The 138,397-nt window shown below is 56.0% G+C and overlaps 5 protein-coding genes and 3 long non-coding RNA genes across 18 annotated transcripts in view; 1 reads left to right on the top strand and 7 right to left on the bottom strand.

The window, feature by feature from the left end:
• Positions 1 to 217, bottom strand: part of PRR35 (proline rich 35) — a 6,183-nt gene extending 5,966 nt beyond the window's left edge. Inside the window, exon 1 of the mRNA XM_082713690.1 lies at positions 1 to 217. This exon is cut by the window's left edge and continues 736 nt beyond it. The gene's annotated coding sequence lies outside the window, so the exon portion shown is untranslated.
• A 4,936-nt stretch (positions 218 to 5,153) lies between these two features.
• CAPN15 (calpain 15) lies at positions 5,154 to 28,643 on the bottom strand. Of its 4 annotated transcripts, none has more exons than XM_082713601.1 (13): positions 28,350 to 28,618; positions 19,725 to 20,020; positions 11,025 to 12,483; positions 9,948 to 10,156; positions 9,692 to 9,875; positions 9,386 to 9,609; positions 8,506 to 8,631; positions 8,282 to 8,434; positions 7,700 to 7,861; positions 7,319 to 7,551; positions 7,051 to 7,217; positions 6,790 to 6,968; positions 5,154 to 6,708 (listed from the first exon to the last, which is right to left on the bottom strand). In XM_082713601.1, the coding sequence occupies exons 2-13, from the start codon at positions 19,904 to 19,906 to the stop codon at positions 6,699 to 6,701; spliced, it is 3,288 nt and encodes a 1,095-aa protein (XP_082569727.1). In that variant the 5' UTR covers positions 19,907 to 20,020; positions 28,350 to 28,618; the 3' UTR covers positions 5,154 to 6,698. The 4 variants fall into 4 exon arrangements, with proteins under 4 accessions (XP_082569727.1, XP_082569726.1, XP_082569729.1 ...); XM_082713600.1 differs by having other exon boundaries at positions 5,154 to 6,712; XM_082713603.1 differs by lacking the exon at positions 19,725 to 20,020 and having other exon boundaries at positions 28,350 to 28,643.
• Positions 28,644 to 32,551: 3,908 nt separating this feature from the next.
• RAB11FIP3 (RAB11 family interacting protein 3) lies at positions 32,552 to 109,669 on the bottom strand. 5 transcript variants are annotated; one of them, XM_082713620.1, is made up of 15 exons: positions 109,038 to 109,669; positions 71,848 to 71,941; positions 64,020 to 64,111; positions 56,100 to 56,311; positions 52,366 to 52,515; positions 50,732 to 50,866; positions 46,555 to 46,590; positions 42,453 to 42,546; positions 41,640 to 41,743; positions 37,894 to 38,034; positions 35,793 to 35,874; positions 34,918 to 35,055; positions 34,556 to 34,711; positions 34,265 to 34,405; positions 32,552 to 34,193 (listed from the first exon to the last, which is right to left on the bottom strand). In XM_082713620.1, the coding sequence occupies exons 1-15, from the start codon at positions 109,662 to 109,664 to the stop codon at positions 34,080 to 34,082; spliced, it is 2,316 nt and encodes a 771-aa protein (XP_082569746.1). In that variant the 5' UTR covers positions 109,665 to 109,669; the 3' UTR covers positions 32,552 to 34,079. The 5 variants fall into 5 exon arrangements, with proteins under 5 accessions (XP_082569746.1, XP_082569747.1, XP_082569749.1 ...); XM_082713621.1 differs by lacking the exon at positions 50,732 to 50,866; XM_082713623.1 differs by lacking the exons at positions 50,732 to 50,866; positions 52,366 to 52,515.
• Positions 51,332 to 52,357, bottom strand: LOC309854514. The gene is made up of 2 exons (XR_014306273.1): positions 51,701 to 52,357; positions 51,332 to 51,551 (listed from the first exon to the last, which is right to left on the bottom strand). It is a non-coding gene; the product is annotated as an uncharacterized lncRNA (long non-coding RNA).
• On the bottom strand, positions 80,823 to 89,905 carry LOC309854515. The gene is made up of 2 exons (XR_014306274.1): positions 89,152 to 89,905; positions 80,823 to 81,106 (listed from the first exon to the last, which is right to left on the bottom strand). It is a non-coding gene; the product is annotated as an uncharacterized lncRNA (long non-coding RNA).
• Positions 109,670 to 120,701: 11,032 nt separating the features above from the next.
• Positions 120,702 to 137,040, bottom strand: DECR2 (2,4-dienoyl-CoA reductase 2). 3 transcript variants are annotated; one of them, XM_082713738.1, is made up of 9 exons: positions 136,593 to 137,040; positions 127,610 to 127,678; positions 126,416 to 126,467; positions 125,741 to 125,876; positions 124,167 to 124,291; positions 124,002 to 124,095; positions 123,691 to 123,795; positions 123,006 to 123,223; positions 120,702 to 121,904 (listed from the first exon to the last, which is right to left on the bottom strand). In XM_082713738.1, the coding sequence occupies exons 2-8, from the start codon at positions 127,612 to 127,614 to the stop codon at positions 123,006 to 123,008; spliced, it is 735 nt and encodes a 244-aa protein (XP_082569864.1). In that variant the 5' UTR covers positions 127,615 to 127,678; positions 136,593 to 137,040; the 3' UTR covers positions 120,702 to 121,904. The 3 variants fall into 3 exon arrangements, with proteins under 3 accessions (XP_082569864.1, XP_082569862.1, XP_082569863.1); XM_082713736.1 differs by lacking the exon at positions 136,593 to 137,040 and adding an exon at positions 135,459 to 135,738; XM_082713737.1 differs by lacking the exons at positions 127,610 to 127,678; positions 136,593 to 137,040 and adding an exon at positions 135,459 to 135,738.
• On the top strand, positions 127,686 to 134,387 carry LOC309854509. The gene is made up of 2 exons (XR_014306267.1): positions 127,686 to 129,933; positions 130,143 to 134,387. It is a non-coding gene; the product is annotated as an uncharacterized lncRNA (long non-coding RNA).
• Positions 137,041 to 137,775: 735 nt separating the features above from the next.
• The window catches only part of NME4 (NME/NM23 nucleoside diphosphate kinase 4), a 3,381-nt gene continuing 2,759 nt past the window's right edge, over positions 137,776 to 138,397 (bottom strand). For both annotated transcript variants that reach the window (XM_082713754.1, XM_082713755.1), the window contains one exon: positions 137,776 to 138,207. In XM_082713754.1, the coding sequence (XP_082569880.1) occupies positions 138,084 to 138,207 (124 nt within the window). In that variant the 3' untranslated portion in view covers positions 137,776 to 138,083. The remainder of the gene's footprint in view (positions 138,208 to 138,397) is intronic.

Raw genomic sequence — 138,397 nt, forward strand, 5'->3', positions numbered from 1 at the left:
TGTGGTGGAGGAGGGGCAGGGGCAGGGACAGCCTCGGGTGTCCGGGACCCCCCCTAGAAACCCCTGCTGCTCCTGTCCTCACGGCCAGACCTGTTTCCAGCCCACCTCCCCAAGGATGCCCATTCCATGTTGCTCCTCAAGTTGCCAAAATCTAATGGTCCCGGATCCCACTTCTCAGCTAGATGCTGGTAGAAATTCATCTGCCCCGCAAGTTCTGTTCCAGACGTGAACACAGACATGCCGGGGGCAGGACCAGACTCGATCTCTCTGGCAGAGTCTTGCCTTTGTTTGGGGGGAGGGTACCTTCACCCAGACCTGGCTAAGGAAGGCCCATGAGGGTCTTCTTCACCCTCCCTGAGGGTCGAGGTTCAGGCTCCAGGGTACTCTCCACTCAGTTTGGGGGGAAGGGAGAAGTATCCTCTAGGGCTCTGAGGGGCGCCCTATCTCAAGTGGGGCGCCCAGAGGAGGGCCCTGGATGCAGAGTCCAACACCCCCAGGCTCCATGAACCTGGCCTCCATTTCCCCATCTGTGCAGGAGGGTGACAGGCTGCGGCTCAGATGCCAGCACCGGTCACCGTGCCGACATGGGTTCTGGTCACCTGTGACAGGCATCACAAGCAGGACCCTGCGGTTCTGGGGGTGCCCAGGGCAAAGAGGCTGGTTGGAGGGGGAGTGTCTCTGTCCTGGCCCAGGTCCACCCTCCCTGACACCACCTGAGGGGACTCGCTTCTTCTCCTTGTCAAGTCCGAAGGGTAGGGCTGGGGGCTGGGTGGCACAGCGTGTCAGCCTTCTCCTCTCCGCCCGCCTGGCCTGGCCCAGCTGACCAGCTGACCGTGCAGGCAGCCCTAGGCTGGGAGACAGCTTGAGTGGCTGTCACGCCAGCAGCCCCGTGGAGAGTTAGAGGCCAGGAGGCCCGTTCCTTCTGCACACGGGCCCCTGGATGGGCTCAGTCAGGCCTGGGTCCCTTGTCACAGGCCAGGACCAGAGGGGGTCAAGGGCACAGGCCATCCAGAGATGGCGTGGGATGCAGGCTCCCAGGCCTTGGCCACTGGGCCCCAGGGACACTTCCTTGCTCCCCTACCCACTCCGGCCTAGCCCTCCGAGTCTGAGAGGTCATGCAGCCGCCAGCCCAGGGGATGGGCTCACTGGAGGCTGTGGCCATCACTTAGGGAAGGAAGGTGATGGGCCAGAGAGTCCCGGGTGCTGGGACCCTGCCTTTCCACGTGCAGAGAGGACAGCCAGGGACGCCTGCCCGCGTGAGCCCAGAGAGGAGGGAGGAAGCTGGGACTCCAGGTGATGGGACACGGAGGAGGCCACCCCTGTGTATGGCCTTTTGAGTCTGAGTTTGAGGAAGAGGAGAGGTGGTGGCACCTCCAGGGGCTCAGCAACCAGGGGCGTGACCTTATGCATCTCTGGCCTTCCAAGAGGGTCTGCGTGGGGGTGGGCCCCAGAGCCCAACTGAATGGTGGCAGCCCAATGGCCTTTGCAAGGGAGTGAGGGTCTGGCCAGCCCCCAGGAGCACTGGTGACTGTCCCCACCCCCTGCAGCTGGGCAAGGCTGGGACGTCAATGCCAACCCCTTGTCCCCTGTGCCCTCCGTCAAGGCCCATCTGCTCCATCATCACTAGGACATCTTTCCACTCAAGAGCAGGGGTGGGGTGAGTCAAGACCCCGAGTGGGGACCCACTCCACACATTGGGAAGAGCGTGGGTCTGGACCCCTGAAGCAGGACAGGGCCACCCATGGCTCTGGGGCTTGGTTACGTGTGGCTCCGAGCTCTGAGACCCCTCCCTCATTCCCCTCACTGGGATGGGAGGGCACTTGATTTCCAGGTGCTTCAGGCACCGGCGGGGTTTAGGGCAGCAGTGTCTCTTCAGTGGGTCCTGGTGCAGGGTGAGGTGGGGATCCCCGACCCCACCCTCTGACCCCTGCCAGAGCCTCACTTTGGCCATTTACCTCCTCTGCCTGGCTTACCCGGCAGTTCGCCTGTCACCTCCATTCAGGCTGCTGTGTCCGTGCAGGGGGGGCGGCAGGGAAGGTGGGGGCCGGGGAGCAGGCCCACAGAGGCCCTGTCTCACCTCTTCAGTGTCCACGCGCAGCTCTCTCCAGGACAGGCACAATGGCTGGGGACCCCCCCCCCCCGCGCTGGGAAGTGCGGGCCAAATGCCTAGAGGGGTCGAAGAGCCCCTGGGAGAGATGAGCGCCACACGGGGACCCTGTGCCCAGGACACGAGGCATCCTGTGTACTTCTTCCTTCTTGGCTCTTTGACAGGGCATCAGGGAGTCCTGGCTCAAAGGGCTGGGCCCAGGGCTTGGGCCAAAGGAGGCAGGGTCCCACCCAAGGAACCCGGAGGCCAGCCCAAGGGTGCCGACCCGCCAGCCCCATGCGGATCACGGGAGATTCCCGGCCGGCTTGTGCGGGAAGCCGTGGCAGCAGCAATGGGCAAGGACGGGCACAGGCCTGTGGGTCCCCACTGTGGGCTAGGGAGGGCCAGGCAAATGCAGAGCTTGGGGAATTCTCAGGAAATCTGTGCGGTGGCCCAAACAGGCCCAGGGACGTGGGGTGGAGCAGGCCCACCCCAAGGGAGGAGACCCCGCTGGGAAGCTGCTGGCACCCAGCAGGGGACCTCAGGAGAAGCCCTGCGGCAGCAGCTCCCTGGACCTGCGATGGTGACTCTCGGTCTGCCCATGTGTGCTTTGCCACGCTCTCCCCAACCGGCTGCAGGCTCCGTCCTCTGGAGGCCCCCATGGCCCTTCCCACGTCTCTGTCCCGGACAAGCCAGCCCTTGGCCGCTCTGGGGTGAGGTCTGTGGGGAGACTCTCCATGTGCCTCAGGCTGCTCCCTGGAGGGACCGGGGAGAGCTGGGTGCAGCGGGAGTGAGCTTCCTGCCACGGGAGGCATGCGAGCTCTGGCAGCGGAGTGGCCAGACGGGTGGGATGTGGGGCCGAGGCCACCCGAACCCCCACCCGCTTGTGAGCCAGTGTGGGCCGAGCAGCGCCTGGGGCCGACAGCAGCCATATGTTGGGAGAGGAGCTGTGTGCCCGGCTGCTTGGCCCCGGGGGCCCGGCCTTGCTGGGCCTGTCACAGACGATTTTCCCTGCCTGAGTGGCAGGCCAGCCAGCGGGCGGGGCAGGGGGGTCGCCCAGCCGTCGTGCCAGCTCCAGGTCCCCCCACGGCTCTCTTGACATCGGGCCCGAGACTCTGGGGTAGACCCAAGCGCCGGGCCTTGAGCTCTGGCCCCCCGCTATCTGGCTGAGCGCTTGGCCCTGGCGTGTGGTCAGCCCCTGGCCAGGTCGGGGTCGGGGGCCCCAAGAGGAGCCCTGGTTGGCGGGCAGGCAAGGAACAGCCCTGCCGCTCGGTGGTGGGCGGATGGCCAGGGGTGCACGCGGGCTGTGTGGGTGCCCGGGGCAGGCGGGAGAGCGCCGGGAGCCTTGGCCCTGTCAGCCTGGCGCCCACAGCCGGGAGGAGGCCGCGGCTAATTTGTACACTAAGTGCTTCTGACAGGGACGCCTCACAAGTGAGAACACAGCACCGCCCGCCTGGAGAAGGCCGCCGAGGCTGAGTGGGCAGTGAGGCAGCCCGAACGAGAGGCCAGGCCAGTGGGCCAAGACGGGGAGGAGGGCCCAGGAACCAGAAGGTGGGAGACCGAGCAGGCTGAGAGGGGGAGCTGGGGCCCCCAGCACAGCGGGGGACGGCCCCTGGCCTTGGGCCTGTGCCCCATTTTGGTAGCACTGGGATCTGGGTCCCTCTGGTCATGGCCAAGGGCTTGGTGGGTGAGTCCTCGCCCTGGCCAGCCTGGCTGGTCCCCCATCTTCTCTCCATCCCACCAGCCGCCTCTCCAGGGGCCCAGCTCCCAACCCAGGCCAAGCCCCACCTCACCCCTTGCCAGGACCCTCCATAAGCTCCCAAGTCACAACGAAGGCTCTGGACTATGGGGATCCCCCAACTCCTTCTCGGGTACTGTGTGCCCTTTGGGGCTGGGGACACCTTCCCCCGTTCCATTCCCGTCTCTCTGCTAGAGCCTCCTCTCCTGCAGGCTAGGGTTCAAGGGGAGGGGGTGGGCACACAGCCCCCACCCCCAGTGGAGACCCCTGCCTGGCCTGGCACCACAAGGATCCTGGGAATCCACAATTCTCACATCTTGCTTCCGGAGGCTTCCAGGTAAGGACATGGGTCCAGGCTGCTGGGACGCCCGGGGGGTGACAGGGCCGGCTCTTTGCCCACTCCAGGTGGACGCACCCCTGCCCCACGGGACAAGCCCAGTGCGGCCGGCGCAGCCGCGATGGAGCTAGGCGCCCGTGAGATGTGTTGTGGCAGCTGCCCCGCTGCCCGAGGCCCGCCCGGAGCGAACACTGCTGGTGGCTTTAATTGCTTTCACATTCGATAGGCTGGCCTGTGACAGGCCTCTTACACCTGCTGAAGCGCCAGCCTCCGCAACCCCTCTACTCTGCAGCCTCCATGGGGCGGGGGGTGGGGAAAGCTGTGCAAACTGCAGCCAGGGAGCACTCAGCAGGCCTGCCACCCGTGGGACAGGACGGTGCCCCCCAGAGCGGGCAGGAGAGGACCGAGTAGGAGCAGGACAGCCACCATGCCACCTGCCACCCGTGGGACCGGGTCGGCGCCCCCCAGGAGTGGGCAGGAGGGGACCGAGTGGGAGGACAGCCACCACGCCACCTGTCACCCGTGGGACGGGGTCGGGGCCCCCAGAGCGGGCAGGAGGGGACTGAGTGGGAGGACAGCTACCATGCCACTTCTCTCCTGTGCACCCCCTTGCTCCATCTGCTCCTGCCTATAGAGCTGAGAGATTCAGACAGCCCCCACCATGCCCGTGAAAGCAGATGTCACACAGGGAGCAGCCGGGCACGGGTGCTGTCCTGTATGCGTGGGGACTGGCCTGCTGACCACGGCATGGTCTGGCCCAAGCCTCTGCCCTGCCCAGACACCCAGGCCTTCAGGGGTGCACATGAGGCGCAAGCCGGGAGTCCCCAAGGCTGCCTGTGAGCACCTCCGGTGCTGGTGAGCCTCGCCCGCCAAGGTACTCCTGCTCCCCCCAGGGCAGGCTTGGGTGGCCCTCGGGACAGCCCCTGCCTGTGCAGGGGAGGCAGGAATCCAGGGACCCCGGGAGGGGCAGCAGACAGATCCGGAGGCATCAGTACAAAACAAAACATTTTTATTTGGTCCGTTGGAGCCTGAGTCTGGAAACACCCAAGGAGAACCGTCCTGCAGGGATGGGGACTGACAAGTGATAAAATAGCCTCTGGGTCAGAAGAGCTGGCCATATGTACAGGGTTAAAAATATTCACAGCTCCGAGTAACAGGGAGGGTACAAAGAGGTCCAAAAGGGAGTGGCAAGCGTCCCGATGCTTCTCCAGGTGTAAAAGGCCCCTAAGCGCTCCAGGGCTGCCCACGGCCTGGGCATCAACAGGACACTGAGGCCAGGTGGGCCCCTAGGAAGCTGGCCTCCGATGTCCGAGGGCAGAAGCAGGACTCCGGCCTGACAACAGCCTCCAGGGAGGACGCCCGAGCAGTCACGGAGCTGCTCGACTCCCTGGGCTTCTGAGGTGGGGGAGGAGCTGGGAGGGGCTGCTGGGGCCTACCTCTGCCTGGACAGCGAGGCCCAGGATTGCTGTGGGACCCTGGTCCTCCCGGCCGAGGTCAGGTGGTGTGAGGACAAAACACCTCACCTCACAGCAGGCCGGGCCGGGGCCTGGCTAGACCCTGCCCCACAGCCCCTGGCCTCCAGCCCCTGGGGCATGGCTTCTTCACTCCTGGCAGGAGGTCCAGGAATTGCATAGTGTCTTCAGAGGGGCAGCTGGGACCTTCCCATCCCGGCCCTGAGCCCGTGGCCACCAGCCACCTGCCACCCGGGACACGCTGCTGGGACTCTAGGGAACCCCGCTTGCCTTGAGGAGGCCAGGGGGCAGGGAAATGTGCTCTGGGGACAAGCTGAGGACAGAAGGCTCCTGTTGTCATGTCCCATGAAGGGGTGGACCCTGCTCTCATCCTGGGATCCATCTCTGACCCCCACCGATGGGGGGTGGTCCCTGCTCACTCTGGGGGTCCAGCCTCCATCCCAGAGGAGATGGCTGCTGTCACCCTGGGGGTCCAGCCTGAACCCTGCAAGGGAGTGACCCCTGCTCCCACTCTGGGGTCCCGGCCTCTGACCTGCCCAGATTTGGTTCTAGGAGTGAGGCTCCCAGCAGCCTCCTCCAGGTAGGAAGCCCCCCACCCCTAGGGAAAGAGAAGCCTCACCGTGGCTGGGGCCGTCTGAACCCAGCCTGCAGGCGGCTGGTCCCAGGGGCGGGCACACAGGCCCGGGTGGGCGCACAGGCCCGACCACTCCAGGCAGGTTGGAGGTATTCTGCTCTTGCGGCTGGGAGGCCCTGGGCAGGAGGGAGGGGCGGGGAGGAAGGCCTAGGGGAAGCTACTACAGCTAGTGGCTCCCTGGGCGGGGTCCTGAGATTCTGATTCAAGCGTCCTCTGTTGGGGTCTCCCTCATAAAGTGCGCGTTGGGGGGCTGGGAAGGTGGGGTGGTCACAGAGGCCGGGGGCCATGCAGGCCAGCGACTTCGGGCGTGAGAGGGGGGCTGTGGGTGCCCCTGGAGGTTGTCCAGTCACTGAGGAAGGCCTGCGCAGCCTTGCGGTGCGCCAGGCGGTGGGTGATGGAGAAGCCCGCGTTGCCCTCCAGCTGGGACAGGATCACCAGGACCTGCCTGGGGGAGGGGGCCGGTGAGGGCCAGCGGAAGCCAGGTGAGGGGGCGGGGCGGGGGCCGGGCAGGGCGGGGCCCACCTGTGCAGCGGGGGCACGCTGTCCTGCGTGCGCAGGCTGCCGCGTGTGGACACCACGTTGAAGCTGTCGGAGCAGTCGCACTGCACATGCAGGTAGGACTTGGGGTGCCGGTTCTCCACCACCACGATGAGGCCCGCCCAGCCGTGCGTCAGGTAGTAGCAGGTCATGCCCTCGCGTCCCTGGCCATAGACCGTGCAGGAGTGGGCTGGGGTGGCGGCTCCTTCCCCGTCCCCCTCCCCCGGGATCCTGCCGGCCGCCCACCTCGTGCCGCTCGCCCCGGCTCTCGGTGAGCAGGATGATGGCGTCGGCCAGCGTGGTTGGCTGGGCCTCCACGGGCTCCACCATGACCAGCCTCGAGCTGTACACGGCCAGCACATGGCCCGGCGGCTGCGGGCTGCAGCGCGGGACCCCTGCCGAGGGGCTGGAGGCTGCGGGGAGGGGCGGAGGAGGCGGGGGGCGGGCGTGTGAGCGCGGGCGGGCACGCGCAGCGCTCGGTGCGGCGGGGCGGGGTGCGCGGGTGCGCGGTTACCCTGCGTGCTGGCCGGGGGGCCCGGCGCGGCGGGGCTCCAGTGGTTGAAGGCACAGCACACCACGGCGTACTCGCCGGGCTCCAGCATCACGTCGCAGTTGACGAACTTCTTGACGGCGCGCTTGCTGTGGGCCAGCAGGCGGCCCAGGCTCAGGCGGCCCCCACTGCCGAACGACGCACGGAACACCAGGACGCACAGGTCCAGGAGGTGGCTGTCCACCGAGTCTGCGCGCCTGCGGTCCGGGGACGGAGGCGGTCAGCGCAGGGACCAGGCACTCGCCGGCTGGAGCTCACCATCCTAGCCCGCCCCCAGCGCAGCCCCGCCCTGCCCCGCTCACCAGCCTACCCCCTCCCACCCGGCCCCTACCCCGCCCCGCCCACCTGCTGCCCTCCTGGAAGAGGGCGAACTCCAGGGACGCGCGCTCCAGCACCGTGAGAGCAGTTACCCCCACCGGCCCGCTGGCAGAGCTGGGAAAGCAGCCCTGCACACGCGCCTCCTGCCAGTCCGAGTGCACCTTGCAGATGTCCACGGAGTCAAAGTACCTACACAGCGAGAGGGCAGCCCCACTGGGCAGCTCGCATCCCAGCTCAGGCCCAGGTTACTTCCTGTCCCCGCTCCACTCCCTGCCCCAGGGCGCCCTCCCAATCTCCAGGGACCCACGTCTGGGAAGCCCGGGTGCTGGCTCTTGCCCGAGGACACCACCAGGGGGCACCCGGTCCCAAGTCTGATGGGAGGGTTAGTGAGGATGGTGAGCCCTGGGGGGTCGAAGCCCTCCACTCCACCCCCCCACACCCCCCTGCCCCGCCCCTGTGCTGAGCTGGATTCAGAGAGGTACAGGTGGGCTCCCCAGGGCAGGGCACCACACGCTGGGATGAGGGGAGCAGCCAAGGGGAAGGTGGCAGGAACAAGGGGATGGCCACGGGGCAGGCACCGCACACCCGCAGCCCGCAGTGCCCAGCTACCTGATGAAGTCGCTGTACTCCATCCAGAAGACGCCCTCGCTGCTGCCGTGCGGCATGAGCTCACTGCGCAGGTGCCCCGGCCAGTGTGGCCACTCGTCTGACCAGCTGCCATTCCAGGAGAAGCGGCCCCACGGGTTCCGGAGGCGCAGGAGCCTGTGAACCACAGGGCTCAGGGCCACGACCATGCCTGCCGCGGTCTCCACCACACGTCCACCCGGCCCTACCTGGAACCCTGGACATCGCGGACGTCCAGGATGGAGTAGGCGTGGCGGGGACGCAGGCCCAGGCTCTCGTAGGCAGCGTCATCCACCTTCATGTTGCCCCCCCCACAGGAGGCACCCATGAGGAACCTGTGTGGGCAGAGCAGTCTCACTGACTGGGGGCCCCTCAGTACCCAGCGACCTCTGCTGGCCCTGCCCCCCTCCCCGCAGTGGGGAGGTGCTGCACCCTGTGGGGGGTAGGAGGTGGGGAGTAGGGGGAGTGGAAGGTAGGGGGCCCTTCTGTCTGTGGGGGCCCCTGAGAGATGTGGGACCCAGGAAGTGCTGGCCCAGCCCCCTCCACTATGGTCCCGAAGCTCAGAGGCCTTGGGCTGGGGGTTGGGCTGGCCCGGTCCCTTGGTAGCCTCAAGGTTGGCTGGTCCTGCAGGGGCAGGGCTGCAGCCCTCCAAGGGGAGCAATGGTGTCCAGTACCAGCCAAAAGCACAAGGTCTTGGCACTGAGGAGCCGTCACTCCCAGACTTAAGGTTCCGGGCCCTCCCCACAGACACATTGGCCAGCGTGTGGCAGGTCTCAGAGGGCAGACCCCACTCCCACCAGGTGCCTCTGTGGGGCTCTCTCCACGCAGTTCCAAGCGGGCGCTGGCGGTCACCACAGGCCCAGCTGAGGCAGAGGCCAACGGGCAGCGTCCTGCCTGTCCCCCATGCCACCTGGGCAGGCCAGACCCTTGGCCCGGCAGCGAGGGGTGCCAGCGACACTGGAGACGCAGGCTGTGAGTCAGAGGCCGCTCGCCCTGCTCGTCCCACTGCTCTAGGCCCCGGCCCGGCTGTCCCCTCGCCTCGCCTCTCCTCCCAACTCTGCTGACCGCCACAGCGCCCGCCCCTCTTACCCAGCCTCTTTAGAACTCAGCATTTTGGCCCAGATGAGGTCAGTGTCAACGGGCTCCTCGCGGGGGTTAGTGGAGCTGACCTGCAGCGCCAGGCTCTCACAGGGGGCGCCGGTGAGTGTGGCCAGGCCTTCAATGGCGCGCCCCGCCTGGAGGGCAAAGTAGGAGCCGTGCAGCTTGGCCAGTGCCTTCTCGATGAGGGCCACCCATAGCTGCTTCCGCTGAGCCTATGGGAGAGGCTGGAGTCGCGAGGCCCGACGCTTGTCACCCCGCCATGTCCCTCCACCGCCCGCCCGCCCGCCCCGCCACCTGGGAGAAGAGGAGGAAGCCGGCCTCGTCACAGGGCAGCATGTCGTCCACCAGCACCGTCGTCCATGTGCCATCCTTGCACAGCCGCACCTGGTAGGCGCCTTCGGCGCACAGGCTGCGTGTGACCATCACCCGCTCCACCAGGTCGGGCCGCTCGGCCAGCACGGCCAGCGCACTCAGGAACCTGCACAGAGCCGGGGCGGTGAGCACTGGGGGCCTGCGTGCCATCCACCCCCACCGCAGGCACCCAGCTCACCAGCAGTTCCCCAGCAGCCCCTGCAGGATGTCCGAGGGCCGGAGGGTGTGGAACACAGACCACGAGGCGCCCTGGTCCCTGGACACGGAGCAGTTGATCTCGTGGGGACGCAGCCACTGCCGTACACGCTGTTGGACGCTGTCGCCCGCAGGGAAGCCCACAGATGTGGGCCCAGGGGGGAAGCTGTCGTCTACGAAGTTCACGCTGTTCTGCAGGGACCGTGACCTCACATTCAGGCTCCCCCTGGCTGCGCCAGACCCACTACCCGGGAGACTGGCCCGAAAATGCTCCAGAAGGGAGAGGGTGGGGGTGTGCAGCCAGCCCAAGGGCTGTGGAGGGCTCAGCCGGGGCTTGTGTGGGCCACGCCACCCTGTGTGGGCCTGGGGAACGGCAGCCCCTGGGACATGGCACAGCCCCAGCCCGGAGGCCACAGGGGCGGTGTGCACGGGCAGCCAGGAATCCGGATGGCTCCCCCAGCTGTGGATGCCCCGGTGAGAGAAGCAGAGACATGGCTTGGATGCAAAGCCAGGACCTGAGACTCCAGTGTCCGGCTGGGTGGCTGACGGTGACAATGGGGACAGACAGCCCCTCCAACTGACCCTGGGGGCAGTGCTTCCCTGGACTCTGGCCTCCCCAACACCCGCAAGGGCAGAAGAGTGAGGGAGTGTCACGTCCCATTTCAGCAGGAGGAAGCATGGGGCCCGCCTGCTGGGACGAAGCCTCCACCCACATCCTCCCCTCCTGGGGCTTCACCATCTGTGCGACATCGCCTGAGAAGGGTCAGGAGCGCAGACCACGGGGGCACGGACCCTCGTGGGTACAGAGAAGGAAGGGGCAAGACGCGGGGAACAGGGACCGGGCTGCTTCTCCAAGCCTGAGGACAGAGGTGCCGGCCTCCTCTGGCTTCCCTCTGCCACTGACCAGGAGCCCCCCCGGACTCCTCCCTACAGAAGGGACACCAGGGAAGGACGAGAGCGTGAATGCACTGACTGGGGGACCAAAGACATGCCCAGAGAGGAGCCCATGGGAAGGGGAGAGCTGGCCTTGGGGCGTCGACACCGTCCTGGGGGCACTCACCTCCCGGCAGAAGGCCACAATGTTTTCCCAGAGGGCCTTGGCCTCCCCCTCGTCTGTCTGCCTCCGCTTCTCCACGTGTATGCTCTCCCTGCGCCTCAGGGGCGCCACGCCCCGGCGCTGGGCCACCAGGAGCTGGGGCGTATGACAGGCGGCACAGTGCTTGGCCCGCGGCGCGTTGAGCAGGGTGCAGGCAGGGCAGGCCCACTGGCTCGGGCGCTCGGTGGGCAGCACGGGGAGGGGGCCGCCAGGCCTGTGGGCGGTGCAGGGCCCGGACCTGTCGGCACTGCAGTCGGGGCAGCGGCCGGGGGGCTCGCCATGCTCCTGGAAGCCATGCAGCTTAGAGCAGCCGCACGCTGTGCACCTGGGGGCCGCCGTGGGGTTCTTGAGCGTGCACTTGGCGCACGACCAGGTGGTGAAGTCGGGGCTGGAGGGGCTGGCTGGCTTGTAGCGCACCGTGTCCCCGGCCAGGTCGATGACGTCGCTGCTGGGTGCGGCACCACAGGCCTCGCAGCGGACTGGGCTGGAATGCCCGGGTGCAGAGCAGGAGCCACACCGGGGCCGTGCCAGGCTGCCCTCAGTGGCCTCCTCCTCCAGCATGCCCAGCCGCTTGCTGGACAGCAGCTCCGCCAGGCGGGAGGCTCCGGCCACAGTCCGCCCCGGGCCCTGGGGGAGCCCCTTGGAGCCGGCAGAGGAAGAAGGCTGAGGAGCCTCAGGCACCAGTGGCTGCAGCTGGGGGGGGACCTCACGGCGGCTACGAGGCACTGGGTTGTTCTGCAGGGGGGGTGAGAAGGGGCTGAAGGAGGGTGCCCGGGGGGGCTCCTGGTCAGTGGCAGAGGGAGGGTCAGCTTCGGCGCCTTCCCCGGGCTGGGCTGGGGCAGCTATAACGTGGAAGCCAGCGGGGGCCACGACCTCGGGGACCACCAGGGCCTCAGGAGGGATCCTGGGCAGTGAGAGTTTCCGGGGACCCCCACAGGCGGAGCAGGAGCTGGCCACAGGTGTGTTGTGCAGGGTGCAGCGCTGGCAGGCCCAGCCGCTCCCAGGCTCGGCCGCCCCCTCCTGCTCCTCCTTCTCCTCCTCCTCCTCTTCGTCGGGCTGCCCCCGGGCCGGCTCTGCAGACACCAGCCCCACTGTCCTCCCAGGACCGGCTTCCTCCTTGCAGCTGCCCCTGGGCTCTGCCAGGACCCCGTTGATGACAGGCAGCAGGGAGGCACGAGGCACAGGCTCTGGGGCAAAGCCACACACCTCACAAGTCTCCTTGCCCAGGAAGTTCCGGAATGTGCAGCGGGCGCAGGGCCATTTCTGCTCCTCCACACTGAGCCTGAGGATGTGGTCAAGGTCAGGCTTGTGCCGCGGGGCCTCGCAGATGGAGCACTGGCGCTGGCCAGCCGGGTTCAGGAAGGTGCAGCGCGCACATGACCACTCCCCAACTGTGGCCATGGACCCAGGCGAGTGTGTGTGGCTGCAAGGGAAGGTCCCGGTCAGTGGAGGCCCAGGAAGGGGCCCAAGTCTTCACCTGGGACGAGGGGTCCCAGGATCAGGCCCAAGAAGCAGGCTCTGAGGGGTTTGAGGACATGAGGAGTTGGGGGGCCCCCAGGGGACCTCACAGGTCTGTCCTTAGACCACTCCTGGAGGCAGAGGGATGGGGCGGAACCACATGGTCCTAGTGGCCATGGGGCCCTGCTGGGGAGGCGGTCTTTGATCAGTCCCAGCAAAGCGCCCACGTAAACTTCCTCGACAGGTAAAGGGCGCCCTTAAAAACCCACAGCAAACGTCACAGCGTGGACACTCTGCGTGCCTCCCTCCCAAGACCAGGAGCTCAGCGCTGCCGGTCAGCGCTGGACCAGAGACCCAGCCAGAGCAACTCGGTGGGAAAGAGATGAAAGGCATCCAACTGGAAATGAAGAAGTAAAACTACCTCTGTTTGCACATGGAGTGATCCTACACACAGAATTCCCCAAAGTCCACCAACAAAAATGACTAGAGCTAATAAATGAATCCAGTGACATCGTATGGCATGAGACTGACACGTAACCATCAGTGCTTTCCACGCCACCAACGAAGAGCTCGACAGCCCAGAGAAAGGAAGTTAGAAGAACAGTATGACTTCATCTAAAATAACCGAGGGATACGTTTTAAAAAGGAGAAAACTCGGGGCGCCTGGGTGGCTCAGTGGGTTAAGCCTCAGGTCATGATCTCAGGGTCCTGGGATTGAGCCCCACATCGGGCTCTCTGCTCAGCAGGGAGCCTGCTTCCCCACCCCCCTCTCTGCCTGCTTGTGATCTCTGTCTGTCAAATAAATAAATAAAATCTTTGGAAAAAAAAAAGAAAAAAGAAAAAATTCTGGGGGCCCCTGGGTGGCTCCGTCGGTGAAGCCTCTGCCTTCAGCTCAGGTCCTGGGATGGAGGCCAACGCGGGGCTCTGTGCTCAGTGGGGAGCCTGCTGGAGGTTCTCTCCTCCTGCGCCTGTGCCCAGCCCCAGCTCACACATGCTCTCTCTCTCTCTCAAAATAAGTAAAATCTTAATTTCTGTGACCTTGAATTTGACAATGGCTAATTGGATGTGACACCAAAAGGACAGGCAGATAAAGGAAAAAACTGGACTTCATCAAGGTGAGGAACTTCCACGCTTCAAAGGGCCCAGCTGAAAAAATACGAGAATTCGTAAGAGAAAATATTTATGAGTCAGGTCTGGCTCCAGAAAACATAAAGAACCCTCGCAACTGAGCAACCACAAGGACGCTTTTCAGAAAAACAGGTGAAGGGCCGGAGCAGTCATGTCTCCAGAGGACACACCAGTGGCCGTGGAAGCACGTGGGAAGACGGAAATGTGCTCAGCATTGCTAGCCACCAGGAAAACGCAAACCTGATGTGGGAGACCCCACTTCACACCCGCTGCGGCTGGGGAGCACCCAAATAGCAGGGGACGGCAGGGGACGGCAGGGGACGGCAGGGGCCGCAGAGCTCTCCCCCGCCCCACCTCTGTGCCAGCAGCCTGGCGGCCTCTCCCGATAAACAGTCACCACCCCACCCTGCAATTCCACTCCTGGGCACACACCCCGAAGGACCGGGAACTAGTGCCCTGGTGTGCACACATACACTCAGAGCAGGTCCACGCACGACAACTCAGACACTGTCAGCAAACAAACAGGTAAAGGAGATGTGGAATGTTATTCAGCCACATAACGAGACTCTGATACATGTTCAGTGAGAGAAGCCAGACACAAAAGACCGCACGTTCCAGGAGTCCATGCACACAGAACCCTTATGGCAGCAGATCCGAGGCGGTGTGAAGCCCAGTGGGCCCCAGGGCCCGGAAGTTCTGTAAGGAACACGGGTGACACAGACATGTAGGGACGGGGTAGAGGGACGGACGCATACTGTGAATGTGCCTCGTGCCCTCTGAAACAGTTCTTTCATGTCATATGAACTTCAGCTCAAAAAAACCAAAAGCAAAACCAAAGTGAGGGCTGGAGGGTAGGGCTAGGGCACAAATTGGGGAGGGGCACCCTGACTCAGGGCTGCCGGTTGGATCCCCTAACCAACTGCCTGTGTGGTCTTTCTGGGGACCTCTGGGCCGGTATCTGACCACAAAAAAGCAATCCAGCAGCGCTAGAGACCCACGCACTGGGCACATGCCTGCTGAGCCCAGGCCACACGTGGGTCGTGGAGGGCCACGCTGTCCCGGAGGGGCGGGCCCTCTCTACTTACCTGTCTGCTGCCAACCCAGACCGCTGAGCCCTACGTGCCTGGTCCTGCAGCAGCACGCACCAGCACTGTGGTGGCCCCAGCGGGGAAGCTTGCTTTGCACCCGGCAGTCCCATGCGGCTGTAGCAGGGAGTTGTCCCCCCAGGGAGATCACTGGGGACCTGGGGCAGGGGATGTCCAAAGGCAAACTAGGTGGGAGAAAGGGCAGGGCCCTCTCTGCTGGGAACCTGTCCCAAAGTGCTGGCAACACCCAAGCCTGGGAGAGTCCCTCCTGGGCTGGGCGGCTGTAGCACTCGTGACACTGGGAAGAGTGCCCCGCCCCACCTGGGGGTCCTGTCCTACGTCAGAGCTGTGCTTCAGGGGCAGGCAGACCCTCATGCCCTTGTCCCAAGGGATGGCCATGCACCCCACCCGTGCCAGGTAAGGACAGGGACATGGGCCTCCACAAGTGGCTGTCTAGGCCTGTGGCACGTGTGTATGTGTGTGTATGTACACGCGTGGGTGTGTGTGGACGCATCTAGTGCAGCGGGAGGGCAGTGCCGGTGGGTGCTCCTGGCTCCTCCGGCCTGATGTGGGTCCATGTCTGGGGGCGGTGCCGGCCCCTTGACCTGCACGGGCTACCCCGGGCACGAGGAGGGGTCTCCACAGCAGGACTGCAGCTGCTCTCCCTGGCAGAGATGTCAATTTCTTAACGAGACACGAAGCCTTGGCTTCTGACACTGGGTTTACACCAAACCCTTCTGGCTCAGGAAGAAAACTTGCCTCTTCAAAACAAAAAAACCAAAAACCTCCCTGAGCAACAAGATTACTTCCCAGGGCCCAGGGCCCTTCGCGGCCTGCATGGCCGAGGGCCACGAGCTCCCACAGCCTGGCCATGGATGGGCCACGGCGAGTGGGCGGGGCTATGCTAGGCTGCGCGACAGGGGCGTGTGGCACCAGCTGGGGGGGCAGGCCAGCTTTGGCCTTCATTTCTGTGCTGTGAAAAGCCTAAGAAATCTTCCTGGAGACCAGGGAAGGGCCCACAGTCAAGGTGTGGGTCACAGCGGGTACCCACAAGTGGCTTCCACCCTGGTTCTAGGCCCAGGGGATACCCACTCGTCTGACACGCTGCAGGCCATCTGCCCATGGGAGGGGCATCCAGAGAATAGACTCAGGGCCCGTCCTCCATGCAGGAGAGGGGAGGACACCCCTCTTAGGGCACACCTGCCCTTGGCTCAAGGGCTCTGGGGACTCTGGACGCACTGAGCAAGGCCAGGCTGGGGAGGGAAGGGGCCCAATGCCTGTCTACCCTCCTAACCCACCAGCTGCCCAGTCCATGGCCTGGGTGCAGCTGCACAAGAGGCACGTGTCCCCGGGTGCTGGCCAGGGGACACTGGTGGGACAGGGCCGGTGTCACAACCATCACAGTGGATAAAAGCACATCAGGAAGAGGTATCTGGGTGGCTCAGTTGGTTAAAGCCTCTGCCTTTGGCTTGGATCATGATCTCAGGGTCCTGGGATCGAGCCCCGCATCGGGCTCTCTGCTCAGCAGGGGACCTGCTTCCATCCCTCTCTCTCTGCCTGCCTCTGTGCCTATTTGTGATCTGTGTCAAATAAATAAATAAAATCTTAAAAAAAAAAAAAAAAGCACATCAGGAAGATTCTGCCTGGGGTTCAGAAAGGCTTATACGGAAACAGTGCCTATGACTCAAATTTCGCTCTGGGGACACAGAGGGCAAACAGAGCCACCCCTGGTTAGAGTAAGGCTTCCGGCGCTTGCTGCAGGGGTGCAGGGGCTCCCAGGACAGGCGGTGGTGGTGGCGCTATGCTTCCTCTCCGACCCTGCAGCCCACAGCGAAGTGGCTCCAGGGTCAGTGAATGCATGACCAGAGGAGCCTGAAATGCCTCCTGACCTTCATCTCCCTTGGCATCCCTTCTGACTCCACAACCCTGGGGTCCACCCAACATGATGCAGGGCGGGAGCTGAGGGCTTGGGAGACACTCAGAGAGGCCAGAGCACCCCACCAGCCTGGGAGGAAATAGCAGCGTGGGGAACCCTGAGCCAAATCCAACTCCAATGAAAAGCAAGTCCAAACCCCGTGACACCACCTCCTCCAAGGCACAGATTGAGTCACGGCTGGGAGAAACCAGCTGCCCAGGGAAAGAAAGGCCATGTCAACGGGAAATTGAGGCAGCTGTTCAGAAAACCCCAATACCACATTGGTGTCCTCCATCATCTGGTGACTGCTCTGGAGTCCCTTTCGGGGCAGTGTTAGGTCTCCCTAGCACCCGGGACACAAGCCTGCAAGAACGCAGAAGCTCCTGGTCACCACTGTGGGGGCGGCTCAGTCCCAGGGCGATGCCTCTCCTCCCCAGAGACAGCGGCGAGCAGTGAGTGGCGTCCACACACAAGGACCTCAGTGAAGCCGCCACGCCCAAAGGTCTGGCTGCCCTGATGGCTGTGGCTGCCTGACCTCTGACCCCTGTGGCTGTGAGGTGCGTCCGCGCGCCTCCCTCTGGGGCCCCCTCAGCCAGCCTTGTGTCATACTCCTCACTCCTGTGTCCCCACGGGTTGTAGGCGATGCCAGCCACGTGCATTGCTTAGGGATCAGGGAGAGCAGCTCCCCAGCCTGGCGGTGGGTTATGGGGACACGCCCACAACGTGGCTCTCCCAGCTTCCTTGGGGCAATGGAGTGGTTCCAGCCAAGGAGGCAGTGAGCCCAGACGTGGGGGCAGGAGCCGCGGTGCTGCTGGCTTCTTCACAGGGCATCCTGGCCCCCCGTGCCAGGCAGAGCACCACACACGTGTACGCCTGTAACCACGTGCCCAGGTGTGCGTGTGGGGCGGGGTCCTGTCACAGTGGCTGTGTGTGGTTCTGGCCTTTCTGCCCCCCATCCTGCCATCTGCCTTGCCCAGCTGCCCCCCCAGCTCCCTGCACCGGCCGACTGTCTTCTCATCCCCAGTCTGGACATCTGTGAATTTCTCAAGGTCGTTTGCAGTGTCTCCTCCGGCTTCGCCTGCTGCTCCCAGTGGCTGATGTGGACTGACCCTGGGTCTGGCCGGCTGCAGAGGGTGATGGGAAGGGGCCGCTCGTCCCCCAGCCCAGGGGTAGGAGCATGGCAGGAGGCCAGGAGAATGAGAAAGTTCGACTGGGTTCCGCAGTGTGTGCCAGGATCCAAAGTGACATGCATGTGTGCCCCTCGGCATCCTTGGGTGTGGGGCAGAAGGAGCTGCCTGGAAAATCCCGCGGGGTCTATACCCAGCCTGCTGCTCCCCGGGGTGGGGGGAGCCCCTCCCAGGACCCAGAAGTTCTATTCCTAGCGATTTATCTTAAGGAGATAATGAGAATTTGTAAAAAGCATGTGGACAGATGAAGGCATGGGAAGCTACAAATCAGACCACCTGGGGACGCTGGCCCCCGCCCGCCAAGGTGTCTAGAATCACACAGGCAGATGGCCCTGAGTGCTGGCCAGGACGGGGAGGAACGAGAGCTCTCCCCTATCGCACTGGTGGGGACGGCAGAAAACAGCCTGGCAATGTTGTAGAAAGTTAGAGGGTTTCCACTGCAGCAGCCGCCTCCGGGTCCCGCCTCAGCGAAAACGAGTCTGCACAAAATCCTACATGTGAATACTCTCACAGCAGCACAGGTCATCAAATCCAAGTGGAAACAACTAGATGTCCGTTAACTGAGGGATGGCTGCCACAGACCAGGGTCTGTCCCTACAACAGGCATTTACGATTTGGCCATGAAAAGAACGAAGCTCGGGCGCCCGCCCCCGTGGCTAGGGCCTGACAGTATTTCGCCTTGTGAGAGGCCAGGCACAGAAGGTGTTCTAGGGTTCCCCTCGTAGGACGTTTCCAGAAAAGGCACATCTACAGGCAAGAGGCAGGGTGGCTACCTGGGGAAGGGAGGCAAACAGCAGGGGCCCAGGGGGAGATGTGGTCGTGAGCTACTCTAGAAGTGGTCACGACCAAAGCCGCAGAGCCGTGCGCTCAGGGGCAGGGGACAAGAGCACACAAGTCCCACCTCATGCCAGCTGTTTCAGAAAGACACAGATGTCCATTAGTGCGTCACTGACGCCGGCATGAGGCAGCAGAGGAAATGTCCAACAACCCACGTTGCCGGCTCTGGCCACTCACCAGCCATGAAGCCCCCAGTGCCTCCTGCTGACTCCTCTGGCGCCTCCCAGGCACCTTATCTGCTGGCTCAGGCCTTGGGGCCCACGCCATCCCAGAAGAGACCCCCATTAGGACCCTGCCTGCTGTCCAGACACCAGGAAAACTGTGCTACATGAGGATGCTTGGTCTATGGGAAGTGGCGGCCAAGCATACCATAGCAGGTGCCTTCAAGAGAGGGCAAGCCCGTTGCCACTGCCTATCCCTGGGGCCAGAGGAACCCTGAGTATGTGCTGAGTGGCGGGGGCCCCTCTGCAGCAATGTCATGGGAGGGGCTAAAGGCAGGGGTGGGATGTCAGGGCCCAGCACCCCCAGGCCTGAGCAGTGGGGCTGCCCCACACCAGTCATCCTAGAACTCCCGAGGGGAGGCTCGCCAGCTGATCCGAAGGGCAGTGTAGGATGAGAGACCCGTGCGGAGCCTGGCCATGACCGCAGTTGGAGGAAGCTGGCACAGGAAGGTCCGCCAGCGCAGCGGCACCCTGCACCAGGGAGGGGCCGGGAGCTGGTGGCCTCTCCTGCACCCTCACTCCAAGCACAAAGCTCCAGAAGCAGCTTCAGCGGACGCAGCTCCCTGAGCGAGCCACATGCCCCGCAGGAAGGCCACCCCGTCCCTGTCCCAACAGCAGCCGCCAGCCAGGCCAAGGCTCCCACGGCCCGGCATCCTGGGGAGGGCTGCAGCAACCCCAGAGCCTCTCAAGCCGTGGGCCTTTTGGGGAAAGCAACTTGCCAAAGGATTCTCGGAAACGGGACCCCATCTCTGCAAGCCCCTCTCCTCTGGCTGGGAAGGGGCCACCCTGACAGAACAGCACCCCCATCCCTCGGGCCCCGCCCCCTTTCTTACCTTCGAGCCCGGGGACGCGGGGGCTGGTGAGGCCGGGTGACCAGGGCACCACCCCAGACAGGCCCCCCAGGGCCGCTCCTACACCAGCTGGCTGCTGCAGGGGGCCCGGGGTAAGGCGGTCCCCCGGGGAAGCCGTGGTCCGACTCGGTCTCGGTGGCCAGCGAGGAGGCGGAGCTCCCCATGGCCCCCGCGGTGGCGGCCGCGCAGAGACCCGGGCCTGGTCACACGCGGCCCACAGTGGGCGAGCTGGAGCATGGAGGGAGGATGGCGCCCACGCCGGAGACAGGGCGGCTGGGCTGCTCCATCACACAACAGAGATAAACACAGAGAGAGAATAAAGAGAAACAGGAGAAACAGCATGACTCACAGGAAAGAAGCCCCCAGAGCCTGGGTGGGCTCCCCAGTGTGCTAGCGGCCTCGGGGACCCAGGACCCACAGCCGGGGTCCTGGCAGAGTGGAGGTGCAGGGCTGCAGTGGCTAGCCCGAGGCCCGCCCTGCCACCAGCGCCCCTGCTCTGCTCCTGAGATCCGACCCCAACCCCTCAACTGCCCAGAGGGGCTGGCCACGTGTCCACTTGCCGGGCTTCAAAGGGAGTCACACCCCTACTGAGAAAACACCACACGGTCACGCTTTACTGCAGAAAAAAGGACCCGGGAGCATTTGGCCAAACAGAATGGAGAAACAAGCAAGCGCATGCAGCAGAGCCGGGACAGCCGGTGGTGGGGGGGAGGGTTTGCCGAATGCCCATGTAGCCCAGAGGAGACCCCCAGGGCTCCGAGGCTGGCAGAGAATGGCTACCACATCCCTTCCAGAGCCTTCCAGAGGGAAAGCCTCCCCAGCCCTGGGGAGAGATGGGTGACTCAGGAAGGACCCGGGGATGGTCTGGGTTCAGGGGAGACCATCTGACGCTCATGGGTTGAGCAGGAGGCCCCTCTGCTCGATCCAGACAAGGCAAGTCCCAGTCAGGCTCAGGGCCAAGCAGAACCGGCGGCCCGCTTGGCTCTCGGGGCTGGGGGTCGAGGGACACAGGAGGAGGGGGCTGGGGTCGGAGAAGCCTGGGCCCCTGACCCAGAGGAGCTCTGGCCAGATCAGTCAAGTCCCCTGCGCAGCGACAGAATTCACCCAGACGGCCTTTACTCCGAGGAATGGGGACGTGCGTGAGACAGGGTGGCGCCCACCCTGACCAGCCCAGCGACCTCGCTAGTTCCCTGCCCCTCAGGCCTACCCAGAGGGCCCCAGAAGGGCCGAAGAGAGGAGGCAGAGGCCCTGTGGCCTGCGAAACTGACACCGTCCCCATAGCACCCAAAGGAACGTCTGTCAGCGCTGACCCACGGGAGCCTTACAGGAGCCACAGGTGCCTTTCCCAGCCGTCTAGCAGCCAGTGAAGAAGGTTAGAGAGATAAAAGGAATCTAGAAGACGCATCTTATGTAACCCCACATCCAAAATATCTCCGTGCCGGCCCGAGATTTAGGTGAAACCACGTGTGGGCTACGTGACATTGCGCTCAGTCGAGATGTTTGCACTCTGCTGTGGTCACGCTCCTCTTGTTGTGGGGAGCCACGCTCGAGCCAGCAGCCCCGCTTGCCAGTGCCTTCCACACTGGGCAGCGCACAGGGCACGCTCACCAGCGGTCGGTTCCTTCTCAGCCAGGGTCACTGCAGACACTGGCCTCTCCCGGGGTTCCAGGTCAGATCCCAACAGCCCCTCGGATGCCTGAGCTCGCCCACATGGGAGCCCTTCGTGGGAAGAGCCTGAGCATTTCCGATGCTCCTTTCACAGCCAAACCCTGGGCAGATGGAGGGTACATGAGGGCAGAGGAGGCCAGAGGGGGCGCCAGGCTCATGGGAGGTGTCGTGGGACAGAACTGCTGGCACTTGGCTCCAGGGCCATCATGGTCCTGACAAAGAGCTCTGCCCATGTCCCGGGGAGGGTGAGGTGGTGGGTAGATGGTGCTGTCGCCACATCCGTCCCACGCAGGCAGAGCCGAGGGCAAACCGGCCCTGAGGCTTAGTGAGGACATGGCCCTGGTCTTCCTAGGGCTGCTACCAGGCTGCCTGCAGCACAACAAGGACTCACCTGTTCCTCCCGAATGCCCTAACCTGGGGCAGTGAGGGCTTGGGGAGAATGCCAGCCTCCCATCCCTGCCCGGGGACCCCAAGCCCTTCAGCAGCTGCACCCTGTGCCCCAGCTTCCCGACAGACCTTCAGGGAACTCTGACCCTACAGGCCCTGTCTGGGGCAGGTGGGAGGCCCGTCCAGGGGTGGGCCATATGGTGGCAGCCCAGTCCCTTTGGAGAGGGCAGAGGCAACACAGGTCCCTGTTCCCGCGGGCCGGAAGGGCAAATACTCCCTAGAGAGCAGCCAGCTCAGGAGGGCCCATCTGGGGATCTTCCACTTGGAGGTGGTGAGAGGACCTGGGCATAGACCCCATGAATGTGTGCCCTGGCTGAGCAGGGCTCCCCAGGGGCCAACCCCTGTGCTACCCCAAGAGGCCCACCTGCACAGGGCAGTGTGCGGGGAGCTCTTGCCAGGCAGGGCGGCCCGTCCCTGGCTCACATTCTGGCTCCGTGTCAGAATGACTGGGCACGGAGACACTTGCACACCCTGCAATTTGAGACAAAGCCAGGTGAGGGCTTCCCGCAGGGCAGAGCAAACCTGATCTCCGGGGACAAATGTCACGCAGCCCTCTTCCCGGCAGGGCCTGCTGGTTGGACAAAGCCCCCCCCGGGGCTGCCTGCCTCCCCGAGGTGGGCACACGGGCCATAGGCCAGCCCCATGGACACTGGAGACTCGCCATCCATCGCTCTGTGCATCTCTACTCATTTCACGAACACCCGTCTGGCCTCCGTGGGGTGCCAGGTCCCAGCAACGTCTGAACCCTGCACACTTAGGGCGCACCTTCTTGCTGCTGTGCCTTCACAGGTCTCTGGGCAGAAGCCAGAGCAGACGCCAGTCTCCTATCGGGGAACGGAGCAGGGTGCTGGGCAACATGGCGCCACGGGCAATGCTCCTATCTGCAGCCCGATGGGCCATCCCTGTCCTCCATGCCCTCATTTGGGAGCTGCTGCCCTAGATTTAAACGGGGCGGTGGCCTCCATCGGCCTCAGGGAACCGCGGGGCGGGGCTGCAGTGCCAGCCCCCGAAGGTGTTCGCCACCGGGAGGACTGGCGGGTCCCCGCCGCCTAGGGAGAGCAGATGCCTGGCACGGCCCTCCAAGGGAACAGCGGGGCACGATCCTGCAGAGTGAGGAGCACAGGGGCCAGCGGGGATGACCCCTCCTTAAGCCCCACGTGGGGAGCACCTATGTTGGTCATGGCAAGCACCCCCAAGCCCTCACCCTAGCCCACCTGCGTGTCCCTGCCCCTGTGGGCCCCGAGAGGGTCAGGCTCTGAACCGCAAGGACACAGGCACGTGGTTGCCGCCAAGTGAGAACTCACCGGGCAAATGAAGGCCAGAGAGGGGAACACAGTGTGGGCCTCACCCCAGATCCCATTCTGTCTCACGCCTGGGGGGCACAGTCAGTCCGTCCCATGGTGCTAGGGCCCCTGCGTCCTGTGTGACAACGGTCTGGGCTCCGCGAGGGCACACGGCGCTTGCTGATGCCTCTTCCCGTGCGCACATGCCCCACCCAACCCCCCCAACACGTCCGTGCTATGTGTGCTCCCCACGCCGTGTCCCAGTTCCACAACACCCCACCCCGAGATCTCATGGGCATTCATCTCCCCGTCTGAGGGTAACCGGCCTGCACAAACTGCAGCAACCCTGCTGGGCGGCCTGAACTCAGCCCCAGGATGGGCACAGGGGAGGGACAGGGACAGCAGTCTGCGGGGAGGGAACCTTGTGCCTGAAGGGCCACCCTGCCAAAGCCCAGAATGCACCCACCGGACACGAGGCTGAGTGCGAGTGGCCTGGTGCTCCCCCTGTAGCCTGAGGGTGGGAGGCTCCGGCCTGAGGGAGTCAGGCCCGACCCACCCGGGGAGGTCCAGACCTCAACCTCCCTGCGGCCCTGGACTGGTAGCAGAACACCCTCCCTCAGGTCACAGGACCAGGGACGGCCCGTCAGGCGTGTGGAGGGTCCTCTGGGGAGGAAACACCAAAGGCGTTGCAGACGTGGCCTGGCGAGACACATGTGCTTTGCAGCTTGCCCTGCAAAGACAGGACCACAGTCTCACACCTCACATGCTGTCAAGGCAGGGGTCCGGGAAGCGGGTCTGGGGGGATTGCAGACAGAGGCCAGGGAACTGCCGCAGGGAGAGGGCCCCGCCAACCAGTGAGCAACCTACAGCCCAGATGCACACACAGCCCTGGGGAAGGAGCTCTGCTGGTCTGGCGGCAGACGCCAGACCCTCCCCAGGCACATCACCTGGACGCCACTCCCTTTCCTGGAAGGTTCTGGACTCTGGCCAGGGCTGCAGTCCCACTCCCAGGTTTATCAGCACTGAGCCAGAGTTCATTGGAGTGAGTGCCAACTTGGTCCAGGCTCTGTCTCCACCTCTGGACATGTGGGCCTGGACAAGGAGTGAACCTCAGTCACCCTGGGCGCGCTCCCATGGCTGGTGGCCCAAGGGCTGTGTCCCTTTAGATGCTGCATATGTTCCTTACCCAGAGGAGGCTGGAGGCTCTGGAGCAGCCACGTTGCTCAGCCCGCGCCTCGCTGCCTAGTAGTGTGGGAGAGCAGCTCTGCTCTCCTTAGCATTCAAGGACCCTGGTGGGGAGGGGCATGTACTCTCCCCTCAGGTCCTTCAGACCGAACAAGGGCCCAGGCTCCACCTCGCTGTAGCCTCCGCCACTGGCTCACCGTGGCCCTCCGGCGAACACCGAGGCCAGCCACCCCCACCTGCTGGCCCCAGAGCCTGTGCCCCAAGAGGTGACGTCACCACCCTGATGACCTCAGAGAGCCAGGTCTCAGGGTTAAGGCCATGGGCTCTGGGAGGGTACCCAGCACTTCCTGTGAGAAAACCCGAGAGGGACAGGGCTCTGTCCCAAACCCTTGCCCTCCAGACCAGGAGCTGCTGCCTGAGCACACTACAGGATGGTCACTCTTGGCACTTCTGGACTCTCCCTTGTCTCAGGCCCTGCAGTCCCCACAGGTTCCGGCAGCCATCGGGGCTCCTTGCCATGCAGCTTACCCCCCATCCCCCACAGGCTTCCTGGGCACATCGGGACACCAAGGTGGGAGGGGAGGAGATGGGCCTCTCAAACCAGACGCACACACACGCCTGGGGGCCAGGGCTGCCCACACAGAGGGAACAGGGTGGCTGCACGTCCCTTTGTGTCAGTGTCCTACAGCACCTGTCACGCATCACAAGAAAGGAAACGAACTACGTTTCCCACAGTGGCGTTTTCAGAGGAACAGGGACGTCCTCATGATCCCCTAGTCTGTGAGTCTGACACCGTGGAACATCTGACCGTCCTTTCTCCGGAGAGGGGACCGGCAGCAGACGCGCACCCTCACTCGGGGCACTTCAGTGCTTCTGCTCGCCAGCAGGCAGCAGGAGCAGCCTTGCGCCCGGTAACCTCAGGCCTCACTGGCAGCACAGGTTCCCGGGGGTCATCAGCTCATCCCAAGGGAGGAAGACGGGGAGCTGGAGAGCCCTGGGGACCGGGCAGCATGAGCTTGGGGCTCTCTGCAGCCACCTTTCCGGACCGGCGGGCTCTAGAACATACTGCCTCTCCTGCTGACTGGAGGGGAGTCGCAGCTGAGGGTGGAAGGTCCTGCGGTTCGAGGGCCACCAAATTCCAAAGGGCACGGGTGGATGTGGAAGGGACGGAGTGCAAGGAGGGACTGGCTCTGCTTCGGGTCTGGGCCGGGGCAGCCAGGGAGGAGCAGGAAGCTGAGCCCAGGCCTCCTTCAGACACAGGCACTGCTGGGTGACAGCGCTGAGCTGCAGCTATCGACCTGCTCTCCCAGTGCTGTTCCTGCGGCACCATCCAGGCCCGTCCCCCAGCCTGGCCACCGGGCAGGTGGGCGCAGAGCTCCCCTCCATCGTGGGGAGTAGTGCAAGCAGGGCGTGGGGCGGCGGCCAAAGTGTGACGCCAGGTACCGGCACGGGAGGCAGGGAGGCCGCAACACGCCTGCGCTCGGCTCAGTTCCCTGCGGATCTACCCCTGGTGCCCAGACAAGTCCCTGCAGGAGGGAGCAAGCCGTGGACCTCCCCACCGGCCCCTCCTGGGCTGTATGCACTGGGCCGGGACACCCCTCAGTTCTCCCGCAGCCCCCCGGCCCCCTGTGCCTGCCCCTCCTTGTGCTGGTGGCACCGACGCGGCTGTCTGCTGAGCCCCTGCTCAGACCCTTCCCCAGGCCGCGGCCAGGACCCACAGAATGACAGGGCCTCTGCGCTCAAGAGGTGGAGGCAGCCCAGCCTCACCCCACAGCCTCCTTCCCGCTCATTCTGAGAGGACGGAAGCCAGTAAGTCCACTCCTCAACCCAGAAAGGCCGTGGGGTGCCACTGCGGACGGCCCACGATGATTGGAGCCGCCTGCCAGCAGGGCACCGGCAGAGGCTGTTCCCTGCCCACCCGCTTCGTATGGACGGGACGACGCTGAGCACCGGGCGTCTGTGTGTGCACGGCGGCTGAGACGGGGTCCAAGCTTGGCACAGGTCGCCTGGCCCTTCTCAGCAGAGTAGGAAGGAAGGAAGGTGGAGGAGCTTAGTCCTGGCAGAGCAGCTTGGCTGAAGAGATTAAGGCACAGACACCATCATAGTCCTGCTCTGAGACACTTCTGGGCACCGGTGCTGAGGAAGCAGAGAAGCGGGGGCAGCGGGACCCAAGGGACAAGCGGCCAGCAGGTGTCAGGGGAGAGTGGGAGCAGGCCTGACCCCAGCGCTTGCTCTGCACACCCGGGGCCGAGAGCCCTTGCTTGGGGTCTGGGCCGTGGCTTCTGAAGCCCGATAAAGCGACCCCCCAGGCCAGCCCGCACGTCCCCACTGCTCTGGGCTGCGCTCTGCAGCCGCTCAGCCCGGTGCGGGGCCACGGGACACCCGCGGGTGCGTGTGACCAGTCACCAGAGCCAGGTTCCTGAGAGCGTCCCCACAGTTCTCATGTGACCAGGCCCCCATGCTTCCAGCACCTTCTGTGCCGGGGGCAGCACGCAGTGGGGGGCGCGGTCTGTGCCCAGACTGCAAGACGGCCAGGGCTGCCCCTCGGGCTCTGCGCCCACCGTGGGGTTTGGGCTGTGATACCCCGCGTGGTTCCTGAGGGAGAGGGATTTTGGCGCAAGGGGGCACGTCCTTCCGGTGCCCGGCTTAAGACCCACACGGGAGGCTGAGCGGGCAGAGGGCCGTCCAAAGGCAGCCCCGCGGGCCAGACACTAGCAGCTACAGCCCCCGGTGGCCCTGGCCTCCGCCCGCTGGTCTGAAAGCCCGGCTGAGCCCGGTGCTAGCCGCCACAGGGGCTGGGAGAGCTGTGCACAGGCCGGAACACGAGGAGCGCCCGCCAGCGGCACCACAGTCTGGCCGGCCCAGCGGGCCTCTCCCGTGGAGGGCGGCGGACTTGGGACCCGCTGCGGCGGTCCTCAGCGCCCATGGCCCGTGGGAGCCTGCCTAGCGGTGCTGTCCCTGAGCCTCGGCCCAGCAGGGCTTGAACTGGGCTCTCAGGGGGTCACGAGGTCACCAGCCAGTCTGCTGGGGAGCAGCACCAGAGAGGTCCGATGCAGAAGGAAGGGACAGAAGTGCCCTTTAGGGAGCAGGATGACCTGACAGGACGTCAGAGGTGCCCAACCCAAGGCCAGGCGGAGCCGGCTTCCTGCAGGAGGACTCTGCGCCTTGCACTGCCCAGCACTGCCCGGCAGCTCCCCCGCCTGCCACAGGCCCCCATCTTTTAGTTCTCTCTCGCCAAGTCTATAGAGGGATGGATGACCCCCGCCTCCTGCCTGGGCTGTTTCTGCTGACCAGGGGAATCTGGACATGACATAGCCGACCCTCACAGCCCTCCCCGCGGGGCCCCAGTGCAGCCCCCAGTCCCCCCCACCCCCAACCCAGCGGCCCCGCGCTCCTCCGCAGGACCCCAAACTCCGGGCCTGGGCTCGCAGGAGTCCTGCTCACCAGCTCCCGCGCAGTCAGGGGCTGTCCCTACAGCCTCGCGGTCAGGGCCACTGGGGCCCATGAGGGTGCCCTGGTCAGGAGCGAAGGGAGGCCCTCAGGAAGAGGCAGGGGCCACCCAGCCACCCGGCCAACCTTCCCCGGAGTCCCCCGCCCCCCTCCCCAACTCCGCCGCGGCCGGAGCGCCGCCCCCAGAGGAACAGGGAACAGGGAAGTGTGGGGCGGCCGACGGGCGCCGCCCCCGGGAAGTGCCCGCGGTCCCTCCGCGGGGGCACCGGGGGACACTCGCCGCAACGCCGGCGGGGGCAGAACGCGCCTGGACCGTAAGGGCACTCAAGGACAGGCCGGGGCCGGGGCCGCCTCCCGCGTCCGCAGCACCCCGGGGCTGGCCTCCCGGCGACCCAGACGACCCGGGTCCGCGCCCGCTCCCCTCTCGGGCGGCGCCCCCAGCCCGGCCCGGGCTCCGGCCCGAGCTCGGGGCGCGCCGCTGGGGTGCGGGTGGGGGCAGCCCCCCGGTGGCGAGGCTCCGGCGCGGGTCCAGGCCGCGCCCCCGGCCCAGCCCGGCCCTGTCGGCCGGACTCACCTCCGCAACCAGGCGGCGCCTCCTCAGTCCCCGCGGCCCGGGCGGCGCGGCCCCAGGCCTGCTCGCCTGCGCCGGCCGCTCCACAACTTCTGCCGCCGGCCTCCCGCGCTGAGTGGCGGAGCAGCCGCGCGCCCGGCCCGGCCCCAACCCGGCCCGCGTCCGGCGCCCGCTCTACGCCGCCTCCGTAGAGTAGCGCCCGGCCGGGGCCCCGCGGCTACACCGCGCCTGAGGCGCACACCGCGCTGTGAATCGCGCGCGCGGACTACCGCTCCCACAGGGCCGCGCGACGCCGCCAGGCCGGAAGCTCGGGGCGGGGCCCGGCGCGATGCGGATCGGGAGTTGTAGTCCTCGGATGTCCGCCAACAGACGCGGCGATCGGCTCCCTCCCCGGGTCCGCCGACTTCCCGGGCCGCTCCGCCCACCGGCCCCGCTGGAGACGGCCGAGCCCAGGGCTCCAGGCGGCGCTGCGTGTCAGGTTGTTGGAGCGGCGGAAGGGATGCTTCGAGGACAGAACTGCGACTACTACTCCCAGAACGTCACGCGCGGGAGAAAGGGGCGGGACCTTCATCCAGCCCCAGTCCCTGCGCTTCCGGCTGCGCCTCGCAGTCGAAGACGCCGGGCTCTGGCGGCTTCTCCCGGTCGCCTGGGCGAGCAGCCAGCTCTTCCCTGGCTCCCAGGTGTCCACGGGGTCCGCACAGCTGCGTAGCGCCCTCCCAGGGTTTCCCGACACCCCCTACCCCCCGCCCTCCAGCTGCCCCAGACCCCCTGCTCGGTTCCCCTCCAGGCTCCGGGGTCCCTGGCGCCCGTTTGGTGGGACCTACCTGGGTGGAGCCGCGGCCTTGGCACTTCCAGCGTGACCCTGTCACATTACTTCCGTGGGCCTCGGTTTCCTCCTCGGTACAAGACGGCGGAACGTGCCGGCATCCGCGGAGCGCTCGGCCAGGTACCTGGCGGGAAGACCCCTAGCCCTGGGAGGCCGGTGTCGCTCCGCGGGGCCTCTGAACCGGACCCACCCGCCCAACGCCGAATTGACAAAAGAGCCTCCTAGGTCAGACCTCTTTCTCAAGGTCCCGCTGTGCAGCTTGAGGTCGCTGACAACCAGCACTCACGGAACCGGAGGCCCCGCGCAGCCTGCATGTTTGGGAGACAGCCAGACCTGCAGCGAGGCGGCTCATCCGAGGCTAGCGCAGCGCGGGGAGGCTGTAGGGCGGGAAGACGGGACCGGAGGGCAGAGCCCGGAGGACTCGGGCGCTCGGGGGCACGGATTGTGAGAGAGACACTGAAGCAAGGCATGTCTGCTAAGAGGGATTCAGGGAGAGTGGTAGTGCCTCCAGATTGGGCCGAATTTTCCAAGTGGAAAATTGGGTCATATTTGTTCTAAGTGCTCAGAAAGTCCGCTGACCTCAGTAGGACCTACAGGGACAAGGCTCAGTGCTCCCAGGAAACCCCCTCTCTCCAGTAGCTGCAGCACGGGCGGAGTTGCTTCCAGAGCCCTCTAAGCAGCAAGCTTCTGGGGACAGCTGTACAGGGACTTGGCCTGCCCCTAGCTTCTTCACCTGAACGGTGATAGGTGGTCTCTGACCTTGTATGGCTGTGGAATCACATGAGTGGTCAGGGTCAAGGGCAGTCACGGGGGGGGGGGGGGGGGTGTGCGCTCAGTAACCACAGCTCCCCCTACCCACCACCATGGACACTGGCTGGGGTGGCTGTTGGACTGCTGGTCCTCAGCCTGTAACCTCCTAAGGAGAACAGCTGAAACTGAAGGGAGATTCCTGCCCACTCACTGCAGGTTTCAGAGTCATGGTCTACAGGGGTGGCGGGGTGGGTGGTGGAGGGGGTGGGTGTAGGAGCATTGCCTTCCCCCGGGAGGGGCCAAGGCCTCTTGTTGGAGGGGTGGGGAGAAAGCCCAGTCATCCCAACAGGGGTCAGGAGCAGTCTTCGGGACTGGAGTTGCTCGGTGTTGGAAAGGAGCCTCCTGAACAAGGGCTGGGAACAGTGTCTGTTGGCGTTGGTGGGAGGCAATGGTTCATGCTTCCCTGTGCCTATGGAGTTCTCTGCTTTGGGACCCAAATGGCCCAATCAGACTGGAGATTCTAGTGGGACTGGGGCTCAGGGACCTTCAGAGGTGGGACGTACATGCTGGAGGCTAGGTGGGCCAAATGCAGGCAGGATTCCCTGTGCTGAGACACGCAACCTGTGTTCTGGCCAGTTTTAAGGAATGACCCATCATTGCCTTTTTTGTGAACCACCCCTTGCCCCACCCCTTCCCCTGCCTGGCTTAAAAGGAGAAGAGATCCCATATAAGGAAAAATCCCCATATAAGGAAAAAAGCAAGGGCCCTTCCCAGGGCCACCACCTCCAGGTCTCTGAGCTGCCAGCAGGTGGAAGGGCAGGTGCTGGGGCATCCTTCCTTTAGCATGGCTGGGTTGGGGCAGGGCCAAGGCAGGGGGTGGGCGGTGCTCAAGGGACAGCTGGAGGGACCAGATAGCCATGCCCCCACCCACCAGAAGCTGTCTTCCTTGCTTTGTGCTCCTCCATCATGCAGGACTGACCGACTTGGAGGGTTCAAGCAGTCCTCAACAGACATGAGCTGACTTCAGACAGGATCAGCCTGGGGGGCTTGTGGCCAGGTCACTTCAGGGTTAGGGTGGAGGGTCCCTACATGGAAGGGGTGCACTTGGGTCTGGGGGTGCCCTTCCTGGCTGGCACTGGGCACTGCTGTTTCCATTTATGGTGGATTTGTGAATGTTCTCCAGGCCCTGTTCCAGTGGATAACTATCTCCCCATCGGACCGGGGACCCTGGGAGGGCCAGGGCAGGGATCTCAGAATTGGCTGCTGGGGGGGCCAGACCATGGATAAGCCCCCATATGTTTAAGAGCATAAAACACCTGATGGAGCTAGGCCCCCTCCCTACCTGCAGCTTCTCCTAGGCAGGGGTGGGCCCTACGGGCTCCAGAGAGACAGGTAGGTGGAGAGCAGGTATCACCCAGTGCGTCCAGGCTGGGGACAAGTGTCTCCTGGATCTTCACTGACCCTAACTTGCCACGGCAGCACTTGGGCACCCCAGTGCTGAGCAGGCACTCTGTGCAGAGCTCCATCCAGTGGGAGCGTGTGGTTGAAGCCTGCATCCCAGGCCACAGCACAATGCCATCCCTCCCGGGCCCTAAGTTCTGCTGGTCCCACCTGTGGGCAGCAGGGCCCAAGTCCCGCTGATGGGCTTGCTAATGAGTGCACTGGGGCCTGTGCAGGGAATTACCTGCTCTGAGCGCCAGCACAGGCCAGAGTCTGGACCTTCACACACTCTCTAGACCCTGGGAAAGTAGCGGGGAGGTGGCTCTGGGCAGGAAGTTGGCCTTGGGCATGTCCATGTCCACACGCCAACAGCCCCCCAGGTTCACTCCTCACTGCCATCTCACACAGCATCCAGGACTCCCAGGCCTGACCTTGGCGGCCCCTGCTCACAAGCCACACTGTGTGCACTCACCATCGGCGTCAGGTTGTTGGCCCCATGGGCCAGCATACCTGGGCTCAAGCTGCTTCAGTGCCCTGCCGGATCGCTGAGGGTGGGATCCTTGGCCTTCCCTGAGCCTCAGGTGGTGCACGTGTCTCTGACGTGCAGGCAGCTAGCTCCATGCGAGGGAGGTGTTAAACGCACGGTTTGCTGCTTCGTGGATGCTTGGGCTGGGGAACTGACTTTGTGAACTTTGGGTAGCTCCCACTTCAAATTACATTTGCTCACTTACCCACGGAATCTTTTCACTACGTGCCCTTGATGATGGTGGTACCTGCACTCTCCCCCCAGCCCGACCACCTAGACTGACCTTCCTCATCTTTGAGCCAAACCCTGTGTTGAGCCTGTGCCCTCAGTTTGGGTACCATGCATGATGTCCTGGGGACATCACCAAGCCCCAGACCTGGGATGCAGCCCCTCAACCCAGCCTGCACTCGGTGTGTCCACCAGGAACACCCATGGCCCCAAAGGTCCTGACACGGCCTCACCCCAGGAGGGCCCCCTGGCTGAGCTCTGCTGGGGGTCCAGACTGGAGGTGCAAGCCTGGGACCTGTGGGAGGGGTCAGCTTGAACAGAAGCTCTCCTACGGAGCTCACATGGTCCAGAGCCCCCCAGATACCTTGGAGGGCCAGGCCAGGCCCGGGGCACCCCACCCAGCCCGCAGACCCCATGGAGGAAGAAGCCGGTCTCTGCGTGTATAGATAGCTTTAATCTTCAGTGAGACTGTCCTGGCCTTGCCCTTCAGCATCCAGGCTACCACGGCTCTGCCTGAAGTCTTTGTCCAGGGAAGGCAACAGGGTCACTGTGCACGTCGACGTCTGGGTGTCTGTGTGAAGCCTCTCCCGGCAGCCCCTATGTACAGTTACGGGACCACTGAGTGATGGACAGAGACAGACCCACATCTGTGTCACCGGGGCAGGGCTGGGCACAGAAAGCAGAGTTCCAGTATTTATTATCATACATATATATATTTTATGTGTATACACAGATAGTTTTCTCTCTTGGAAGTATTAAAAAATTGATCAACCTTCAATCTATAAAAAATACCTACTCTACATGATAGAAAAATCTCTCCTCCAAGTTTACACTGATTTACACCCAAGGCTTTCCCCAAAATGTACAATACGAGGCAACGTCTTAAATCTTAGTGTAGAAGGTGGGCCACATGGAGGACGGAGGGACGCAGGGCAACACACACACACACGCGCGCACGCAGACACACACACACACATGCCCTCTCACGCACACTTGCACACAGCAGTGGCCCGTCTGTGTGCAGGCCCAGCGGCCCCCGTGGTGGTGCGGTGCCTGGCAGTGGGGGCATAGAGCCAGGCAATGATTTCCTTAACGAAGCCCCCAGGCTGCTGGGAGGGCCCTGTTCTCCGTTCTTAATTGTGTGCTGGGAGAGCCAGCAGAGCTTGGCCGCCTGCAAAACCCAGCTTGGGGAAGGGCGGCCACTTCGACTTCCAACTCCCAGGGGAAACATGCACTCTGCGTAGGAAACCAGGACTCTCCCGGGGCAGCTGAGACCTGCCAGGGGAGGGGCTGCTCCAGGAGGCCAGGGGGGCCACCCCAGCCGGGAGGCAGTTTCTCACTAGGACGCTGCCTGCACCTAGGGTCACCAAGGCCAGCAACACCCACCCGGTCCAGAGAGCAGGCTCCGCATGGTGAGACTCTCAAATCCTGATTTCAGAAGAGAGGCTCCTGCCCCAGCCTCCACGGGAGGGTCTGGCACTGGACCGAAGTGATCCTCTGGACGGGAGCCAGCCCCGGGGAAGCTGGGACCCCCGCAGCTCCTAGCCAGACCCTGACGCGTACCGCCTCGGCTGCCTGTACTCAGCATGCCACCGCGTCTGGCGAGAGGGTCCTGGGGCCGCCCTGCTGTCGGGTGACGGCCTCTGAGCAGACCATGCAAAACCACCCTGGTGGGGACGCACCCTTCCTTCCCTGGTGGGCAGGCAGCAGTGGCGTCTGCCACATGGGAGGGAGCTCCCAGAGGGTTCACCTGAGCTGGAGACGTCGTCTCTGCATCTCTGCAGAGAGCAGCCCAGCCCCACCCTCTCCTGTGTGGGTACCAGCCCTGGGCTCCCATTCCTTCTCCCTCTGCAGACCCATCACTGCGCCCTGGCCCAACCACTGATCTCAGGTGCGTGCGTGCTGTGGCCATCTCCTGAGTGTGGGTGGGGTCCTGGGCCCACCAGGCTGGGCCTTCCTGCCTCTATTTGACCTCCAGGATGGATGGGTTGGTCTCCATGATGGCCACGATGATCCGGTCAATGTAATCCTGCAGCCGGAAGTTGATCTCCTCCTGCTTCTGAATCGCATCCATGAGCTGCAGAAAGAGCGGTGTCAGCGCCAGCCTGGTGCACAGACCATGGCACACGTGGCCGGGCCAGGCCTCACCTCATCTCGGGAGACAGAGCTGATCTCCGCGGCCAGGGACTCCGAGAAGGACGTGGAGAAGAGGTTCTTGGCACCCTGGATGCTCAGGTTGATGATCTGCCCGTTGAGCTCGTCATTTTGCTCCTTCAGGGTGCGGTTATCCTGGGTGGGAGGCACACCAGCAGCCTCACTCCTGTGGCCGGGACCCCACTGTGGCTGACCTGGCACAGGGACCGGCCAGAGGGGCTTCCAGCGCCCCAGCCCCCCGCATGCTCCCCGCCTCGTGCTGGGCCCAGGAAGTTTCTGCCGCACCTGCTTCAGCCGGCGGACCTCCTGCTCCAGCTCGCTCTCGCGGGTGCGGCTGTTGTACTCCTGCAGGCCCACGCTGCTGCCGCGGCCCCTCCGCTGCTCCGCCTCCAGCTTGAAGAGCTGCAGGTGCTCCAGCTGCTTCCGCAGGTCCTCGATCAGCTGCGGGCAAGCGTGGGTGAGCCGGGTTCCAGGCACTGAGGCAGCAAGTGCCAGCCCTCGGCGTCCTTACCTCTGGCTGCACCCAGTGCCCTTCCCAAACAGGAGGACGATGCCACACTTCCCAAACCCCTCCCGCCCAGCAGCCCTGCCTGGCAGGACCCGGTTACCGGCCTCGGGTCTCCGGACACAGAGGGTGCCAGGCTCACCTCCTGAGTTGCCTCCTTGTCCCTCTGGAACTGGTGCCTCTCGTGACTCAGCCTGTCCCCCAGCTTCCTCCGGTTCTCCTGCTCATCACTGAGCCGCAGGGACAGCTCTTCAATCTCATCCAGCAACTTCTGCTTCTCCTGCAACGGGAGGATGTCCACTGTGGCGTGCCCACCGGCTGCCCATTCGCACAGCTCTCCTGAGCGCTCTCAGCCCCTTGGGGTCAGTCCTAAAGGCGGCCCCTAAGCCACCCCATCATGACCGAGGTGCACACACCTCTGGGGGCACGCTGACCCTGGGCACCGAGTGCACGGGTGGGCCTGGAGAGCTCTTGCTGTGCGTGGCTGCAAAGGCCACAGGGACGGTTTCCAAGGGAGGCAGGGCAGGATGGACTGACGCTGGGGCAGGACCACAGTGGCTCTGCAGGAAGTGCTCAAAGGAGCCAGAGCCCATGTGGTCCTGGATGTCCTCAGGGTTCACAGCTTCCCAGGGGACCTTGGCAAGGAGGGGAGGAAGGGGGCAGAGGCCTCTCGAGTGAACACCCGCAGGACCAGGCATAGGGGGTCTAACTGAAGTGGGCCCTGAATTCAACCACACATCCATCTCAGCTGAACCTCTGAACCCAAGGACCCAAGTCTGTGGGGACGCTGGGATGTCAGGCAGGGACCAACACCCTCCAACAAAGTGATGGCCAGACCCAAGCTGTCCTTGTCCCTATCCCCGGGGCCTGTGGGCCCAGGGCCGTCCCACTCTAAGAACCTGTCAGTGACAGAGGGCAAAGGGCAGAGGAGCGCCCTGACGTTAGCCGGGCCGATGGCGTGCCCACCTGTCTCGGGGCCGAGCCCCACACGCTCAGCACTCCCAGCTGACTGCTCACCTCCTCCAGGCGCTCAATATTAGCCTTCAGACAGGGCGTACAGGACCTCAGCTCCCCATTCTCCTCGTCTAGCTGCTGCAGCCTGAGACACGAGAACAAGGCTGGGACCTCATGCCCAGGAAATGTGCCTCCCTGAGTCAAGGGAGGCTCCCTGTCCTGACAGCCACCCCGCGGGTCACCCAGGGACCCACAGAGGCTCCCCAGGAGGCCCCAGACCTTACGCATCACTCAAGTACTCTAGGCCCCAACTTTTCGTTAAACTAGGACGGTCATTAAATACACTAGATACACTTGTGGGTTTACACAAAAGCTGCAGACGCAGTGCAGGGTCCCTGTGGGCTCAGGCCCCCTTCCCGCAGGCCATTTACTCATTGCTGTGGTGGCTCTGCCGCCCACACAGCCACACTGGGACACACTAGTTCCCAAACCACCCACTGCACTTGATTTCCCACTGGTGCCCCTTCCCACCCCGGGGCCACATTGCACTGTCGCCGCATCTCCTTGGGCCCCTCTGGTCTGTGGCAGTCTGTAGGACCTCCTTGGCTCTTCGTGAGCTTGGTCATTCTGGGCAGTTCTTGTCCCATGTTTGCTCCGATGCCCCCACACTGGGTTTGTCTGGTGTTTCTGGGACGAGACGGGTCACAGAGGTGAGGCGCCCTTGTCACCAATCGAGTGCTGAGTCCACACGACTTGCCTCGGGCCTGGATCATCTGGTGAAGGTGTGTTTCCAGGTGTCTCCTCCTGCCGGTTCCCTGTCCCCTGGAAGCCGGTCACTGGGCCCGGTCCGTGCCCCAGGGAAGGGAGGACTCCGCTCCAGCCCCGGAGGACATCTCCCCGCATTACTGGGAATCCCTCAATGAGGAAGGCTCTTGTCTGCTCCTCACGTCTTCACCAGGGCTCACGTCGAGTGGGGCTCCGGGTTATGGTCCGGTAGTAGCATTAGTGTGTTACTCAAAGTGGTACAGCTTTGACCTCTGGGAGCCCTAGTCAGCTGCCCCATCACCGTGCGCAGATCCATGCTTCTCTGAGCACCTCCCTACTTTCTGACACGATGAGAAGTCCCGCTGGCCTCACTCCCATCCCAGCCACAGACTTAGCCCCTTCTCCAAGGAGCCTCTTCTCCGCTCCACAGTCCTCTCCATCCTGCTGCCTTCCATGGCCGTCTGTACTGCAAACCGTCTTCTTGGGCACCGCACTAGACTGGGGCCACACCAGAGAGGCCCTTATGCTGGGCTGACCTCAGGGCGCTGACCCCTCCCACCGTCCCCACCCCCAGGTAACTGTAGGAGGCTGACCGGATCCAGCCACACAGAGCAGGCAGCAGGTCTGCTCAGAAGCAGTGACATGGAGTCCTGCCCCGTCCCCCAAGGGCTTCACGACACCTGGTATACCTCGCTCCCCACCAAGCTGCTGCCCTGCTCAGAATCCCAGGGGAGAGGCTACCCGCACGCACAGACGAGGAACACACAGCCACGCTGTGCTGAGGCCCAGGAAAGAAGGTCCCCCAGCTGCCTGGGCCTGGCTGTGTCTGCTGGTGAGGAGGCCTCACGTCCGGGTGGTGGGCGCAGCCTGGAGGCCTGCTCTTGGAAAGGCCTCACAGGACTCCTCTTCCACCCAGTCGGCCGCACCCCCGGCCGAGGTGCTGGAGAGGACCGCAGGCCACAAGCCCTGGAGTCCTCCCAGTTCTCAAAGTGGCTCTGGCTCAGTGACCAAAACCCCTCACGGCCCTCAGGGAGGCGGTCTGACCAACCACTCTTCACTGGGAGCCGTCTGGGCCCCGTCCCATGACAGGAGGAAGCCCGGGGGGTGGGGGGTGGCGACCTGCGTTGGGGCAGCTGGTGGTCTCTCGCTCCCCCTGTGTGCTCCCCACAGGGCATGCTCCCCCAGCTTCTCTTCCCCGCTTCTCCAGACTCCTGAAGGCTCCCACCTCCAGATAAGCAGAAGGGGACCCCACCAGCCTCAAAAAGGATGAAGGACAGACTCCACAGGACACCGGGTAGGGTCTGTCCGCAAATTCTGAGCCTGAGTGTGGTTCACAGCTTTCCTCGCGTGGCTCCTCCCTGGCCTCTGCCGTCCACTCCCTCCCCGGGCGGCAGCCCACCTGGCCTGCAGGCTCTCCACCTCGATGCTCCGCTCTCGCTCCATCTTGCACATGAGCTCCCGGTGCCGCCGCGCCTCCTCCAGCGCCACCTCACAGGCTCGCAGCTCCTGCTCCTTCAGCTGCTCCTCGAGGGCATTGGCTCTGCGAAGGCAAAGGGGCGAAGGTAAGAGGCCTTCTGCTCCCTGCACCAGGGCCCCCCTGCAGGAGGGGCAGCAGAGATTCCCCCACAGGTCTGGCCAAGGGCGGTTCTGAAGCAGAGGACGTGCCCGCTAAGACAGCCTCTGCTTTCCACACCTGTACCCAGGGCCTCAGAACCAGTCTCTGTCGCTTTTGGGCAGTGCATCCCCCATCCCAGCGTGCGGGCAGGAGCCTTCCCAGTGGCACAAGCCCACCAGGTGCTACCAGTCCCGAGAGGAGCCCTCACTGACCCTGCGGGTGGCACACCCAGGTTGCCCATGGCAGAGGCAAGGGGATGGGTTAGTGAGGACATGAGGAAGAAGGGAATGTTCTTGTGGGGGCCCTGACACCGGTGCCTACCAGATCCCCACGGGCAGCCGCAGGACACAGGGACTGACCACCCCAAAGAGAAGGGCTCCAGTCCCTGCCCACAGAGCCCACACCTCCATGCACACAGGGCTTCTCAACCTCTTTCTGGTGCCTCACACCTAAGAGTGAACAGAGTGCCAGAGATCACAGACTCCATACAAAAGGTGTCGACACAAAAGCAGCCAAAACCATCAGAGAAAACACACCTCACACAGGAGAAAGCCCTATAATTCACACCTCAGAGTGTGTGACCTGCCCCACAGGGAACAGGAGCAGAACATCTGAAGTCAGAAAAAATTCAGTAAGAGAGGGCGCCTGGGAACTCAGCTGTCGGGCGCTTGCCTTCAAGTCAGGTCATGACCCCAGGGTCCTGGGATCGAGCCCTGCATTGGGCTCCCTGCTCACTGGAGTCTTCTTCTCCCTCTCCCATTCCCCCTGCTTGTGTTCCCCCTCTCGCTGTCTCTCTCTGTGTCAGATCAGTGAGTGAAATCTTTGGGAGAAAAAAAATCTGCAAAGTGGAGAAAAGAGACAAAAGCAAACACACATTTAAATAAATAAATAGGGAAATTCAGAGTGTTGAAAGAGAAGACCAAGGATATCACATTTTTCAAAAGAGGAAAATGGGGACACCTGGCAGACTCAGTCAGTTAAGCTGCTGCCTTCAGCTCAGGTCCTGATCCCAGGCTCTTGGGCTCGAGCCCCGCATCAGCCCCACGTCAGGCTCCTTGCTCAGCAGAGAGCCTGCTTCTCTCTCAGACTCTGTCTGCCCCCCTGCCTGCTTGCACGCGCTCTGACAGATAAATAAATAAAATCTTAAAAAAAAAAAAAGAGGAAAACCGGTGCCTGGGCAGCTTAGTCAGTTCAGCATCCAACCCTTGAGCTAAGCCCAGGTTGTGAGATCAAGCCCTATGTTGGGCTCCACAGTGGGTGTGGAACCTGCTTAAAAAGAGGGAAACGGCAGAATTAGAGAACAGGAAAGTAAAGAAAATGAGAAGAAACTTCCATAAGGTCTAACACATTTGATGAACAGATGTTCGGAGAGATAAGGAGATAGAACAAAACGTACAAAGAAATAATTCTGAAGACCTTCCTGAAGCTGCGGGGTATCTCAGAGATTTAAAGGTTGGAATCCTGTGCCATCACAGGAAATGGGGGGCCTTCCCAGTGTCCCAGGTGAGAGCCCAGACCCCACAGAGGGCACTGGCGCCCACCTGCCAACTTCCTGCTGTGGCTGCAGACGCAGCCCCACCCTCCGTGGGTGACACACTGCAGACACATGCGGACTGGCAGAGACCGCTCCTCTGCGCCCTCCCCAAGGAACCAGCCGGGGATGCCCTCCGCAGACAACGAGCGAGCCAGAGAAGAGGAAAACACAGGATCCAGAAAGCAAGAAGCCAAGCACGGGGGGGGGGGGGGGGGGGGCGCCTGGGGGCCCAGCTAGTTAGGCGTCGGACCCTGGGATGCGGCTCCATCGTGAGCTCAGGGTCCTGGGATGGAGCCCCACATCGGGCTCTGCAGTCGGTGAGGAGCCGCCTTGACCATTCTCTCTCGGCCGCACCCCTGCTCATGCACACTCGGGCTCTCTCCCTCCCTCCAAAATCAGTCATGTTAAAACAATCGGATGAACAAACCGCAAGCCTGAGAACCCGTGTGGGACCGCTGGGATGCCGGTAAAGGGGCAGCAGCCATGCAGCAGGCTAGAGACACTGTGAACATGAGGAACCCTCAAGAAGCAGCAGAAACATGTTTTTAGGAGAGCTCAGGAAACAGCCCAAGAAACACCCATAGGCTTGGACACGGCAGGCCATCGGGCAAAGGCCATGGACTTTCCACTCCATACGTAGGTAACTGGTAGGGCCGTCAGATCAGATGGAGCCTCACCAGACAGCCTGGCCCAGCCAGGTTTCCCTGGACACGGACAGGCAGGGGGACAAACATCCCCGAAGCCCCTCCGCGAGCACGCCGGGCCCACCCTCAGCTGGGCAGCAGGACCACATGGGCCGGCCCTGCTGGGAGAGCCTGGGCGGGGTGCAGGGTCCAGCCCAGGCTCTTGGCTGCACAGAGGACCTGCTGCAACTGTGCTAGTGGCGTGCGGGGGGCACCTGGTGGAACGAACCACTCGAACCCCCAGCCTCTGAAGAGCAGACTGCTGGCCCGACAGCAGAGCGAGGTCAGGGAAGCACGTGCCATCCAGGATAAAGCGTCACGGCAGGAGTCGAGTGAGCCATGGGGCCTGTGACCAGCCCTGCTGCCCGGGTCAGGGGCAAGCCTGTGGAGGCTGCAAGGGGAAGGGCCCTTGCCTGGAGTCACGGAGCGCAGCACTGATCCTCCTTCACGCCCTTGGGGCCACCCCACCCTCCGTCATATGCTCGCACACCCAGCTGCATGTCCACACAGCCCAGAGAGCGGCAACTCCCGAGCCAAGCCCCTGTGCCGCCTGGCAACATGCTGCCTTCAGCTGGGTATGTGTGGCACAAGCCGGTCTGTGACACGGAAAGGTGTGGGGGGTTAGGTCATGCCTCTCCCTCAGTGACACACTGCCCTCCTCAGCATGGGGCCCAACTGGGCCAGGCTGTGTGTCCTGCCGCTCGGCAGCTACCACTGTACTTCCACCTCTGCTGCCAAGAGCCTGCAAGGACCAGCATGCTTCCAGGGTCAGGCCCACACCCAGGGGCAGGGGGCTCTGGAGGCCCCACCCTTGCTGTCCCCACCTGTTGGCTCTGACAGCGGGCGTGGTGGCCCTCAGGACACAGTAGAGGGAAAGAGGAGGACGCCCATGCCTCAAACACAGCCATCAGCATGGAGCAACAAGCCCATCTCTGGCACGTCAGAGTCACGATGGGTTCTCAGGATCGGGGACAAGAGCTGGGGCCCACAGGAGAGGGTCCCAGTCCTCCCTCCCCAGGCGGCCTCTGCCAACTAGGAGGCCGGCCTCTACCATGTGCTCGGTGCGGGTGGTGTGGCTGCCGGCCTTGCCGGGCCTGAGAGCTGAGGAGGTGCTTCCCCTTGCTCTTTCCTCTGCGTCCTGAGGGGACTTGGAGGTGCCCAGAGCTGGCTCCCAGCAGCCAGCGGAGGGACAGCTCCAGATGGGAGCTGCACCTGTGGCAGCGGAGACCCTGCTCTGGGAGGTGCAGAGGGCCACGAGGGCCAGGCTGTCACACGGACAGATGACCACGACCACAGAGACCCTCCTGCCTCACCTGTGCACAAGCTGGAGGTTCTCCTGCCTCAGCCGGCTGTGCTGCTCCCCATTGGCAGCTGTGTCCTTCTCCAGCTCCGACACCCGCTTCTCCAGGAAGACAACCTTGGGAGTGACACAGTGGCCTCAGAGTCCAGAGGCAAGATAGCCTGCATTCCCAGCCCACTGTTTAGACGGCAGTGTCCACTAGGCCAGAGCTGGGTCCACCTTGTTCAAGGAGGAGGTGGGCATGGGTGTGGGGTGGGAACAGAAGGTGAGCATGGGGGGGATGAGAGGGAGAGAGCACGGGGGGAACGGGACGGAGTGAGCACAGGGGGATGGGAGGAGGTGGGGTGTACTCCCACCCCTTCTCATCTCCTGCTGAGCAGGCCCTCGGGAAGCTTGAGGTTGCTTCCACAGCGAAGTCGCCCTGCCCCAAGGAACGCACCCCACACAGCCTCTCTGGGAACTGCGAGTCCATAGTAGTCTGGCTCTGTGATTACCACCTGAAACCCTAAGAGCCTGCCTCCAGGGGCCAGGTGAAGGGTGCCTCTGAGCATCAGTGCGCCTGGATGGGCCCACAGACAAATAAAGGCGACATCTGACCTCTCAGCTCCCTCTCACACACAGCAGGAAATGTCCCCTTCCACCCCTGACCACTGGACAATGCCAGGACTGGCGGAGGAGCTAGTCACCCCTGATGGCACCATCACTGCCCCTCGGCCAAGCCATCACCCCATGTGGTCTGCACCCTGACATGGCAGCCCCCCAAGTGCCCCGAGACCTGGCTGTTCTCAGTAGGGGCCCTCCCTCCAGCCTGCACCCTGGGGCCCACCTTATCTGCAATGTCCTCCTCCATGCACTCCACTGGGTCCGGGGCGGGGTCCTGCAGGGTGTCCATGGTCAGGGCCGCTGACTGGTGCAGGTTCCTGAAGAGAAGAAACAAGAGGCCAGTCCAAAGAAGGACTTCCAGCAGAGCGGCGAGAGGCACGATCACGAGTTCTGGAAACATGGGGATTTCCAGGCCCATCTGAGAACCAGAACCCACGGCGCGGGCCCAGGTCTCTGCCAGCAGGGTCCTGGCAGGACGCTGCTGCCCAAGGGTCAGAAAGAGTCCCCGCTGCTCTCTGGAACCCGACCTCTCAGCCTCCTTCCCTGGCAACAAATGGGTGAAGGTACTTTGTCCTCAGTAATAAAAAATGACTTCATTCCCCTGTGATAGGAAATCATCTCCTCTTCTGCCATGGGCCCGTGCAACATTACTTCAGGATCCTGACTTCCAGATGCAGCGTCATCCACATGTTCAAACTTACTCCTCGTGGCAGGGACAGGGAGAGACCAGGGTCTCACCCAGGGTTTCTCAGGGGTCAAGCCTGGGAAGGTGCACAGACCCAACTGTCCTCTGCGGCAATAGGTCCAAGGGCCTAGCACCACAGGCGACAGGGCCCCTATCCCCCTGAACCACATCAGGAGCTCCCATGGGCCTGTGAAAACCCCCTCGATGCCCTCAGAACTCCTGCCTTGGCTCCTCAGTCCCTGGCCCCCTAGCAGGTGGTCAGCAAACACATGTGTGCAGTCCCTCTAGAGTCTTGTTGGCGGACACTCTAGCAGCTCTCACCCAGCTGCACTTCAAGCTCTCAGCACTGGCCCAGAGTACCAGCAGCGTGTCCCCCTGTGGCGACCAAGGCTCCAAACTGAGCAGCCTGATGTTCAGAGCTGTGTGTCTTTGACACAGCCGCTCCTCTTCCCTGAGCCCTACTTTCCCACGAGACTGGGGGTCACAAGCTAGGATGAGGAGTCAACGAGATTTTACAAAGAAACAGCTCCTGTGAAAGATGTAACGCAGAGTAAGAATTCAGTAAAACACTATTAAAATTACACAGAAGATGTCCATCACATAAAATTGTTATTAAATGTATGAAGTTCTGTTTTCTTTTTGGTATTGACTGAGCTTGTACATTCCTCAAATTTCTTCCAGAAATGTTCAAAGGGGAAAAAAAGGCAGCCGTCTTTACCCCTGAATGTGTCCGGGTGGACTGAACCCAAAGAGTCATCCTGTTTCTGTCCAGTTGCTGTTTCAAACGCCCATGATTTTGGCCCCACCAAGAGCTCCTAACATAAGTGCTGGGGCACCAGAGACCACCCTGCAGAGGAGCCACAGTCTGACCCGTCACCCCTTCCTGAGCTTCCAGAAGCTCACGGCCTCCCAAGGGCTGGACACGGGACAGGAAGGGGGCAGCTAGCATGTGGCCACTTCGGGCACTGCTGAGGGGGAGCGCCTCTTTCACATCAACCCACCCTCCCTCAGGAGACCCAGCAGGAGAAGGTGCCATGGGAGACGTCTGACGCACCAAGAATGCCCTCTGCCCTGTGGCAGTCCCACTGGCACTGCCCTTACCCCGCCTGGCCTGAGGCCAGCTCTGTGCGGCTGCCTCCAGGTCCTCACACACAGGCTGACCCCACAGCCACGCCCATGTGCGGTAAGCACACAGCCAGGTCATGGAGGCCAGAGCCAGTGATTCCAAACCCCACAGTCCTATCACAGGGCTGTGTACAAAGGCCTGAGTCACCATGAAGAGTAAAGTACCACGTATTTTGAGTTTACTTAGAATTCTAGTGCCAGTTTTAAGTGCAACATGGCAGCAGATCACAACCATGTGTGTGTGTGCACGTGCATGTGTGCGTACAGTCTGGAGAACAGGCTGTGTGTGAACCGTAACTACAGACACCTACGGACCGGGCTTTCTCACCAAAGTGTCTCTGCGAAGGGGAGCTCACATTCTCAGAGGCTGTTTCCAAGCAGCGGGCAGACGCACCCCAACAGCTGAGGCAGCACGGCCCCGGGGCCACAGGGCCCGGCCACAACCTTGATGTGGGAGGATGGGCGGAGGTTCTTACCTTCCCTCATCTCAGCCCCTTTAGCGTCTGTGGGGTGAAACACGGATAGGGGGAGGAGGCAAGCAATGCCAAACGTGTAATCCCTGTGGGGTCTGGAACAAACATCGTGTTCCCTGGAGTCTGATGCCCTCTACAAGGGGGCTGGTGAGAACGAGTGCAGAGGAGGGTGGGTGACCTTCACTTCTGCTGGGTCCTAAGCCCCTAGGACTACAGAGATCAGCAGGAGGCTCACACGCCACACACAAGAGAGGAGGTGTAGGGAAGGGGCAGGAGGGCTGCAGCCGCCACCTGAGACCGCACTGGAGGGTTCGAGACCACAGCTCACAGAGGGGGGCCCACAGACAGCAGACACACCCACCCATAGCCCAGCACGGAACCCCAAAGGCCGACAGCCAGGCCTGATTCCTCTCTGGGAAACCAGAAGGCAGCGAGACTGTCCACACCACACACCCGCCAGCAGCTGCGAGCAAGAACTTGAACAAGACAGACAAGGACACAGGGAAGAAGAGATGGGGAGAAAAAGCTTGTGGCTCGTCAAAGGAGGGGCCAGAGTGGACCAGTGTGGGGGAAGCAAGGATGAGGTGGTTAAGGCCACACCCAGGGGTTTCACAGGGAGGATGGGGGACAGACAACCCTATCAACAGCTCGAGAAAGGTTCCTGGGACGAAGGGTGGAAACGATCTGTCGGTCTGCCCACCATGATTAATGGGAAGAAGGACTCACAAGACTCATCGTAGAGACTCTGAACTTCAGGGGCAGAGAAGACATGTGAAAAGCTTCTGGAGAAAAGGACACAGAGATAACCAGCAAACCTCAGGGTCCAGGCAGCAGCCCTAGTGCTGGAAGGTGTTGAGCAGTTCCTGCAGAATCTGGGAATGGGAGGGGTTCGCAAGCTATAATTCTACACCAAGCCAAAAGATGGGAGGAAAGCACCCAGCAAGATCTCAGAAATGGATTTCCAGGGCACCTGGGGGGCTCAGTGGCTTAAGCCTCTGCCTTTGGCTCAGGTGATGATCTTGGGGTCCTGGGATTGAGCCCCGCATCGGGTTCCCTGCTCAGTGGGGAGCCTGCTTCTCTGTCCCTCACCCTGCTCATGTTCTTACTCTTTCAAAAAAATAAAATCTTTAAAAAATAAAAATTTAAAAAATATTATCTCCAGGGCACCCCTTTTCTTAAGGAGGAGTAAGACGAGCGGACAAGAACACAGATGAGAAACATTAAGAAGGATCCGGGCGCGAAGCGACAAGCGGGGAAACAAGTCCTGGCGCACACACAGGGGCCGCAGGGCCGGGGGGTGCTCTGTGCAGGGGCGCAGGGGTGCAGGGGCACAGTGAGAAGGCGGACCAGTAGCGATACCACAGCCATCACTGCCTCTGGAAGAAGACGTGTCTGAGAAAGGACATAAGTGAGCGTCCCGCGGCGTCCTGTGAAGGATGTGGTCACCGGACAAGCCCTGCTGAAACTGTCCCCAGAGCCAGCCTGGCGGGGCGGGTACCCACTGCCGCCGTCTATCCCTGCAGGAGGCCTGCAGGAGGCCAACAGGTGGACCCCAGCTGGAAGGTGCAGAAATGGCCACAAGCGCGTGTTCTTCAGAAACGCGGTGTTAGGCATATGTCCTCCCCCTCCTCCTCAGCCTGGAGAGCCAGAGAGGAGCAGAGCCACTGGAGGAGGCCGACCCAGAACCCAGACCTGGGCTCCGCCATGACCCTCGCAGATGCTACCGTGGGCTAGTGGACAGCAGACACCTGGGGATGCCCCAGCCCGGCCCGGACCTCACAGCGAAGACGCGGTAAGAAGGGCGCCACGCCAGAAGCCTCCAGCACAAACCTCCCCACCGCAGGCCAGGGACTGCTCACAGCGGCGGCTATTCTTTTCAGAACTCACCCCTGAGAATTACTTTCAGTCCCAACTGCGACAAGTGACTTCCAAAGGTGTCAGAAAGTACCTTGGAGAATGGTACTTCCAAACACGTTTGTAAAGAGCTGTGGTCAGTGATAAATCTCGGAAGGACATCTCAGTGAATAACGAAGGTCTCCTACCTTGCCACCTTCCTGCTGGAGAGCCGCTTCACTGGACTGTGCAAAATCAAAACAAACAGGAAAATCATGTCAGAGAACAGACGGGGAGGAATGGGAGGAAACAGGAAACACAGGCTGAAGAGATATGGGGTGGGGTGCATGTTCACAGGCAGGCAGCGCCTGCCCCCAAGGCCAGCACCATGCACAGAAAGGCCTGCTCAGCAAAGCACTCGGAGACACGGGAGCAATCTCAGGGCCTCGCCAAGGCCAAGGCAAGTCACATTACTCCCACAGAAACCCTGGACAGAGCCACGACCAGACCTCAGCTCAGAAGCCGAGTCCAGCACCGCACCCACCTGCCACCGTGCTGGGTCTGAGCTGCCAGCCACTGCCACGCCCCAAATGCACCCCCACCCATCACGTGGCCATCAGCGGCCTCCACACGAAACGGGACACAGGCCTGTTGGTGACAGGAAAGTTCTGTCATCAAGCTTTGACTTAGGCAGTGAAACCACAGGGTCCAAAATCCCGCCTGGCGGCGACCTGGAGGCCCCTTCTGCGGCCACTTCTGCGGCAGTAAGTACGGTCAACCATGTGTCGTCTGGCAAACAGAACATCTGCAGTGGCCAAAAGGGCCGAACTTACCTTACCGTTCACTTCTGAAGTCCAGAGTTGTTGTTGTTTTAAGATTTTATTTACTTATTTGCGAGAGAGACAGATGGTGAGCATGGGTGAGACAGCATGGGGCAGAGAGAAAGGGAGAAGCAGACTCTGCTGAGCAGGGAGGGAGCCCCATGCAGGATGCATCCGGGACCTGAGACGGTGACCTGAGCCGAAGGCAGACACCTCACCCACTGAGCCAGCCCCTAGTTTTCTTCTCCAACGCGACTGCTACGCCACGGGCCGGCCCACGAGGGGCAGCTCTCCCTCCGGCACCAGAACCAGCCGTGGCGCGCCTCCCTTCAGCTGAAACTCTCACACACACTGCAACTCCCTCGCGGCCCAGGCCAGGGACGGCCCAGCAGAGTCAGCTATGCTGCCTCCCACCTCGATTCCCACCTACTTGCTCTGTAGAAATGGATCTGGGCCCCTCGCCAATTCTTCCTCTGCAGTTTCTACCAGTAGAGGGTGCTGGAGGGCTCCCACATGTCCATGTGTCTACCTGTCCTCTTGTCCTAGGGACATCTGGTCCATCCGGGCCCAGATCCCGCGCGGTGGCGTCCTCTCAGCTCCACCGGGAGTTCCCTCTCAGAGCACCTCTGCTGAGGCCCTTCCTCGTGAGGCCTTCTGGCAGCCAGAGGGCAGACTTCCACCACGATCCAGAAGGTAAGCTCCGGACAAGTCCCCCGGTGTGGGGAGCAGCTGAGCTCCCCCGCTGGCGGCGGCTGCCCCTCAGAACCGCTGTTGGAGCAAGCCCCCTTCACTCTCAGCGGCCGGCGTCTCGTCATAGTCCCCACATGCGGTTCCTCCTCGTTAAAGCTCCTCGTGTGAACCACTGTGTGCTCCCCTCTCCTGGCCGACTTCCTCTGAGTGGCAAGGGAGTCAGGGTACATAGCGACCTCGCACAGACTGTACCGCCAGTCCGGTTTTGAGGTTTGTAATTTGAAAATAGGCTTTATACTCTTGATTTCTTAATATTCTTACTAATTTTTACAAAACGAATCTTTTCATAGAGGCTCCCAGGTATCTGGAAAACAGAATCGGCACTATAGATAGGCATGTTCTGAGGTTCAGTGGGTAGAAAATATATTTGACAGGGGCACCTGGGCGGCTCAGTGGTTAGGCCTCTGCCTTCGGCTCAGGATACGATCGCAGGGTCCTGGGATCGAGCCCCACATCGGGCTCCTGGCTCAGCGGGGAGCCTGCTTCTCCCTCTGCTGTTCCCCTTGCTTGTGCTCACTCTCATTCTCTCTCAAATAAATAAAATCTTAAAAAGAAAGGAAGGAAGGAAAGAAAGAAAGAAAAATACGTTTGACTTCAAAGCTTCCAGACACAGTTAGGACTGAATCACTTTTTACCATCCACAAACCAAAACCAAACACTTTGATTTCATGACAATTCCATGGAAACCAACAAGCAAGATTTCGGTCTTCTTCACTTCAGTGTTGGGAATAAGTTTCCCCACAGCTGTGTTGTGGCTCCAGTGATGACTTTAATGGCACATGAACCCACCTTGACTGGGTTTTCCTCGGAGAATGGCTGAGACTGTGCACAAGGCCCCACAGAACTTGCCAGCTGCATGGGGACGCACCTCAAGCTCCCCCTCAAAAGCCCCAACAGAGGCAACTGTGGCCATGCTGAGGCAGGTTCTCAGCACAGAAAAGACCACTCCAGAAACGAGAGACCGGACCCACCTCTTTGTGCTGACCCTCAAACACAGACAAGCATTCCTGTACTCGAACCCACGACAGCAGGACAGCAGGTCTCTGTATGGAAGGCCAGCTGGAGGGACCTTCCAGGAGCGCACCCAGCTAAACACATGCTACGTGAAGTGAAAGAATGGTTTTCCCTATGATAGAGGCCAGGAGGTCTCTGAAGTCCCCCAGAAGGCTAGGTGCTGTCAGTACCACCGGGACCCCCCCAGATCCCCTCGGGAAGCTGCCAAATGGCCACACAGAATCTTCGCCACTCGACTGGGCATGTGCTGGGCTGCAGCCTGTGCTGCGGGTGTCACCCAGAACCCGAGAAAGGGGCTGAAGACAACAAAGTGGCTCCACCAGACAACAGGCAGGTCCACGGGTACAGCAGGGCTGCCGACCACAGCGACCTGCCAGGAAGCCTGAGCTGGCCTTGGCCGCAGGCTCCTCAAGACAGGGGAACAGTCTGCAAAAGACAACTTCTCCAAACACACTGAAACCGTCAGGATGGCTGGCCTTTCTGCCACACGTTCTGTAATTTGCAGCGGCACCAGGCCCCTCTTCCAGGAAGCCACTCCAGACTGCCACCCGGGAGCACACAGCCCTGATCAGCACCTAGCATCCTGCCCTGGCCAGCGTGCATGCTCTCTGTGGCCCGCACCCCCTCTGCCGGGCTGGCGCTGCGTGGCACGGAGCCAGCCACACAAGAAGCTACATCAACAACACGCTCAGACATGTGAACACGGACACACCCCTTGGACCCAGTCTCTTTAAGTGGAGCGTATCAAGTTGTGGGGAGCCAGCAAAAGGAAACCATCTCCTTCTGGAGCGTTGACCTGAGTAGGGTTGGGGATGGAGGACGGAGAGGCAGGCAAACACTCAGACACAACCCAGAACTGGGAGACGGGGAAGAGGGACAGAATGGGGACCGACCAAGGCCGGGGGCAGCAGGCACATGCTGGCTCCTGGGTACCCATCAAAAAACAGGGTAGCAAAGCTGGGTATTCTGGTAACAGAGTCTGAGGCAGCCTCACAGAAAAGGGTCCCAGGGTCACGTGACTGGCTCAGTCAGCAGAGCATGTGACTCTTGATCTTGTGGTTAGGAGTCTGAGCCCCAAGTTGGCTGTAGAGAGGCTGTAAAAATAAAAAATCTTTAAAAAAAACAAAAAAAGGAGGTTCATGAAAAGGCTCACATGATTTAAACATACACTCCTGAAAGCTATTTACAAATCTATTTTGGGGGGTTTTTTGGAGAGCCAGAGGGCATGAGCTATGGAAGGGGCAGAGAGAGGGTGAGAGAGAATCCCAAGCAGACCCCATGCAGACTGTGGAGCCTGACGTGGGGCTCGATCTCCCAATCCTGAGATCATGACCCTTGCCAGATTCAGGAGTCAGATGCTGAACAAAGCCACCCAGGGACCTCGACAAATTAGTTTCTAAGGACCAAATGTTACTTTAAATTTCACAAAGCCCTTTCATGTGACTCTCAGTTAAGGAAATCTTGCAGTAAAATGAGGACAGTATCTCCTTTGAGGCGCAGACACGCTTTCACACACTGGATTTCCTCACAAGGGACACAGTGTGTGAAGCCAGCTTGCTCCCATGGGACCAGAAGCGGTGGCTCGGATGGAGGCATGCACACAGACCAAGGAGGGCAGAGGGCACCAGACACAGGCTCAGCTCATGCGGGGCCGGGGACAGGGCGGAGGAAGAGTCCCACTGCCGGCACACTCGTCTTTTGGCGGCAGTGGCACCCATGGCCAGAGCCACCGGCCAGAGTGCGGCGACCTAGACTCTCCCTCCGTGTAGACAAAGAGCACGGCCAGGCACCAGACCGTTACCTATTCTGTTCAAGATCATTCAGGCGAGCGGAAAGATCCTCGAGGCGGTTGATCTGCTTGTGGCACTGGCTACAGTAAAACTCAAAAGCCTCGTCAGTGAGGATGCAGTGCAGCTTCGCGGCCAGCGGGTCGGTGCTAGAGAGACGAGAAGTGTCCGCTCAGGACACAGTGCGCACCCCAGGCTGTCTGCCACTCCATGGAGGGGCTGGACAGAAGCATGCTGTCAGGTGCCCGGCTGTGTGGGATTCTGGCTCTTTCCTTCAACTGCCGGGAGCCCACCTCCCTCAACATCACCTCCAGGACCGGTGACACGCACCAGCTCGAGCAGCAGGGTACCTGGCCACACACCTGCTCCTTCCTGGTCAGGTGCTTAGAGGAAACAGGTGTGGCCCACGGGCTTCATCGTAAAACAAAAAAGCTTCTCTAACAAGTAAATGGCCGGACATACTACTTTCTCCTTTGTCCAAAACACATCAACAGGAGGGCAAAGCACAAGGGGGGGTCTCAGTTCTGGGACTGGAGCTACTTCAGTAACCGCTCTGAGCCCAGTAGCCTCAGACACGGTGCATGCGTGAGGCGTCAGCGTTAACTCTGTCGTCATTTGGACCTTCGTTAGAAACTCGGGATTCTATTTGCCTCCCTGTGACCTAGTCTCAGTGGACCTTCAGGGCACCGGTGGGCGCCTGTTGCAGGAAGATGAAGGCAGAGAGGCGGTTGTGTCCCTGGGGTGTTAGGGCCTGCCAGCTTTTGCAAGCCGAGGTGGAGGTTCCACGTAAAGACAGGCTGAGGGGAAATGTCACTGGTGGTGTGGAAGTCCCACCTGAGACAGAAAATGTGAGAGACCGCATGAGAGGCATAGACTAAGCAGACAAGGAAGACTACCAAGCTGGACAGACACAAGTGTAGCTGCCCCCAGGCCTCGCCTCCGCGTCGACAGCACCAAGAAGGAAAGCTGCTAAAAACACTCACGCATGTCACTCACGCCAACTCCCAGAGACTTGCCACAGAGGCCCTCTCCCAGGCCAGTGGGTCCTCTAGGGCAGGCAACCATCTGTGGAAAGGAAGGGTCTCGCAGATGCGGGTTCAGAGATACTCGGCTTCTGCTGTCAGCAAAGGGTGAGGGTTTCGAGAGCGGGCCACCAAGGGGAGAGGTGGCTGACACGCACCAGCTGCTGAGCCGGGCAGGAGTTTCGCCTGTAGGGGCAGGAACGGCCTCAGATGGGCCAGTCACCAGTGACAGGCGGCCAGGTGTACAGGCCCCTCGTATGGACATGAGTGAAGCCCTAAGAGGAAGGAGATCTGGGAGGACCCAGCCCCATGAGTGAAGGCCTCACCCTTCAGCTCAGGCAGCCAGAACCCCCCAGATCATTAGAAGGAGATGAAGTGAAAGACATCATTTCTGATGCTAAAGACATCATCACAGCCCCCCACAGAGGCTGACCAAAGGGTACAAACTTGCAGCTACAAGAGACTGAATGTAAAACGTGGTAACTATGCTATATTACATAACTGAAGTGTTCTCTCCTCCTACCCTCCCTCCCTCCCAATACATACACACACACACACACACACACACACACGTACACACGTGTCCATACATGCACACACACCCCAGCAGTGAAAGGCTGCGTTACCTGGGGGTAGGGAAAGTAGGGTCTCTGCAGCCATGCTCCCCGTTGCAGAGGGTCTCCAGGGACAGCTCCGCCTCGCTGCCCTCGCCATAGTCCTCAAAATGCTCCTCACCACCTATCACCGTGACAACAGACTGGCTGTGCAGCTGTGATCTGCAAAGGCAAAACACAAGTGACACACTGTGACTTGTGGCCGCAGATCCGAGGGTGTGACGGTACCTTCCGGCAGAATGTGCCACTGGCCACATGTCCGAGTTCAAATGTTCTAGCAGCCATGTTCGAAAGCAGTAAATGCACAGGCGAAATGGATTTTAATAATGTATTTTAACTTATGCCAATGTATCCAAAATAGCACTTCAGAGGCACAATTTTATATTCCCTATTTTTTTTAAAGATTTTTATTTATTTGACAGAGAGAGAGCATGAGCATGGGGGAGGGGCAGAGAGAGAAGCAGGCTCCCCACCAAGCCAGGAGCCCAGTGTGAGGCTCAATCCTAAAACCCTGGGATTATGACCTGAGCTGAAGGCAGACGCCTCCCCGACTGAGACACCCAGGCACATATTCGAGATTCTTTATTTCATAACAAGTCTTTGAAATCTGGGGTCCGTTGTACACTTCCAGCACACCCCCATTTGCTCAGCAACTCCACACATCAGGAATTTGCAGCAGACACAGGCCCCTGTCTCCTGAGAGTGCTCCCCATGCTTCTTCCTGGAGCTGCCGGCCAGTGTGGGTGCGAGACTTGCGCTATGACATGAAATTCCGAAGAGCAGACTCCAACCAGGGAACGTCAAGGGCTTGCTAGCACCTGTCCTCCTTCTGGGAGGGAGATCACGCTCTTCTCTGCACCCAGCTTCCGGAGCACAGGGTCACGGGGCCAGGGAGATGCCCGGGCACGCCTGGAACTGGCAGAGGCTGAGCCAAAGGCAGGGGCTCAGGGCTCCACCAGGGGCAGAAGAAAACAGCCGTGCCGCCATCAGCAACTCCGCCAGTGCTGAGAACCTGAGAGCTGCCCCTCTCAGAAGGGGAAAGGGGGCCTCAGAGAGCCCAGTGACTGTCACGCAGGCAGTGAGGGACGGGAACTGGATCCGTGTGTGTACCACAGACCAACGCGGCTAACAGACCAAGTTCTCATTTCCTACCCACAAATGCGCGCATCCAGGGAGCGGTCCTGACGCCACCAAGGACAACTTCCACAGTCCTACACGTACCCGCTTTCAGAAACAACGGAGTCTGAGTGAACTGAAGTGGGGATGAGCCCTTACTTCTTACCGTCCTCAAAAGCACACCCGTAATACGTTCACACACATATAAACGAGGGCGTCTGTTTATATGTTTATATATGTGGCTCAGGTGGCTGAGTGTCTTGATGTCAGGGCCAGGAGATCGATGCCATGTCAGGCTCCCTGCTGCGCGTGCAGCTTCCTCGAGATTCTCTCTCCCTTTGTCCCTCCCCTCCCCGCTCTGTCTCTAAAAACAAAATTAAATGAAAATAAACAAAAATACAAATAAATGGAGCGAGATACTCTGCTCCAAGACTGGAAGACCGGTACGCGGAGAAGATGCTGATATCCCCCGCAATGACCTGTGTCGTGACAATGCTAACCAGAAGCCCTGCAGACTTCTTCATCCAGAAACCAACATGCACATTCTAAAGCCTCCAGTGAAAGGCAAAGGGCTAAAGGCACCAACACATCCTTGAAGAAGAGATCTGGAGGGTGACGTACGCGCAGTCCGACCTACAACACGCTGGAGTCAGAGCCTGTGTGGCACTGACCCAAGGATGAGCAGACAGAACAGGCCGCGCAGCCCAGCCCCAGGCCCACACACACTCAGCGGCCTCCCAGGCCCACGGGGACACCAGACAGTGAAGGAAGGAGGAACCCACTCAAAGCTGAGGCTGAGTCGACTGGAGACTCATTTGGGGAACGACCCCAACCTCACACCCCACACAAAAATGAGTTATGGAGAGATGACAGATCTGAACAGAGAGATGCAAAAATACAGCTTTTGAAAGAAAATGGAAGTAAATATCAGAGTCATATGAAGCAAGCAAAATTTCTAAAACAGTACAGAGGTGGCACCTGCGTGGCTCAGCTGGTTCATGTCTGCCTTCTGCTCAGGTCACGATCTGGGAGTCCTGTGATCGAGCCCTGGGCCGGGCTCCCTGCTCCATGGGGGGGTCAGTTTCTCCCTTTCCCTCTTCCCCCTCCAGATCCTCCCCCAGCTAGTGCTCCCTCTCATTCGTTCACACTCTCAAATAAATAGCATCTTAAAAAAGAACCCAAACTCCTACAAATCAAAAGAAGATGACAACCCAACAGATGGGAGACACCAAATCACACCCATGGCCTGTGTTTGTACGGTCGGACTGGGGCACGGCCGTGAACCGTAACCACAAAGCACCTGCCCAGCGAAGCCCGAGGAGTCGTCACTGAGACCGTATGACCTACAAGCCAGAAAGTATATATTATCTGGCCTTTTGCAGAAAAAGTCTGTAGAATCCTGCAATAAACACAGGTATAAAATACTGGAACAGGCACTTTGCAAAAAAAGATCAAAGTGGCAAATGACACAAAACAAGGCCCTCATCTGAAAATGCAAGTCAGAACGCCCCTGCACCCCGACTGCCCACCCTCCAGAAAAGGAGCAGAGGCCCAGAGGCAGCAGGAAGGCAAGCACCTATGAGAAGCCCAGTCTGTACCGGTCCCACCGCCCCACAAGCATGCTGTAGAGGCAGCACCGTCCCACTCCTAGGGACAAACAGGCCACCCAGACACGTGGTGTTTCCAGCAGCATGGTGTTTCCAGCAGTGTCGTTCATAAAGCCGAAGCTGTGAACGACCCAGACGGCCACCAGTAATGAATTAAAGCTACAGCACGCTCACGCCACAGAGTAACAATAATGAAGACGACGGACAACCAGCACAGAACTCGGGGTGCAGCTCAACAGCCATGGCGCCAGGCGGAAGCAGCCAAGTGTACAAAGGCTACAGTTCTGTGTGGTCACTGTGACGAAGGTGCGAGCCCGGGGACAGCACGGCCGTCATCCGCAGCCAGATACCCGCGAGCGGCTGGCCTACCCGCACTCACACGCCACTGTGCAGTACTTCAATTAAAGAGGAAAAACCAACAACTCTGGGAGGCCGCACGAGGACTGAAACCCACACAAGTGACACGAGATAACACCTAACCACCCCCGAAGCTGGGAAGCATGACGGCTTCCCACACGGCACACGGCCGGTGCAAGTTCTCTTCCAGGTCCGCACATGCGGGGCACTGCCCCCTCCCTTTGCTGGTCTGCAAACATATGGGGACGCCTGGGGCAGGAGAAGGGGGGATAGGATCAGAAGATCTGGGAGAGGTGCGGCCAAGACTAGCAGGTTCTAAGATCCTGCTGGGAGATAAAGCCGGAACATGGTGCCCTGCCCTGGTTTCTAAGAACTTCAGCGAGAAACCCAGGGTCAAGTCTCTCTCGACATTGTGCAGTGCATACAACCAGGGTTGTCTGCTGCCGGCAAGAATGCCTCCTTCCTAGGTGGTTGGTTGTCGCCGGCAGACATGCTGGGCAGTGGGCACGGGCTCTCAGCGGGACTTCAGGCCACGCTGGAGGGTCCGCTTTCTCCCCAGGTCCCACAAGGACCCCGCAGCACTCTGACACCAACCCCTCCACAAACCCACTGCACCCACAGGACATGTCCCCTCGGTGTCCTAGAAGCAGCAGCCAGGGTACAGACCTGCTGGGGAGCAGCAGCAGAGCGCCGTGACCAGGATCCTCCAGGGCGTCCAGGCACTCGGAGGGCACGGCTGAGCCGCCAGCGCTGTCCGCGTCCCCTTCGGCCTGCAGCTCCGGGTGCACCAGGGTGCTCGTGTCCTCGTCGGTGAAGGTCTCACACTCACTGTAAGTACTCTCGGACCCCATGTATGCGCTGTCTGTCACTTCGTTGGCCTAGGAGAGAGTGTCAGCAGTCAGTCCCATACCCTGAAATGACCCCGTGTCCGTGAACCTCAATGCCCCACAGTACCCTACTGCAGGCATCGAGATACCATGTGGAGAGACAGCCTCGGGCAGGGTCCCAGCCGCACCTCTAAGCAGAAATATCAGCTTAACGAAACAATCCAACGGGTTTTTTGGGTTTGGTTTCTTTTTTGGGGCTGAAAGCCGGGAACGAATATCCAACGGTTTTCAAAACTGAAACACAGACCCCTGTTCTACAGCAGAAAAACCACTAGAGCAATTCTGAAAGTTAGCTGGGTAAGCATACGTAAATGACAGGAGGGTCCCAAAACCACGGGACAAGTCCCAGTGCGGCCCCTCATGTGTGTCTAGCAGCACTGGGATGATTTCTATCCGAAGAATTGTGCAAGAACACACTAATTAAAAAGTCACCGTCAGGGGCGCCTGGGTGGCTCAGTGGGTTAAGCCTCTGCCTTCAGCTCAGGTCATGATCTCGGGGTCCTGGGATAGAGCCCCACATGGGGCTCTCTGCTCAGCAGGGAGCCTGCCCCCCCCCATTCCTGCCTCTCTGCCTACTTGTGATCTCTCTCTCTCTGTCAAAAAAAAAAAAAAAGTCCCCGTCAATGCCCGTTTTGTACGATGTGGCTACTGCTTTGAAATTCAACTCTGGGGTCTAACCTCAAATACTAACCCATCGATTATTAACCAACCCATTACATTCACTGGTTAAAGGTCTACTTTCCACAAAAGCTATCTTTGTTTTCTCTTCTGGACCCAGTGCCCAGTATCTAGCACAGTACAAATTATTTCAACTCAAAGAATCATTTCACAAGCCATTTTCAATTCATCTTCTCAGCTTTAATTACAACGCAACTGCACTGGTTAGGGAAAGTAGCTAACACGTCATGCTCAAAATAATCTTGAGGTTAACAACTTGAGAACAGGGGTGCCTGGGTGGCTCAGTGGGCTAAGCCTCTACTTTCGGCTCAGGTCATGATCTCAGGGTCCTGGGATTGAGCCCCTCATCGGGCTCTCTGCTCAGCAGGGAACCTGCTTCCAGCTCTCTCTCTGCCTGCCTCTCTGCCTACTTGAGATCTCTTTAAAGAAAAAAAAAAAAAAACCTTGAGAACAATTAAGATTCCAGAAAAGCAGCTGGAAAAGGTGCACTCTGTCCTGTCATTCTGATGTCACCAGAGGACAGTGTGCTCGGAGGTGCTGTGCTAACAAGAAGAGACTGGTCCCCCACTAACTCTGAGGGCCTCTCAAGGCTGCATCTCATGGTCCTTGCCCCACTGAAGAGGCATCAAGGGCCCAGGCTGAGCTGGTGGCATCTTAGTGCACCGATGACAGCCCAGGGTCCATTCTCCATCTGCCGCCCACCAGCCCAGTGACCCCACACGAGGGTCCCAACCACTCCAAGCCCTGTTGCCTCATCTGCAAGACGGGACTGGGATTAAGAGACCACACAGGCCGGTACGGAAAGAAACCTGGGAGACTGTGGGGTTCACCAGTCCCTGTGGGCTCAGAGTCCCAGCTGTGTGTGCGGCCAGAGTATAGCGAAATGACAGGAGAGGAAGAGTGCCACCCATGTTTCCAAGGGAAGAACCCATCTTCCTTGGAATCGAAGGCTACTGAGGAGCCCCTAAAACCCTCCCTTCCAAATCTGAACCCGGGAAATCACTCTCAGTGGGTCATCGTCACTGAGCAGGTATCGCCTCCAGCCGGGCTGAGGGCTGGCTTTGCACTCGGGGGGCACAGGCAGGGACGGGCAGCTGAGCTGGGCAGGCACCAGCATGTCAGCTGAGCCCCCGGAAGAAGCGCAACAGAGCAGGCGCGAGGTCCACAGCCGCTTCCCGACGTCTGCTGTGGGCTGGCTGCTGGTTTGCTGCCCAGATGGCACCGCACACTCACAGAAGGAGTGATGCCTGGGAACCACCCAAGAACAGGAGGAAGACCCCCCCGAGCCCCACCGCTCTTTGTCTGTAAGACAGTCCACTGCAGCCCTCCCTCCCTCACCCACTCAGTCCCCAGACCCCAGAAGCAGGCAGGACTGCACACTGCAATCCTTAGCCGGCAGGCCCAGCGAGGGCCCCGAAGTCATAGACTGCGGACCCTGAGATGGCTTCCTATAGGGAAAAGCACTTAACTCTTGAGGCTGGCTTCATAAAGAGCCCACCCACCAGCACCGCTGAAGTAGCACAGCGCAGCCCCCCGCTGGCACGGGCCCCAGGCGTCAACAAGCTACTTCCTGTGCGCCCGGGCAGGCCAGCTCAGCACAGAGCAGAGCCTTTCCTCCCGGGAAGGGGAGGAGGTGCAGGCTCTTGGGCCTGGTTATCTCGCCCGCAAGGAGCTCACAGGAACCGTGCAGCTGAGGCCAGGGCTGCAGCCAAAGCCCCCGGCGCGTGGACAGGCCAGCTCAGGGTGGAAGCCCGTCTCCACGGACACAGAAAGTGCGAGACGGACGCTGCACGACGAGCCTGACTGCCGCAGGCCGGGCACACACACTCCGCTCCGGGCGATTCGCCCTCCTCTCCAACAGGCAGTTGGAGGCTCTGAAGGCAGGTGCCCACCGATGGAATACTCTGCCGGTGGGCACCGGCCTTCGGCTCGGGTCCTGGGGTCAAGAACCTTGTAGGTTCCCTGCTCAGCGCCAAGTCTGCCTCTCCCTCTGCCTCTGCCCCTCTCTGCCCCACCCCACCCTGCTCGTGGTCTTTCTCTCTCAATGAAATAAATAAAATCTTTAAAAAATTATAATACCCCCCCCCCCTGCCAGAATGGATGCACAGATCCATTCCTCCCACCTTGAAGGAGAGCCAAACAAGCGAGCACAGATTCCGCTTCACTGAAGGCTTCAAGCTTACACCTTTTTCTGCCCCAAATGGTAAACATCGTCCTGGAGGCCCCCTCTGCACCTGCAGCCTGAGGGGGTCAGGACCCGCTCGGCCCGTGGGTGCTGCCTCCCCTGCTCACTCCCAGCATCCGCCCCAAATAAATGTCAGCAAGCCAGGCCGCTGTCCACAGCAGCTGGCTACACCTGCCTGCCGGAGAAGAGCGCCTCCCCGCAGTGCACACGAGACACAGGACCAGCTCTCGTATCCGACCGGTCAGCTCGTATCTGCCATCACAAAGGACCCAACTTTGCCCAGAAGCCCACATATCTAGGCAAATCTATGCTATCTTCTTCTAAAATATTTACAAATTACAGATGTTAAGATGAACTCATTGGAAAATCCAAGTGCATCTGGAAAACTCTGCTGCATGCTACTATTACCTTCCCCAGTTGACAAAGGATCTGCTGATGGACACGGACACTGAGTTCAGAATCAGCGGCGAGGAGCTCACACGTGCCCAACGCTGCCCGGTATCCTCACTGCCCAGGTCATGGTTCCTCTGAGGGACACCAACTGCTCCTCGCACCCTCAGGCGCCAGCCCCTGCAGCCTCAACAGGCCTCACCTGGCTCTACACACCAGCCCTGGGAAGGTGTGCTCGCAAACACTGGGGACGCCTGTCCAGAGCAGTCACTTGCTTCTCGTGACTAACCTTGTGGCCTTCTATTTGCTAGTCTGCTGAGGTCCGGCAAAACCTGCGCACTCACCTGAAGGGACATCACAGCTTGGGGAAAGTTTAACCTGCTCCCAGACATGCTCCATTAATCGTCCTGCTGTGCTGACCAGGGAAGGAAAGCAAAGTTCAGGAAGTGTCCTTGTTGGGTTTTTAACAGACTGCAGAACAGTGGCTTTTGTTCTTGACTTTCAAACCTTTGTTGTAACAGTTTGCACAAAAGACACAGTCCCCATCATTTTATTAAGGCGGCTCTTTCCTCTAGAGACCTCAGTGGGAGAAGGAGGGAGGAACAGGGGAGGCACAGCAGGGACAACTCTTATCATCCCTGTTTGTGTCTGTTCTCTGTGACCCTCCCACTGCCCGGCTCCCAGGCAGGCTGCAGGGGCCTTGGGCACATCGCCCTCCCCTCTGCATTCCCGTGAATGGGACAAATCTTACTTAGTCCTCACCCCAACCCCCTCTTCTCAGAAAGGCCCCATCAGTCACTCTCCTAGGAGGCGTCTCAAGCAAGGAGCAAACAGGAAGCAGAGGAGAGCCCAGCAGCAGCCCAGCGGGGAACCGCCCAGGCGTCCCTGACCCACACTGCTGCGTGCCTCATCAGGGTCAGCACAGGCTGCCTGAGCGCTGAAGCTCACCGGCAGAGGGTCTCCAGATGGGATATCTGGGTGTTAAGGCACATTGCCTCCACCCACATTTTTACTGAACTTTAAGATTACAGGATGTGCAAGATTTTTTAAAAAGAACATCTTTTGGGGCGCCTGGGTGGTTCAGTGGGTTAAAGCCTCTGCCTTCAGCTCCGGTCATGATTCCAGGGTCCTGGCCCCACATCGGGCTTTTTGCTCAGCGGGAGCCTGCTTACCCACCTCTCTTTCTGCCTACTTGTGATCTCTGTCTATCAAATAAATAAATAAAATCTTTTAAAAAAGGAAAGAAAGATGGGGCGCCTGGGTGGCTCAGTGGGTTAAGCTGCTGCCTTCGGCTCAGGTCATGATCTCAGGGTCCTGGGATCGAGTCCCACATCGGGCTCTCTGTTCGGCAGGGAGCCTGCTTCCCTCTCTCTCTCTCTCTGCCTGCCTCTCCATCTACTTCTGATCTCTCTCTATCAAATAAATAAATAAAATCTTTAAAAAAAAATAAATAAATAAATAAAAAAGGAAAGAAAGAAAGAACATCTTTCTATAAGTTTCATAGTACTTGGTTCCAATCCCCTGAAAGTTCCATCTAAAGATCAAAAAAAGCATTAAGACATGGAAAAGGCTTAAACACATATAACTAAGCAACAGAACCCAGTCAGCAAAAGCCACACACCGGATTCCAATTCTGTGACATTCTAGAAGAGGCACAACTGTGCAGACAGCAGATCAGCTGTCACCAGGTTCTGGTGGGGATAAAGGGATGAATCCCAGGAGTAGAGGGTGCTGGAGGCAGCGAAACTCCTCTGTACGGTGCCGACCAATGAGCACATGACCTTGGACACTTGCTCAAACCCACAGAACACATAGGGTGCCTAGGGGGCTCCGTCGGTGGGCACCTGCCTTCGGCTCGGGTCCTAGGGTCAAGAACCTCATCAGGTTGCCTGCTCAGCACCAAGTCTACATCTCCCTCTGCCTCTGCCCCTCTCCGCCCCACCCCACCCCACTCATGGTCTTTCTCTCTCAAAGAAATAAATAAAATCTTTTAAAAAATTATAATAACCACCCCCCACGGAATGCATTAATACCAAGAGGGACCCCTAATGTCAACTATGGGCTTCCATTACCCACATGACACCAACACTGGGTCATCGAGTCTAACAAACATAGCACACCGATTGAAGCACAGTGCTCGTGACCGTCTGTATGGAGGAACCAGTGTGCGGAGGGAAGAACAGGCACTCTCTGCACTATCTGCTCCATTTTCTGAAAGGCTAAAACTCTTAAAATGTAAAGTATTAACTGTTTTTCAAAAGTAACAACAACAACAAAAGCCTTAAAAATAAATGTTTCCTCCTTTCTGGAAAAAAAAAGTCAGAAGCATCCCTTTTGCATTCTCTGAAACATCAGATTCCTACACGCCTTCTGAAGGTGACATGTGCAAGGTGGAGCTGGGTCCCTGAGGGCACAGAGAGGTGGAAGGACCACACTCTCACAGGCCTCAGGGGTCCACCAGCACAGAGGCTAGGAGGGGGCCAGAGTCAGACAGGACTCCTGCCCACTGTCCAGGGCTCAGGAGGCAGTCCCAGCCTCAGAGGCTGTCACATTTTTTGGCCACATGGGCTCTTTAAGCACAATATGTGTTGATGCCTTTCACCACCCACTCACAGACTCCGTGTCAGTGTCCTGGGCTGCTGCCACAAGCGACCACAAACTGGGCATCTCAAACAACAGAAATGTGTCCTCTTGGTTCTGGAGGTGTCAGCAAGGCTCCAAAGGGGGGGGAGTTCCTGGTGGGCCCGGGCAGCCCTGGGCACGTGGCTCCATCCCTCCAGCCCCCACGGCTCCATCGCAGGGCTCCTGGGTGTCTCCCCATCTAAGGACACCTGTCACTAGACTTAGGGCCCAGCCTACTTACTACCCGGCACGATCTCATCTCAAAACACTCAACTTAATTACATGTACAAGGACCCTTTCTCAAAATAAGGTCACGTTCACAGGTCCCGAGTGATCCTACCTTTTGGGAAACTACCACTCAACCCACTACACCCACCTCCACAGAAAGCATTCGAAATGACAGAACGCACTAGCAGAACCCTGAAGAGGGACGGACTGGAAGATACTGACGCTCAGGCCCGGCTCTGCTGGGAGGGGGAGATAAAGGTCCGATGCGACCCGCACAAGCGTCTCGGCCCAAGGGTTGCGACCCCCCAGCTGCTCCAAACAAGGCAAGAAGGACTCCCCTGACCTAAGCTGCACTGCTGGGAAACCCTAGGTAAGTCAAGGTGCACAGAGCCACCCTGCTGTCAAGCCAGCCACCCCATGCCGGTGAGGTAAGCGCCTCTCTCCGTCACACGGTCCGGCAGGCCATGCGACTGAAACGGGGCGCGTCAGAGTCCCGCACACCTGCAGCCCCCACCCAGCCACACAGGCTCGCAGCTGCCAACGGCTGAACACGACCTGGGAACCCCAGGTCACACACACTCAGAATGAACACGCCAGCCACACCGAACAGGGTGCAATGCCGCGTGGTCCCTGCCCTTGGGGGCCTCAGACCTGGCTGGTACTTCAGGACGAAGCTGTGAGTGCTGAATACTCCCCAGGGGCCCCGAGGTCCGGGGCATCAGAAGTGACAGCCGAAGTGAACCCACGCTGTGTGTGGGCTGGCCTGGGCCTGGAGCAGCCCCCTCAGAGCCAGGACCCAAGACTCCAGAGGAAAGCAGTGAACTCCTGTGGACTGCGGGAAGCTGCCTTGTGCTTCCACCTCACTTTAGCAAGGCACCGAGGCTCACAGCCACCGCGGCTCATAGCCACCGCACCACAACCCAGCGCTGTTCCCTGCACCTTCGCTGGGCAACAGCTCCCCAGGGGCTCCCGAGTTTCTGATGTACATCCTAAAACAAAATGCCACGTCCAGCCACAAGGGCTATCCTGGCATCTGACCACCCTTCCACTGGTGTGACACAACCGTGTGGTCTGTCTTCTGTGGCTGCTCAGAGACCTCCCTGCCGTGCAGAGAACAAAACACACACAGTTACAGGTGATACCGTGTAACCATAGCAACCGTGGGGGCAGGTGGCAAAGGGGCATGAGGTGTTGGAAGTCCCTAAACCCAGAAAATGATCTGAAATTTGATAAAATCAGAACTTCACAGCATGTCCCCTGCTCTGGCTTCGGCAGCCTGGGAAAAGGTGACAGCAACACCACTGCAGAGCCTGAACAGTGCAGCCTGTCCCTCTGCTGACAAGAGGCCCTGAGAGGGTCTCTGCCAATGGCCTCGGGTGAGCAGCTGTGGGGCAGACAGCTGCTGACCTCCTGCCACAACCATGAGCCCCCGGGTCCCCAGCATGGGCCCAGGGCTGCAAGGGGAGCCCCGACCTGCCCTCCATGGCACTCCCCACAGAACAGCCCAGGCACCACTAAGCAGAGCAGGACTCAGAAGGCAAAAAGCAAGACGCGTCAGGTCAAACCCTTCTCAGCCCCGCAGTGAGAACCACTTGCCTCGAAAGTAACGAAGTCGTCGAACTCATCGGGGCAGGCAGGCGGCTCCTGGTCCTGGGTGGGTGTGACCGCACACAGCTGGCCATCGGACTCTGCGGGAGAGAAGACTATACTCAGCAGGGAACTTGGAGCACCCTGGGCCGAGGGAGAAGGCGCCGCCGCAGTAAATGCAAGCAGGGGCTCGGGCGGCCTGTGAGAAGCAGTGTGGTTGGGACAGGAAGGCGGGTCTCCTCTCCAGAGGTGGCGTGGAGGCTGAATCGTAAGAAGTTTGTTTCCTTAAAAACTCTGATTGCACTGGGGCACCTGGGGGACACAGTCGGTTGGTTAAGTGTCCGACTCTTGGTTTCAGGCTCAGGTCATGACCTCAGGGTCCTGGGATCGAGTCCCACATCGGGATCCCTGCTCAGTGGAGAGTCTGCTGGAGATTCTCTTCTCCCTCCATCGCCCCCCACTTTCTCTAAGATAAATATAATCATTTCATTAATTACACCCCAACAGCATCGTAAAGAGAAGGAGCGGGCTCTCAAGGCTGTGACAGTGTCCGTGGGCTTTCAAAAGCACGGGAGGTGTGTTTGGGGAGGTGTGGCTATAACAAGACAGACCAGAACCGTGCGTCACCCTGGTGCGGGGCTCACTGGCAGTTCTTGTTTCCCTTGTTTTTGCTCAACTTTATCTTCTGCAATACATGTTTTATTTTGTAATAAGGAAGACTTTAGAGTAAAAGCTATCCCATCACGACAGGCCGACTGTCACTCCTCCGACAGTCAGTGCTCCAGGGCAGCGGTCCTTCTCCGGCCGGACGGGCATTGCTTCCAGGGTCTCTCGCGTGCGGTCCCGGCCCAGCATGCTCCGGAGAGCAGGTGAGTGACGGAAAGCGCCTGAGTTTCCAGCTGTGTCTCTGTGATATCGCCAGCTAAGAAGAACCGTTTCTGCGCTCCTCGTCCCTGCCCCTGGGAGTTTGCTGAGCGGCGGGGCAGAGAGGAGCAGCTGCAGACCCCCTGACCAGCCCCAGTCGGCCTCTCCTGGCTTCACACCACCCAGAGTACTTGTGCAGCTTGGGGGCTGGTGGCGGAGGGACCCGATGTATGATTAGAAGGCTAGAGACCAAGCCCGTCACCCACGACCAATGGGTCCTCCCCAAAAAACCCCAAACGCAAAGGCCATGAGAACTTGCAGGTTAGTGGACACACCAACATGCCAGGAAGGTGGTGCGTCCCAAACCCCACGGGCATGGAAGGCCCTGCACTCTAGACGCTTCCAGACTTCGCCCCGTATGCCTCTCCATCTGCCTATTCACTTGTAGCCTTTTAAACACACTGCTAACTGGTGAGTGAAGTTTCTTCCTGGGTTCTATCAGACACGGTGGCAAACTATCAAACTGGAGGAGGGGTCCTGGGGGCCCTGGATTCACTGTCAGGTCAGATAGAAGTGTGAGTGGCCTATGGGGCGCCTGGGTGGCTCAGTGGGTTAAGCCTCTGCCTTCTGCTCAGATCGTGATCCCAGGGTCCTGGGATCGAGCCCCGTATTGGGCTCTCTGCTCAGCAGGAAGCCTGCTTCCTCCTTTCTCTCTCTCTGCCTGCCTCTCTGCCTACTTGTGATCTCTCTCTCTCTGTCAAATAAATAAATAAAATCTTAAAAAAAAAAAAAAAAGAAGTGTGGGTGGCCTAGACGCCTGAAGTGGGTCTTCGTGAACTCCGGACAGCTGGTGTCAGAGCAAATTAAATTGTAGGACACCCAGTTGGTGTCCCCAGAGAACCGGAGAACCACTTGGTGATGAAAACCCACACACTGGGTGTCAATGTCGCGAGTAGAAAACTGAGTAATAGGAATTACTTATGCAAAATACATTAGTTACTCACATAATCTAACATTTTAATATCAGTTCCTTGTTATCCTTTTTCTCGAAGTGGGCTCTACATCAAGCGTGGGGCTTAAACTCGCGACGCCAAGATCGAGAGCCGCAAGCCCCTCTGACTGAGCCGGCACGTGACCTTCTCTGGCAGCCGGCCACCTGGGGAGCATGCTGTTGTCCGTGTCCTGTGCGCAGCCAGGTTCTGAAGTCACCACGAAAGCCGACTGACTAGGGGAGGGAGAATGGGTCCTGAAGGACCGTCACCGTGAAGCAGCGGCAAGACACGTGGCTATTCCGTCCTGGTTCTGAAGGACTCTCTCAGCTTAAACAGAATCACAACGCTTTCCTTCAACAACTGAGTGATCTCAAACATCTCCGTGTTCAGGAACTCTGAGACACCTATGCCGACTCAAAACCACTTTGCAATACTGATTAAAGCTCTTATGCCGAAAACCCCATGTGGCTTTCAAGAACCATGGGTACCCAGGGGGGGGGGCGGCTGGGTGGCTCAGTCAGTTGAGCCTCTGCCTTCAGCTCAGGTCATGGTCCCAGGGTCCCGGGATCGAGCCCCGCATCGGCCCCTTGCTCAGTGGCGAGCCTGCTTCTCCCTCTGCCTCTGCCCTGCCCCTGCTTGTGCGCTCTCGCTCTCTCTCAAATCAATAAAATATTTAAACAACAACAAAAACAAAAAACAAACCACGGGTCCTCATGCTTTCCCCAGGACTGTGGCTAAGTATCTGCATGGGACAGACTGTAGTCGGTGAGAAGGAGCCTGCAGGCACATGGGCAGAGGACCCCAGCACTTGAGGGGGGCCCTGCGCTAGAGTTTGGGGTCTCTGGTGCAGATGAGGGAGCCAGGGTTGCTGTGGACACAAGATTTTGGTTTCGGAGGCAAGGGGGTCCGGGGCACCAATTACCCCAGTATAGCTTGAGACTGCACGTTGATTTTGTAAAAAGCTAGACTGTCTTTGGCCTATTTTCCCCTCTCAGATGTTCAGTCTTCCTCGTCCTTCAAAAACCTGAAACACGGAATTCAAAGGTCTCAAAACGTAGCTGACCATTTTGGACGCGGCGGACGTGTGCTAGGCCCTGAAGGGCGGACAATGGTCTGGGGGTCTTGACCCACACTGTGGACCGGGGGATGTGAACAAAGCTGGTGCTGTCATATTCCTGACGGGAATGAAACACGACTCTCCTGTTAGTCTTCTCTGTGGGAACTAAAACAATTCTCATGAAGTGGCCATTTTTAACGTGCATGTTCTTATTCTTCCAGAGCGTGGGGGTGGGCCGGCATGACGGCCTACTTGCAGCAACCCTCCCCAGCTCGTTCTATTCCTGCAGTAAGGCCTGTGGTAGGCCAGTGACGATCTGCCCGCACGGGGCTGCCAACTGGGTCAACACACCGAGTCCCCCACTGGGTGGCTCCTGGAAGCGGAGCGAGCCCGCCGGCCCAGACAGGCTGCCCACGGCCGCAGGAGCACCAGAGGGGAGTGCAGGGGGAAAGGCTGCTCTGGCAAGCACACGCTCCATTCTCCCAAATGCTCTCAAACGACAACGGCAAAATCAGCTCTGACTTCCTTTTATTATAGTGTTATTTTCACGCTCTTGTCTTAACCAAAGTTAAATGATGAAATCCAACTACAGGAAAAAGAAAACACCTGACTCCCTGAGCCCACTCGGCAGGACATCCGACAGATGTGCAGCTGCGGTGCCCCCACCAGCACGGCCCCCCGAGTCCACGTGGGCACCTGGAGGCCCAGCCCTTCATGGCCGCGCCAGGACCTGGTGCTGGCACACTGGCACTGAGCCAAGGGGCCACTCACTTACCCACCCTGCGGAGACATCCAGGTCTCCCATTGCCCACAGCACAGCCAGTGTTGTACCCCCACACCCTCACCTCTGCTGTCAGACCCCATGTCCAAACTGGACCCATCGGCCTCCCTGCAGCCCAGACATGCCAGGGTGCTACACCCAGGCACCCCCTCCTCCCACACTCCTGTCCCCTCCTGTAGCTGCCCTGCCTCATCATCTGTGGGCTGTCCTGAGGGCGGTGGGGTGCTGTGTCCCTGGAGCCTGGAGCAGTCCAGCTACACGGTGTCTGTGCCCACAGTCCTCACACGGGTCAGCTGTGCCCTCCCCGGGCTGTGGCCCTCATCCAGGTCTGCTTCAAGCTCTCAGGACAGCCGTCCTCTGCCCAGACACTGGACAGGGACCCCTGTCGCACAGCCCGGCAGCAGACCATCCCACAGGGCCCCGGCCTCCCACCTCACTTCAGGAACAGGGGTCTGCCCCCACCCGCTAAATTTCAGGGAGTGGGGACACCACCTGCAACATGGCATCATGTTGAGACCAAACCTCACCCTCAGGGGATGCTTCTATTCCAGAATGTTCTCACCACAGGAATAAAACAGCATTTTCATCTTGTATTCTGTCCAGAAAATACATGAACAAGAGAACAAAACACAAAAATGGCAAGAATGACCCCAGAGAAATATACGTTAAATAAATCAGAAGAGACCAGAAGCCAAGAAAAAAAAGGGAGAGAGAGAGAGAGAGAGAATATAATCAGACAGGTGAACAGAACAGAGCGACACACTAGATCCTGGGTGTATTTTGGTTTGCTGTAAGAAACTAAACTGTAAAGAAAGAAAAATCTTTATATATATATAAAATTAAATACAATGAGGGGCGCCTGGGTGGCTCAATCATTAGGCATCTGCCTTCAGTTCAGGTCGTGATCTCAGGGTCCTGGGACTGTGCCCCGCATTGGGCTAACTGCTCAGCAGGAGCCTGCTTCTCCCTCTCCCACTCCCCCTGCTTGTGTTCCTTCTCTCCCTGTCACTCTCCCTGTCAAATAAATAAACAAAATCTTTAAAAAGATTAAATACAATGAAAGGATAAAATATAATTGTAGGGGCTCTCCTGGGTGGCTCAGTGGGTTGAGCCTCTGCCTTTGGCTCAAGTCATGATCCCAGGGTCCTGGGATCGAGCCGCGCATCTGGCTCTCTCCTTGGCAGGAAGCCTGCTTCCTCCTCTCTCTCTCTGCCTGCCTCTCTGCCTACTTGTGATCTCTGTTGAATAAATAAATAAAATCTTAAAAAAAAATTAAATAAAGAGTGTTTCTAAATAGTTCCCTTGAGTTCCTGAATTCTAGAATTTTCTACTGACATCCTGGCAGAGTACCTGAAGATTGTAGCATATCCTTCCCCACTCTGCCTGGGCCAACCTTCCAGACTGGTTACGTCTTGTCTCTGGTAACACGAACATTCAACAGCTCTCACTATCATGATACACGGCACTCAACGGCCAGCCGACCGGGAGTCTAGAAGCACATTTTCTGTGTGTTTCAGCTGCTCGCTTTCCCGGCAACGGTAACTGCCAGGTGTCTTGGGCTTGGCCTCTATGCACCTGCTGCCTTCCTAGCCCTAAATGGTCAGGCCGAGCAGCGAAGGCTTCTCTGATGACCCCTGAGTTCTGGGGACCTCCAGCTTCCGTCCCCATTGACCCAGAAGCCTACACCCGGCCAGTCAGTTACGTCAGCACGAACATGAATTAAAGCCGCTGGCCACTGAGGCCGCCCCTACGTCTGCAGGAGGCCCCCTCCCCACCCCGCCCCGGTGATGGAGCTCAAACAGATAACCGTGGTGGGGCTCCTTGGTCAGAGGACACACCATCAGGCTCGCACACCACACCCCCAACCAATGTCAGGGAACACAGAGATCTCACTCTCCATCACACACAAGTAGGTGTGAAATTAATGACAAAATCTAAAAAGACATTCAGAAGTTGAAAGAACTTTTAAATAATTGATTAGTCAGAAATCATAGTGGATTTTAAAACTAAGAGAAAAAAGCATATACGGTGAGTTTCCCACAAGTTAACTGACAGGAATTTGGAGAACAAAGCCATCCCAAGGGCTCCAGGGGCCGCTGCTGTGGCCCAGGGAGGTCTTGAGGCGCATGGCTAGGCACGGGAATGTGGTCCATTTAGAAAGCCACCAAGGACACCGGCAGTTGAGCAGAGGCCAAAGTTTTCCATGAATCCACCACTAAAATCTTCGTGCAAAAGCATGAAGGCTTGAACAACGTCATGTCTAACTGCACACCTGACCTCAGACGGTCACCCAACGGTTACCACATACTGCTTCCGTGGCTACAGACACAGGCATGTGACACTAAGCCCCAAGGACTCTGTTCCTCATCCCTGTGTCCACACAGCATCACCCCCACCGCCCATCCCCTGCCAGGACCACCACCCAGAGGGTCTCCTGCCCCACCCGCTCTCCATGTCTCCCCACCAGGCCCCATCTGCCACCCTCACCCCAGACCCAGGGCCCACGGCCTCTCCAACAGCAAGCTCAGTCATGCTCATCTCACAGGCCTCAGGGCAGCTCCACCACATGGCTCAGATCACACCTTCCCCGGCTGCTCTCCAGCCCTCCTCCCAGAGGGCTCCCACCTGGAGCCCGCCTACATGGCTCCGTGCCGTGGCCCCCACCCACCACACCCACAGCCCCTTCCCTTGGGACCCCTCCTCTCATTACTAGGTGTGCCCTGGACCCAAAGGCCCACAGGGTTCCTGGGCAATGGTGGCACTCGTGTGCGTGGACTGACTGGGTGAAAGGGCAAAGGATAAATATAGGTCACGATACACAGAGGTATCTCGGAACCACCCGGCCTCAGTGTTTTAGGAAACCCAGCCCCTCTGAGACACTACTGGGCAATACGGGAGACAGACAGGGGACAGACCATAGAGGCAACTCTATCAACAACTGCGGATCAGACTTCGGGTCCAAGGGCATCTTCTAAGTCGGCCACGGTGGGTCCTGCTCAGGTCTGCTCCTCCTCCTCTCACAAGTGCAGGAAGAAGGAAAGAGCCTGCCACCAGAGCCTTTCTGCCACCGTCACCCCAACACACCAGGCTGAAACCAGGCCACAAGAAAAGGAGGGCTCTCCAGAGCTCCGGAATTCGAAGCGAAAATGGGCAGCATATGGGCAACTTGAGAGTGTAAGAAATTAAGCTTACACCCACAGAACCAGCCATCGCACCCTGTGGACAGGCCCCAAAGCCATGAAAACACGTGCCCACACAGAGACCTACACAGACGTCAGGAGGGGCTGTACTCATCACAGCCCCAACGCAAGTGTCCGGCCTGGGCTACAGAGCTTCGTGTGGGAAACCAGGTGCGGCGGCACCATCCTGCCATCGAAAAGCAGGTCCACGCAGCACGGACACAGCTCAGAAACACCACATGCGGGCAGCAGCTGCAGGAAGAGCGCACCCGACAGTTCCCTCCGCGGGAGCCAAGCCCGAGGGGCAGAAGTGCCTCTGGGGGATGAAAGCCAGCCCGGGGTGCAGCAAGGATGGGGGCTGCTGCAGGCTGAGGGACCGGTCCGCGGAACGGTAACACCGGCAGGGGTTTCTATTAATAGGCATGAAGAACGGCCAAAATTCAGAGTGACAAGATTTACAGAACATCCATGCGCTTACCGTAAAGCAGTTTTCACTCAAAGTAAGGCCGCAAACAAACACTGAACTCAAGGTAACCACCGCCACACAGGCCGAGGCAGTCGGGGTGGCACGCAGCCCATGGGGGCGGGAGGCCAGGCGGAGCACGGCCGGACCCGCAACCACGTAGGGGAAGAGGCACGTGGTCCACGGGGGCGCAGCAGCTCGCACACATGAGGTGCTGCCGCGGGGCCATCACGGTCCTCCAGCGCGCCTGTGGGAAGGGCCCCCGCCTTCTGACGCTGTGGCCAGGCGGCTGAGTCCACTCTGGAAGACAGCGTGTGCGAGGAGCGAAGGACAAAGAGAGGGCCCGAAACCTGGGGTCTTATAGGGCTAGGGCTCAGAGGGGAAAGGAAGACGTTACATGCAGCCGAAAGGGCATTCCTGAGGGTGGGTGAGGGCACAGTCAAGCCGAGGGCTGGAGCAGAGGACTCAAGGAGAGGGAAACACGCGGTGGGGGAGACTGACCTCCGTTCCTGATCGCGGTGATCCCTCGACAGAAGTCCTCAAAACTGATCACGCCAAGCCCACTGGGGTCCAGGTATTTCGTTAAGTCCTTCACCTGGAATTGTCAAGAGAGACGATGTTATCGAGCCTTACAAATCAGAGGACGGGTATGCTCTGCCCTCGACCCTCTCCCCACGCCCAGAGCAGCCTGCTTGCAAGGTACAGTACTGAGAGCAAGAGTGACCAGAAGCTCTGGTCAATGACAGGAGGCCTCCCAGGTGAGACGGGCCAACAGCACCCAGGACCGTCAGTGATGGAAGTAAGATCCTACAGAAGTCAATAGCCGTGCTTCCCAAGGGAGAAGATTGGAAGTGCTGAAGGTTTAGGTATTATTCAAGCCGTTGTGAGACTATTACTAACATGGCAGAGACCCTCCCATCCACTCCAGAGGCCTTGCAGGCTGTGCAGAATCCTTAGTAAAAACAGGCAAGTAGACCCTGAATACCAAAAATCATAAAGGTAAGATGATTCACACCTGGAATTTACAGAGAATGAAATTCTTCAGAAAGAAGATATATTTATATATACACTTTTTTTAAAAAAGATTTTATTTATTTGACAGAGACACAGCAAGAGAGGGAACACAAGCAGTGGGAGTGGGAGAGGGAGAAGCAGGCGTCCTGCTGTGCGGGGAGCCCAATGCCCAGCTCAGTCCCAGGACTCTGGGATCATGACCTGAGCCAAAGGCAGACGCTTAACGACTGAGCCACCCAGGCACACCTATATTTTCAAGTATAAACTGAGTTTCATCAAAATTTAAAACTTTTGAGTTTCAAAAGACACCATTAGTCAAGGGTGCCTGCGTGGCTCAGTCAGTGAAGCCTCTGCCTTCAGCTCAGGTCATGATCCTATGGTCCTGGGATCGAGTCCCATATTGGGTGGGGGGGTTCCTGTCTGCTTCTTCCTCTTTCTCTGTGATCTCTCTTATTCTCACTCTTTAATAAATAAATAAAATCTTTAACAAAAAAAAGTCACTATTAGTAAAACTGAAAGTCAAGACACAGACTGGAAAAAGATATTTGCAAAAACATATCTGATAAAGGACTTGTACCCAGAGTGTGTAAAGAACACTTACAGTGTAATAACACGAACTACCATTCTTCTTTAATAGGCAAGACATGGAAAGAGACATTCTACCAAATCAGACAGACACAGGTAAGCACATGAAAAGATGCTCAAGATCACGAGTCGTTAGTGAAATGCAAATTAAAACGACAATGATATCACGCACTATGACCAGCTGTATTCACAACAACCCACACTACCAGCACTCAGGGGGCTCAGTTGGGGTCTGCCTTCCACTCAGGTCAAGATCCCGGGGTCCTGGGATGGGCCCCATGTCAGGTTCCCTGCTCAGCAGGGAGCCCGCTTCCACCTCAGCCCTTCCCCCCAGGCTCATGCTCTCTCACCTCTCTCAGAAAATAAATAAAATCTTTGGGGCACCTAGGTGGCTCCGTGGTTTAAGCCTCTGCCTTCAGCTGAGGTCATGATCTCAGGGTCCTGGGATTGAGCCCTGAGTCAGGCTCTCTGCTCAGCAGGGAGCCTCCTCCCCTGTCTCTCTGCCTGCCTCTCTGCCCACTTGTGATCTCTCAGATAAATAAATAAAATCTTAAAAAAAAAAAAAAAGATTTTATTTATTTATTTGAGAGATCACAAGTGGGCAGAGAGGCAGGCAGAGAGAGAGAGAGGAGGAAGCAGGCTCCCCACTGAGCAGAGAGCCTGATGTGGGCCTCGATCCCAAGACCCTGAGATCACGACCTGAGCTGAAGGCAGAGGCTTTAACCCACTAAGCCACCCAGGCGCCCCAAATAAATAAAATCTTAAAAAAAAAAAAAAACATTTAACATAAAATAAATGAATTGAGATAAAAAGGACTGAAGAGAAAGTGACAAGGACTGAAAACAAAGACAATCTAATTTAAGAGTAACAGAAGCCCCAGAGAAGAAAAAGCAAAGCAAAAGTACAGAACAAATATAAAAACTGTATATAAGAAAACTTCTCTAAGATAGAAAGAATCTTCAGTGCGTGCTGAACTACCACCTCAAGTACCAAGAGCTCAGGACCCCAGAAGACCCTATTCCAGGACTTACTCTGGTGAATTTCCCAGACATTAAAGGGAAAAACCTGAACAGCCAAGCAAACTTCAACTGACTTTACAAAAGAAAATCTGATTATCATTAAACTGTTGAGCAGCTACACCCAGTGACAGGGAATGTTCCAATCCCATGATCTGGGGTGTTGCTCAGGACAGGCGCCTTTATGCCACTGAAAGAGAGGACAAAGGCACAGACTGAAGGCCCGAAGCGAACACCTGGTGACCCCGAAGGTTACCGGAAGAGTCAGGATGAAGTATCGCTCATGGAGTATTAAAGAAAAAGACCTTCTAACTGCCCAACCGACAGTGAGCGCCCTGGCACCCAGGCTGTGATATTTAAGCCCCACTTCCCATGAAGAGGAACCGGGAGTCTTGGAGGCTGGCCAGGAAGCGGACACATGGAGCCCAGACTTCCCGTCACACCTAAAAGCAAAGAAGCTGTCCAAGTCCCCTTAAGTCACAGCCACTGACTCAGGAGCCAGCCCTCAGCCTTCACAGCCAGAAGGGAAGCACAAGCACTATGAGAAGGGTAACTCAGGGGACGGAGACACCTCAAACGCACTGTAACCCGCAAAGGCACACTAGGGGAAAAGCAAAGGAACCGGCGTCACTGGAGGACACTAGTGCAAGTGAGAAACAAAGGGAAAGAATCAAGGGGTTCGCCCGCCTCTCTTCTACAAACTGTTTAACTCAGTTTCTCTCTATACAGCATGTCAGCAGGGCGCCTTGGGTGCTCATTCGTTGGGCACCTGCCTTCGGCTCAGGTCGTGGTCCCGGGGTCCTGGGTCAAGCCTGGCATCGGCCTCCCTGTCCCTCTGCCCCTGCTTGTGTTCCCTCTCTCACTGTGTCTCTGTCAAATAAATAAATAACATCTTAAAGGAAGAAAACCAGGGCATCTCCGCTAATGAATGGGTGGGGACGAAGGACCAAAACGCCACTCCTGCAATGCTCAACACAGTAGTGCGCAGAACCAGGGACACTCCGCACCGCCTAAAACCACGAAGACAGACCACGCAACACCACGCATCTCCTGATGAAGCACGCACCACTGCCTAAATCCAGCCTGCACATAACAACCAACGTACAGAAATACAGCGATCAGAGCGATACATTCTGACAGCATCACATGGCTGTAATCAGCAAGCCCACTCCGTGACGACCCCGACAGAGAAGCGAGCTGCTGTTTCCAAGGGAAAAAAGATGGAGAGGAAGCCCTCACTCACTTGGAAGACGCACCAATCTGGGACCACGTAAGGGGTTTTTGGATCCTGATTCAAATAAACTGTTGTTTTAAATCCTATTTACAAAATAATTAGAAATGTGAATACTGATCCTAGATACTGAATACTATACGATACTAAGACAACTTTTACAGGTGTGATAATGGTATTTTAGTAATTTTTTCATATACTCACTTAAGTATGTGGAGATACTTCGAACGCTGGGGACTAAGGGACATCCACGGCTACACACATGTGGCCGACTGGCCATGACTGACCGTTGCTGAGGCGGGGGCGGGGTATTGGGGAGACATCACACCACTCTATCTACTTTTGTATAGGCTTGGACTTTTTCATAACGAAAATCTTTTTTTTTTAAAGATTTTATTTATTTATTTGACAGACAGAGATTACAAGCAGGCAGAGAAGCAGGCAGAGAGGAGGAAGCAGGCTCCCTGCTGAGCAGAGAGCCCAATGTGGGGCTCGATCCCAGGACCCCGGGACCATGACCTGAGCCGAAGGCAGAGGCTTTAACCCACTGAGCCACCCAGGCGCCCCCCATAACAAAAATCTTAAAGAGAGAGAAGACAAAAGAGCAAAGCCAGCAAGCAAGAGAGGACCATGCCGGAGGGGCGGTGAGGAAAAGACAGCTCACCTCTGACCACAGAAGGAGGCCAGAACCATCCAGGAAAGCCAGAGGACAGGAGGGGGAGGCCATGCAAATACTTGGGGATGAGGTATAGGTAATATATATAGGTAATATATAGGTATAGATATTTTAAAGGCAGAGAACCAGGGCTCAGGCTACAGTGCACACAAGCCCCTGGCCAAGTTGGCCAAATCTGTTAATCCACACCACCCACAAGAGTCTCTCAGGGCCTCCTCTGCAATGGACAGGCTGCCACGTCCAGTCCTCGCACCACTATTTGGGTAACATAAAGCCAGACTGGAATAGGACCAGCTCGAGCTGACTAACCCTAACAGTCCAGGGCCCTCAAGCCACAGACTGCGTCTCCCTCTTCTCCCTCCACTATGTGGAGAAGATGGTGGCCATTGTCCTTCCATCCCAGGGCCCTACATGCTGCTGAGATACGGGGCCTGGGCGTCCATTCATCCGCTGACTTCTTGAGACAACTGATTTGGAATCATTGATAAAATGCCTCCTTCCGTATCTCACAAAAACCCTTCTTCCTAAAGCACACAATCTCTAGTGAGAAGCTCACTAGATACCTGAACGGCCACCTTACCTGGAATCCCTGGGGGCCACTCTGTCCTGAAGATGCCTGAGAATTCTGGGGCACCCGACTGGCTGCGGGACAGCAGAGCATGTGACTCTTGATCTCGGAGTCACAAGTTCAAGCCCTACAGTGGGCGTAAGTCTTACTTCACACACACACACACACACACTCACACTCACACAAAAAGATTTCTAAGAATTTCAACAATAAAGCTACTGATTGAACACAAAGTACCAAGCTGTCTATTCTGAAACATTAACCCAAAGCTTTTTAAACAAATCATTAACTAGTAGGCCTTTATACAAGTTAGCATGTTAGAAGATGAATCAAAGTACATACATTTTTTTAAAGTGCACTTTAACTATACCTTCTTTTTTTTTTTTAATTTTTTTTAAAGACTTATTTATTTGACAGAGAGATCACAAGTAGGCAAAGAGGCAGGCAGAGAGAGAGGAGGAAGCAGGCTCCCCGTTGAGCAGAGAGCCCGATACGGGGCTCGATCCCAGGACCCTGAGATCATAACCTGAGCAGAAGGCAAGAGGCTTAACCCACTGAGCCACCCAGGCGCCCCTAACTATACCTTCTTGGTAGTCTGGAGAGTACACCAACTTCCATATATATAGCTGATGACTGGGGATGATTCTAATTCTCTAAGCTCAAAGGACTCCATTCAGAGCATTTAAAACAAAAACAGAAACAAAAAACAAGGAGACGGTAAAAAATAAGGACCTGCCCTTCCTTGCACAATCCAGCAGAGCCAGAAGAGCAGCAAGTTAAGGGACACAGACCAGAATGTTCCAAGCCAGCCAGCATCCTCTCCAGACTGCTGGCAGCCACAGGCAGAGTGGGCTCCTATAGCATTCTTCTGAGACAATGACTATCACATTACCCTGTTTCTGCTACAGATGTGGAGACATAAAGGGGAAGAGAAGAAAGCAGAGCAAGCCTGCTAACCACAGTGCAGGCCACTGAAGAGGCAGCTCTCGGAGAAACTGAGCTGAAGGCCCAGCCCTTCACAAGAAGCTGCCCGTCTATGTGTGTTACGTTATCGCCACACACGAACTGTGACGTTCTCAACAAAGCTGGTCTCGTCACAAGTCATGGAGACCCCATTAGGCCCCTTAAACACGTTTACAGGACACCCCAGCCAATGAAAGCAGAGGACACCATCCTCCTCAGCGCATACATGCATCTACCAAGAGACCACATTGTGAAACATGAAACGAGTTCCAAAAGGTATAAGGGGACTCAAGTCAACATCATTAGTCATTAGGGAAGAGCCAACTGACCCTTCAATGAGAGGCTTATCTCTTCGAGTGGCTGAAGTTTAAAAGCCTGGCCAAAGGGCACCTGGGGGCTCAGTCCTTGAGTGTCTGCCTTTGGCTCCCATCATGATCCTGGGATTCCGGGATGGAGGGGAGGGCTCCCTGCTCAGAGGGAGTCTGCTTCTCCCTCTCCCCCTCCCTGTTTGTGCTCTCTCTCACTCACTCTCTCCCTCTCAAATACATTAATCTTTAAAAAAAAATAAAAAAAGGTACTGAAATACTTATATTTATGAATAAAGAGATACCAAGTCTGGGATTTCCTTGGAAACAATGATGGGGCAACAAGGCTGCCGGGACCTGACAGTTTAGCAGAGCTAGGGGCACACTTAGGCTTATTACCTTCCTGTCTCTATTTTCATATCTGCTTGAAATTTTCCGTAATAATAAGATTTAAGTGTAGAATTATATGCCTTAATAAAGCAAAAATAAGAGCACAGAAAAGCAAAAAACGGGTGTGCAAGTTTCAATCTGCCATGCATCTGCCCTTTTCCATCAGATTACTGAAATGATAGAAATGTGCATGTCAGGTAAGCTCTTTCTTGCAAATCAAAGTGTTTAAAGTAGGCTCCGGTCTACGGCCACAGCATCCTGGACGCAAGTGATCTCATCTAAAGCAGGATCCACGTCCCGCATGGGGCCTAACTCGGGGCTTGAACTCATGACCCTGAGATCAAGACCTGAGCTGAGATCAAGAGTTGGACGCTCCACCAAATGACCAATCCAGTACCCCAAAACATAAGCGCTCCTGGTTTCCAGAACATTTTAATGGACTAAATGTTTTGAAAAAAGCCTCAGAAATGTAAATCTAAAGCCCTTTTGGGCACCTTGGGTGGCTCAGGTCATGCTCTCAGGGTCCTGGGATTCAACCCTACATGGCGCTCCAGGCTCAGTTGGGGGCGGGCCTGAACAGCCTCTCCCTCTGTCCCTCTACCACACATGTGCGTGGGCACTCTCTCACTAAGTAAATAAATACATCTTTAAAACAATAAATAAATAAACCCTTTTGATTATCCTAAAATCCCAGATCTACGTTAATTCGAGGCCTCCCTGCTGTTGTGTAATGTATTAATAGTCAGCTTTTCAGGAGAGGAAAAACGTCATCCAAGGAGGGAAACCACTTCTGATGTGGCATAGAAGCCTTTTATTCAATTCAGGCGAGCAGCAGGAAAGAGAAGTGGACGGGCCATTTCTGATTCCCAGCATCACTTTTCCAGGAATCACTCCCATTCTAAGGCCCAGCCAGAGACAATCTGCCACCCCTCAGGTTTACTCCCAAACCTGCCCCGGGCTCCTGAGGACCCCGGCACTCCGCACCACACGTCTGTCCCCACACCTGCGGGAGGAGACCGGATAGGTACAGGTCAAAGGAATTGCATCTCTGATGCACTGAACAGAAGAGAATAAAGAATATGAGTATTCCATGTTTGGGGGAGGCAGTGGGACCATAATCCAAAATTTCAGCACTATGTTGATCTTCCTTATCAAGCAGTATTTCCTACAGGAATCTTACTCATCACATAGTAGTACTTACCGGAATGTCAGACAAAAATCCAAGTGTGGGTTTAGAATTCATGTGATGCCGTAAGACAGACCCATCAGAAGCAAGAGGTGCAAACACAGATACACGGAGGAAGGACAAGCAGACAACAGAGGCGTTTGTCTTTCCTGATCAAACGGTGCCCACAGGCAGGGATGCTGCTCCCCTCCACCACGGAAAGCGACCTACACTATCAGACACAGGTATTCCACACACAGCTGAATTACCAGTAAAAATTCTTTCCCTGATATTCTGAAAATAAGTTTCAAATCCCATAAGCAGCAGGAAGCAACAAGTCAAATTTTTTAAAAAATTTTTATTTATTAATTTGACAGAGATCACAAGTAGACAGAGAGGCAGGCAGAGAGAAAGGGAAGCAGGCTCCCTGCTGAGCAGAGAGCCCGATGTGGGGCTTGATTCCAGGACCCTGGGACCATGACCCGAGCCAAAGGCAGAGGCTTTAACCCACTGAGCCACCCTGGTGACCCAACAAGTCAATTATTAAGGGTTAAACTCTGAAGAAGCTGAACTCTTGATATTAATAATTATAAAGAGAGACGCCTGGGTGGTTCAGTCATTGAACATCTCCAATCAGCTCAGGTCATGATCCCAGGGTCCTGGGATCGAGAGTCCTGAGTCTGGCTCCCTGCTCAGTGGGAAGCCTGCTTCTCCTCTCCCACTCCCCCAGCATGTGTTCCCTTTATCCCTGTGTTACTATCTGTCAAATAAATAAAATCTTAAAATAACAATAATAATTATAAAGATACAGATATGTGCTTGAGACAGGGGATTTTGCTAGTTGGTTCTAAGATTTCAACAGCTATACTGAGGGATTCTTAGAAACAAAGGATGCTTGAGAAATTATTTTAGGGATACGCCGAACATACAGAAGTTGGAAAAGTTGTGTGCAGTGGCCACTGGTTTGAGTTCTTAGATTTGCAAACAAAAAACAAAAAAGTAACAACAAAAAGAAAAACAAGAAAAGTAACAACTCGGTGACTTTGTTGTAGACACACGGGGCAGGTGATTTGAGCGTCCTCTGAAACCGCGATGGTACCATATCTGTATCAGTGAAGATAAACCCGACCAGGAGCTTCCTGGGTGTTACATTCCTAAGCCTGTAGGACAGTGTCACACCATGGCTCTGGGACCTTGGACACAGAGCACCAGAGAGAACTTTTTAACCCTCATAGGTCTGCTTTGTACCAACCACCATGGCAAGTAACTTTTTCAGGGATAATGCCCAGCAGTTTATGCTTAAAGATCCTGTTCATAGATTTCTCCATATGAGTAGAAATACTTAAAAAAAAAAAAAACTGGCCAGCTGTGTAAACATGAGGTAAAGACTCACTGTCTCCCTATCACCTAAGCCACTTTGGAATTACTAGATATTGCTGGGGAGAAACGACATCATTTGAATAAACCTAATGTCTAATTTGGGGCAACTTAAAAGGCAAGGCATATTTACTTCTTCTTCTTTTTAATTTTTTTTAAAGATTTTATTTATTTACTTGAGAGAGAGAGAGAGAGAGAGCATGAGAGTAGAGAGGTAGGCAGGAGAAGCAGACTCCTCCCCGCTGGGCAGGAAGCCCGATGTCGCACTCGATCCCAGGACCCCAGGATCACATCCTGAGCCGAAGGCAGACGCTTAACCAACAGAGTCAACCAGGTGCCCCCCACAGAAGCCCCTCCGTCTGCTCCTCATCTTCCAATGGTCTGGGAGGGATCACTGCATCAACGTCTAATGAACGGGCTCCTGGTGCTACTTCTTGGCTCTTCAAATGTACCTGCTGCGTTTTAACCTTCTGTGGAAAAACAGGAGAATTCAGCACTCTCACTCCCAAGTCCGACTAGGTCTTCGGTATTCACGTCACCAACTGCATAAATATGTCTCGCTGCTGACCCTGCTGAAGCCACAGGAACACGTCTCTTACATAATTCTTTCTTCGACTTAGCAATTCCCTTGCTTTTTGTTGCCTCTGTTTTCAGCATACTACTGCTCTACCCCTCCACAGGTCCACGCACTTCCTTCACAGCATCCCCCCAGGATCTAACTCCTAGTTGTCTCCCCACGAAGGCCCCAGGAACCTCATGCCTCTACTACCTCCCCTTCATCCTCCTTGCTCAGAGCAACCTCGGAACCTTCCTGAGAAAGGGCGTGGGGTGTGCACCGAGTGCCTCCTTGTCTGAAACGCCTGTGCTCTTCCCTCTCCCAGACACGTGCAGCTGGAGGTGGGAAACGGTTCCTGCGTGCAGGGAATGCTGGGGCCACAGGGCCAGCCGCACCTGTCCTAGTGCTCTGCAGAGTGTCTGTGCTAATCTCTAGGAGCTGCTAGGCACTTCTTCATGCAGGAATTACCTGTGTGCAGGGGGTACTCTCTCCTCACTGTTCTGACCACAGGAAGAGCCCTTTCAACTAGAGATATGGTCCCCAGGCTCTGGACGTCCTCAGGAAGGAGCCTTTGATACCATCTCTATCCCCATCCCTGGCACATCTGTCAGGTGTTAGGGCTCATTCATCATTACTCCTGTACTTTTCTTTTGTTTCTTATTCTCTCTTACTTTTAAAGAACTTTCAGGATGGGAAGGCTGGCTAACCTGGCTAACTCAGTGGAAAGAGCATTGAACTCTTGATCTCAGGGGCTATGATCTTAGGTGTCTACACACTGGCGCAGAGGTTACTGAAATAAATAAATAAACTTCAGGAAAAAAAGAACTTTTGGGGATGTGTTTGTATGTGTGTTTTAAAGATTCCATTGATTTATTTGACAGAGAGAGAGAAAGCATAAGCAGGGGGAGCAGCAGGCAGAAGGAGAGAGGAAGTAGTAGGCTTCCCACTGAGTTAGGGAGCCCGATGGGGGGCTTGATCCCAGGACACTGGGATCACGACCTGAGTTGAAGGCAGAGGCTTAATGACTGAGCCACCCAGGCGCCCCTCTGGGATATATTCTTGACTTGATCTCTCAACCTTTCAATCGGATTATTTTATTTTTAACTTCTCAGGGTACATTTTAGTTCTCTGAATGTGATGTCTTCTTTAACCTGACAACATAAGTCCAGTTTTATTTTCCAAGTTCTCTCCTGCTCTCTGCACTGACTCTGTGCTCTTCAAGTGCCTTCTGCTTTGTTTTTCTTTCTTCTTTATTTTTGGTTTACGATCTCTCCCTCTCTTGTTAGAAGCTTTCCTCAACTACCTGAGGTCCCTGCCCGTCCCATTTTACTTAAAAGTGGTCCCTGAAAAGCAGACAGGAGCCTTAGCCTGATCTGCACTGTGGGCTCAGGGACTGGAGGCCATACCGAAGGCGCTGCAGGCCACAGTGTGGCTGTGTCGCCAGCTGGGTCAGGCCTGGACGCCTACCTTGGCGGCATGACCCTGGGAAGGCTTTTGAGAATGTCAGGAGAGCTGTGTATGGCCAGCGTGGTGGGCCCATCACTTTGTGCACACGTTAGCTGGAGTGGACAGCTGGCTGTGGAGGGGTGGAGCTGTTGTGGTGTGGGACAGGGCCAGGCACAGGTGGCTGGACCTGAGAGGAGCCACGAGGACTCAAGGGCTGTTGCCTGCCAACAAGCAGCGAGAAAACAGGGATCTCAGCCCCATAACCACAAGAAACTGAGCCCTGCCAACCACCTGGGCGAGTGTGGTAGAGAACCCTGAGCTTCAGGTAGACAGAGGCAGAGACCCCAGCAGAAGAAACGGGACGAGGCAGAGCGTAGAGCCAGCGGAAAGGGCCAAGGAACTGGGGTGCCCACAGTATGCAGGGACCCTCGAGGGGGCCGGGGGGGCTGCGGCAGACCAGGCGAGGGAGTCAGCAGGAGGAAGTGAGGTCAGAGGGTCCTGGGAAAGCCCTGTGCACAGGCACTACCGGCTTAGCCGTAACAGTGCTACTCAGCTGCCTGTTAAGAGAAGGCTGGAGGGTGGGCCAGCAGCAGCAGGAGCGTAAGGGTGCGCCCACAAGCAGGCGGTTAACAGAGGAGGCCGGAGAAATGCTCCAAGTCTGATGCGCCCTGATGGAGCGCCATCGCCATTTCCTGAGGAATCAGATGTAAGGTGAGAGGAAGAGGCCCCGCCCACGTTCCTGGCAGGGTGGGGCTAGCTACTAAAATCACCTAGTAGATTACGTGACCACTGAGGGTTGCTGACAGCATACTGATTCGGACTAGGTTAAAACTGTAAGTTAAGGGACGCCTGGGTGGCTCAATTGGTTGGACGACTGCCTTCGGCTCAGGTCATGATCCTGGAGTCCCGGGATCGAGTCCCGCATCGGACTCCCAGCTCCATGGGGAGTCTGCTTCTCTCTCTGACCTTCTCCTCGTTCATGCTCTCTCTCACTGTCTCTCTCTCAAGTAAATAAAAAAAAAAAAAACCTGTAAGTTAATTAGGACTCTGGTTTTGTTCATCTCTCATATAAACAATAATTGAAGGGGGTGCGTCAAGTGGCTCAGTAGGTTAAGCATCTGCCTTCGACTCAGATCATGATCTCAGGATCCTGGGATCGAGACCCATGTTGGGAATCCCTGCCCAGCGGGGAGCCTGCTTCTCCCCAACCCCTGCCTCTGCCTCTCCCCACCTCTCCTGTGCACTCCCTCGTTCCCTGCTCTCTCAAATAAGATATCATAAAATTAAATAAAATAAACAATAATAATTAAGAGTCTAAAAGTATGAAAGTTCAGTGTTAAATGAGATTTTTGTTTTCTCATTTGCATGTTTTTATTTTTTTTTTAAGATTTTATTTATTTATTTGACAGATCACAAGTAGGCCGAGAGGCAGGCGGAGATCACAAGTAGGCAGAGAGGCAGGCAGAGCGAGAGGAGGAAGCAGGCTCCCTGCTGAGCAGAGAGCCCGATTCGGGGCTCGATCCCAGGACCCTGGGATCATGACCTGAGCTGAAGGCAGAGGCTTAACCCACTGAGCCACCCAGGCACCCACATGTTTTTATTTAAATGAACATTATCTGCCATTTTTTTTCTTTTCAAATTTCTTGTTATTGCTTTAAAGGCAATACCAACCAATGAGAACAGGTTCTTTTTTCCTTTTTAAGATTTTATTTATTTAGGGGAGCCTGGGTGGCTCAGTCGGTTAAGCAACTGACTTCGACTCATGCCATGACCCCTTAGATCAAGATCCGCATAGGGCTTCCAGCCCCACAGGGAGTCTGCTTCTCCCTCTGACCTTTTCCCCCCTCATGCTCTCTCTCTCTGTGTCAAATAGATAAATAAAATCTTAAAAAAAAGATTTTATTTATTTAAATAATGTCTACGCCCAGCATGGGGCTCCAACTTACAACCTCCAGATCAGGAGTTGCACACTCTTCTGACCAAGCCATCTGGGTACCCTTGTTGAGAACACAGTCTTGATTTACATATTACAAATGCTAAGATTCCTCCTATTAGAAAGTTCTTTGGTAAAAGAGAAAGTCAAACACTCTCTAAGTGCTGATTAAGCCTCACTACATGGTAATACGTCTTGTGAAATGCATACGTGCGCTCCTTCAAGGGGGTTTTTAAAAATAAAATCACCAAGAGGAAAGTGGCCTTTCTTTCCTCACCAGCCAGGGTGAACCACAGTGATAAGAAAGAAATCTCACAAAAGGGCTTTCTGTTTCCTACAGCAAAAAACTCCAGCCTGTTTCTCCCGGGTTCCAGCAGCATAAACCAACACAGCGCGCGCAGGAATGAAACGACACTAAACAAGCAGAGGGAGCCTGGCGAGAACGGGACGCGGGACACTTGCACAGCTCATCTCAGAACCCACAGGAGACTGTGCCCCTGTCCCTTCCACACCCACAGGAGACTGTCCCCCTGTCCCTTCGTCCAGAAAGCCACCCGAGGAAGCAGCCAGGCAGAGCAGAGGGTTGCCCGGGGGGCTGCCCTGGGAGCCCAAGCACAGATGCAAACTGCCTTCCACCAAGCACACGTGTGCCTTCCGGCAGCTGGGCAAAAAGGGCTGCTCCAGCAGCGGGAATCCGGGGAAACGTCCAAACACGTCGAGTGTGCAGAGAGAGCAGAAGAGAGCAACTCCTGCACAGAGCCCAGCCTTCTGCAGCACGAGCAAAGGCTCCAGAATGAGAGGAGAGAAAACATTTTCTTTATTCAAAGCATGTGTACCTGCACCCATCCTGTCCCCCCGTTTCTCCTTGAGAAAAGCTAGACAAGGCACAGGACCCAGGGAAGCACCCTCTACAGAGCCGTTTCGGGTCCAAACTCAGACTCCCCCCGAGCCGTCTCTGGCCTCCTCCGAGCTGCTGGTCAAACAAGCCTCCTGGTCTGAGGTTGCAGTCCTCACCCACAACACAGTGTTCCCCGAGACCTGCCAGAGAGAGGCCCCACTCCTGCTCTGAGTTCCGGTGCCCCACCTGCTCGGAGGGACAGGCACTCCTTCACAGCCAAGTTCTCAAGCTCACAGAGGGGGGGGCTCCGAGCGCTTCTTCGGCTCCCAGCCCCAGAAAGCACGTCTGCGGCACAGCTGGGCCCCTCAGTCTACAGCATCTTGGGCAATCCTGAGTTTGGCCAAAGTTGGAAACTCCAGGAGTGACACGGCAGTCCCACCTGGAGTCCTGGCCCACCCAGGACTTGCTGGGACGTGAGCCTGCGGATGTGACCTAGCGCTGCGTTTTAACGAGTACTCGGACAGCCCGGGCCTCTGGAGCTTGAGAGAGGGGTGGCGGCCTAGTCCAGGAGGGCTTCGTGAGGTGAGACAGGGCCCAGGGCTAAAGGAGCCGAAGCCTGGCTTACCTTCGTAGCTCCCCCTGCCCTCCCCGAACAGCCCCACCAACAGACCAGCAGGAATATAAACCCATTTCCACACAGCAGGGTCGCGCGGGGAGACTGCTTTTCCAGACTGTGCACCGGCGCCTGCATCCTCTCCTCCGTGAGCACACACATCAGAACCGCATGCCCACTGACCAAAGACGGTGCTACCCCACCGGGAAGAGGGGATGGGGCCTGGGTGTGCGCAGGCAGGCGCCTGTCAACCCAACAGCAGGACGTCAGAGCCGCACAGGGCCAAGTGCCCCAGGCTGGGCACCGACCCAGTCCCAGCTCACACTGGGGCTCCTGTACCCAAACTCAACCTGTAGTAGAAACCACAGTGTCAGGAATAAGGGATTATTTTTATTACTATCACCAGACATTTCATACACGTCACTTATTCTGTCACTTGTCTACACATGGGCCTTTAAAATAATCAGCAGCGGGGCGCCTGGGTGGCTCAGTGCGTTAAGCCGCTGCCTTCGGCTCAGGTCATGATCTCAGGGTCCTGGGATCGAGTCCCACATCGGGCTCTCTGCTCAGCAGGGAGCCTGCTTCCTCCTCTCTCTCTGCCTGCCTCTCTGCCTACTTGTGATCTCTGTCTGTCAAATAAATAAATAAAATCTTTAAAAAAAAAAAAATAAATAAAACAAAATAATCAGCAGCATTTTACTGGGGGGTGGCCAGACAGCTAGATTCATCCCAACTGAGAACACTCTCCCGTCGCCAGTTGAGACTGGAGAAGATTTCATGTCCTGTGATAGGCATTCTAGAACATTTGTTTTTTAATAATGGACGAACAAATACGACTTTAGCTGTGAGGAACACTGACCCAAGAGGGTCTTCCTCTGCTCCAAAGGAGCCTGGACCAGGAAGACAGCGGCTGGGTTATGGGCAGAGGGCCTGCTCTTGCCTCCTCTGGCCCTGCCTCACCTGGCCGCTCTCCAGCTGTGCCACCAAGGGACACAAGGGAGCCTCCTTCCCCATCAACAGGTAGCTTCCCCTGGGTGGCTGGTCTCAGGCCCAGACATTCCCAGATTCAGCACACCACCTTTGCAGAAGGCAGTCTTTCTTCCATTAGAAGAGAAGGGTGTTCTGAAAGTCTTGGTGAGGAAGAAACATCTTTGACTCGAGGGGCAGGATCCTGGAGGCAAAGCAAGATGCTCTCTGTGAGACGAACACAATCATGATGCCAGCCAGGCCTACGGAGAATAGCAACATTATGTGGTCCTGGGGAAGAAGGGAGGAAGGGAGAGGAAGAAGGCAGGAAGGGGGAAGAAGGAAGAGGAAGGGGAGGAAGAGGGAGAAAGAAGGAAGAAGAAGGGAGGGAGGGAGGGGGTAAGAAGAAGAAAGAAGGGAGGAAAGTGAAGAAGGGAGAGGAAGAGAAAGCGAGGAGGAGGAGGAAGAGGGAGGAAGAGGGGAAGGGGAGGGAGGAGAAAGAGAGGAGGAAGGGGGACGAAGAAGGGAAGGAGGGGGAAGGAGGAAAAAGAAGGGAGGAAGAAAGAGGAAGAAAAAGAGGGAAGTGAGAGGAAGAAAAAGGAAGGAAGAGGAGGAAAGGGAGGAAGGGGGAGGAAAAGGGGAGGGAAGGAGGAGGAAAGGCAGAGGAAGGGAGAGGGAAGGGGGAAGAAGGTGCTCTGACCCAACCTCCCCGTACTTTTTTTTTTTTTTTTAAGATTTTACTTATTTATTTGACACAGAGAGATCACAAGCAGGCAGAAAGGCAGGTAGAGAGAGGGGTGGAAGCAGGCTCCCTGCTGAGCAGAGAGCCAGATGCGGGGCTGGATCCCAGATCATGACCTGAGCTGAAGGCAGAGGCTTTAACCCACTGAGCCACCCAGGCGCCCCTCCTCTGTACTTCTGATTCTCAGGGATGGCACTTCGCCCCCAAGGTGGCAACCAGCCCAAGTGTTTTAAGGCACTTAGTCAGTCTTCAGTAAGCAGAAAACGTATACAGAAACTTACGGTCTAAAAACATTTTCCAATTTTGGAAACCATCAACGAGCTCACCAAGTCCTGTAATAATACATAGGAACAACACACCGAACGACACACAACCCAGCAAACGTACCGTGTTTCCACAACACGCCTCTACTTAGGGAATCAGAGGGTAACAGTGAGTGCACTACTCACACCTACAGAAACAGGAACACGAGATTCCTGTGAAGTAGAATAAATGTCTTTCACACAGTAACAATCACATGGACAACAACCAAAGGGAAAATAGAGTCTGATCTGTTCAGAGGGTCCTAGATAACCAGACATGACAAAAAGTACATGCAAAGCCACAGACAAGAAACAGAGCCCCCTTTAAAAGACAGAAGTATTGACTCTTCCTACCCCAATTCCAATAGCCCACAAACCATCGCCTCCTAGGAACGGGGAAATCTATTTCCTCATTTCTTCTGGCAACTCCACACAAGGCCAGCACAGACCTGAGGACAGAGTAGGCAACCTGCAGGACCCACGGCTTCCAGGAACCCCACATCACCCTAGGGCCAAGTCCTGGGGCCGCAAGCCACAGACACATGTACAGTCCATTCTAAAGTTCCCCTGGGGTGTCCGAAAGGGGGTTAAAGTCCAAGGAGCACGGCTCTGCAGACAGTGAGCCCTCCATCGCGCTGTCTTAGTCTTCAAACAGCACCCTCCCAGGGACACATGCTCCATCAGGCAGCAGGCAACTCCTGATCTCGGGTTACGCCTCAAGCCCCATGCTGGGTGCAGAGAGGACTAAAGAAACAAAGCCTGGGTGGCTCAGTGGGTTAAGCCTCTGCTTTTGGCTCAGGTCATGATCTCAGGGTCCTGGGATCCAGCCCCACATAGGGCTCTGCTCAGCAGGGAGCCTGCTTCCCTTCCTCTCTCTCTCTGCCTGCCTCTCTGCCTACTTCTGATCTCTGTCAAATAAATAAAATCTTAAAAAAAAAAATGGTCAGTAAACTTAAATATACATGTACATGTATGTAAATAAGTAAATAAATAAACAGCAGTCCCCAGATGTCAAGAAGGGTTTACTGCTCAAAACCACCTGTGAAGCAGGCTCCCCTAGGGTCCTCATTTAGAGAGAGGCCCAGAGGGGCCCTGGCCTATCTTAAAATAACCACCAACCTCTGTCCTTCGGCCTTCCGCCCCTCGTTCTCCTCTGCACGCCCCATGCCTCCCAGTGGATTTGACACTGGTGTTCTCCCCAGGTCTGCACCTCTGGTCACTGCTGGCTGGTTCCCAACGCCACTCCCCTCTTTTCCCTTGCAGACAGACCTTAACCCTTCCTTTACTCATTTAATTCAGCACGTATCTAGGAGGCCACTACATGCCAGGCCTGCTGGGCACCTTCCCCACGTGGGTAGGAATGCAGACAGAGACAACAAATAGGAGAATAAGTAAAATACGGAAGCTGTTAGACATGCTAAGTGCTAAGGAAAAGAGAATAATGGGACAAGGGGAACTGAGACCCCCGCAGGGAAGACTGTGTCCTCCCACTCAAGGAGACTGCTGTGTCCCCAACAGCCCCCCACAATGCAGCCAGCTCAAGCCACCTGTGATGCCTCCGTTGCCTAACCCTCTCACCCCCACACAAACATGGCTAATGAAGGGCTCTTCTTAAACAGGGACATGGGGACACTGGCTGCCACAGTCAGGACCATGAAGAGAACAGCCTTGCGTAGTAGAATGGAATAGATGGGGCCAGACCTGAACCATGCTGTCAGGAGGCACCCACCTAGGGCGTGTCTGTGTGAGATGACACATGTCCTTTATTCCTGGAGCCACAGACCGTTCCCCTCTCACTGCTGAACTCAGGCTATATCTCCAGCACCAGGCCCAGCCTCCCATGCTGTGTTCAGAAATAGGGCTCCTGCCTCCCCATTGCTTCCTCCTGTCCCCACAAGGCCCAGGGCCTCCTGCCTCTCCCACACCTATATTCAGCCCAGAGGTCACTCCAGCTCTGCCCTGCCAGGGCCTGTGTCTCTAGCGCTTGCACTCCACCTCCTCCAGCCTCGGCCAACCACTGCAGCTGGCCTCCAGACTGCTCTCCCCACCCACTCCTGCCCTCTCCCCAGGGGCCCTCTTTCTAAACAAGAGATCTTATCACCTACCCCTCGACTTAACCCCTTTAAGGCCTTCCAGAGACTCTGGGACTGCAGACACCAGCCCCTCCAGCTCAACCCCCTCTCTCCTCCCACTCAAGACTCTCCCCACGGCTCCCCACGGCACCTCCACCTGAGACCCTCCCTCCTCTCCCAGCCCTTGCTTCACTAAGCCCACTCAGCTTCAGAATGTGGGCTGAGAAGTTACAGAAGAGGAGAGAAGAACCTTCCCTGAGGGAAACTTCCCTAACTAGGTCGGGTTCCCTGTTACACAACCTCAAATAATCTCTGCTTTTCTTTCACAGCGTTTGTATCAGCTGGCAGTGCTGGCAAATACCTGTTTAATAACTTAAGAAAGGACAGAAAATGTGCCAGTCTTGCTTATCATCTGTCCCCAGCACCGAGGACACTGGCTGGCCCGTGGAAGATACTCAGATGAACACTGGCCGGGTGGCGAGAGGCTGAACCAGAAGCGAAGCCCGGTCCTGTGTGGCTCCGACCACATGCAGCCGAGGCAGGGACAACGACCCATCGGAAGCCGAACCCGGCAGAGCACGCGGCCGGCAACAGGCAGCCAGCACACCACGGGCCACCGCAGACCGTACTCCTCAAAGAGCAGCTCACGGGCACCATGAGTGTGATGAGTACAACCACCCGGGGCCACCCTGGCCCCTGCAAGCCACAGGGGCAGGAGACGCAGGCCACAAGGCAGCTTCTCAGCTTTCAGGGGCCACCCGCTAGGGGAGTAACTGGAAGCTTCTGCCAAAACAGGTGAGTGATTTCCAGGAGCCCAGCCAAGGACGCTCTGCTCATCCCTCTATTACCTACTTGGGGTGCCACAGAGAAGCTCTGAAATGCTAAGAAACTCTGACTCAACTCCTAAATATCTACAATTCCAAAGCCCAAGACAATAACCTCACATTTCCCAGCACAAAAATTAAGCCTTGCCAGAAGTTAGGTATGTGGAAAGTAATCTGTAGAGCTGGAGGTATAATGGCACTACTCCTAGCAGAGAAAAACGAAAAACAGATGCCTAGGACGGCCATGTGGCGGAAGATTCTAGAATTACAAAAACCTAATCTACATGGACATTGTCAAAATACGAAAACTTAACACATACAAATGCAAGATAAGGCAAGCGAAACCAAATCATGTGTTGACACAGATTTCCCACATCAGGCTTCCTGCTCAGTGGGGAGTCTGCTTCTCCCCCTCCCACTCCCCACTGTTCGTGCCTACTCTTTCTCTATCTCTCAAATAAATAAATAAAATCTTAAAAAAAAAAAAAAAAGAAGAAGAATGGACGAAGGTATGTGGTCCGGGCTTTTTCTCTGTGTTCCTACCAGACAGACGGCAGTGAGGAGAGAGGGCAGCCCTGAGGCCTCCCTAGGGGCCAGCAGAGGCGGCCCCAAGGAAGCACTTGTGAAACTGTCAGAACAAACAGCAGAGTGAGGGACAGTGACCCTGAGACGTGACTGGGTCTTTAAAGAGATGCAAACGTTTTCTAAACTCTCAAGAACGACAGCTCTCTGGCTGAGACCCCAGGACCAGGAGCAGCAGCATCGCCTGGAACTGGTTAGAGACACATCTCTCACCAGACCCCGCTCAGACAACACAAACCATGCACCACGTGGTGGGCCCAGCAGTCAGTTTTGACAGGGTCTCCAGGGGATTCTGACTTGTGCTAGCTCTGCCATCAGGCAACAAGCTGGACACCTCAGCAGTTCAGACCGCTGTTCTCAACCAGTGCTCAGGGTCCCAGCAACCCTCATGTCCCAGGTGTTCTGCAAGATCAGAAGAGACTCAGGACATTCCCAGACATTCTGCTTTCTTTGATCGCACTTCATGAATGCACAGCGGAGGCTTCCACAGGCTGCGTGATTCCACAGACTGCTTGCAGAAGATGCAGAAGTCCTGTTCTCTTAGATGCAGTCAGATATTTAAAACACTTGCAAAAATGTAAAACAATGCCACTCTTCTCACTATTTCAGCATATTACTAGCATCTTTAAAGACTGTCATCGGGGCACCTGGGTGGCTCAGTGGGTTAAGCCTCTGCCTTTAGCTCAGGTCATGATCTCGGGGTCCTGGGATCGAGCCCTGCATCAGGCTCTCTGCTCAGTAGGGAGCCAGCTTCCCTCCACTCTCTGCCTGACTCTCTGCCTGCTTGTGATCTCTCTCCCCGTCAAATAAATAAATAAATAATATTTTAATGAATAAATAAATAAATAAATAAATAAAAATTTATAGTGTGATTAACATAAACATGTAAGGGATTTTTAAAAAGATTTTATTTATTTATTTGACACACAGAGAGAGATCACAAGTAGCCAGAGCGGCAGGCAGAGAGATGGGGAAGCAGGATCCCCGCCGAGCAGAGAGCCCGATGCGGGACTCAATCCCAAGACCCTGAGACCATGACCCGAGCCACAGGCAGAGGCTTAACCCACTGAGCCATCCAGGCGCTCCTCAAATTATTCTTTAAATTTTACAGTGGATTTCACATATTTCAAAATAAAAAGGACAATATGGGAAGTTCATAGACGCTAACATGTACTTTGTCTTGTAGTGTATGTTAGATCGTGCAGCTTTTATGGATCTTAAAGGTAACCAACAGAAAGCAAACACCCTCCGTTCCCAAACAAGTAACAGGCATGTTCCGCGTGGACACAGGCTCCCGGGTTAGTCACGCGGCATCCAGTGTGACGCTTGTTGGTTCATGGATTGCACAGGGTCGAGATTACCCTTCCCTTAGACAGAGGGGTTTAAACAGGAAGTTAAGAACAGCTATAAGGTGAGACCATATTCTTATTTATCAAGGGATTTTAAGCATCCTGTTCAGTGTACCGATTCTCTCAAAAGGAAGTTGATAACGAGCTCTCTTTCCTTCTCTATTGATAGGGTTCAAACAGATAAATAAATGTTTGAATAAATACATGACGGGAACTTAGAAAAACTTAGGGTGCCTAAAAATTAATTTCCTATTTGTGACTGGTCCTATTATCACTGCCACTGAGGTAGGACGTGTTTTCTGTACAGTTAAGTATGTGTTGTGACCTTCTAGTGATGGTCAGTCCTCACTGAGCCCGTTGAAACCCTGGGCTGCTGGTCCGTAAACTGAGACCCTGCCCACCGTTCAGTGTTATCGGGACCCAAAAGCGCTTCTGTTTATGTGAGTTTTATCTGTTGATCTGGACTCTCTTAGGAAGTGAAGCTGAAAAAATACGTGAAATGTGTTTTTATTAGTCAATTAAAAATAATCCCTTACAGGGTGCCTGGGCGGCTCAGTGGGTTAAGCCTCTGCCTTCAGCTCAGGTCATAATCTCAGGGTCCTGGGATCAAGTCCCACATCAGGGTCTCTGCTCAGAAGGGATCCTGCTTCCCCCTCTCTCTGCCTGCCTCTCTGCCTGCTTGTGATCTCTCTCTGTCAAATAAATAAATAAAATCTTTAAAAATAAATAAAATTTTTAAAACTTTCAAAAAAGAATAATTCGAAGGACATTTGCTATCCCTCCTCTACACGTACCAATCACTAATGTCCTTCCACATTTGCTTCCTATCGCTTTCTACACACCTGAACTTCTGTGGCAGAACTGTTACAACTAAGCTGAAGGAGGGGGCCTGGCCCGCTCAGTGCGACTCATGGTGCGACTCTCGATATCAGGGTTGTGAGTTCGAGCCCCACAATGCATAGAGATCACTCAAAAAAAGATCTTTTTAATTTTTTTTAAAAGAATTTAATGGGACACCTGGGTGGCTCAGTTGGTTAAGCAGCTGCCTTCGGCTCAGGTCATGATCCCAGGGTCCTGGGATCGAGTCCCACATCAGGCTCCTTGCTCGGCAGAGAGCCTGCTTTTCCCTCTGCCTCTGCCTGCCTCTCTGTCTGCCTGTGCTCGCTCGCTCTCTCTCCCTCTGTCTCTGACAAATAAATAAAATCTTTAAAAAAAACTTTAAAAAAAAAAAAAAAAAGAATTTATTTTATTCATTTGACAGAGAGAGATCACAAGTAGGCAGAGAGGCAGAGAGAGAGAGGAGGAAGCAGGCTCCCCGCTGAGCAGAGAGCCCGATGCGGGACTCGATCCCAGGACCCTGAGATCATGACCTGAGTGGAAGGCAGCAGCTTAACCCACTGAGCCACCCAGGCGCCCCCAAAATGAGATCTTTTTAAAACATAACTAAGCTTCAGGGGCGCCTGAGTGGCTCAGTGGGTTGAGCTTCTGCCTTTGGCTCAGGTCATGATCTTAGGATCCTGGGATCGAGTCCCACATCGGGCTCTCTGCTCAGCAGGGAGCCTGCTTCCTCCTCTCTCTCTGCCTGCCTCTCTGCCTACTTGTGATCTCTGTCTGTCAAATAAATAAATAAAATCTTAAAAAAAAAATAACTAAGCTTCAGACACCGTCATGCCTCCCTAAACGCTCCCAGCATATATTTCCAAGGAATGAAGACCATCCTCCTACACAAAACCATTATGACACCACTGACCACAAGTAATCATCTGTCTTCAAATTTCTCCAATTACCCTAATAGTAGCCTTCACAGTTGTTCTGCTTCCCTTTAATCCAGTTTCTTACTGAGAACCAGTTATTAGTTGTCACAATTCCCCTCCTCTGTCTGGAAGAGTCCCCAACCCTTTTTACGACACACATTTTCAAGTGTCCAGAGCACTGTCGAGTGCCTTGCGGTCTGGGTTGTCGAGTTCTCTCTCACTATCCGAAGTCAGCAACAATGCCGCCCGCCCCACCACACCCCTACCCTCCATCACACCCGGTCAGGTGGACTTGGGCAGACCTCTCTGTTGTCCAGTTCTCCTTTTCCGTTGGGCTCCGTCATCTGTGGAATGACACTCTGGAACGCAGCTCCCACTGTCTCCTCCCTCAAATGTTTACACCGTGGTTCCTGACAACCACTGGCCATCCTCCCTCGAATCAATGATTACCTTGGTCGTCACAGAACACTGATGCAGGAAAACAATACACGAACCTCCAAGTCTGTCGCCTCCCACCCTGGTGATCATTTGTCAGTTAGGTCTGTAAGGAGCCACGCGCCTTTGGGCTGTCACCAGGACTGTGTGTGTGCCACAGACGTTAAAGTCAATGTACCCTTTATCATCATTACTCTTTTCCGGCACTCCCAATGTCCCAGATTTGCCCACTGGGAACCCATTCAAGCTGCTCCATTTCTGACATGTCCCCATCAATTTTTGAACACTTCCTTGCTTTCTGGTACAAGACAATCCAGGCTCACATTAAATTCTGCCCACGTCAAACCTGAAATAAGGCATTTCTCTGAGGATCCCTGGTTCCTTTAGTGGGGAATGGTGTCTGCAACCATGATCTGGGGCTTAGGTGTACCCACTGCTACTAATGTCACTGCTCCTAGACCCTCTCTGAGAACCGAGCTAGATTATTTGATTATTTTACATCATGTCTTCCTACTGATACCCTCAGGTTAAATCCCAAGACAACAGGGTTCTCCTTCACCTTCTCCGTACCACTTATACCCTTTCTGCTGGAGAAGCCTGGTTCCCAGCACCTACACACACATTTGTTCTATCTGACACACACTGTGTTGATCTATTAACGAACCTACTTCACAGTAAGTTTCTTTGCAGCTCTTTTTTTCTTCTGAATATAACTCGCTAAAGGTATACAGAGTACTTGTTCATGGGACTTGAATTAATCTTTCCCATGTGGTTATGTTATTAATTCGATATACTTCCAGGTTCATTCAATTTGGTTTTCTTTCTATCATGGTTATCTTAATTTGTTTTTGAATATGTGGAGTATCTGGATGACCCAAGGTCAAAGACACACAGGCATCTGAGTAGCTCAGTGGGTTAAGCGTCTGCATTCAGGTCAGGCGAAGATTCTGGAGTCCCAGGACCCCAGGATCAGCCCTGCATCGGGCTCCCTGTTTAGCTGGGAGTCTGCTTCTCCTTATGACCCTCCCCCTGTCCCATGCACACACGTGCTCGCTCTCTCTCTCAAATGAATAAAATCTTTTTTTTTTTAAAGATTTTATTTATTCATTTGACAGGCAGAGATCACAAGTAGATAGAGAGGCAGGCAGAGAGAGAGAGAGGAGGAAGCAGACTCCCTGCTGAGCAGACAGCCTGATGAGGGGCTCGATCCCAGGAACCTGAGATCATGACCTGAGCTGAAGGCAGAGGCTTAACCCACTGAGCTACCCAGGTGCCCCCCACAAGTGAATAAAATCTTTAAAAAAAAAAGGGCAAGGGACGCCTGGGTGGCTCAGTTGGTTAAGCAGCTGCCTTCAGCTCAGGTCATGATCCCAGGGTCCTGGGATCGAGTCCCACATCAGGCTCCTTGCTCAGCAGAGAGCCTGCTTCTCCCTCTGCCTCTGCCTGCCTCTCTGTCTGCCTGTGCTCGCTCGCTCTCTCTCCCTCTGTCTCTGACAAATAAATAAAATCTTAAAAATAAATAAATAAATAAATAAAATTTTAAAAAAGGGCAAAGATACATGAAAAGGTAGACTCAGACAAGTCTCTCCATCCCATATACCATAAACCCTGTCCCTACCCACTTGGGTAAATTACTTAAATTAGTTCCTTGTCTATCCTTCCTGCATTCATTTCCTCTTCTTTCTCATTTTGCTTTCTCCCTTTCCTCCCTCCACCTCACCTCCTTACAGCCAGCTCCCACCAGCCCAGCCCTGTCTTGGAGCTGGTGAATCTTAAACCTTGATGAGCTGAGGATCTTGAACACCAAACCAGGAAGACAGATGAGGAAAAGCCTCCTCACCTGTCTGGGGGCCATCAGGTGTGGTTTCTTTCCTTCTTTTTTCTTCTTTAAAGTTTATTTATTTTTAGTAATCTCTCCCCCCCAGCATGGGGCTCAAACTCACAACCCTGAGATCAAGAATTGCACACTCTTCTGACTGAGCCAACCAGGTCCCCTGAGGTGTGGTTTCTCTCCTTTTTGTTTTGTGGGGTTCTTTTCTTTTTAAGATTTATTTCTTTGTGAGAGCAAGTGAGCAACCCCGACATCATGACCTGAGCGGACATCAGGACTCAGATGCTTAACTGGCTGAGCCCCGCAGGCACCCCGTAAGGTGTGGTTTCTTAGTTATGCTTATCAAATCTCTTCATTTGAGCCGAAGTCCGTCACTTAGGGCTCTGCACCTCAGATCCCTCTTTTCTTTTTCTTTCTTTCTTTTTTAATTGTGATAAACCAACCATTTTAAAGATTCCAGCTGTATCATGTGACATGACGTACATCCACAGTGTTGGACGACTGTTGCCATCATCCATCTCCAGGACTTTTCCAACTTCCCACTAAGCACGACCTCCCCTCTCCTTTCCCACTCTCTGGTCTGACTCCTCTAGAAGCCCCCCAGCAGAGGGTCCCACACCCACTCTTTCTCACCACGATTCTGCATACGGACTTGCTGCTCTTCCCACTTACCTGCATCTTGGGCCTCCCTCCCTGCCAGTGTGTACAAACCTTCCCCTTTAGCTCTGCAGCTGCACCCTGTCCTGTGAACAGACCTCGCTCTTCTTGGATGGACACTGAGGTTTCCATATTTCATTCACAGACAATGCTGCAGTGAACACCTGTGTATCTGGTACGTTTTACTTGTGGAGGGACATCCTCAGGGTAAATCACTAGAAGTAGAACAATCAAGCCAAAGGGTCAGTGTGTGTGCAGATACTGCAAACCCCCCTTGATAATAAGGCCTGTACCACTCTGCCCCCGCACCAGCAACATGAGAGCACGTCTGCTTCCCAACAGCCTCACCAACAGAATGTGTTCAAGTGTCTACACTGTTGCCAACAAGATGAGGGAGAAATGCATCTAAGTGATTTTAATTTGCATTCGTCTTCCTTATCATGAATGCGGGTGAGCATATTTTCACATGTTTAGTGGCCATTTGTGTATCTTTTCCTGTGGGACGTCTTAATATTTTTTATCCATTTTTCTACAAGGTTTTTGTCTTTTTTCTTCTGATTTTAAGACTTTATTCATTTATTTGACAGAAAGCTAGCACGAGCAGGGCATACAGCAGAGAGAGAGGGAGAAGCAGACTCCCCACTGAGCAGGGAGCCCAATGTGGGGCTCTCTTCCCCTCCCTGCCCTCCTGCTCGTGCACACTCACACACACACTCTCTCTCTAAAACAGTCTTCTGAATAGATACATATAAGAAATTTAATATTACAATATAATCATTAAGCAAAAATATATGTGAGTGTGTGTGTGTGCGTGTGTGCGCGTGTGTGTGTGTGTGTGTGTATGATTAATCAGCTCGCTGGCAGGCAGCTTAATCAAAACAAAAGGTTTACAAACGCCCCTAGCTCGCTCACGAGGGTAAGATGCCAAGCACACTGTTTCGTTTCCCCACGGTTTAGGGCAATAATGGTCTTTACAGTGCCCAACAATTCCTCTTGTCCAAACACATAAACTACCTACCTATCAACAGACTTGCCAAACAGGTGCCACACACCATTCATAGCCTAAGGTGATTAAACTTGCTTAAAGAGAAACCCAAACAAATGATGTGAAACGAAAAAGAACAATGACTCCATGAAGCCTCTGACACTGACATCAGGGCTGAGCTCCCCACGCCGCGTCACCCCAACTCAAACAGCGCTATCTGCACAGAGCTCACTTCTGACCACAGCAGGACTATTTAGCTGTGGGCACAGAAGGCTCTAAAACTTTGGTAAAAAATTGTTTAATCATCCAACAAAAGAAAAAGTAAAATAGGTTATTTAACAAACTAGAGTCCCAAGAGCTGTATATTCTTGAATCCTCTGAAGGCATGGGTCTTTAGAAAATTACTTAGCAGGGGACGCCTGGGGAGCTCAGTCAGGGAAGCACCTGCCTTCGGCTCAGGTTGTGATCCCGGGGTCCTGGGAACAAGTCCCGCATCCGGCTCCCTGCCTGGTCAAAGTGTGGCCTGCCCCTCCCTCTCCCACTCCCCCTGTCAAATAAAGAAATAAAATCTAAAAAAGAAAAGAAAAGAAAAACAAAATTACTTAGGCTTTGTTCTCAGATTTCAGCATTCCAAAAAAAGGGGGGTGCCTGGGTGACTCATTTGGCTCAGCACCCAACTCTTGATTTCGGCTCAGATCATGATCTCAGGCTTCAGGGATGGAGCCCCACGCTGGGCTCCACATTCAGCGGCGAACCTGCTTGAGACTCTCTCTCCCTCTGCCTCTGCCCCTCCCCCCACTCTTGCTCACACGCACCAACACACACGTGCTCTCTCTCCCTCCCTCTCTAAAATAGACAAATATTTCTTTATAAACATATATTTTTAGGACAAATATTTCTTAAAAATTAGCTAGCATTTCTAGAAAAAATCTAGAAACAGCTAAGATTTTACAGTTTTAGAAGTATCTAGAGTTTCATCAACATACAGATGCTATGTGCATAAGGGGCTTCTGCCCTACTATGACACTGGTGACCATGCTCTATTCAAGCCAATAATTCTAAAATGTGGGGCGCCTGGGTGGCTCAGTGGTTTAAGCCTCTGCCTTCAGCTCGGGTCATGATCTCAGGGTCCTGGGATCGAGCCCCACATCGGGCTCTCTGCTCAGCAGGGAGCCTGCTTCTCCCTCTCTCTCTGCCTGCCTCTCTGCCTACTTGTGATCTCTCTCTATCAAATAAATAAATAAAAATCTTTAAATAAAAATAAATTTTAAAATTTTAAAAATTAAAAAAATAATAATAATGCTAAAATGTTACTTGGCCCTTCAGTCTGTCCCCCACTGAGTGTCACCCACACTACCAGATGCCCACATATGTCCCTGCAGAGGAGGGGGCGGCACCCATTCAAATCCTGCCACTGTGAGCCCAAGACTGAGCTTGCCCAAAGAGCGGCTTAGAGACAAGGAGCCAGAACAACTGTTCGAGCGGCACAGACCGAACATTCCACATTAACTCAACACTCGCTCTGGTTTTGAAACTTATGACACCCAAGACCACCACAAGATCACAACCAGAGTAATACCAACCTGCCTAAAATTGCCTAAATGTTTGGACGGAAGGGGCGCCTGGGTGGCTTAGATGTTGAGCATCCACCTTTGGCTCAGGTCATAATTCCAAATCATAGCCCCAAATCAGGCTCTCTGCTCAGCGGAAGCTTGCTTCTCCCTCTTCCACTTCCCCCTGCTTGTGCTCCCTCTCCGTCTCTCTCTCTCTACCCAACAAATTAATAAATAAAAATCTTTAAAAAATATTTGGATGGAAACACGAAACTGTACCTTCTGGAAAAATTTCTTCTCCTCCCCAACCACGATACTGAATCATTTATCTACTGGTCTCCACTCCTGAAAATTGCAGGGCCATGCTTTTCACCAGAAGTTCTCAGAGTTACTTGTGTTACGAGACACTGAGGAAAGCACAACGCCCACCGCGTAGCCAGCCGTCAAGAATCACAGACACTCTCAGACTATGCATTTTACCAAACACCAAACACAGATCGACAGTCTGTCTTTGATAAGCATCTGAACAGTGTTCTCTAACAGTTCTCTAACAGTTCATTAAAGGGGCGCCTGGGTGGCTCAGTGGGTTAAGCATCCAACTTGGGTTTCAGCTCAGGTCATGCTCTCGTGGTCCTGGGAATGAGCCCCATGTCGGGCTCCCTGCTTATCAGGGAGTCAGTCAGCTTGTCTCCCTCTCTCTCTGCTCCTTCCCTTGGCTCCCTTTCTCTCTGAAATAAATAAATAAATAAATCTTTAAAAAAAAAAGTTAACGGAAAACCTGAGTTTCTTTAGATGTATTCTGTAAATTGATCTAAAACCTTAACTAAGTCAAAGTAAAACATATAAGTATCTTAATTTTTTTTAAGATTTATTTATTTGACAGAGAGAGAAACGGAGAGAGACAGTGAGAGAGGGAACACAAACAGGGGGAGCGGCAGAGGGAGAGGGAGAAGCAGGCTCCCCACGAAGCAGGGAGCCTGATGCAGCTTGATCCCAGAACTCTGGGATCATGACCTGAACTGAAGGCAAACACTTAATGACTGAGCCACCCAGGCGCCCCAAATATCTTATCTTTAGAGTGTAAATTTTGGGGCACCTGGGTGGGTCAGTAGGTAAAGTGTCAGCCTTTAGCTCAGGTCACGATCCCAGAGTCCTGGCATTGAGTCCCACACCGGGCTCTCTGCTCATCAGGAAGCCTACTTCTCCCTCTCCCACTCCCCCTGCTTGTGCTCCCTCTCTTGCTCTCTGTCAGATAAATAAATAAAATCTTCAAAAAGGGGAGGGGGGGCGGGCACCTGGGTGGTTCAGTGTTAATAAGCCTCTGCCTTTGGCTCAGGTTGGGATGGAGCCCCGCACTTGGCTGGGGGTGGGGTGGGGGGAGTCTGCTCAGCAGGGAGCCTGCTTTCCCCGTCTCTCTGCCTACTTTTGATCTCTATGTCAAATAAATAAATCTCTTTCTTAAAAAAGAGTGTAACTTTTATTTCTAAAGATTGTAATAGAATTTTTTACTAGATTTCCTTTTTACACTGTTTGAAATTTATAATACATATATAGGCACTACTTTCCAAGACAAAATAAAAATCACTAACATAACAAAATTTGGCCAGTACCTCAAATGAAACCTACAAACCCTCTCATGCCACACAAATACAGCTTCCCAATACACACATGTACACACACAAACAACTAGAACTAATTTTTAGGGTTTCCTTCAAGACTCTTCCACGTGGGTAACTTTTACACAGTTAAAACCGTGGTATCGGGGCGCCCGGATGGCTCAGTGGTTAAGCCGCTGCCTTCGGCTCAGGTCATGATCTCAGGGTCCTGGGATCGAGTCCCGCATCGGGCTCTCTGCTCGGCAGGGAGCCTGCTTCCTCCTCTCTCTCTCTGCCTGCCTCTCTGCCTACTTGTGATTTCTCTCTGTCAAATAAATAAATAAAATCTTTAAAAAAAAAAAAAAAAAAACCGTGGTATACAGGGCACCTGGGTGGCTCAGTGGGTTGGGCCTCTGCCTTCAGCTCAGGTCATGATCCCAGGGTCCTAGGATTGAGGCCTGCATTGGACTCTCTGCTCAGCAAGGAGCCTGCTTCTCTCTCTGCCTGCCTCTCTGCCTACTTGTGATCTCTCTCCATCTGTCAAAATGAATAAATAAAATCTTAAAAAAAAAAAAAGGCCATGGTACATATACCACTCTCCTTGTCTCAGAAGCACTAATCAGAAGTACTTCTGGGACTGTCATTCTCACTTTTAAGGGTTACGTAACAGTGTTCAGAGGATCCCTAATTCTTCTGCCCAATATTTCAATTTTTTTTTAAAGATTTTATTTATTAACTTGACAGAGAGAAATCACAAGTAGACAGAGGCAGCCAGAGAGAGAGAGATAGGGAAACAGGATCCCTGCTGAGCAGAGAGCCCGATGCGGGACTCGATCCCAGGACCCTGAGATCACGACCTGAGACGAAGGCAGCGGCTTAACCCACTGAGCCACCCAGGCGCCCCTTTCAATTTTTTTTTTAACTGCAATGTCTTTATTGCATTACTGGAGCAAGTTGGCCAGTCAATTTTTTTTAAAGATTTTATTTATTTGACAGAGATAGAGATCACAAGTAGGCAGAGAGGCAGGCGGGGGCGGGGGGGACAGGCTCCCCATCAAGTAGAGAGCCCGATGCGGCACTCGATCCCAGGACCCTGAGATCATGACCTGAACTGAAGGCAGACACTTAACCCACTGAGCCACCCAGGCACCCCCATCAGCTGGGTGCCCCCAACAGCCTGATCTGGGTGGTCCACACGGAATTAAATTCCTCCTATATGTCAGATCCTATGATGGAGTAGCTCCTCGCAATTCTAAATCCTCCTGGAAACAACTAAACTTTAGGTTTCCTTTAGGCAACTGGTATCAGAGATCTCCAATTTCAAAAGACAGGTCAAAAAGCAGGTTCCCAACAGGAGAGAGAGGACTTGGATCGTTTTTGTGCAATGAAGCATTTATGACATATATCTTAATTTACATTTAAATACGTTGTAGCTGGGGCACCTGGGTGGCTCAGTGGGTTAAGCCGCTGCCTTCAGCTCAGGTCATGATCTCAGGGTCCTGGGATCGAGTCCCGCATCGGGCTCTCTGCTCAGCGGGGAGCCTGTTTCCCTTCCTATCTCTCTGCCTGCCTCTCCGCTTACTTGTGATCTCTCTCTGTCAAATAAATAAATAAAATCTTAAAAAAAAAATACGTTGTAGCTATCTCTGGGAAGTGAGATTACAAAGGATTTCTCTCACTTTGCTACTGATATCATTCAGTTTCCTCTTTGTAAACAATGAACATCCATAATGTAATTCCGCTTCTATCCAGAGTGATCTCAGCTGTGTACAGTCTCTGTGGGGTTGTGCAGGAAAAAGTCTGGAGGGAGATGCACTACAATGCTAAAGGTGTTTCTCTCAGAACAGTGGGATCATTGATTATTTTTTTTGTTTTACATGTATATCACTTTGCATTTTCCAATTTTTTAATAATAAGCCTGTGTTACTTTTATAATATGAAAAAAGCCATTTTAAAACACTAACAAAGTTGCCTGTGATCCAAGCACAGAAAGGAACGTCACCTGCCTTTCAGCAATTCCTTCAACACGCAGATGCAGAGCCGAGCACACATACCCCACACCAGCTCCCACAGGCACCTGCTCCCACACCTGTGTTCGTTCCCTCTCTCACGCAGATACACTCACACTCAAATTCAAGGCTAGGAGAGAAATGGGAAGGACATTGCCTGTCCCTAGGAACTTCCAGCTGCTCACCAGCAGGGGTGCGGGACGCAAAAGCAGGAAAACCTGAGCACTTCAACTTCCCTCAGCAGCCTACTTACACAAGCGCGGAAGAGGACATGCCTACAAGGTCACTAGAGGGCATCTGGCATTTCAATGTGTAGGTGCTCTGGAAAGCATCAGAGACTATCAAGATGGAAACATGTATGTGTGCGTAATCTCAAAATGTGGAGACAGGGGCGCCTGGGTGGCTCAGTGGGTTAAGCCGCTGCCTTCGGCTCAGGTCATGATCTCAGGGTCCTGGGATCGAGTCCTACATCGGGCTCTGTTCTGCGGGGAGCCTGCTTCCTTCTCTCTCTCTCTCTGCCCGCCTGTCTGCCTACTTGTGATCTCTGTCAAATAAATAAAATCTTTAAAAAAAAAAATGTGGAGATAATCTTTATGATTATAATTAATTCCTTTGAAAAATAAAGCCAAAAGAAACAAATCCTTTCCTACAATGCTCCTCGAAATTTACTTTACAAATTCCTTTTAGGATGAGCTGGTCATAGCTACAAAAGCATCAGCCCTCTTGATGTGGGAAATGATGTCAGAAGAAAAACTATTAAATTTCCTTACAACCTAGAGCCCCAGGCAGAGTGACATTCCTCCAGGGCCTCAATGCTGACACTGCTGAGGGCCAAAGGCAATCCTAGCCCAACCTCTCTTACCTCCTCCCCACCCCCAACCCACCCTGTAAGTCTACTCTAACATACAAAAACTCCTTTGCAAACTCCCTTTATCTCTACCCCTGAGATACATGTTAGCAATCATCCCCCAAGCATGTGGCCCACTGCGACACACACCTGAAGAGTCTTATGACTCAGGTTTTATTGGACGGTAATAAACGACCTTTACCCAACAAAGGCTAGCCCCCTCAAGGTCCTGGAAACCTTGCTTCCAAAATTCCTGAGACTTAATGCTTTTCTTAACCCCCTCCCAACTTGAAAGTAATATAATGGGCCACTCCTCACCACCCCAGTGCAGGTCTTTCTGCCCACGGGTCCTGGCCTCCTGCTTTAACAAAACCACATTTTGAGGGGGGGGGGGGCACCTGGGTGGTTCAGTGGGTTAAGTCTCTGCCTTCGGCTCAGTCGTGATCTCAGAATCCTGGGATTGAGCCCCACTTTGCACTGGGCTCTCTGGTCGGCAGGGAGCCTGCTTCCTCCTCTCTCTCTGCCTGCCTCTATGCCTACTTGTGATCTCTGTCTGTCAAATAAATAAATAAGATCTTTTTAAAATAAATAAATAAATAAATAAACAAACAAACAAACCACATTTTTGCGCCAAAGGCGTCTCGAGAATTCTTTCTTGGCCGTCGCCTTCGAACCCTAACATTCTTTCCTACATCCCTCTCAGTATGAAGGGGTCATATGATGAAGACTCTTCAGAAACGGTCGAGGCCTTAAAAATTACCTATCCCAACCTGGCAACTAGCTCCTGGGTGGCTAGGACCACAAGGTCCTGTCCCAGCAAGAGTAACGAGAAAACTCCCCTGCAGTCCTTCCTTTCCTTCCCTCTGCTGACTACTGCCAGCCCCGTGTCCCATTACCCCACATCTGATCTACCGCCAGATGATGTAAGGGGACCCACACACACCATGACACTGCTAAAGAAAGACGAACACAGCAGCGGTCTGTTTTATAAGCAGGAGCTGCTGCCATGAAAAATTCAGGTAATCGGCTTTAATAATTTAAAATTCCTCCTTCACACACAGGTTACTCAACATGCTACCTTCACATAGCTGACCGCACCCGAGAACAATCTAGCTGCTGTCATCAAGAACGGTGACGTGACCAGCCTCGGAACCTCATGCATGCTGTATTTTGAAATCTCACGGCGGGGAGTACAGAGACTTAGGGTCGTTGCTGCTGTCACCCACCTTATCTCTTCCCAGGGCCTCTGAAAAACCCCGGCTGTGTCAGGCAGAACCCTTATCTCTTACAGACACGCACTTCGGTCACCGATGGCGAGGTTCTCGGTCAGGCACACGCTCCCCACACGCGCACCGGTGGGGCTGCGCAGAGGCAGGGAGAAAGCGGAGACTGCACTGCGGCCTGGGATGGGGTGTCACTAAACTGCTCCCTCTACTTCTGGGGTGTTCGGGGCTTTTCATTTTAAGTTTAAAAATACTCATCACGAGGTGGAATTCCTCAGTTTTCTTTAAAACTACTTCACTATCGGGGCACCTGGGTTGCTCAGTCGGTTAAGCCTCGACTTGGGCTCAGGTCAAGATGGGGGTTCTTAGGATTCAGATGGCAGGAAAGGGCTCTGTGCTCCGCAGGGAATCTGCTTCTCCCTCTCCCTCGCCCTCCACCCCTACTCCGGCACATGCACACGTGCGCTCTAATAAATAAAGTCTTTAAAAATAAACAGACTACTCCAATCTCAGTATTTTTTCTCTTAGCTCCTCTATAATGCATTCTGACATCAGACTTGGAAAAAGCAATCCTGAGTCATAATAAAGGCCAGCAAAGCTTATACACAGGCCCAAAAACAAGCCCTTCATCACTCTGTTAAAGATCTGCACCAAAGCAAGAGCTCTCTTCCACCGTCCCAGGAAGCTTGTCCAAACCAAGTCCAGGTACGGAGACCACCACGCCCGGGACCGCCTCTTCCAGAGCAGTCTCAGACAGCAGGGCGGGGATGCCACAGATCTCCCCATACACGGCCATCCCCCCAACCCCAAGTCACCTGGGCTTTGCCCCCAATTTAAAATTCCACCAGGAGGGGCACCTGGATGGCTCAGTGGGTTAAAGCCTCTAACTTTGGCTCGGGTCATGATCCCGGGATCCTGGGATCAGGCCCCTGCATCTGGCTCTCTGCCCAGCGGGGAGCCTGCTTCCTTTCCTCTCTCTCTGCCTGGCTCTCTGCCTACTTGTGATCTTTGTCAAATAAATAAATAAAATCTTTTTAAAAAATAAAATAAAATTCCACCAGGAAGGGGGTGCCTGGGTGGCTCAGTGGGTTGGGCCACTGCCTTTGGCTCGGGTCATGGTCTCAGGGTCCTGGGATCGAGTCCCGCATCAGGCTCTCTACTCCGCGGGGAGCCTGCTTCCCCCTCTCTCTCTGCCTGCTGCTCTGCCTACTTGTAATCTCTCTCTCTCTCTCTCTGTGTCAAATAAATAAATAAAATATTAAAAAAAAAAATTCCACCAGGAGAGGGGTACTTGGGTGGCTCAGGTTTTGGCTCAGGTCATGATCTCAGGGAGGGTCCGTGCCCTCCCTTGCCCTCCCCCTCTCCTACTCTCCCTCATCGGTGCATGCTCTCGCTCCCTCTCCCCACAAGAAATAAATAAAATCTCAAAATCCCACCAGGAGCTATCAGAGCAAAGAATTCCGATTCATTTCTATTATGTGATTACAAGAAACCTTTTCCCCACTGCGATGAACAAGGACAGTTACAAAAGGTGTTTCTCAAATGAAAAGGACTTTATGGGAGTCAGTAACACGAAACTCTGTGGAAGTATTTTCAGAGACCGAATCTAGTAACCTGGGAGCCACCTCAAGATTGTGAGTTCATCCCTGCTCGAGCACGGACCATGCATGAGGGCTTGCGAAATTATTCATCCGTCCCGGGCTTCCAGTCCCTGCCTGCACAGAGAGATGGAAAACGCCTGCGTAAAGCGTCTGGGTGGCTCAGTAGGTTAAAGCCTCTGCCTTTGGCTCAGGTCATGATCCCGAGGTCCTGGGATGGAGCCCCGCATCGGGCTCTCTACTCAGCAGGGACCCTGCTTCCTCCTCTCTCCCTCTGCCTGCCTCTCTGCCTACTTGTGATCTCTGTCAAGTAAATAAATAAAATTTTAAAAAAAAACAACCCTGCCTACTACCGCCCCAGAAACAGTGGCAACAGAGTGCAGTCTCAGAGCCAGGTCCGGGCAAACAAGAACAAGTGGACTACCTCCCTAGCACCTCTGACGGGTGTGCGGAGGAAGGCTCTGTCTAGAGAGAAGACACAAGGATGCCCACGGTGCTCTGGAGGCCAGCGGCACAAAGGAAAATCAGGAAAAGACACTGGCCCAGCAATCGCAATCTGTGCCGCCCACAGTGCACGCGGTCAGTCACACAGCTCTGTGCCCAACAGACTGCGAGGTGGGGCCCGTCGCAGCAATGTCTTCGACACAGACCAAACACAAGCAGCAGGGACCCCCGATAGGGAGGCCCACACTGACACGCCCATCCTCCCGGGCTGACCACTCAGGGCAAGGAGCCGGGAGGAAAACCCACATCTTCACACGGACAGCTCCGACAGCTCCGACAGCTGGAGTTGCCCTGGACACCAGTTGGCACGAAGGTCCCTCACGGAGGTTTCCGCAGGTCACAAATGACACCCTCAATACCAGGGGATGAACTGCACCTCCTGTCCCGAAGCCCTCGCGGCTGGACCGCACTGTGCACTCGAACCCCACTTACAAGTGCCCGCAGGCAGGGCAACGCCAACAACAGCAAATCAGCGTGCTAGGGGCCCTGCAGGGTTCAGTGCCAACACCAGTAACCTACCGGGTGTCTCCCGCGACCCTGCCCGAGCGCCTTTCTCTCCACACAAACTTCCCCAGGAGCCAGATCCAGGCCAAGGACAGATCCGAACGCCCCTCCTCCGCGACTGCCCGCCACCCATGACACACCGCACTGGGCATTCGTCTCCTGTCTGCACCTCTGGCTCCCGCAGGAGGCGGCGCGCGGACGGCGCTGGGCTCCTGGTACTCTGCGCCCTGCTCCCGCGCCCCTTCCTTGGCGGCCAGTTTCCCTCTGTCTCGCACTCAAGGGTAGCACGGAAACTTCCCGCCTTCGCTCACGAGCAGCCGAGGCCGAACGCGCGCCGCCCCGTGCGCTCAGAGCAGCCTGCATCCGTTCGCACGATGTCTGGCGGCCCGCGCTCGGGCCTTTGCGGTGCCTTCAACCGAGCGGCCCAGGACCCTCAGCTCGGGGACTCCCTGGGCCCTGCTTCACTGCGGGGCTCTTCGACCCGGGCCCCTCTACGCGTGGCCGGGAGCTCCCCCCGCGGGCAAACACCCAGTCTGCGCAGCTCCGGAGGACGGGGTGGGGGAGGGGCAGGGACAGAGTGAGTCTCCCCAAACCCGGGAGCGGAACATCGGCGAGCCGGCCAGCGCGGCCGACAAAAACGAAGACCGCGCGCGCTGCCCGGCCGCGGAGGCCCGCCCGGTTACCTGCTCTGCCCCGTAGACCGTGGCGAACTGGACGAAGTCCTCGATGCGGACGAAGCCGTCCCCGTCGCCGTCCAGGGCGTCGAACACGGCTCGAAGGCGGGGGCCGTCCTCCGGACACATCGCGGGCTCGCTCGGGAGCGGGCAGGTGTGGCTGAAGTCCGAGGGCCGGTCCGGCTGCCCGGGACCCACGTCGAGCGTCAGCTCGCCCACCGCGGGCGAGGGAAAGCCGGGGAAGAAGTCGACCTCGCCCCTCACGTGCCGGCTGTGCCTGGAACCCTGCACGCGGAGAGAGGGGCTCTCCGGGCGAACCGGGGCTCCGTAATCAGCTGGCTCCTCAGTCCAGGACAGAAGCGGGCCGAGTTCAGGCAGCTGCCGGTCGGGGCCGGGACCGGGGCCGGGGCCGGGGCCAGCGCAGGCGGCCCGAGCCGGCAGCAGGTAAGAGGTGCCCGGGCCCGGGGCTCGCCCGGCGCTCAGGTCCGCCCCGGCATCGGCGCAGGCCGCGGCCCCCGGGGGGCCGGGCTCCGGGCGCGGGGCGAGGGCGGCCCCCGGCCGGTCGGGCCCGCCGGGCTCGGCGTCGGGGCACGGGCCGCCCGCGGGGGAGGCCGGCCGGCCCGGCTCCATCTTCATGGGCGCGCCCCCGGCCGCGGCGCAGGCCCGCGAGGCCAGTGGTGCGGCGGGCGGCGCGGGCAGCAGACAAAGGCGCTCAGGGCGCGGCGGCGGGCGCGGGCATCCCCGCGGCGGCGCGGGCGGGCGCGCGCGGGGCGCCCGGACTGCTCGGGCTGGCGCTCGGGCCCTGCTCCGCCCTCGCCCATCTTCGCGCGGCGCCTCAGCTGCCCTCGGCCCGGCGGCGCGGCGGGCGCGGGCCCATGGCGGCGGCGCGGCGGGCACGGGAGGGCGCTGAGGCGGCGGCGGCGGGGGCGGTGGCGGCGGGGGCCGAGCCGGCAAGCGCCGCGGAGGCCTCTGAGGAGGACGGAGAGGAGGCAGCCAAAAAGGTAGCTGAGGTGCCCCCGATACCCGAGCGAACTCCGCCGCCACCGCCGCCGCCGCCGCCGCCGCCGCCGCACGCGCCCCGCCTTCCGTCAGGCCTGACGTCAGCGCGTAGCGGCGCCCGCAGGCCCCGCCCCTCGGGACCTTCCTTAAAGGCGGGCGCTGCGGCGCAGGAACTCGCTGCTGGTGCCGGTGGGGGGAGGGGTTGTCTCCTGTCGGCTGGCAGGTCGGGTCCCGTCCCGGGGGTGTGTGTCACCGCCCGGGCGCGCGAGGCGTGGTAGGACGCGCGGCGCCGGGCACGGGGCAGGACCGCCGGGTGGGCACCTGTCCCGACGGGGCCTGCGCGGACGCCGGAGTGCGGGGCGCGACCCTGCTGGGCCCGGGGGAAGCGCGCGCGGCGCTGGGCACCGCCGGCGGGGGTCGGGTGACGGCGGCCGCGGCGCAGCTGGCGTGCGACGGTCCTGCGAGCGCCGAAGGAGCGCCCGGCCAAGCGCCGGCGCCTGTCTGGGACCCAGCACGAAGCTCGGTTCCGTGGGTCCTCGCCGGCCCGCCGTCGGGCCTCCCAACACGGTCTCGGACCGCTGACGTCCGCTTCTCTAGCGGTCGCCGGTGTCCGCAGGGACGCAGGGCGCCCGAGGCGCGGACGAGGAGACGCGCTGGTTAGCAGCAGGTGAGTCGGTGAGCCGCGGGCAGGCGAGGGGCTAAATTTAACCTGTAGCGACGCGTGTACGCGGCAAGGGCGCACCAGTATTTTTACTGGCCGTTGGGCACCAGCACCAGATACGTTTCGTAAGCGGCTCTGGCAAGAGCCGAAGGAAACCGAACTTCCGTTTTCAAGTGTGCAGTGGAACCGGGCGGTGGTAATTACGTGAGTCGCCCCCGGCGACAAAATCCCAGGGCTCGCAGGACCAGAGTTCGCAAGGTTGGCTTTGGGAACACAGAGCCGAGGGATCCTCCTCCCCGAATTTATCAGTTCCTTTTGGACGCTGTGTGCTCTCGTGCCGAAGATGTTAAGTTCAGAGGGAAAAAAAAAAGAATCCTCTCCAGTTTGGGCGACAGTCTGATGTCTAAGCGATGCACTTGGCCAGACATGACTTTCAGAGGTAGGTGCAGTGACGTGTCAGCCTCGCTCTGCAGGAGTGTCAGTGTGGGCTAAGGAAGGAGGACAGGAGCCCTGAGGAAGCAGGACTCCTGCTGCTGCTGCTGCTGCTGTGCCACCACGGGAAGAATCTGCATGGCCTGGGTGGCCGACCGGCCCCCATGGAACCCCAGCATGGGGTTCACAAGCCGGCTGTGAAATAAGTGACGAGTTCCACGAGCACCTGGCCGGCTCCGTCAGCAGAGTGTCTGACTCTTGATCTTAGGGCCTGGCGCTGGAGCCCCACATCGTGTGCAGACGTTACTAAAAAACTGGCAAGTTCCAGGTCAGGCCTCCAACGTCTTCCAGCATCCCCTCTGTGGCCTGTGGATGCTGGGTAGGTAGGTAGAATTCCAGATGAAATGGGTAGTGGGTAGAATTCCAGATGAAATGGATTAGCCGGCTAGAAGCTGCTCCTGCTGCCACTTCAGTGTGCTCCTCCACACCTACCCTATGCACATTTTTTGAGGACTTGTTTATTTATTTTAGGGGGAGGGGCAGAGGGAGAGAGAATCTTACAGCAGACTCCACACTGACTGCAGAGCCCAACAGTGGACTCAGTCCCACGACCCTGAGATCACCAACTGAGCCAAAACCAAGAGTGAGATGCTTAACCAACTGTACCACCCAGCTGCCCCACAATACGTGTTTTGTTTTTTTTTTAAGATTTTATTTATTTATTTGTAAGAGAGAGTGAGAGCGAGCACAGGCAGACAGAGTGAAAGGCAGAGTCAGAGGGAGAAGCAGGCTCCCTGCTGGGATCATGACCTGAGCCGAAGGCAGCTGCTTAACCAACTGAGCCACCCAGGCGTCCCCACAATACGTGTTTTTTTGGGTTTTTTTTATTTGACAGAAAGATCACAAGTAGGCAGAAAGGCAGGCAGAGAGAGAGAGGAAGGGAAGCAGGCTCCCTGCTGAGCAGAGAGCCCCATGCGGGGCTCGATCCCAGGACCCTGAGACCATGACCTGACCCAAAAGCAGAGGCTTTAACCCACTGAGCCACCCAGGCACCCTCACAATATGTGTTTTAATTGAACCTGGTAACTGTTACGCAGAAGAGGAAGGGAAGGTCAGATTCAGCTCCCATCGGTTGGGTTTGGGGTCTGGGTGAAAGTCTGTGAACACCTACCTCTGGGACTCTCCTTTTGAAAAGTACTTGGATAACCGCTTATATTAGGAACTCGCCCAGCAGGTGGATTTCCTTGACCCCTCTTCCTTGGTGATCTTTGGCTTGTAGAGAGAGGGGGGAAGATAGACCAGAGATAAATAGACAGATAGAAGGTGAAGATGAGCAAGATGACTCAGCAGAGTCCTGGCACAGCCCCAGTGCACCTGCTGGGGACCTGAGGGAAGGGGGTTAAGAAACCTCACTTGGCAGGTAAGCTGGTCTCTTCCAGAGTGGGACTCCTTCATCACCTGGATGAGATCTGGTCATGGACAGCCGGAAGAGGAGGGTGACAGGCAAGGTTCAATTTGATCATAAATCTACTTTTTTTTTTTTTCCACAAATCTACTTTAAAAAGAAAGTATTTTTAAGCTCAAACTCATGACTCTAAGATCAAGAGTCACATGTTCCTCTGACTGAGCTGGCCAGGCATCCCACAAACCTACTTTTTAATGCATGTGCTTAAAAACCTGGAGGAGATACACCAAAATTATAGTAGTCATTTACATATGGTTTCCCCATCCATGCTAGTCCTATGAACTTAAAATGCATCAGTTGGGGCTCCTGGGTGGCTCAGTGGGTTAAGGCCTCTGCCTTCAGCTCAGGTCATGATCCCAAGGTCCTGGGATCAAGCCCCGCATCAGGCTCTCTGCTCAGCGGGGAGCCTGCTTTCCCCTCCCCTGCCTCCCTTTCTGCCTATTTGTGATCTCTGTCAAATAAATAAATAAAATCTTTTGTAAAAATTTTAAGTTTAAATTTAAATAAATAAAATCTTTTAAAAAATGCATCAGTAAATTAAGCATCCAGCTCTTGATCTCGGCTCAGGTCATGATCTCAGGACCATGGGATCGAGTCCCACATTGGGCTTCACACTCACTAGGGGATCTGCTTGGGATTCTTTCTCTCCTCTCCTTCTGCAGCCCTGCCCTGCTCATGTGCTCGCTCACTCTCTCTCTCTCAAATAAATAAATAATAAATAAAAAGGCATCATGTCTTGGGACACCTGGGTGGCTCAGCGGGTTGGGGCCTCTGCCTTCGGCTCAGGTCGTGATTCCAGGGTCCTGGGATCGAGCCCCACGTCAGTCTCTCTGCTCGGCAGGAGCCTGCTCCCCCCCACCCCGCCTGCCTCTCTGCTTCCTTGTGATCTTTGTCTGTCAAATAAATAAATAAATAAAAATCTTTAAAAAAAAAAAAAAAAGGCATCATGTCTTATTTCAACTTCACTGGGTGTTAGTGTGGTTGAGTTTTTCTTATGATGTTTACTGACCACCTGGGATCCTAAGTCAATGAACTGCCCAGTGCTAGTACTTGCTTGTTTTTTACCAGGTTCTCTGACTTTTTCTTTAGATAAAATTAGGGTTTGTTTGTTTTTTTAAGATTTTATTTATTTGTGGGCGCCTGGGTGGCTCAGTGGGTTAAGCCGTTGCCTTCGGCTCGGGTCATGATCTCAGGGTCCTGGGATCGAGTCCCGCATCGGGCTCTCTGCTCGGCAGGGAGCCTGCTTCCTCCTCTCTCTCTCTGCCTGCCTCTCTGCCTACTTGTGATCTCTGTCAAATAAATAAATAAAATCTTTAAAAAAAAAAAAAGATTTTATTTATTTGAGAGAGAGAGAACATGAGCAGAGAGAGGGGCAGAGGGAGAGGGAGAAGCAGGCTCCCAGCCAAGCAGGGAGCCTTATGCAGGGCTCGATCCCAGGACCCTGGGATCATGACCTGAGTGGAAGGCAGAGGCTTCACCAATGGAGCCGCCCAGGCGCCCCTAAAATTAGTTATTAATGTTGCAAATGCCTTCTCCCTGCCTGAGGGTTGGGGCTGCAAAGAATGAATGGGGGGGAATACGATTTAGTCCATAGAAACTTGAAAGAGACATTTAGAACAGATACAACTGACCAAGGACTGGTTCCCAGAATTCCTCAAAAAACACAAGAACAGCAACCCAGGAAAAAAGAGAGCGATGAGTGACAGTAGGCAGTTCTGGAGCAGAAAGCCCAGGTGGCCATGTGCACATCGACGGAGGCTGGACCCCATCAGTAATCGCGGGGATGAGCAAAGGGACCATCTGACACCAACCGGAGTAAAAATTACATCTGATACCAGCAGAAGATGGGGATTCATGTTCCTCGGACAGCTGAGGGTCCGGGTGTGCAAGCACACTTTCTCTAATTAATTTTTTAAAAAGTGGAGTGATGATGAGAACCCAGATCAGAGAATTGGAAGGCAGATTCTTGGGGTGTGGAGAAGACCCCCTCCCAAGGGGTCCTTCCCTCATGAGCACTGGGGGCCGGGCTGGGCTGCATATCAGTGCTCCGAGCTAGCCCTGCACCCCAAGGTTCAAGGTCCAGGCAGGATCCAGCCAGTGGTCACGTGGGAGCCCCATGCAAGGCACTATGGGACAGGGGGTACCCCAGGAAGACTGTGAAGGTGGCCTAGAGATGGACACAGGAGAGAGGCCGAGCTCTATTCCAGGCGAAGAAGGCACCTGCCACAGATCTCTGATGGGGCCAGGGTGAGGAAGGAGCGAGAACACCAAACAGCCTAAGTTGGTGCCCCAGAAAAAGGGATCCCAGACCCAGCAGAGGGCCTGGTGCCCCTTCCTCCTGTCCCCACCTCTCAGGTAAGTGTTGGTTCCCTTCCTCCTCATGCAGCCTCTTCTCCCACAGCCACCCAGTCTGGTCAGTCTCCTTCTGGCTGGTCTCTTCCGTGCCCTCCCAGGCCCTGAGCTGTCACCCTGGCCGGGCCACTTGGGGACAAGGGGGCAGGTGGAGATGAGAGGCAATTAACAAAGCGTGGGAGGGAACTTCTGCAGGCGATGGGCGATTGTGGTGGTGTTTTCATGGCTCCAGACCAAGGTCAGATCGCCTCAAATTATACACTTTACGTATGTGCAGTTTAGCGCCTGTCAGCTACACATCAATCAAGCTATAAACAACAGCTTCAAGCCAAATGTTTACTTGTTTACTTGAGAGGGAGCAAACAGGAGTGAGGGGAGGGACAAGCTGACTCCCTGCTGAGCACAGAACAGCCACTGGGTTCAGTCCCAGGACCCAGAGATCATGACCTGGGCCGAAATTGAGAGCTGAATGCTCAAAGGACTGGGCCACCCAGGCACCCTGGGACAAAGACTTTTAGATTACAATTTTGAAAACCAGATTAACATTTTGTGTTCTGTAAGTATACTCAGAAGGAAGCCAATTTTCAGTGTAGATCACACTCTCCCCAGTAGCATCCTGTAGTTGAGAGCACAGAGCCACACTGTGTTTACTGATATTTTATTCGGTGGGGAAAGATTTTTTTTGTCACCTTCAAATTTAGTAAAGTACATTTCTTAGAGTAAAAATAGAACATCAGTTTGTAAAGCACAATGTAACTCCTCCTGACTCAGCCTGGGTTTGGGTGATTTTCTTACTTAAACATTTCCCTCTGGGACGCCTGGGTGGCTCAGTTGCTTAAGCAGCTGCCTTCCACTCAGGTCATGATCCCAGCATCCTGGGATCGAGTCCCACATTGGGCTCCCTGCTTGGCAGGGAGCCTGCTTCTCCCTCTGCCTCTGCCTGCCACTCTGTCTGCCTGTGCTCACTCTTGCTCCTTTCTCTCTTACAAATAAATAAATAAAATCTCCAAAAAAATTTCCCTCTGAAGTTGCGGGCACCTGCTCCCATCTTCCCATGAAGACAGGACTTGCCCGGAGCCCACTGCCCAGAGCATGCTGTAGCCCACAATCTGCACCCACCCCCTTTCCCCCAAGGCCAAGACTGTGGCCAGGGAACTGGGCATGAGGAGCCAGCAGGGAGAGGTTTGTACAGGATTCAGAACTTGTGTTTTTGGCCTCAGGTCATACTTTCTGAAGTTCCCATCATCCTTCTCCCACTGTGTAAAAATTGTCCAAATTATTGTGTGGTGGCAGAAAAGTTAATTCTGTATAATTTTTGTTGTTTTATTTAAATTCAATTAATTAGCATACAATGTATTATTGGTTTCAGAGGTAGAGGTCAGTGATCAGTCTTATGTGACACCCGGTGCTCCTTTCCTAATTCTGTGTATTTCCAACGGACATTTCTCAGCCTTCATCAGACACCTGCTGGGGCGCCTGGATGGCTCAACTAGTTGAGTCTCTGACTCCTGGTTTCCGCTCGGGTCATGATCTCAGGGTTCTGGGATCAAGCCCCGAATGCTGGGCTGTGTGCTCAGTGGGGGGTCTGCTTGTCCCTCTCCCTCTGCCCCTTGCCTCACTTGTGCTCAATCTCTCAAATAAATAAATTAAATTAAAAAAAAAAAAAAGAGGGGCGCCTGGGTGGCTCAGTGGGTTAAGCCTCTGCCTTCGGCTCAGGTCATGATCTCAGGGTCCTGGGATTGAGCCCTGCATCGGGCTCTCTGCTCAGCGGGGAGCCTCCTTCCTCCTCTCTCTCTGCCTGCCTCTCTGCCTACTTGTGATCTCTGTCGAATAAATAAAATCTTAAAAAAAAAATACTGGGACGCCTGGGTGGCTCAGTTGGTTAAGCAGCTGCCTGGGATCGAGTCCCACATCAGGCCCCTTGCTCGGTGGGGAGCCTGCTTCTCCCTCTGCCTCTGCCTGCCATTCTGTCTGCCTGTGCTCGCTCTCTCCCCCCCCCTCTCTCTGATAAATAAATAAAATCTTAAAAAAAAAATGCTGGGGCACCTGGGTGGCTCAGTGGGTTAAGCCGCTGCCTTCGGCTCGGGTCATGATCCCAGGGTCCTGGGATTGAGCCCCGCATCGGGCTCTCTGCTCAGCAGGGAGCCTGCTTCCTCCTCTCTCTCTCTGCCTGCCTCTCTGCCTGTTTGTGATCTCTCTCTGTCAAATAAATAAATAAAATCTTAAAAAAAAAATGCTGTCAGGTACTGTCTCCATGAGATGCTCTGAAATATGGATGTGAGGACCTGCTCCTCAGACTCCAAAACTTGACAGTAAAGTTAGCCTCTGCGAGTTCAGTTCATGAAATCCACACCGATTACATTTGTCCCCTGAAGAATTAAAAAATACAAGATTTAATCAAAATACATGAAAAAAGAGTTACGGACTCCTCAACCCTTTGGCAAGGTTCTATGGGTCTACACACAGAGAGCCATGCCAAAGTCCACAGAGAAATAGGAAATGCACCAGTTCCCTGCCGGTGTGGGTCTGTGTCGCCGAAGCACCAAGTTAGAATGAGCCGGAAAGAGGGAATTCTGGAGAAAGGTTCAGTCTCTCCTACGGTCCCCAGGACAGAAGGGCTGAGTTGGACAGAGCCCCAGTCCTGAGATGTAAGGGGGGACGTAGACAGGGCATCAGAGCACGCAGCCTCTGCCATCTTCCAACTGACCCTTGGGCGTCACCAGAGAGGGGCCCTAAGACCCCTGGTCACAGGAAAGGAGTACGGGTGTGCGCACACGTTAGAGCATGGCGGGCTGCACATCAGACATTGGTGAGTTTGCTGGGTGAGTCCAGGTCCACATGGGACGGTCTGCTAACACACACGCTCTAGAAGTAGCCCCTCTCTGAGCCCACAGCTGTAACGGGAGTCGTCTCAGAAGGACACCATGTCTAGCTGCAGCAAGACTGAGTCTCCGTGCAGAGCCAGGAACGGGCAGGACCCTCCCCTGGACACGCAGCATAGCATGGACCCTGACTGCTGGGCGGCAAGCTGGCTCTCACCCATAGGGTAAGGACAAAACAACATGAAGATAAGACGGAGGAACATCTGCTGAGCCTGATTTTTTTTTTTTAAGATTTTATTTATTTATTTGACAGAGATCACAAGTAGTCAGAGAGGCAGAGAGAGAGAGAGGAGGAAGCAGGCTCCCCGCTGAGCAGAGAGCCCGATGCAGGGCTCAATCCCAGGACCCTGAGATCATGACCTGAGCTGAAGGCAGAGGCTTAACCCACTGAGCCACCCAGGCGCCCTGCTGAGCCTCAGATTTTGTGGATTCTCCGCAATTCATCTTCTCGCTCTTCCTGATTTACTCAGAGATCCCCCTGTATGGATGTCAAGGTGGAGAGAAGATTGGAAGTCAGAATCAGCGGTGCTCAGGGCTCAGTCCGCAGCCGGATGCTAGGTCAAAGCAGGGGCATGGTGCACCCTTGGCAGCTGGGGAGTGTCTGAGAGACGAGGTCTCCCTCAGCCTCTTCCACCTTTCCTGTGCCGTTGGGGTGGCCTAGCCCTGGAGGATGCCACCGCGCACAGGGCAGGAAAGACCCTCTGTTGGGGGAGCGGACAAGGTGAACGACCAGAGTGGCCAGAGATGGACACCGGGACAGCAGTGCGTGGCACAAGTCTGGCAGGGGGAGACCAGCATTAGTGCTTGTGCCTTTTCAAGGTGACACAAAGCTAACACAGGCCAGCCACGGTCGAATGTTACCAAACTACCATGAAACAGGAGAAGTGAGCAGAGAGAAACTCCCCCAAACTAGCCATCCTTATTTCAGACAATTTTAAGGGTTCCTTGGCTGACAGACAGACCAAGGCAAACACACCCAGCTGCCCAGGGTACCATACTGACGTCTCAGCAGCGACCCATGTGGTTCACGACACCAGAGGGCGGACAAGATGGGAGGTGCTCGTTTATCCAATCAGCGCTGAGGCCTGCTGTGCGGTTCAAACTGTGCATCTGCTCCCAGACACTGGTGAGATGCAGGAGAGGCTGGAGGGCCGTGGCCTCCTGGTAGTGCGCAGCCCTCTGCCTCGGCTGGGGTTTTCCGGGGCTCACCTGCTGAAGGGGAAGCTCAGGGTTGGAAGGCCTGTTGATCGGCTTCTGCAGCTCAGGTTTCAGAAAACTCTGACAATCAGCCTTCCTTTCAGAGAAGCCGGCTGTCCCTCCGGGGATTTAGAGATGGCCTGTGTGAAAGGGGAGAAGCAGCTACTTCTCCGCCAGCTGCTACGGAGCCAGAGTGCCCTGCTGGGACGCCAGTATCCCCGCCGGTCCCCTTGCCAGCCTCACCATCTGGCCCGGGGGTGCCTCTGCTGGTGTCTGTGAGCAAGGAGCCCCAGCAGCTGCCCTAGACCCAAGGGACAGAGCCACAGCCAGCGGAGCATCACAGGCAAACCATTGTTTCTGGGCACTTCTGAAGAGACTGGCATTTGATCTGGTAGCCTGAAAACGGCCATCAGCAATGCGGGTGGCACTGCCAATGCGATCGGCTGATGGCCCCAGGGGAATGCAAAGGCAGAGGAAGGGAGATGCCCACCTCCCCTGCCCTGCTTGAGCTGGGATGTCCATTTTTCTTGCCGGAGCACCTGTTTCTCAGACAATCGGCCACCAGTGGCTTTCCTGCATCTGCAGCTTGCAGATGGAGATGGTGGGACTTCTTGGACTCCACAGTCATAGGAGCCAATCCTTATAACAAGCCTCTTCGTATCTACCCATCCATCTCCTGCTGGTTCTGTTTCTCTGGAGAAGCTGACTGAGACGGTCATCAAAATCTGCTTTCCAGCCTCGGTCCTCCTGGAACAAAGCCACTGTGGGGTCCCAGAAGGTGGTCTTGCTTAACCAGACCCCTCGTGGGACCAGGTTTTTACCTCAACTCTGAGAGACCCAAGCTTCACAGGCAGCACGGCATGTCCACCACCGTGCCCCTGGCCACCCCCAGGGCCTTCCTCAGGGAAAGGCAGCAGCCCAACCCGGCAGCTCTGACAACAGCCTCTCTCTCTCACTGGCCAACCTCCCCAGTTGCCACTCTCTCTGCTTTGGTTTTCCATGCAGGAGCTTGGGAAGGACCCATTTGTCTGCCTTGCTGCTGGGCTCGATGCCCATTCGGTCTCCATGATGAGAAACACCTTTATTTCACTAGTAGTATTTTTAGTGGGCTCCATGCCTAGCACGGAGCTCCATGTGGGACTTGAACTCAGGACCCTGAGATCAAGAGTTGGACGCCGAGTGACTGAGCCTCCCAGGCAACCCGTGAACCACGTTTAAGTACCAAGCGCAGGGGACCCCTCTGCCAGGTGGCCTCTCAGCTGCCATCCTTCCCCCTGCATCTTGAAGGCAGGGAGGGTCTCTTCAAAGAATGAAGGGCCTGGGACAGGGGACACATGAGCATGGCGTCAGGGGCACAGGGCTCAGGCTCGTCCTCTAACGGCAACTGCCCGGGGGCAGACCAGGACCTCATGGGCCCATGTAGCCTCCCTGGGGACCAGGCTGGTTGGAGCACACCCCGCCCCCCGGGGAAGCAGACAGCCTCCCCTTGTCCCAGACTGGCCGGGGGATGGGGGCTTCAAGGACTAGGTGGGAAGAGGTTTCTAAACTCACAGAAAAAAGACGGGAAGGAAGCATCCCCATCTCGAAATGACTAGGTCACACTGGTGATTCCTTTAAAGCTACAAACTTTCCCAAACTCCAGTGAATTGTCTCACAGTAAAAAGAGTGTGTTTTAGGGACATGCATTTTTTTTTAAGATTTTATTTATTTATTTGACAGAGAGAGAGATCACAAGTAGGCAGAGAGGCAGGCAGAGAGAGGGGGAAGCAGGCTCCCTGCTGAGCACAGAGCCCAACTCAGGGCTCCATCCCAGGACCCTGGGACCATGACCTGAGCAGAAGGCAGGGGCTTTAGCCCACTGCATGCCCCTAGGGACATGCATTTAATGGCACAATGCAAACTGGTGGTACAGACAGGGAGGGCACTGCGTGCCGGGCCAGACCACATCTGGGAGCGCCTCCCGTACAAGGGCACCTCAGAGCTTCTAACAAACAGCACAGAAAACAAATCCTAGGGTCCAAGGGGTTCCCTTAGGTCCTGGCCTGAATGCCAAAGAGTGATCATCAAAGGAACAAATGAGAGCTAGAATTTTCTGACCCCTCTGGGCCAATGAGAGGCTGCTGGTGACAATGGCCAGCTGGAGGGCCTAGAAAGTGAGGCCCTGAATGGCACAGGACTCAACCCCCTGGGATATCCCAGCAAAGGACAGACTCCAGGGCAGATGGGGGGAAAACCCAGTCCATGTCACCAACGGCTGAGAGGGATGGGTGGCCCCCAGCCAGGGGATCCCATGGTAGTCCAACACCTTGGCGAGGAGATTCAGGATGCCAGGCTTGGGGCAGGAGGGATCAAACACGCTTCTCTAGCCTCCCTGGTCTGGCTTCCCCTTGTGGAGTAAGACCCCCAAGCGGAAGAGCAAGGAAGGGAAGACGGGGGGCCTGAAACACCCTGCTTTCTGCAGACAGGCAGTAGGGCCACCACAGGACCCCCAGGGGACACAGGAAGGAAGACAACAAAGGCCTCCCAGGCTGAGGCGAGGCAGGGCAGTTGGGGGGACAGCCACCAACCACAGGCCAGCTCCCCAGGGAGTTCCAGAACATCCCAGTGCCCCTGACAGACATCCACAGGGTGCAGGCCGGCGAGCAGGGGCCTCACTGCCTGATCACTCCCAATTGAGTACGGGAGACGGGGCTGTGGGGAGGGAATGTGGACACAGCCGAGTTCCCAGAGGACGGGCCAGTGTCCGGCTGAAATGCTGCTGAGACTGTCCAGTGTGGCGGTGGGAGGCAGCCCTTCAAGGAGCACGGCAGGAGCCCTCCCAGAAGTCCTCGGGAGACAGTGGACCAGCTTCCCTTCAGAACACTTCCTTTGCTTCAGGCATCCAGGGCCTGTCAGAAATGATGCCAAGGTCACAGAGGCAGACCGAGGGGCACCAGCTTCCGCCTTCTACACTTGCCCTGGACAGCACCCGAGGGGCCAGTCGAGAGTAGGAAGAATGCTGCGGGTCCCCCTCAGTGCCCAGAGAGGGCGGTGGCAGCCAGGCCCCGTGTACCCCTGGGTGGCGGTGGGGGGATGTGGGGGACAGACACCGTCATCCCTTCTGCGGTCTCCCAGAGCTCCCCAAGATGAGTGTTCCCAGTGACTAGGGGCCAGCCTGGGGCCCACACCCTCCGGCTGCCTGGCCACCCACATGCCATGGGCCCTGAGAACCTGTCTGCCGGCAACCAAACCACAGGAGGCTTCCGAAGACGGGCTTCTCAGCATCACCTGTGTCCTCCAACAAACGCGCCTCCAGGAAAACTGCTCCAACCACGACTTCGTGGTGTGACCATATGCTGTGAGCCTCTGGGTGTCCCTCCACCACATCCACCCCAGAGACAGGACAGGAGCTGGCCACGGCCCTACAGTGCTTCTGCCACCAGCCCACACTGGGAACCCAAGAGGCTTGGGGGACAGAGGAGCTCAGAGACCCAACCACGTCCTCAGCCTTCTTCCAAGGAACCCGCTGCTCAGAGAAGTAGGGTCTGCAGGCCTCACAGGCTGGCCCCGACACGGGGTTAGGGGGAGAGAAGTGGAAGGTAGAGAGCAATGGCAACCCCCCTTCCTCACAGCCCAGCAGGCCCTCAGGCCTCCACAGGGGGTCACAAGTGGAGCTCCCAAAGAGAGGGGTTCCCATCCCCAGCAGGCAAGCCATGCCTGTCCTGATTTGCAGGGAGACCTGAAGTCTGGGGTACAGCTCCATGGACTGGGCCCCTCCCAGCACCACTCAACTGTTCAAGAAGGCTCCTCCCCAGCCCTGCCCTACATACAGTTTTGTCTGTTGGGGTAGCCAAAACCCAAAAGTGCCCCCAAAAGTACTAAAAATATACCAAGGGATTCAGGGGAGACACATCAGGGCCCAAAACAGTGAACATCAGCCCGTTGGATGGGAGTTTCAGGACAGGGCCCAGGGACAGAGTGACCTCCAGAAGGTGAGGGCAGCACATCACCTAGAGCTTAGCAGAGAAGGACGCGAAATCTGCCAGCAACTTGAGGTCGTTGGGGAATGTCAGCCACGCCCCGCCGTCAACCACCAGCACGGCGCCCGTCACGTAGGATGCCAAAGGGCTGGCCAGGAACAGCGCACCGTGGGCGACTTCGGTCTTGTTGCCCAGCCTTTGCAGGGGGATGGCCAGAGTCTTTGTGCTGACACTGGCCTGGGAACCGACTGGAAGGGCAGAAGGAGACTCAGCCCCGTGAACCCTAGGCCCCAAGCCCTCCCCTCTCCTCTGCCCAGCTCTCCCTAAAGCACACCCAGGAGCACTGAGGGCACTGTTAGCCCTACCCTGACAGAGCAGGAAGGCAAGGTCTGGCCACAGCCGCAGGGCCAGCACACAGCTCTGACGCACACTCTGTCAAGGTCCTGGAAGCCCTAATGGGGGCCCCCCTTTGTGTCTGGCCCGAGGCCAGAGGCTCTACGGCCTCTATCTCCAAGGAGCAGCTGCCCACATCTGCCCAACCACTAGTCTCTCGCAGGCGTGCTCCCCAAGAACAGCCAAGACTTGGCTTGAAGACCACCTCTTTGCTGGCCCTGGGAGCCATGAGGAAGTGGTCCTTCACTTGGGCCTGTCCCAGCCGGGTGGGAGAGGGTCCCATGGAGGAACTGTGGGGCATGGGGCTCCCCAAGGGGCTTACCCAGCCGCCGGAAGCCCTCTGTGCCACTGATGGGGCCAGGGGCGAGGCTGTTGACACGGATGTTCTGGGGACCCCACTCCACAGCCAAGTGCCGTGTCATTGCATCTGCAGAGAAGACAGGCAGGCATGAGAGGAGACACAGGGCTGTTCCACTTTTTGTGATGGCTCAGCTGTGAGCTGGGGCTCAGGACCACCCCACTCCACTGCCCACTGCTGGGCCTAGCTTCACTAGGACACTACTGGCTTCCAGGGACAGGCAGGGGAGGGACCCAAGGGAGCCCAGGCAAGCAGAGCAGAGGGGGTGCCCGTACCCACAGCTGCCTTGGCCGAGCCGGCATGCACTTGAAGCACCTGCCCCCGGATCCCCAGTGTCGCAGTGATGTTCACGATCACCCCTCCATGGTCCTGTAACACAAGGGGGCGTGCAGTGAGTGGATGGCCAGAGGATACGGCTCCCAGGCAGAAGGAACACTCACCCTGAAGAACTTCTCATAAAGCACACGAGATGCGTTGAAGGTGCCCAAGGTGTCGATGTCCATCACGGTCTTGAAGGCGTTGAAGGACAACGCACTGGCGGGGCACAGGAAGTTTCCAGCTGCACCTGCAGGGTGCAAGAAGATAGCGGTTGGCGTCCGGGCCCCGGGCAGTTAGGACACATGGGCCCTCAGGGTGGTCCAGGCTGGACAGGGAAGGGGCCTGAGCACTTTGGTAACCTCTTGAAGGATGGGGCAGGATGGGTATCATGGGCTGAATTATGTCCCTCAGAAACACATGCTGAGGGGGTGCCCGGGGTACCCAGTCAATTAAGCATCTGACTCGATTTCAGCTCAGTTGTGAGACTGAGCCCCAGGTCGGGCTATGCACGGAGCATGGAGCCTCCTTAAGACTCTCTCTCCTCCCTGCGTCTAAAAATAATGATAATAATAATAATAATAATAATAATAATACTGGTGATAGGAGTGGAAAGTCGGCTTCTCCCTGCCCCTTAGCTCCTCTTCCTGCACATGAGCACGCTCCCTCTCTCTCGTCAATAAATAAAATCTTTAAATAACAACAACAACAACAACAATAGTTTTTACACACGTGCTAAAATTCGAATCCCTGGTGTGTGTGAATGTGACCTTATTTGGGAATAGGATCTTTGCAGATGCAATCGAGTCAAGAGAGGCCACCGAGGGTCAGGGGCCTAAATCCAAGGCCTGGTGTCCTCCTAAGAAAAGCAGAAAAGACACAGAGACGCATGGGGGAGGCCACACAGAGAGGTCCCAAGCCAAGGGGCGCCGAGGACTGCCAGCAACACCAGAAGCTGAGAGAAAGGGCCGGGACAGACCCTGCCCGGGACCCTCCAACACCTTGGTTTTGGATTTGTGCCCTCATGAGAATGAGAGAACATGTTTCTCCTATTCTAAGCTATTCAGCTCGTGGTGCCTTGTTAGCAGCAGGAAACCAACACACCCCATGTTTTTAAAAGGGAATTTCAGGGCACCTGAGTGGCTCAGTGGGTTAAACCACTGCCTTCGGCTCAGATCATGGTCCCAGGGTCCTGGGATCGAGCCCCACATCGGGCTTTCTGCTCAGCAGGGAGCCTGCTTCCCCCTCTCTCTGCCTGCCTCTCTGCCTGCTTGTGACCTCTCTGTCAAATAAATAAATAAAATATTTAAAAAAAAAAAAAAGGGAATCTCAGCAAAGAATGAACCTTGGTGGTTGGCAGCACCGAGCTCACTGGGACATCAACTCTAGTGGACGCGAGCTGTCCACACCAGGGGGCGCTGTGTGTGCGGACACGTGGAATTCTAGGTACCGGCTGCTCTAGTTCCCTATAAATCTAAAACTTGACCAAACAAATTGTCCATTTCTTCTTTTTTCTTTTTAAAGGGAGAATTTTGGGCCATGAGAGTGCTCTGACTCCTAGGATCTCCACTTGGGCCATGACCGCGCAGACCCAGACTGTGCCTGGGACCTGGAACAGGAGTTCTGAGGCCCCTGAGCATGGAGGTCTGGTACTGCTCACCCATGAGGAGCCCCTGGGTGTCACCCAGCAGCCACTCACAGTTGACAAGAATGTCGATCTTCCCGAACTCCCTCAGTGCCTGGTCCACAGCAGCTGTGATGGCAGGGAGAGCCCGAACGTCCAGAGATAAAGGGAGGCACCGCTGGCCGGTGGCAGCAGCCAGCTTTCTGGCAGCCTAGAAGCCAGACAGGAAGAGAGGTGGGCAGCAGCCCAGTGACTTCTGAGCCTGATGTGGCCAGATGATGCTGGAAAGCCAGGGTGTGCTGCTGGACCCCACTTTGGGAAGGCATAGCTAGCAAGTGGCCACTCTGTGGGGCCACTCTCTTCCCCTGTCCCTGGGATTCTCCTTCCCTATTACCTCCAGGCCACTGGTCCCTGCTCATGGGTCAACGGCAGCTCCAGGTGGCATCTGGATCCTGCCCAGAGACCAGCTGCAGCAGCGGCGAGAGTCTCCTCCCAGGTGGACATGATAGGCAAACCACCCTCAAAACCTTTATGGGCTGAGAGCCCTCTCAGAGCCACAGAACCACCCACCCAACCACAGAGCCTCCTTCCAACAAGGAGACGTTATAAGAATCTGGGGTATTCTTGGGAGGCACTTGCACAGAAGCTGCCTGTTTGTTGGGGGAGCGGGTTTTGGTGTCACCATCTTCTGGGCCTCAGGACCTCCCAGAGCCACCCATGGATGTGGTGGACACAGGAGAGACCCCTCACCTTCAACACTCTTGGAAGGCTTCTGCTGGCTATGACCGTGTGGCAACCATGCCTGCAAAGCCAGAGGGCAGGCGTGAGGGGGGACATGGTGCAGGAGGACAGGCGTGAGGGCACCAAGGTGCAGGGACACACCCAGGTGGCCTCGCGCCCACTGCTCTAGGCGGAGCTCCTTTCCCCCAGGGATCTCAGGCTGAAGCACCAGCCCAGGGCCAAAGGCATGGCCTGCAGACAGCACAGGGGCTTGAGCAAAGCTGAGTGGTGCCCACCCTGGGGTCCGCCATCTGGGTCTCCCTGGCATGGGGTAGCCCAGCCCCGCAGAGCTGTGGGCCCTATGCCCAGCAGCACCTGCGCAGCACTGCAGCAGCCGGGAGCCTCAGATGCACAAACCAGGCGACTGCATGGGGCCTGCAGGGTTCCCCTGGCCTCTCCCTGAGGTCAGACTGGAGGACAGGGAGGGCCCACTCCAAGGCCAGAGCACCCTCCCTGCCTCACCGCCTGACAGACTCAGTCTCACAGGAAGGCCAGCAGCTACCACCTGCTAAGGAGATCCCACCTAAGCCGAGAAATGACCCTCAGCACAGATGGCCACACTCGACTCAGAGAAGCAACATGCACAAAGCCAGCAGCCTGGACAATGAACCCACCTGCGATGGACGAGTCCCCACATCTCATCCAGTGAGACCTACCCCTCTGGTATGGAAAGTGGGGGCCTGGAGAAAAACTGGGAAGGGATCCCTAGGATATCAACAGGCTTTCTCTTTCCCCCAACCCAATCTAACTCTGGCCCTTTCCTGGGTGGGGGTCACAAGCGGTTGACATGGACATAAGCTCACAAATCTCATGTCTCAAGAGACACTGTGCTCTGCACACTGCTGGGGTCAACTTGGCTCACCCCAACCCTGGCTTGGCAAAACCCCAGGGAGCCTGGCAGTAGTAGAGTTACCTCAACCTATTGAACCCTTCCTCTTTGTACAAGTGGGGGTGCTGAGGCTCAACTAATCTCTAGGAGGAGACCCCAGAGTCCTGCCTCCTCCGGGAAAGCATGTGACCCCATTCAGATGCTCCCTGATAGCCTGTTGCCTGGAGCAGCTCCTGCCACCCAGGAGCACCTTGCCCAGGGTCCAGCAGAGCCCATGCAAGGTGGAGTGAGTTTCGGGGAGTAGGAGAACACAGAGGACACAGAGGAGAGCTCACCGCATAAAAATCTCAGCAATCCGGAACCCGATCCCAGAGCCACCACCTGTGATGAAGGCCACTTTGTTCCTAAGAAAACAGGAGGCACTTTAAAGAGATAGATCCCGGGGGGCTTGGGTGGCTCAGTGGGTTAAGCCTCTGCCTTCGGCTGAGGTCATGATCTCAGGGTCCTGGGATCGAGCCCCACTTCGGGCTCTCTGCTCAGCAGGGAGCCTGCTTCCCCCTCTCTCTCTGCCTGCCTCTCTGCCCACCTGTGATCTCTGTCTGTCAAATAAATAAATAAAATCTTTAAAAAAAAATAAAGAGATAGATCCCTACTTTTCTAATAAATGGACCAAAATACACACAGGGTCCAGTGTTTTGCTTGGCTCTCTACACCTCTTTCTCTCTCTTTTTTTGATTTTGGGTCTCTTGATTTATTTAATGTATATTTCTCTGAGTTCATTCTTGGCATTTTAGCATTTTGTTTTCTCCTTCATCTATTCTCTGGACAGAAAAACAAGACAGAAAAACTCACCTCAAAAAAGAGAACAAGAGGCAGTGCTGACTGCCAGGACCTAATCAGCGTGGGCATCAGTAAGACGCCAGAATGAGCATTCAGAATAGCAACTGTAAAGATACTAGCTGGGCTTGAAACAAGCAAAGATACTACAGAATCCCTTTCTGGAGAAATGAAAGAACTCTAATATAAACAAGTCAGAATCAAAAAGGCTATTAATGAGATGCAACCAAAAATGGAGGCTCTAACTGCTAGGAAAAATGAGGCAGAGGAGAGAATCAGTGATGCAGAAGACAAAATGATGGAGAATACGGGAACTGAGAAAAAGAGATAAACAGCCACTGAACCACAAAGGGAGAATCTGAGAGGTAAGTGATACCATAAAGCAAAACAATATTGGAATAACTGGGATCCCAAATGAAGAAGAAAGAGAGAGAGAGTTATAGAAGGTATATTGGAGCAAACTATAGCTCCCAATGTGCCAATCTTGCAAAGGAAACCAACATTCAAGTCCAGGAGGCAGAGAAGCACCCCCTCAAAATCAATAAAAGTAAGTTGATATCTGTGGAAAGCAGCTCAGGACAAGAGAGAGAAACCTACAAGGGCAGAAACATTAGATTGGCAGCACACCTTTCCACAGAGACCTGGCAGGCCAGAAAGGACGGGCATGACCTATTCAGGGCTAAATAAGAAAAATATGCAGCCAAGAATACTTTATCCAGCTAGGCTGTCATTCAGAATAGAAGTTGTGATCAAAACTTTCCTGGACAAACAGAAACTAAAAGAATTTATAATCACCAAACCAGCCCTACAAGAAATATTAAAGAGGATCCTTTGAGCAAAGGGAGAGCTCAAAAGTAACAAAGACCAGAAAGGAACAGAGATAATCTACAGGAACAGCAACTGTACAAGTAATACAATGGCACTGAAGTCATATCTTTCAATAATCACTCTGAATGTAAATGGACTAAACGTTCCAATCAAAAGGGGATATCAGACTGAATAAAGAAAAAAAAAGAGAAAAACCCGCAAGACCTGTCCATATGCTGTCTATAAGACACTCATCTCAGACCCAAAGATTGAAAGCGAGGGGGCAGGAAACAATTTACCATGCTAATGGACCTCAAAAGAAAGCTGGGGTACCAATCCTCCTATAAGATAAATTAGATTTTAAGCCAAAAACTATAATGATAGATGAGGAAGGACACTGTATCATGCTTAAAGGGTCCGTCCAACAAGAAAATCTAACAGTTGTAAATATTTATGCCCCTAACATGGGAGCAGCTAATGATATAAACCAATTAATAACAAAATTAAAGAAACATATTGATAGCAATACAATAATAGTAGGGGACTTTAACACCTCCTCTGTAATGAACAGATCATCTCATCAGAAGATCAACCAGGAAGCAAGGGCTTTAAATCACACATTTGGACCAGATGGACATCACAGATATATTCAGAGCATTCCATCCCAAACAGCAAAATACACTTTCTTCTCTAGTGCACATGGAACATTCTCCAGATTAGATCATGTCCAGGGTCACAAATCAGGTCTCAACTGGTACCAAAAGATGGGATCATTTCCTGCATATTTTCAGACCACAATGCTCTGAAGCTAGAACTCAATCACAAGAGGAAATTTGGAAAGAACTCAAATCCATGGAGGCTAAAGTGCATCCTACTGAAGAACGAATGGGTCAACCAGGAAATTTAAAAAAAACTGAAAAATTCATGGAAACAAATGAAAATGAAAACACAACTGTTCAAAACCTTTGGGATACAGCAAAGGCAGTCCCAAGAAGAAAATATATAGGGCGCCTGGGTGGCTCAGTGGGTTAAGCCTCTACCTTCGGCTCAGGTCATGATCCCAGGGGCCTGGGATCGAGTCCCGCATGGGGCTCTCTGCTCAGCAGGGAGCCTGCTTCTCCTCATCTCTCTCTCTGTCTGTCTCTCTGCCTATTTGTGATCTCTCTGTCAAATAAATAAATAAAATCTTTAAAAAAAAAAAAAGAAAATATATAGTGATACAAGCCTTTCTCAAGAAACAAGAAAGATCGCAAATACACTACCTAACCCTACACCTAAAGGAGCTAGAAAAAAGAACAGCAAATAAAGCCTAAAGCCAGCGAGACAAGAGTAATAATAAAGATCAGAACAGAAATCAATGAAATAGGAACCAAAAGAACAGTAGAACAAATCAATGAAACCAGTTCTTTGGGAAACCAAAGAACCAGTTCTTTGAAAGAATTAAAAGACTGAATAGCCCCTGGCCAGACTTGTCAACAAGAAAAGAGAAAGGATCCAAATAAATGAAATCATGAATGAAAGAGGAGAAATCACACCCACCACTGAAGAAACACAAACAATTACAAGAACATATTATGAGCAACTGTACGCCAACATATTAGTCAACGTGGAAGAGATGGATGCATTCCCAGAAACAGAAACAACCAAAACTGAACCGAGAAGAAAGGAAACCTGAAGAAGCCCACAGTCAGCAGGGAAATTGAAGCAGTCATCAAAAACCCCCCAGGAGGGGAGCCTGGCTGGCTCAGTGGGTTAAGCCTCTGCCTTCAGCTCAAGTCATGATCTCAGGGTCCTAGGATCGAACCCCGCATTGGGCTCTCTGCTGGGCGGGGAGACTGCTTCCTCCTCTCTCTGTGTCAAATAAATAAATAAATAATATAAATATATAAAAATATATATAAATAAAATAAATAAAAATCTTTGTAAAAAAATAAATAAAAGGATGACTCACCATGACCAACTGGGATTTATTTCAGGGCTACAAGGTTGGTTCAAAATCCGCAAATCAACCAATGTGATACAATACATTAATAAAAGAAAGAAAAAGAACCACATGATACTCTCAATAGATGCTGAAAAAGCATTTGACAAAGTACAGCAAAACTCTTCACAGTGTAGGGATGGAGGGTACATACCTCAAGATCATCAAAGCCATCTATGAAAAACCCACAGCGAATATCATTCTCAATGGGGAAAAACTGACAGCTTTTTCCTCTAAGGTCAGGAACACGGCAGGGATGTCCACTATCACCACTGCTGTTCAACATAGTAGTAGAAGTCCCAGCCTCAGCAATCAGACAACAAAAAGAAATGAAAGGCATCCAAATCAGCAAAGCAAGAGTCAAACTCTCACTCTCTGCAGATGATAGGATACTGTATGTGGAAAACCCAAAAGACTCCACTCCAAATCTGCTAGAACATGTACAGGAATTCAGTAAAGTGTCAGGATATAAAATCAATGCACAGAAATCAGTTGCATTTGTCTACAGCAACAATGCGACAGAGGAAAGAGAAATTAAGGAGTCAATCCCATTTACAATTGTACCCAAAACCCATAAGATACCTAGGAATAAAAGAGGCAAAGAGTCTGTACTCAGAAAACTATAAGGTACTCTTAAAGAAATTGAGGAAGACACAAAGAAATGGAAAAACGTTCCACGCTCATGAACTGGAAGAACAAATATTGTGAAAATGTCTATGCTACCTAAACCAATCTACACATTTAATGCAATCCCTATCAAAATTCCATCAATTTTTTTCAAAGAAATGGAACAAATAACCCAAAAATTTATATGGAACCAGAAAAGACCTCAAATAATCAGAGGAATGTTGAAAAAGAAAACCAAAGCTGGAGGGATCACAATTCCAGACTTCAAGCTCTATTACAAAGCTGTCATCATCAAGACAGCATGGTACTGGCACAAAAACAGACACACAGATCAATGGAACAGAACAGAGAGCCCAGAAGTGGACCCTGAACTCTGTGGTCAACTAATCTTCAACAAAGCAGGAAAGAATGTCCAATGGAAAAAAGCCAGTCTCTTCAACAAATGGTGTTGGGAAAATTGGAAAGCCACATGCAAAAGAATGAAGCTGGACCATTTCCTTACACACACACAAAAATAGACTCAAAATGGATGAAAGACCGCAATGTGAGACAGGAATCCATCCAATTCCTTGAGGAGAACATAGGCAGATACCTCTTTGACCTCAGCCGCAGCACCTTCTTCCTAGAAACATCGCCAAAGGCAAGGGAACCAAGGGCCAAAATGAACTACTGGGACTTCATCAAGATCAAAATTTTAAATCAAAAGCTTTTAGACACCAAAGAAAAGTAAAAAAAAACCAAAGACATCTGACAAAACGGAAGGAGATATTTGCAAACGTCTTTTTTTTTTTTTTTTTTAGGTTTTATTTATTTATTTGACAGTGAGATCACAAGTAGGCAGAAAGGCAGGCGGTTGTTGGGGGGAGGCAGGCTCCCTGCTGAGCAGCGAGCCTGATGTGGGGCTCAATCCCAGGACCCTGAGATCATGACCTGAGCCGAAGGCAGAGGCTTATCCCACTGAGCCACCCAGGCACCCCAATATTTGCAATGGTCTTATCAGATAAAGGGTTAGTATCCAGAATCTATAAAGAACTTATCGCAGATGCCAAGGTGTTCCATTGGTTAAGCATCTGCCTTTGCTCAGGTAATGATTCCAGAGTCCTGGAACTGAGCCTGGCAGGTATCAGGCTCCTTGCTCAGCAGAGTCTGCTTCTCCCTCTGCTGGCCACTCACCATGCTCGTGCACTCGCAGTCTCTCGCTGACAATTTAAAAAAAGAAAGAAAGAAACTAACCCTAAGAACAAATAATTCAACCAAGAAATAGGCAAAAAACACGAACAGACATTTCTCTACAGAAGACATACAAATGCTTAACAGACATGAAAAAATGCTCCACATCACTTGCCATCAGAGAAGTACAAACCAAAACCACCACAAAATGATACCTCACACCAGTCAGAATGGCTAAAATTAGCAAATCAAGAAATGACACATGCCGGTGAGAATGCGGAGAAAGGGGAACCCTCCTACACTGTTGGTGGGAATGCAGGCTGGTGCAGCCGCTCTGGAAAACAGCATGGAGCTTCCTCAAAAGGTGAAAAAACAGAGCTATCCTACAACCCAGCAATTGCATTCCTGGATATTTACCCCAAAAATACAAATGTAGTGATGTGAAGGGGCACCTCCTCCCAATTTTTATAGCAGCAATGTCCACAATAGCCAAAGTATGGGAAGAGCCCAGATGTCCACATACACACAATAGAAAATTACACAGCCATCAAAAAATTAAATCCCTATGTCATTAATTACCATATATATAAGTGGCATAATATTCCACTAAAAAAAAAAAAAGATTTCCGGGGCACTTGGGTGGCTTAGTCATTAAGCAACTTAGTCATTAAGCAAGTCATTCAGCTCAGGTCATGATCCTGGGGTCCTGGGATCAAGGCCTGAGTTAGACTTCCTGCTCCTTGGGAAATGCCGAAATGCCTGCTTCTCCCTCTCCCTCTGCCAGCTGCTCCCCTTGTTTCTGCACTGCTTCAAGTAAATAAATAAATAATCTAAAAAATAAAAATAAAAAACAAAGACTTCCGTGCTAGTTTTAAATACATGGGGCGCCTGGGTGGCTCAGTCAGTTAAGCTTCTGACTCTTGATTTTGGCTCAGGTCATGATCTTAGGGCTGTGTGTGGGGAGTCTGCACGAGATTCTCTCCTTTTCCTACTGCCTGCCCCACCTCTGTTCCTGCATGCACACACGCACGTGTGCACACTCTCTAAAATAAATAAATCTTTAAAATGCATGTGTAGGGCGCCTGGGTGGCTCAGTAGGTTAAGCCGCTGCCTTCGGCTCAGGTCATGATCTCAGGGTCCTGGGATCGAGTCCCGCATGAGCTCTCTGCTCAGCAGGGAGCCTGCTTCCCTCTCTCTCTGCCTGCCTCTCCGTCTACTTGTGATTTCTCTCTGTCAAATAAATAAATAAAATCTTTAAAAATAAGTAAATAAAATAAAATGCATGTGTATATTTAATAAAAAACTGAAATCTTGGGGCGCCTGGGTGGCTCAGTGGGTTTAGCCCTCTGCCTTCTGCTCAGGTCATGATCCCAGGGTCCTGGGATTGAGCCCCACATCCGGCTCTGCTCAGCCGGGAGCCTGCTTCCTCCTCTCTCTCTGCCTGCCTTTCTGCCTACTTGTGATCTCTCTGTCAAGTAAATAAATAAAATATTTAAGAAAAAGAAAAAAAGAAAAAGAGAAAGAAATCTTGCTATTCGCAACAACGTGGATGGAAGTAGAGAGTATTACGGTAAGTGAAGTAAGTCCGTCAAAGATAATGACCATACGATCCCACTAACAGGTGGAATTTAAGAAACAAAACAGGATCATGGGGAAGAGAAGGAAAAATAGAACAAGAGGAAATCAGAGAGGGAGACAAACCCTGAGAGCCTCTTAACTATAGTTAAGGGGAGGGCTGCTGGAGGGGAGGGCGGTGGGCGGAGAGGGCACCCCGATGGTGGACAGAAAAGGCAGATGACTCCGCGAGCACTGGGAGTTTTATGAGACCGACTGATCGCTGATCCCTACCTCGGAAACCAGGAATACACTCTATGCTCACTAACTGAATTTAAATTTGAAAAGATAAATTACTGGGGCGCCTGGGTGGCTCAGTGGGTTAAAGCCTCTGCCTTCAGCTCAGGCCCTGATCCCAGGGTCCTGGGATCGAGCCCCGCATAGGGCTCTCTGCTCCGTGGGGAGCCTGCTTCCTCCTCTGCCTGCCTCTCTGCTTACTTGTGATTTCTCTCTGTCAAATAAATAAATAAAATCTTAAAAAAAAAAAAAAGAAAAGATAAATTACTTAAAATTTTAAAAAATTTAAAATTTAAGATTAAAGAAAAAAAAAAAAAAAAGGAACAGTCAGAATAAAAATCGCGAAATTCTAAGAGAGAGAGCGCGCGAGCGCGAGCGATCCCCGCAGACCCGGGGCGGGAGGAAGCTCTTGACCGTCCACTGCGCGCTCCCAAAGGCAGAGCTGATGGCCAGGGACGCGGGGGGGGGGGGGCTGCAAGGCGGCTCGACGCTCCTTGCTCGAGCCCGCAGCCCCCGGCTTCTGGGGCTCCGCGGAAAACGGTCTCACTGCGAGAAGCTCCGCTCAGAGCCACGAGCTACCGGGCGCCTGAGGGCTCGCGGCGGAGCCGAGACCGCGTCCCGGGCCCGAGTTCAAGCCGCGCGGGGCACGGAACCTGCCCGGGACGGGCAAGTCATCAAGTCCTCCGCAGAGCGCGGCTCCGGAAACAGACGAGCGCCCGCCACGGCCCCTGAGCCCACCGCCCAGGACCGCCGCCCGGAGCCCCCAACCCAGACACGGACGCGGCCGACAGAGCGAAGCGGCGCAGACCACCGGCGTCCCCACGCCCCGCGGCGCCCGCACCACCTCCGCAGAGGCCGCCCCGGCCCCCGCCCCGGGATCCCCACCCCGTGACCCCCACCCCCGCCCTCACTGCAGCAGGTCGGGGCAGAAGTGATGGCGGTACTCAGGGAGACACTCGTCCTCGCTAACGTCGGGCGGCGGCTGGGCCATGGCGCTCGGTGCGCGCGGCGAGGACGGCTGAGACCGGACCGGTCGGGAACCCGAGCGCCTCCGACACCCGCCACGCTCGCCGGCCGTCAACCCCTACAACGGCGGGGCACCGAAGTCCAGGGTGCGGCCCACTGCGTCCGACGGCTCCGCCCGCACCGCCCCCAGCCGCCGCCTCTTCCGCCCAGGACTCCACGCCCACGGAGCCCGACGGCACCACCCCCCAGCCACCTCCTCTTCCGCCCAGGACGCCCCGCCCACGGCGCCCGACGGTACCGCCCGCCCCGCCCCCAGCTTCCTCCTCTGCCGCCCAGGACGCCCCGCCTATGGCGCCCGACGATTCCGCCCGCCCCGCCCCCAGTCACCTCCTCTTCCACCCAGGACGGCCCGCCCAGAGCCACCTCCTCTTCCGCCCAGGACGCCCCGCCCACGGCGCCTAACTACCCCCGCCAGTCCCACCCACATCCCCCACCTCTTCCGACTAGGGCGTCCGCCCACGGAGTCCGAAGGCTCCGCCCACAGACTACTCCTGTTCCTCCCCGGACGCTCCGATAGCACCGCCTATAGGCACCACCTCTTCCGCCCAGGACGACCCGCCACAACCACCTCCGCTTCCGCCCAGGACGCCCCGCCTACGATGTCCGAAGGCCCCGCCCACAGCCACTTCCTCTTCCGCCCTCCTCCCCGCCCCCCGCCCCCCGCCACTACCTTTTCCGCCCAGGACGCCCCGCCTGTGGCGCCGGAAGACAGGCCCCGCCCGTAGCTGCCTCCGGTTCATCCTAGGACACCCCGCTAGCCCAGCCCACAGCTGCCTCCAGCTCCTCCCAGGACGCCCAGCCCACAGCGTCCGGCCGCCACAGACGCCCCGCCCACAGCCACCGCTTCCCTCCCCCAACCCTGACCGCCCCGCCAGCCCCGCCCATAGCCTCCGCTCTTCCTCCCATGACGCCCCGCCCACGGTGCCCCAAGCCTCCCCGCCAGCCCCGCCCACAGCCGCCTCCTGCTCCTCCGGTAACGTCGCTCCCACAGAGGCCGACCGCCTGCTAGCAGCGCCTACAGCGGCCATGGCTTCTCCCAGGATCTTTGACTCTCCGCGGCGGCGGGGCCTGCGAGCAAGGGAGGCTGGTGGCGACGCGCGCAGGCGCCGTGTGGCGGGTGAGTCCCCAAGGCGGGGACCGCTTGAGCGGGCTACGGGACTTCCGCGTCCGAGTCTCTGACAAGTCTGGGTGTCAGTTCGGTGCTGGGAGCCAGCGGGGCACGGCGACACTAAGTTCCCGGCTTAAGGGGCGCCCTCGCGCGCCCGCTCTGCACGTAAGACACCTGGTCGGGGCGCCTGCGCGGCTCACTGGGTTAAGCGACTGCCTTGGGCTCAGGTCGTGGTCCGAGTCCTGGGACGGAGCCCCGCGTCGGGCTCCCGGTTCCGCCCGGAGTCTGCTTCTCCCTCTGACCCTCTCCCCTCTCGCTCTCACGCTCCCAAATTAAGCCTCAAAACAACAACACCTGGGGGGGCACCCCCTTTACTGTTGCATAAACACGACAGAGCAGGAGCGAGGACCCCGGCCCAGGAAAGCCACGGTCAAGGACAGCCTTCCCCTCGCGCAGCCAACCCCAGTGCCGGTTCCCAGAACGTCGGTTTCATGACCCATGAGGAAGGTCTGGGCACGTCGTCCGAGCCATCACGTGCAGGCACGGGTAGCGACGAGGGCTGCAAACCCGGGGTCAGGGCATCCTTTGTAAAGATGTCAGAGTAAGTGAAGACCGAGGTGGCTCAGCAGGTGTAACGATATGCAAGGTCCAGTACCTGGGACAAGGGACCGGAGACACATCTGAGGCCCCGGGTGTAGTGTGCAGTGTGTAATGCCAACGTGAGAAAAAGCAGACACAGGCAGCTCCAGTCAGTCTCCACCATAGGAAGCCATGAAAGGCCTCCTGCCCTGGGAGTGGTCTTAGCGGGCCCCCTCCAGTTCTGCGCAGGGCAGGCAGCTCCTCATTCAGCATGAGGCGATGAATGAGGGCTAGTGCAGCACCAGCTCTGGGACTCGGCTTGATTCCCCTGCATTTCAGGCTGGAGGTCTTTGGACCTCGCCTATCTGATACATTTAACAAAATTATTGATCTCCTGCTGGTGTGTGAGAGTAAGCTTTATTTCTACTCTCAAACTCTTACAACTTTGCATGAAGTCCTCATCCCTACTTCAGAGATGGCAAAAACTGTAATCATCAACCCCCCCCACACACACATACACACAACACAGTGAATTTTAATATCCCACCCACGTTTTGGGGAAGGGAGGTTACATGACACACTTTTGAAGATGCCCTGAAAGTTGTCTGACACTTTGGTCCAGAAAGTGGATCTCTTACTGGCTTAGGATTCTAAAAGGCACGTAAAGTTGGTTGCTCAACCCCTCTGGGCTGGGTTGGGGCAGAAGGTAGACTGGAAGGTGTTCTGGGGCCAACTGGCAAACCACGGTGTGCGCTCAAGTCTGGAACAACAGAGGTAGCTGATCCTGGGCGGCTGCTGGGGTGGCTGATGGCAGCCTGAGTGCTCATGGTGGGTAGATGCCGCTCTGGTGGCCTTCGTCTGCCCAGTCCACCAGCTCGCTGCTCTGAAACCACAGCTGGATCTCCCTCTGGGCCCCCTCCACGGAGTCGCTGGCATGGATGATGTTCCTGTGCCAGAGGACAAGCAGCAAGGTAAGGCGTAGACCTCAATGTGCACCTCGGGGACCCCGAGACTACCTGCTCATCCCCTACCATCAAGAAGAGCAAGCCCAGCATTGTACAGAGAGGAAAGCAAGAACAGGGCCTCTTACCCACAACCTCATGACCAGCCCAGACCGTCTCCAGAGCCTCACGGTCC

This window comes from Mustela nivalis, assembly GCF_964662115.1.
Source record: "Mustela nivalis genome assembly, chromosome: 19".
Lineage (NCBI taxonomy): Eukaryota > Metazoa > Chordata > Mammalia > Carnivora > Mustelidae > Mustela > Mustela nivalis.

Bases quoted from the DNA above. Each gene is read 5' to 3' on its own strand.
- DECR2 (XM_082713736.1), bottom strand. From the start codon at position 135,538: ATGGCCCAGCCGCCGCCCGACGTTAGCGAGGACGAGTGTCTCCCTGAG. The intron at 123,796-124,001 runs GTACGGGCACCC...TCTTCTCTGCAG, and splicing joins CTCGGCCAAGGCAGCTGTGG to ATGCAATGACACGGCACTTG. The intron at 123,224-123,690 runs GTAAGCCCCTTG...CTGCCCTTCCAG, and splicing joins AGAGGGCTTCCGGCGGCTGG to TCGGTTCCCAGGCCAGTGTC.
- RAB11FIP3 (XM_082713620.1), bottom strand. From the start codon at position 109,664: ATGAAGATGGAGCCGGGCCGGCCGGCCTCCCCCGCGGGCGGCCCGTGC. The intron at 71,942-109,037 runs GTAACCGGGCGG...TGACAATTCCAG, and splicing joins CGGTCTACGGGGCAGAGCAG to GTGAAGGACTTAACGAAATA. The intron at 35,875-37,893 runs GTGGGCTGCCGC...CTCGTGTCTCAG, and splicing joins GTGGAGAGCCTGCAGGCCAG to GCTGCAGCAGCTAGACGAGG.
- CAPN15 (XM_082713600.1), bottom strand. From the start codon at position 19,906: ATGGGGAGCTCCGCCTCCTCGCTGGCCACCGAGACCGAGTCGGACCAC. The intron at 10,157-11,024 runs GTGAGTGCCCCC...CGGTCCCTGCAG, and splicing joins TTGTGGCCTTCTGCCGGGAG to AACAGCGTGAACTTCGTAGA. The intron at 9,610-9,691 runs GTGGCGGGGCGG...CCTCTCCCATAG, and splicing joins GCTTCCTCCTCTTCTCCCAG to GCTCAGCGGAAGCAGCTATG.